The sequence below is a fragment of the Phycodurus eques genome, chromosome 19 (assembly GCF_024500275.1).
Source record: "Phycodurus eques isolate BA_2022a chromosome 19, UOR_Pequ_1.1, whole genome shotgun sequence".
Lineage (NCBI taxonomy): Eukaryota > Metazoa > Chordata > Actinopteri > Syngnathiformes > Syngnathidae > Phycodurus > Phycodurus eques.
In genome coordinates, this window is record NC_084543.1 from 4,340,009 (window position 1) to 4,481,514 (window position 141,506).

At 42.4% G+C, this 141,506-nt stretch overlaps 8 protein-coding genes across 15 annotated transcripts in view; 3 read left to right on the top strand and 5 right to left on the bottom strand.

The window, feature by feature from the left end:
- The first annotated feature begins 423 nt into the window (after positions 1-423).
- smarcd2 (SWI/SNF related, matrix associated, actin dependent regulator of chromatin, subfamily d, member 2) lies at positions 424-10,496 on the top strand. Its single transcript, XM_061706352.1, has 13 exons — positions 424-928; positions 1,821-2,011; positions 2,890-2,932; positions 3,022-3,144; positions 4,299-4,418; positions 6,074-6,169; positions 7,303-7,404; positions 7,513-7,674; positions 7,787-7,884; positions 9,204-9,339; positions 9,425-9,547; positions 9,653-9,754; positions 10,019-10,496. The coding sequence occupies exons 1-13, from the start codon at positions 776-778 to the stop codon at positions 10,070-10,072; spliced, it is 1,503 nt and encodes a 500-aa protein (XP_061562336.1). The 5' UTR covers positions 424-775; the 3' UTR covers positions 10,073-10,496.
- Positions 10,497-10,946: 450 nt separating this feature from the next.
- Positions 10,947-15,035, top strand: psmc5 (proteasome 26S subunit, ATPase 5). The gene is made up of 12 exons (XM_061705944.1): positions 10,947-11,017; positions 11,529-11,600; positions 11,671-11,740; positions 11,815-11,912; positions 12,002-12,058; positions 12,858-13,088; positions 13,164-13,290; positions 13,402-13,592; positions 14,309-14,407; positions 14,473-14,583; positions 14,657-14,743; positions 14,859-15,035. The coding sequence occupies exons 1-12, from the start codon at positions 10,949-10,951 to the stop codon at positions 14,910-14,912; spliced, it is 1,266 nt and encodes a 421-aa protein (XP_061561928.1). The 5' UTR covers positions 10,947-10,948; the 3' UTR covers positions 14,913-15,035.
- On the bottom strand, positions 15,033-25,709 carry LOC133417813 (MAGUK p55 subfamily member 3-like). Of its 5 annotated transcripts, none has more exons than XM_061705941.1 (20): positions 25,558-25,647; positions 22,305-22,467; positions 21,880-21,963; positions 20,910-20,987; positions 20,751-20,831; positions 20,540-20,677; positions 20,320-20,401; positions 19,840-19,925; positions 19,691-19,765; positions 19,402-19,598; positions 18,967-19,031; positions 18,295-18,312; positions 18,091-18,204; positions 17,340-17,405; positions 17,022-17,180; positions 16,863-16,943; positions 16,687-16,780; positions 16,481-16,589; positions 16,147-16,266; positions 15,033-15,837 (listed from the first exon to the last, which is right to left on the bottom strand). In XM_061705941.1, the coding sequence occupies exons 3-20, from the start codon at positions 21,883-21,885 to the stop codon at positions 15,658-15,660; spliced, it is 1,749 nt and encodes a 582-aa protein (XP_061561925.1). In that variant the 5' UTR covers positions 21,886-21,963; positions 22,305-22,467; positions 25,558-25,647; the 3' UTR covers positions 15,033-15,657. The 5 variants fall into 5 exon arrangements, with proteins under 5 accessions (XP_061561925.1, XP_061561923.1, XP_061561922.1 ...); XM_061705939.1 differs by having other exon boundaries at positions 21,880-21,998; XM_061705938.1 differs by lacking the exon at positions 22,305-22,467 and having other exon boundaries at positions 21,880-21,998; positions 25,558-25,709.
- Positions 25,710-26,819: 1,110 nt separating this feature from the next.
- On the bottom strand, positions 26,820-65,913 carry lrp2b (low density lipoprotein receptor-related protein 2b). Its single transcript, XM_061664008.1, is given in 82 exon segments — positions 26,820-27,141; positions 27,922-27,978; positions 28,133-28,213; positions 28,451-28,546; positions 28,685-28,810; positions 28,920-28,986; positions 29,864-30,035; positions 30,122-30,186; positions 30,568-30,655; positions 30,748-30,867; positions 31,248-31,430; positions 31,511-31,731; positions 32,028-32,156; positions 32,401-32,566; positions 32,630-32,773; positions 32,849-32,871; positions 32,873-32,975; positions 33,055-33,186; positions 33,296-33,424; positions 34,793-34,915; positions 34,991-35,128; positions 35,265-35,381; positions 35,901-36,017; positions 36,109-36,228; positions 36,327-36,452; positions 36,768-37,013; positions 37,087-37,283; positions 37,371-37,548; positions 37,913-38,136; positions 38,212-38,382; positions 38,485-38,640; positions 39,296-39,812; positions 40,078-40,373; positions 40,508-40,709; positions 41,598-41,729; positions 41,834-41,953; positions 42,031-42,156; positions 42,384-42,626; positions 42,887-43,090; positions 43,172-43,461; positions 43,544-43,702; positions 43,782-43,947; positions 44,077-44,524; positions 44,601-45,073; positions 45,611-45,701; positions 45,703-45,800; positions 45,903-46,139; positions 46,298-46,511; positions 46,591-46,768; positions 46,858-46,967; positions 47,137-47,280; positions 47,442-47,608; positions 47,724-47,852; positions 48,329-48,506; positions 48,578-48,806; positions 48,880-49,064; positions 49,280-49,488; positions 50,126-50,374; positions 50,507-50,884; positions 50,993-51,109; positions 51,185-51,307; positions 53,137-53,376; positions 53,665-53,943; positions 54,032-54,169; positions 54,792-54,922; positions 55,031-55,156; positions 55,756-55,948; positions 56,278-56,487; positions 57,162-57,302; positions 57,401-57,603; positions 57,690-57,896; positions 58,774-58,997; positions 59,103-59,272; positions 60,319-60,447; positions 60,549-60,665; positions 61,032-61,175; positions 61,591-61,707; positions 61,821-61,937; positions 62,646-62,756; positions 63,007-63,123; positions 63,444-63,554; positions 65,847-65,913. Coding segments are annotated over 82 exon segments (13,758 nt in total). The 3' UTR covers positions 26,820-27,102.
- A 2,289-nt stretch (positions 65,914-68,202) lies between these two features.
- Positions 68,203-76,477, bottom strand: muc13b (mucin 13b, cell surface associated). The gene is made up of 12 exons (XM_061664010.1): positions 76,423-76,477; positions 72,892-73,377; positions 72,679-72,801; positions 72,186-72,295; positions 72,014-72,072; positions 71,784-71,944; positions 71,412-71,543; positions 70,423-70,468; positions 70,312-70,349; positions 70,096-70,183; positions 69,307-69,583; positions 68,203-69,072 (listed from the first exon to the last, which is right to left on the bottom strand). The coding sequence occupies exons 1-12, from the start codon at positions 76,475-76,477 to the stop codon at positions 68,845-68,847; spliced, it is 1,803 nt and encodes a 600-aa protein (XP_061519994.1). The 3' UTR covers positions 68,203-68,844.
- A 494-nt stretch (positions 76,478-76,971) lies between these two features.
- On the bottom strand, positions 76,972-86,811 carry znf281b (zinc finger protein 281b). 4 transcript variants are annotated; one of them, XM_061705790.1, is made up of 7 exons: positions 86,588-86,811; positions 83,411-83,932; positions 83,220-83,333; positions 81,736-81,859; positions 81,307-81,390; positions 81,106-81,224; positions 76,972-80,712 (listed from the first exon to the last, which is right to left on the bottom strand). In XM_061705790.1, exons 2-7 carry the CDS (start codon positions 83,861-83,863, stop codon positions 79,090-79,092), a joined length of 2,517 nt encoding a protein of 838 aa, XP_061561774.1. In that variant the 5' UTR covers positions 83,864-83,932; positions 86,588-86,811; the 3' UTR covers positions 76,972-79,089. The 4 variants fall into 4 exon arrangements, with proteins under 4 accessions (XP_061561774.1, XP_061561778.1, XP_061561777.1 ...); XM_061705794.1 differs by lacking the exon at positions 86,588-86,811 and adding an exon at positions 85,030-85,215; XM_061705793.1 differs by lacking the exon at positions 86,588-86,811 and adding an exon at positions 84,854-85,215.
- Positions 86,812-89,754: 2,943 nt separating this feature from the next.
- On the top strand, positions 89,755-99,946 carry LOC133417734 (G protein-activated inward rectifier potassium channel 1-like). The gene is given in 5 exon segments (XM_061705795.1): positions 89,755-90,486; positions 95,420-95,636; positions 96,815-97,143; positions 97,145-97,291; positions 97,293-99,946. Coding segments are annotated over 5 exon segments (1,536 nt in total). The 5' UTR covers positions 89,755-89,814; the 3' UTR covers positions 97,464-99,946.
- Positions 99,947-121,990: 22,044 nt separating this feature from the next.
- Positions 121,991-141,506, bottom strand: part of svild (supervillin d) — a 40,228-nt gene continuing 20,712 nt past the window's right edge. Inside the window, exons 6-29 of the mRNA XM_061705666.1 lie at positions 140,531-140,603; positions 138,356-138,756; positions 137,438-137,573; positions 131,625-131,772; positions 131,392-131,475; positions 131,230-131,316; positions 130,965-131,142; positions 130,717-130,889; positions 129,771-129,926; positions 129,423-129,559; positions 129,183-129,330; positions 127,427-127,572; positions 127,182-127,357; positions 126,911-127,046; positions 126,239-126,539; positions 125,610-125,764; positions 125,397-125,499; positions 124,637-124,844; positions 124,437-124,573; positions 123,603-123,758; positions 123,378-123,521; positions 123,054-123,166; positions 122,826-122,981; positions 121,991-122,744 (exon numbers count right to left, since the gene is read on the bottom strand). Of these exons, the coding sequence (XP_061561650.1) occupies positions 122,658-122,744; positions 122,826-122,981; positions 123,054-123,166; positions 123,378-123,521; positions 123,603-123,758; positions 124,437-124,573; positions 124,637-124,844; positions 125,397-125,499; positions 125,610-125,764; positions 126,239-126,539; positions 126,911-127,046; positions 127,182-127,357; positions 127,427-127,572; positions 129,183-129,330; positions 129,423-129,559; positions 129,771-129,926; positions 130,717-130,889; positions 130,965-131,142; positions 131,230-131,316; positions 131,392-131,475; positions 131,625-131,772; positions 137,438-137,573; positions 138,356-138,756; positions 140,531-140,603 (3,739 nt within the window). The 3' untranslated portion in view covers positions 121,991-122,657. The remainder of the gene's footprint in view (positions 122,745-122,825; positions 122,982-123,053; positions 123,167-123,377; positions 123,522-123,602; positions 123,759-124,436; positions 124,574-124,636; positions 124,845-125,396; positions 125,500-125,609; positions 125,765-126,238; positions 126,540-126,910; positions 127,047-127,181; positions 127,358-127,426; positions 127,573-129,182; positions 129,331-129,422; positions 129,560-129,770; positions 129,927-130,716; positions 130,890-130,964; positions 131,143-131,229; positions 131,317-131,391; positions 131,476-131,624; positions 131,773-137,437; positions 137,574-138,355; positions 138,757-140,530; positions 140,604-141,506) is intronic.

Consider the following 141,506-nt stretch of genomic DNA (forward strand, 5'->3'; position numbering starts at 1 on the left):
AAAGTCTAATGATGAAAACTGTCCTACCAGTCGGAATTGTTAATATAAGTATACCACAAGACATCTTTGGTTTGGCTAATTTTGATTATATTCCCAGGATGGGTTATCAGGAAGAAGACTAATGAGAACATTTTTTGTTTGTTCTCTTGAATTTACGATGGGCTGTTGAAAACAGTATGGTGCGTTCAAGTGCTGCCTTCTAAAACGTGTACTTTTTAAAACCTGTCACAAAGAGTCGGTGGATATGTTCAGAAGAGTTCTCACAGATATTTTTTAAGTTAGTGGCTTGGGTTTTACTGCAAAGGTGGGAAATATGTAACGCTTGGCTGTAAGGAGGAAAGTCGTGGATGCAGAAATGACAGCAAGCGCCCATGTGAGTTTCCAAATTACAGGGAGTTTTGAAGGCAGCATTGGACACGCTCACTCTTGACTTAAAAACACTCTGCCCTCACTCGAGCTTTTTAATGGCACACATTCAGCCACTGTTAGCTGGCTAAAAATGTTTATACTCCGACCAACAGCCACCGCAGTTCGGTTTTCGGACATGGAGAAGTAGTTTTAAACAAAACACGACTGGAGTCGACTAAGTTGATTTAAAAAAAAAAAATAATAATAATAAAAAATTGTTTCCCCCTTTGTTGACACTCGGCGCTGTCAAACTGAGTCGAGGTAACGTCAACAAGAAGAAGAAGAAGAAGAAGAAGAGAAGAAGTTCCAACTTTGAACAAACACGCTCAGTGCAGCACCCCACGCCGACATTTGTTCCCACTGAGAGATGGCGACGAGAGGAAACTTGCCGGGCCCGACCATGAGCCCCAGTTTGAACCCCATGAACGTCGGACTCGCCGCCGCCTTGAGGATGCCCGGGATGCCGCCAGCCGCGGCAGGATACCCCCGCTCCATGAGCAGCGCACCGCAGTACCCCCAGGTCGGTCTTCCGCGTCGCTTAAACGCTTATATTCGCTTCAAGTCCACGTAGATAGTGGGTTCATTTCATTGTTCCCCGTCTAAATTGAGTGTTAATGACTAAACTATCTCGTTATAAAGGTAGCGAGTGTGTCGCGCTTCCGCATTCGAGAGTAACGATTACTCACAAGTCACGAGGGAACTCTTTTTTATTTTTTTTATTTTGTATTTTTATTTAATTGTTTTTTTTTTTACATCTATATTGAAGCGGTTAAAAGGCCTCTGTGAGTTTCCCTGAAATTAAAAGTTAATCACCAGCACCATCTGTCAGTGAGCCTCATGTGCTCAGTTGGAGCCCACATGGTGTCAATATCGCTCATTCAAGGAACACTTCCAAAAATTTGAAATGCATTTCTTAAACAGAAGACAGTCATCTTGCTATCTGAATCACGTTGCTCAGTGAGGGTCCGCCATGTGCTCATAAAAAAATAAATGCTAACATTGACCAAACATGTCCTCCTCCTTGTCTGCAAGTTTACATAGTTTGCGGTTTGCAAAGTCCTGAACGATACCCGTTTTCAAATGTAGGCAATACAAGTATAAAGTCATCAGAAAAAAATAAACCCTCAAGTAAACTACAGAGAGCTTAAAAATCTACAGTACAGTAAACAAGTATTTGTCTTTAATTTGTTCTTGTTTACGCCCCACCACTGGCAATACTCCATTACAACCAGTAATTGCCATATTGCTATAATTAACACAAGTCATGTACAAGGTAATAATAATTTACCCCAAAATATTCAAAAATGTGTCGATTGTACTGTTTTCATGTTCCAAATAAACATTCATTTTATTGTTGTTGTTATGCATTTCACGCGTCAAAAACTTATTTTCTTTTGCCCCTGCTTGTCCAGCGTCCGGGGTTGCCACTCGGCAGAGTTGCGGGTCCCATGGGCTCAATAGGGGGTCAGCTTCCCGGTCCCTCATACGGTGGCAGCGGCATGCCCATGCGGCCCGGCATGCGGCCTCCTGCGCCCATCGATACCTCACGAAAGCGCTTATTTCATCACCAGCAGCAAGAGGCGCTAGGAGGACACCGGCGAGGGTAAAGAGTGGAGAAGTGAGAGTGTGTGATGAAAGAATAACTAGCGGTTCTTAAGTCTGATTGGCCAAGACAAGGTTTGCCATTGCTACAGATTGATAAACGTCTCTTCAGTATCATAAGTGGCGCAATCACTGAAGTGATGGGGGGGGGGGGGGGGGGGGGGAAAGTGTAAGGAATGCCAAGCACTTAAACACAGAGTGACACCCAGAATTGCTCAAAGTAGAAGCAATACTAGTTAGTGTAACTACTCGTATAAAGTAATTAAACAAAAAAACATCAACTTGCGATGAATTGAATGTGTGTTCATTTTCCCCGTTGTCTAACAAGGAAATTTAGGCAAATGCCCATCTCTAAACAATGATACCGGTAGCTTGTTATCTTAGCCTATTTAACAGAGCAACACCCTTAATTTCTAGTACGTTATTCCACTGTAGTCCGTTTGTCGAGCGCTAAACACATCTGGGACCGTATGGACACAAGGCTTGCAATAGTCTCATCATCCCGTGACTAGACGCTGGCGGCTATTTGTGACTTCAAACTGCTCTTTGATGCCAAGCTCATAACTGCGGCAAGCCTTGAGGTGAGGCTGCGTTTGCCGTCTCATCCACAATGAAGCTCTTTCATGGTGTGCCGAATGCTTCCCGGAGAACAATGAGTGCGCCTAAAGGAACACGTTGGATTCTTCCGAGAGTGCTTCAAAAGATTCATAATGAGGTGGAACTGTGTGATGAAGCACAAATCATTTCTAAACCATTTATACATCAGTCTGATGTTTCTTTTAACAATTGTGTGATGAATGAGTCACTGGAGGTTTCCATGAGTTATCATATTTAAGATGGCGGTTGATGTGAACATTCGTGTGATCTTTTTTCTTTTAGGGCAAAAAGACGCAAGATGGCCGACAAGGTTCTACCACAGAGAGTGAGAAACCTTTGAAACCCCTCTTACCAGGATTTACTTTGGGGAATTGTCAACGGTATTTTTCATAAAGCCATATCCTCATCCTTTAGATCCGGGACCTGGTGCCAGAGTCTCAGGCCTACATGGATCTCTTGGCTTTTGAGAGGAAACTAGACCAGACCATCGCCCGTAAGCGTATGGAGATACAGGAGGCTATAAAAAAGCCCATTATGGTACATAAATGGATATTTATAGCAGTATTCCAACACGTATTTGCACTTCATATTCAATAAACCACATAATTACATTACTTATAATCTAAGTGGGAGAAATACTTTTCTGTGGATATTATCTGCCATCTAAGATTAGTTTAAGAAATATTTTTAAAAATTGTTTATCAAGGAAATGTTGGCAAATGTCCATCCCGGACAAAAAAAAAAAACATGTTGAAATGCTATGGACTGAAATAATTTCCCTGTGGTATGCCACAATTCCAATTTCACGTGGTGAAATTAATAAAATAATGATAAAGTGATATCTAATGTTCCACAAAATAGATCAAGGACAATTACTCAAATGCCCATCCTGAGTTAAATTGTACAGAAAAGTATTGGCGCGAAATCACTTCCCTGATACTCGATACACCACCATTTCATATTTGATTCCTCCAGAATTTTACCTTATTGTGTCTCACTGGTAAATAAATAAATAAATAAAAACCCTCATGTGAGAAATGTACTTTTGTTAGTATTATCAACAAAGCCATTTGCTCCTGACTTGTCTCGGGTGTACCCTGCCACTCTTCTAGTCGGCTTGGGTATGCTCCAGCTCCCCATTGATCTGCATGAAGATAAATAGTATAGAAACTGGATGGCTGGTTTGTATTAAATAATATCACAGTCTGTTCTTAATTTTCCCCGCTGTCTTGCAAGGAATGTTGGCAAATGCCCTTTGAAACATACAGAAAAACAAAGGCCCAAAGTCGCTTCCCTGGGGTACACCACCATTCCGTATTTGTATTTTCTTGTATTACCTTTTTATGTTTTATTGTGAATGCTGTGAGTAATGTAGACAAACCTAGCTTCATTTTGGTAGGCTTATTTACTGTATCTATGAACTATGAAAACATAATTGGAAACAGCTCTCAGCACTCTATGACTGTGTCTTTTGTGCCGAAATGTAACTAATGTTGTGATTTGCGAGTGTAGTTTCCAGCAAAATTTGATTCAATAGATCAGATTGTCTTGGAATGGTAGCTCATGATACTTTAAAAAAAAACATATTTTTTTTAAAAATCTGCTTATAATTTTTTAACCTTCGCTCTTGATTTAGCAGGCGCCAGAGTGTCTAAAAGCTTTGCTTGTTTGTTTCCTTTTCAACGACGCAGCAAAAGCGCAAGCTGAGGATCTACATTTCCAACACGTACACCCCGTGCAAGCCCGAGGGCGACGAGGCAGAGAAGGTGTCCTCTTGGGAATTGCGAGTGGAGGGAAAACTTCTGGAAGAAGTAAGCGAATCCTGCTCAAATCTCTCTCCGTTTTGTATTTCGGGCTTCATTGTTTGCGCCTCTTCCGGCTCACTTGGCTACGGCCGGTTGGCTCGGGCAAGGCGTCCAGATGTGCGTTTACTGCGCTCCTCCGCTCCACCCCGAACTGCTGACACGCAGGCCCTTGCGTTGGTTTTCGAAGGCGGGAATTGAAACCGCAGGCCGTTACATACCTCTCCTCCCTCCATCAATTCCAGCACCACTCGCGGTGTCATCTGGGGCCACATGAAGGGGATGTTCAGGCATGCACTCACAGACGAGGAGGATGTCAGAAGAGAAGTGAAAGAGGTCATGTTGTGCAAACATGCTTCTACAGGGCTGGGGAGGGAGCGGGTGTGCTCGCAGCTTTTATTTTTTCTGTTTGTCGACACTTTTTTTTTTTTTTTTTTTTTAATGCTTCACCACCCCCAATTTGGTCAGCGCGCAACAATGCAGCTGAAACCGAGAGACAACGCTGCAAAAAAATAGGGTTAAAAAAAACTAGGAAAGACAGTAATGAAGTGAGGACTTTATTACTTTAAATGATCTTCCAGTAGCAGAGGAAAACTTGGCAAGACTTCTGGAATAAATAAAAAAGAGAAAACACAGCGAGCTTCAAAAACGCGCACCTACGTCTTAAAACTGGTGTATTTGTACTACCTACTGTACATGGGAGGTTCTCAAATGTTTTACACCAAGTGCCGCCTAAAAAAAAAAACCTTTCCAAGTACCACTATAATCACCAACATTAAAATACAGTAGAATTGTTGGCCTAAGGGGTTTTATAATTACAAAGTATATTTGTTACATAAACACTGTGCTTAAACATAGGGAAATATACTATTTAAATAATGATGCGATTAAAATGTATTGCACCTAAGATGTAAAAATATATATAAATACCTCACACTGTTTGAAAACAAAAAGTTCTAAAAAAATAAAATACAAATGTATACTTAAAAGGTAAATATATCTGAACTGTACTTAGCAAATGGACTAGTGGGTTAAAAAAAAGGAATAATAAAAAATATAAGCCAATGTAACATTATGCACAGTTTAAATATTAACACTGTGCTTAAATATAGGAAAATGTGCTTAATTTAATTAATGCATTTCAAATGTATTACACATAGGAGTTAAACATACCTTAATAAATGTTTGAAAATAAAACTGAACTGTACTTAAATCTACTGTACTAGATTTAAAAAAAAAAAAAAAAAAAAAAAAAAAAGGTTGAAGCCACTGTAATATTATGCAGTTTAACATTTTAACGTCAATTTGGTTCTAATACCACACTTTGAGAATCACTGACCTACACCAATAGAATTATGAATTTGTATTTTAAGAGGAAATTACTCCTAACCAGTAATCGTGTCTCCATAACAAGTTATAATAGCTTTTAAAATAAGATTATTATTATTTTTTTAAGTGCTTGAAACAGTTGAAATGCTCTTCCACAAAAACTGCCCGGTAAGAAAAAATATCTTGGCAGGCAAAGAACAAACATATTTTGCCTTGAGAATCGAGATTTAATCTGGGTTCGATTTTAGTTTTTGCACTGCAGCCTTTGTTGTGTGTGTGTGTGTGTGTGTGTGTGTGTGTGTTTTCATGTTCTGTTACACACACTGTGTTCCCAGCCTGGCAAGCAGAAGAGGAAGTTCTCATCTTTCTTTAAGAGCTTGGTGATCGAGCTCGATAAGGAGCTCTACGGACCCGACAACCACTTGGTGGAGGTATGACATAAGCGGGCAAGCATTCGACTTTGAATTTCAACATGTGGAAAGCAGCAATGGTTTCTTTCGCCAGCCTGACTTGACCAGAAAATGGAATTCAGATGGAATCGTTAAGCTTTTTTGGAACGGGCGTTTTGTTTGACATGGTTCAATGTCAGTGCTTAGAGATCTCGGATCTGGATCGTGGCCCGACACGGTCAGTCCGAAAACATTGGATTGCAACACGTCACGGTTAAACCAGCCCTTTTTCAAATGACTCCTGTCCTACTTTCATTTGAACCTAGTTCCTGAAAAAGATTGGAAATTAAGGATCGATTAAATGATTATTTAATTAATGTTAAATGGCACAAGATAAGGAAAGTGTATTTTTCACAGATCGTTAGCCTAATAGCATAATTGCCTCACGAAGGTCCAGTTGCCTCAATTCAACCTCTGCAGATTACAATGACCAGGATGACTGACAATCTACACAGACATGAAGAAAAAACACAGTTTTTAGCATACACATCCATTTGTGTGTGTGTGTGTGTGTGTGTGTGTATATATATATATATATATATATATATATATAATTTTTTTTTTTTTTTGCTATTGTGTTAAAAAAAGAGTGACCTAGGAAATTATGCTATTGGACTAACTTAGATAAATATTCATTTCAAGAATACTTCCATCTGTTTAACAGCCATTGTTTTAACAATAAAGCATTAAATGCTATGTAACGTCGAGCTGTTCTTCTTCTGGCCGCAAAGTAATTGAGAACGAATCAACAGCACCTCTGCTGGTTGCATGAAAATACTACATCACTCTCCGCAATCAATTTCACGGAATTGACAGAATAAACAATCAATTAATCGTACAATAATTGATTATTACAATCATCCTTAGATGAAAGACGTTAAATGTTCTTACATACTGTACCTATAAAATACCTAAAAGAAATATCTATGGGATTGAATGGGTTTAATAGCTGGCATATACAAAACGTAAGTGGACTCTTTTAACATAGTTTACTATTTATTAACGCTATCAGCTTGTCAGTCCCCTACTTCTACCCAACAATTGGACAAAGTGATGATTATTTCTTTTCCATGGCATATTATTTGAAGTGGATTTATTGTCCGTCAATGTGTCAGTGGCACAGAATGCCCACCACTCAGGAGACGGACGGTTTCCAGGTGAAAAGGCCTGGCGACGTGAACGTCAAATGCACCCTTCTGCTCATGCTCGACCACCAGGTGTGTGTGCTCTTCCACGCCTCCGCCTTTCGAACTGAACTTATTTTATTTGTTTTTAAATGCTCAACTGTTTTTTCTGTTTTTTAAACTCTCTGTTTGCTGGCACAGCCTCCTCAGTACAAACTGGATCTGCGGCTGGCTCGGCTGCTGGGAGTGCACACGCAGACGCGGGCCAGCATCATGCAAGCTCTTTGGCTCTACATCAAGAACAACAAGTTGCAAGACAGTCACGAGAAGGAGTACATCAACTGCAATCACTATTTCAAGAAGGTCGGATAAGAGGAGACACCCAAGCGCCACTTGCGCTGCTATCACAGCTTTTTCTTTTTCTTTTTTCTTTTTTATACATATATGCTGTGCTTTTTACCCAAATACTGAACAGATATTTGGCTGCGGTCGGATGAGGTTCTCTGAGATTCCCATGAAACTGGCCGGGCTGCTCCAGCATCCTGACCCCATCGTAATCAATCACATGATCAGGTATGGTTGTTTGGATTGAAGCCCTCTCTTTCATCCAGCACGCCCAGAATCTTGTTGGCTGGATTTACACTGCATTCAAGTGACGCAATTCCCATTTATTGCTCTCCATTGGCACAACTCGGATGATGTGGCATGGTACAGAGAAAAAAACCCACATTAAATCAGAATAAGGCCGTTCTTTTGGGGCATCTTGGTCTCAAGGACTATGTTGAAATGAGGAGAGGAATTTCATTTAGAAATAGTAAAGTAGTGGCTTGCCGCAATCTGGTGGCATTTAACAGCAGTTATAAACCTTGTGTGGGGGGGGGTCAATTATTCCATTTTCGCTATTTGCGGCAGGGCTCAGTCTCTGTATGCAGTGAACCTCTGCATATTTGCTGTTTAGCATTCGTGAGTTCGCATTTTCACTAATTTCTTTTGGAACTTATGTGCTGTTATTCACTGAAAATCCGGTCTCTTTGCTGTTTTGTGCTCAGGCCAAAGCAATAAATGTATTACTTTGGCGCCATCTGGTGGAATCTTGTTTTCTCTCCTGCATTTGGGATGTCCTGCTTTGTTGTTGGTCAAAAGTGAAATCAAGTTTTGTTTAACTTTTGTGTAAAGTGCTAGTGCACATATCTGTTTGCCCACGTGCGAAGTCACGTCAGTTTGTGCTGGTTTGTTAACTCATTCGCTGCCAGCCTTCCCAGTTAATGTGGATATTTGACTTCTAAAGCCGTCAATGGCAGTGAATGTGTTAAGAGCCTCATTTGAAGGTCGTTTTGTTTTGAACAATTTTAACTACTGAATATAGTTGTTTATGTAACATGGGGCGGCACGGTGGATGACTGGTTAGAGCGTCAGCATACAGTTCTGAGGACCCGGGTTCAATCCCCGGCCCCGCCTGTGTGGAGTTTGCATGTTCTCCCCGTGCCTGCGTCGCTTTTCTCCGGGCACTCCGGTTTCCTCCCACATCCCAAAAACATGCATTAATTGGAGACTCTAAATTGCCTGTAGGTGTGACTGTGAGTGCAAATGGTTGTTTGTTTGTATGTGCCCTGCGATTGGCTGGCAACCAGTTCAGGGTGTACCCCGCCTCCTGCCCGATGACTCCTGGGATAGGCTCCAGCACGCCCGCGACCCTAGTGAGGAGAAGCGGCTCAGAAAATGGATGGATGGATGGATGGATGTAACATGGAATTGGGTACATACTAGATGCGTGGGGTCGGAGATTTATGATCCTCTCCGTTTAAGTGCTTTGCTGCCATCTTGTGGCATCCATAAGTAATTACAAATCCATTTTAGGGAACGCAAATCCATCTTTTTGTCTTTTTGACCAGCGTGGACCCCAATGACCAGAAGAAGACGGCGTGCTATGACATCGACGTGGAGGTGGACGACCCGCTCAAAACCCAAATGAGCAGCTTTTTGTCGTCCACCACCAACCAGCAAGAAATCGCGGCGCTGGAGACAAAGGTCATTGTAGGCGGCGACACTCTGCGCAAACTATAGAAAAACAGACGAAAATGTGCATGTGACACTTGCTACTTTGCATTGGCAGATACACGAGACCATCGAGTACATCAACCAGCTGAAGACCGAGAGAGACTTCATGTTGAGCTTCAGTAATAATCCTCAGGACTTCATCCAGGACTGGCTCAAATCTCAGTGTAGAGATCTGAAGGTGAACATTTTGATATAAGAAGATTATTTTTTTTTTCCCAACCATAACGCCACTTTGTTGTTCAATTGTTTACTTTCTGTTTACTTTTGGTCATTTTTTTTCCAGCTGATGACAGATGTGACAGGAAATCCAGAGGAGGAGAGGAGGACTGAGTTCTACCAGGCGCCATGGATGACAGAGGCGGTCGGCAGATACGTTTATTCCAAAGTACGTCAATATACGAAACAATTCACCCCCGCGGTACACTTTCTAAATCATGACTGACATCATCGTCCATTTTTTCCTTTCTTTATTTCCTTGTCCTTTTTCTTTCTCTTTTCCCTTTTTCTCTTTTTCATTTCCTTTTCCTCTTTTTTCCCTTTTTCTTGTTTTGTCGTCTTTTTCTTCTTTCTTTTATGTTTCCTTCTCCCCCCCCCCCCCCCCCCCCCCCCCCCACCGTGTTCTGACATCCTCCTCCTACTTCACTTTCAGGTGCAGCAGAGAAGACAAGAGCTGGAGCAGGTTCTTGGGATCCGACTCACCTAAAGAGTGAACTTGTCGCCTTTATTAACAATTAGTCCAAGTTCAAATGTTTACAAGCCATCCTGACATTCCAGTAATAATTTTTTGGGGGGAATGATTATTAGTTTTTTTACTTCCTGAATGTTTACTTTTTTGTTTATGTTAGTATGTTGTTTGAGGTACATAAGTAGGATTGAAACATTGTGTCTGACAATCAATGTGTGTGTAGTTTGTAATTGCTCAAGCCAGCTCTTCATTTTTGTTGCACGGGATCGCTTACGTTTCCTTCTACATTCCATGCTCACCAATGTGCCAAATTGTTTGTTATGAAATGTTGCTTTCTTTTTGTTTTTGGGTTAAATATTTGCATGTTGTTTTAACTTCAAGCAAAGCTCTTTATGTTTCATATGTTTGGAGTCTTTTTTTAATAAACATACTGACAAATGTCACATTACTACACTGGTGCTCTCTGAGTTGTACAAAGAACTGAAGTTAAGCTATGAAAGTACATGTTAAGACTAGCCAGAGAGCTCAGGTGCTTCAGTTTGAAACTGGTCTGACCGGTCCTGGTTGTAGTAATATAATTACTCTTCAAATAACTACCCCGCAGTCAACAAATGAACACACCTGTGACATTTGGAATGATAACGTACAAAATGATAGGAATAGAAACCAGTAAAAAGTTGATATATTAGCACATTATCATTGCTATTCCAAAACATGCACGTTAGGTTCATTTCTGTATAAAATAAAAAGAGATGGGTGGGCATTTAAAAGCGGTAGTATTGATTTTGAGTGCCCTCCTAATGGGTGACTTACGGTAACGCTAACTCTGCGTCGGTTTTGACCAGTAGACGGCGCTCTGCGCAGATCCCCATATATTTCCCCAGAAGAAGAAATATGCCGGAAATGCGTCAGCTGTCCAACGGATGCGAGCTTTCCAAGATGGAGGGCGACAGCACCGACAATGTAAGGTGGATTTTTCGGCACTTTTCGAGACTTTAGTCCTAGAATTGCCTTTAAACGTCGCTGCCGTGTTTATATTTCTATATTCTAGTCAATTCAAACAATTAGAAACTAGTAGTACGATTTTAGTTTATTGTTGAAGCCTGACTTGATTCAAAACAATGTTGCTCCCGGTTTGCTGTATCATTGTGGCTAGGCTAGTCGACGAGCTAACCAGCTCTGTGTCGACTTCACGCGTTAATGACTGTCAGCGCTTTAGTTTGCCGTCAACGTTTAGACTACAACGAGAGACAATATTTTGACCAAGCTGTTTGTTTGCGCTGTTAGTCTCTCTGCCGACTAGCATATGAAGACGATGCGTCAGACCTAGTTGCTCGTTTTGCCCTCATTTGCATGCGTTTCGATGCATTTTCGTCTTTGCACTCGTTCAAATGGGATTGTACAATATGTGACTAATTATGACCACATTTCAGTGTTATGTTGTTTTTCCATGCTTGTTTGACTCACTTTGCAGATGGAGATGGGAGAGAGTAAAGGTGGCTCGGGTCTCCGCCAATACTACTTATCGAAAATAGAAGAGTTACAGGTAAGCTGAAGTCATTTCTATACCCCCCCCAAATGTAGCCCCTCTAACCTAATTTTCTTTTTTCCAACAGTTGACCGTGAACGAGAAGAGCCAGAATCTCAGAAGACTGCAAGCACAGAGGAATGAGCTCAATGCTAAAGGTACGCGCAAGGTTGACAGATAATATGGATGTGTTGAATAATAGTTATAATAATCCCAAATGTTTGTGTGTCAGTGCGTCTCCTCCGTGAGGAGCTGCAGCTGCTTCAGGAGCAAGGCTCCTACGTAGGAGAAGTGGTCAGGGTCATGGACAAAAAGAAAGTCTTGGTCAAGGTGTGTGCACTACTTTTTGTACAAAATACACTTTGCGCACAGACGTAAATTATCTTTTTTTTTTTTTTTTTTTTTTTTTCCCCCGCCAGGTACATCCTGAAGGAAAATTTGTGGTGGATGTGGATAAGAACATTGACATCAATGATGTGAGTATTGTGGCATTTTTTTTATTTTGTTTGAACTCATACATCATGTATCAAATAGTCTGCACATTATTATACTTTAACGTAAAACAAATTAGGATTAAATGAGCCACAATGAAAAGTTAAAAAACAGTGCAAGTGAAAATATTAAGGGAATGTTTACAAATTATATAAAAAAATATATATATATTATTGAGGTGAAAATGGTTATATTATTACAAACTACTTACGTAAAAGTGGTAATAGGAGTACATAGTCCTCAAATTTGGGTTCAAGGAGAGTTTTATGGTTTTGAATTAGTTTCAAAAGTCGTTTTGTCATCTGGGTTTGTTTTTTTATTTGCAGGAGATACGTTACCAAACTATAATCTTCTGGAAATTATTTCACGCCATAATGGAATACGAAGAATCAGAATGTTACACATCTGTTTACTCAGATTTCGCAAATTATTATTTTTTTTTTTCAGAGAACTCTTGGAAATTAGGATTCGGAAAAGTATACAATTTTTGAAATCTCAACTGTGTCTAGCAGGTACACAATCATGAACCCATGTTACAGAAATCGCTGTGTTGAGTAGTTAACACAAACAAGCCACCTTCACATGCAGCTCTTCAATAGTAGTAGCAATTTCTACAACCAAATGCTCCCACTAATGTTGGGCCATTTATTGCAAATGAGATTTGTCAATGTGCGCATAAAAATGTCACTTTTATAACAAAATGAGAACAATTATTGTTAGTAGCAGTAGAAGTATCCATTTAATAAAGACAAAATGTGCTTCGTCTCCACCGTCCTGTCACAGGTGACCCCAAATTGCCGCGTGGCTCTGCGCAACGACAGCTACACGCTGCACAAGATCCTCCCCAACAAGGTGGACCCTCTGGTTTCCCTCATGATGGTGGAGAAGGTCCCTGACTCCACCTATGAGATGATCGGCGGTCTGGACAAGCAGATCAAGGAGATCAAGGAAGTCATCGAGCTTCCCGTCAAGCACCCGGAACTTTTTGAAGCGCTGGGCATCGCGCAGCCAAAGGTGAGTGACGTGTAAGAAGAGGACATAAAAACTGGAGGGACTTTCCCTCTGACAACACGTTTGTCGTCGTTTTAGGGCGTGCTGCTGTACGGACCTCCGGGGACGGGGAAGACCCTGCTGGCCAGAGCCGTAGCCCACCACACCGACTGCACCTTCATTAGGGTGTCGGGCTCCGAACTGGTCCAGAAGTTCATCGGAGAGGGTGGGCGCTCATAACCCAAATACAGTCAACCTCCATTTATTGCGGAAGATGCTTTCCAGACGTTGCCTTCTCCACTGAATAATAATGTAAGCACATCAACTTGTTACCCAGGTGCCCGGATGGTGCGCGAGCTGTTCGTCATGGCCCGCGAGCACGCGCCCTCCATCATCTTCATGGACGAAATCGACTCCATCGGCTCGTCTCGTCTGGAGGGGGGCTCGGGCGGGGACAGCGAGGTGCAGAGGACCATGTTGGAGCTCCTCAACCAGCTGGACGGCTTCGAGGCCACCAAGAACATCAAGGTGGAGCATGCCGTCGCTTCGAAACGGGCCACTTGAAGTCTTAGGGATTCAATTCATCCAGTCATATATTTTCTATAGCTAGCAATGTTAGCATATTGAATATAGCCGAACACCGCTAGTTAGAACATATAGTGGTCGAGGATTGACAATCACTTTATTGAGCAAACGGTAACAAAACGAAGACATAATAAGCATTCATACTTGAGCTGCTACAGCTACATTGACGCCCAGGAACTCGACACACGCACTGGCTAATGGTTAGCCAGGTAACAACCAGCCGCTAACCTGATCTCACAACAGCTAACCCGACAGTCTCATTCGCTGACTCCCAAGGACGTCACTTACCAGGCCAAGCCGCACATTTTGAACCCCACGCGCATTCGTAGTCACAGCTACTACAGCGTAGAATGTGAGGCTGGTGACGCCATGTGGACAACAATACCTGCCCCTCACATCCATGTTGTATTGTTCAATAATGCAAAATCAATTATTTTCGCTGTTTAATTGATGGGATAATTGGTAGACAATAAAATAGTCAATATCCTGCAGCTGTAGTTGTAACCTTCCTGCATGTGTTAAACAGATTTAAAATAGTTTTTAAATGATTCCTTAATGCCTGGTCTGTGCAATATAGCAAGGGAAAACTGCACTGTACGACTATAAATGTATTAATTGTGATGCGTTGTCTAAATGTGAACAATCTGTGGCGACGCCAGGTCATCATGGCCACCAACCGCATCGACATCCTGGACTCTGCTCTCCTCAGGCCAGGCAGGATCGACCGGAAAATCGAGTTCCCCCCTCCGAACGAAGAGGTAACCGCTCTCGAGATGATGAAAGTCGACAGCGGTGACCTCACGGCTTCTTTCTCGTCCACCAGGCTCGCCTCGACATCCTCAAGATTCACTCCAGGAAGATGAACCTGACGCGTGGCATCAACCTGAGGAAGATCGCAGAGCTGATGCCCGGAGCTTCGGGCGCCGAAGTTAAGGTGAGGGCTCGCCACTCGAATGACATTTTCCGTGTGCGCTTTTGTTGTTTTCAAACACGTGTTGTGTGTTTAGGGCGTGTGCACGGAGGCAGGCATGTATGCCCTGAGAGAGAGGAGAGTACACGTCACACAGGAGGACTTTGAGATGGCTGTGGCAAAGGCTGGTCTTCTTCTTTTGTTCTTTCTGTTTTTAATTAACCAAAATGTGACACTTTTTGATAAAATGTGTAATTGCGGGCACTGCGTTCCTAATGTTTTGGTTGACTGTCCTCCAGGTGATGCAGAAGGACAGCGAGAAGAACATGTCCATCAAGAAGCTATGGAAGTAACTCACCGTTTTGTTCTCTTGCACACAATGCAGTCTCATGTATATTTTCCTGGTTTTGTTCATGGTTTGCTTTGTAATTGTTCCATTTGTTCTAAAATAAATAGATTGCCCACTCAAAAAGTGAGTTTTGTTTAAAACTTTTCATTGTTGTTAACAGCAAACAAAAAACATTTAACATGAGACAAGTAGCTGCGGCTGTGAATGGGTGCTATGCGTATATTTAACAATCCTGCCTCGCATGATTGGTTTGGCACTTGCAGTCAACATTGTCCCATGACGAATCACTAGTGTTGCAAAAGTCCTGCAAATTTCAAAGTTGGAAACAAAACAGGAATTCATAATTGGCTCTTAATAGGAAACTTGGAAATATTTCTCATCCTGACAAACAGATTTGGCGCTATCCTTTTTTGTTTGCTTTGTAGTCCAAAACTCATTACGAGTGAGCTTCAGATACACCACTGCTCAAGTGAATTTTAAAATAGTCTTTTCATGCAGGCAAGGAGAGCAAGCTATTTTGCATGGATGTCTGTTTGACAAAAAAAAAGTTTATATTTACCCTCAATTTCCATGGAAATAATTCCTTTGCAACACACAAAACTAACTAGTCATGTTGCAGTTTGTATCTCAGTCAATGCACACTGAACAGTAATTGTGGATGGACAGTTTGGCAAGGAGACAAAAAATGGAGCACAAGGCTGAGTTGTTGACACAGTGGTGTTGGCAGCTGGTACAGGTCTCAAGAAGATCTAGGTCCTCACCCAGGATAGGGGCACCCACTGGGGCTCCTGTCGCACCCGCTCCAGCACGGCCTGGAGCTCAGCGACGGCCCCCAGCGGCTCCTCCTTCACCAGCACGTAATCCAGCCAGTGGCCGTAGCTCTGCTCCATCCGCTCCGCTGACTGCCTCATGTCCTGCATGTCGTGCTCCTGCTCACAAAATCAACCGCCAATAATGCAGTCACACAGCTTTATTTTTTATTTTTTTTTATTGTAGTTTGTGATGTTAAAAAAAAGGACCTATGTTTATCAAACCCACTTTAAATGGTGACAGGTTTGTGCTGTCTCACATTTAACATTAGCTTGAATTCAATTTGCTTGGTTTATTCTGAACACAGTTATACGAGGGTGTGCACACTTCTGCTTAGGTATTCAATCACATTTTGACTGTGTAGGAGTACTGAAGTGCCTCTTTCACATCGCCGGTTGCTATGGAGACTCATACATCTCCCCACTCACCGTGATGGCGACGCTGACGAGCGAGGAACAGGAGCTCAGAGACTTCCTCTCGCTGTCGACGGAAGGTCTCACAAAGACGACGAAGGGCTTGAACGCGGGCGTGCGGAGAACTTTCAATGCCTCCGTGACAATGTTGGGAAAGGGAAAATTTGATTTCAAAATCACCTGCATACTGTACAAAGTAAGCACCTGTAGATATTCTATGAAGACTGTACAATTTGCAAACAAAAATTGACTGCAAAGTACGCAAACTAAAAGTACATGTATAATTCATTCATTTATATGCTGCACCAAAAAAAAGTATCACGAATGGAGCGGTAATGTCACCACCAACCTCAGGCTGCACGTCCACAAGGCAGATTTTATTTTGAAGCAGAACTCTGTGAATGGACTCCAAACTGGTGCCGTACAAATTATCTTTGTACTCTCCGTATTCAATAAACCTGAAAACACAACCGTGGGAACATTCCCGTTACTGTGAGGGGAAACAAGACGGAAGCACGCCTGGATGTTCTATATAGTGTACTGTCGTGTACTCACTTGCCATTGTGGATGTCGGCCTCGAAAGCAGCTTTGGTGATGAAGTGATACTCCACTCCCTCTCGCTCGTGACTCCTCCGGGGTCGGGTGGTATCTTACGTCACGCGCACGCAAAGATGAGTGAACGACGGTGGTAGACTAGCTAGCGTGTGCGCGTGTTGCTCGAGTCCACTCACGAGGTACAGCCAAGCCGTAAAGTCTGGGGTTGCCTGCGATCACCTTCTGTTTGAGCTCGGCGACGCGACTTCCCAGGGATCCTGAACGCAACACACGGACCGACCACCGTCGTTAGCCTCTCTTTAGCGACGACGGCGCTCTGGTAAGACCCCACCCACCGAGCAGCACGATGAGACGAGGCCTCTCGCCGGGCCGAGGCAGGTAGAGCGCGACTTCTTCGTAGATCAGGAAATCACCGTGATTGGCGTCCGGGGTGCGATGCTCCGCCGGCGATCCCTCCCGCTCCCTCTTCAGACGTAAACTTTGGCGCAGGCCAGCTGTGGTCAAACACACTTATTGGACAGAGCTCAAGGTAGACCAGCGTTTCCAAACCATTACTGAGCCAAGGCACATATTTTATATAAAATAAATCTGACAGCACATCACCACACAATAATGTGGATACACAAGACGAACGAAGGAGGAATAAAGAGTACCTGAGTTAAAATCCCACGAGAAAACATGGCCACAGAAGGCAGCTGCTGCCTTCGATGTGGGAGAAACTACAATCCAAACGAGAGCAGTTGTTCAAGCTCACCATCGTGACACGGTGCTGATGCGCCTACTAGACCACAACATTAGCACACACCACAAGAGCTACAAAAAACAGCTACAGCGCGCAGCATAGTAGCGTAGCACACAAAAGCCTGCTGGACTCACAATAACGCACAAACAAACCTAGTTCCTTCTACTCATAATTGATAATGATAAGCGGTACCTTGACTTACGATTGCCCAACCATAGTTTTTCAAGTTACAAGCTGTTGTTCAATCCTTTTTTTTTTTTTTTTAAATGTGTGTGTGTTTTCACTTATTTGTATATCGCACTATATTTATTTTTAACCACACACACACTAATAAAAAAGCTAAGGCTCACTTAATTTTGGAGCTGGAACGAATTAATCGCATTTACACTCATTTCAACGCAAAACATTACCTTGGTTTAAGAACGTTTTAAGTTCCAAATGGGGTCAGACAGTCTATATTTCATGCCAGCGCTCTTTAACCGTCCACCATCTGCCCACAATGATGCTTGGATGGCAGCACCGGGCGCAAATGAATACTGATTCATTCACCCGTCCGTAAAACTACCCACACACATATCCAAGTCCACCGCTCCAATGAGAAGAGATTCTGCCACTGATTAGCGCACAGACACCCGTTCATTCATTCAGTGATTCGTCCTCACCTACGTCTTTTGCCTCAACGTCGCTGTCGTCTGCGGGGCGGAGCGAGCGGAAGGAGGAGGAGGAGGAGGAGCAGACAGGGTGAGAGGAAGGAAGGTAGGGTAAAGCCACTTGGACTTGGCACAACACAGCAGGTTAAACACAGTGAAGAGGACACGTGACAGGATATCGTACAAGTGGAACAAAATGGTGTGTGTTTTTCATACCTCGGTCAGCCCGCTCGTCTGATGACCGCAATGCAAGGAAGGACACACACAATCACTGCGGAGAGCAACACAGCATGACAACCACTGTCCCTCTTTCAAACAATTTAACATCTGATTTTGATTTTTTTTCCCCCCCGCATCTCCTAATTTGTCTTTTTTTTTTTTTATTATGAAAAATGATTTTTATATGAACTTTTTTTTTAGGGGGGGAGAGTCTAAAACGCTTAACATAAAAACACATCACATTATAAAAAAACTTAACGATGCCTAATGTCCGAAAACTGCGATCAATCACCACGAAAACCTGTGTTTTTGCACAAGGCATCCCTTTTTATTTTAACGTCGCCTTAAACTGAATTAGACAATGACACGATAGATCGTAGAGATTAAAACGGGAAACGCTGTTCTGTTTCCATAATCGTTCTTTATGAATATCGTCGGTTAGATTACATTTGACCGGCATTACGATGCACGAGCGTCCATCTAATCTAATGAATCTGAAAAAGGCGCATCGATGTAATCTGTTCCGTTTCCATAATCGCTCAATGAATCTCGTCGGCTAGATTACATTTTGACGCTACGACGCACGAGCATGGATCTAATCCGAACGGCTCGTTGCGTTAAGGGTTAATATGGGCAATGGCGGAAAGGAGAGCGGCGATTACGGCTTACGTGTGGTCACATGCGGGCACGTTGAGACCGGGAAGGAACCGGTCTTCAGGCGGTATCTCAAGCGCCTGTCAAAGAACAAAGAGCATATGTTTTTGTTACCAAACAAAATGACACAATAAAAAATAATCTTGTAATCCTAGAAAAACATGAGAAAGAGGGCTGTAGAGGGCTATATCTTTCCAAATCGATTATCCCATCGATTACTAGAATGAGCGACAAAAAAATTGATTTTGCATTTTTAAACAATAAAATGTACATGTGAGGCGCAGGTATTAATATAACCTATTTCGTCAACAGGGTACCTGAAATAACATATCCCGTGATTGCTTTTCTAATAGATTTTTAAATTATTAAGACACTTTTTTAGCAATTAAGAAAATTGTATATTAATATTAATATTTATTCCAAAGATGTAAAACACTCGTGGAAGGCGACCTCTCTTGGAAGTGTGTGGAGGGGATGAGGGCGGCGCGCAGGTTGCAGTCGCCCACTTTCTTGGCCTGCCACCAAGTGGAATCCTCCTGGCTCACCACCTGAAGGACGTCCCCTCTTTTAAAAGGAAGCCCCGCCTCCTGACAGGGCGTGGCTCTGTCCTCAAAGGGCACGTAGTCGAACAAAGCCCGCAGGTAGACCTGCATGCACAATGGCGGGAATATTATAACGTCATTAACAGTGGCTTCAAATAACTTTCATTCACACTGTATTCATTTGAGAAAGTCTTCACCCTGCTTTCCTTCATCTTGTCTTCTTCCATGATGGCCGGGATGATTTTCAATGTAATGGAGCCCTGTGACTGTGACTGGTGGAAAAACATCACGGGATAAAGCAGCGCTTTGGTCTCCGAATTCAAACCGTTGTTAACGTGACATTTACCAGAATGTGACTTATTTCATCCGGCCTTTTGTGGGTTATCAGGTTGCCGTTGACCTCCCGCAGCTCATCGCCCACGTGCACCAGACCTGGCAACACAAACGCCGTGGCGTAAAGTCTCACAGAGTGCAAGACCTGAGAGGAAGAAAGAGGAAAAAAAAAAAAAAAGAAAAAAAAAGCAAAAAAAAAAAAAAAAAGGCGCAATTCCCCCATTGGCGTGAAGTTAATAACATCGCCATGGAAACATCCAGGGGCGAGCCCTGTTTGGAATCTCAAAATATGCAATCTCGTGTCACTAATCTGGAGGATTTAATCTCTTGTTGACAGTTTGCGAAGCATTACACAACGTAATCTCCTCACTTGTGTGTCAGAGATGACAAGGACGTCCTGTTGATAGAAAGTTCAGGTTAAACATCCCAAAAGGGAAAACTTTTTGTGCAGCACGTGAACGCAGAGAAAATGTTTCCGCGGTGTCGCTCTCACCGCTGCGGTCGGCCGCTCCTCCCCTCATGATCCGCGCCACGATGACGGCGCCGGTGGCCTCGTCTCGCCGGATGGTCGCGCCCTGGATGCGGGAACCCAACAGCTAAATAAACATCAATCAGACTGACAAGCAATAATCTTCGGTTTTTAGACAGATAATCCGCTATACTTGGGTGTCAAAACAGATTTATTTTTTTTGTAATCTGAGCCAACGTCTCACCAGAGGCTCCTTGTTCTTCACCAGGCGGACGATCTTTACCGACTCTTCCTCCAGCTCGTCATCGACGTACACGTCCAGGGGCGGCAGCACCGGGTCGAAGTCCTTCTGGGCCACCGTGTCGTGGGCCGACAGCACAGCCTGCGAGGTCCACGTGTCGTTCACGGCGTTTGGAAAGTAAAACCAAAAAACCCGTATGCGCATGCGTGTGTACCTTGAGGTGAGGAGTGCTGAGCAGAAGCAGCAGCTCTTTCCCATCCTCCTCCAGCAGCCCGTCCTGAAGATCCTCTGTCAGCTGGGGAACAAACGTTCTCATTCAAAGTCAAGAAAAAGACGAAAATGACGAGCCGGCACAGGGCGCCCCTGCACTTACATCCTCCGCCAGACAGGAGGCGCTGTGCAGGACTGGAGTCGGGGTGCGCTTCTCGTACTGCTTCAGTTTCTCGTGGATCTGCGCGTTTTAAACAATTAGCAGTGTTTCCCAACTTTTTTTGAGCCAAGGCACGTGCAGGACATCTTTTCATGGGGGATAGAGACCAAGTGTTGAAATTGCCAATAGATGTCACAAGATGGCGGCAAAGCACATTGGTCTAGAAGACAAGGCTTTGGCCAACCTAAAATAAGATAATTAATAATAGTAATATTTATACATTTCCCGTGGTTTGAGCACAGAAACAGTGAATAGGTGAATTCTTCAGTGAATGACAGAAAACAAAATATGAAACGCTAAAGCCACACTGACTATGTGAAAGGTTCAATGCATTTTTAAAATGCGACAGGTTGATCGTACCTTCTGTCATCTAGTGGAAGAACGTATTCATTCTGCTCGTCACTAAATGTCATTTACAGAGACAGATGAACAAAAATGCATTATTTCAATGGGCAAAATGCAAAACCTATCTGAAAGATCTGACAAACAATTCTTTTTTTTCCTCTCAAAAGTACATTTTTCAAATAGGTTTTTGCATTTCAGCCATTATGTTTTGCAAATAAATGGAATAGTTTTTGCAGCAATTGTGTGTACTTGGATAATTTCCTGCTTTACACTTGATCTCGTTAGCCTAGTAGCATAACTGTCCAAGTCATTTTTATTTGACTTGTCACGCAACAAAATACCAACGAGCTTGCTAAAAATTGTATTGTTGTTTTTTTTCTAATTTCTGTGTAGATTCTCATTCATCCAGGTCATCGTAATGCGCTAAGGTTGAATCAAACCAAGTGGAGCCTTCTTGTATGTTGAATTCGTTGCGCAAAAACATTCAAGAATGACTCAATCCTGCTATTAGGCTGACAAAATATGTTCACGCACAATATCATAACTCTCGTAGAAACGGACAGAGTACCTTCATGAGGTAGCCGAGGCTCTTCTCACTGAAGACGTCTTTGAGGAAGACCAGGTCCTCCTTGTGGTTGGCGCCAGGGTGGAGCTGAGAGGTGAGCAAGGCCAGGGTTTCATGTAAATCTAACGGATGACATATAGTATAATGCAAGTTGGCAACACATACAGAGGTTCCGTCAAAACAAAGTCAGTTTTGGAATCAAATTTACAACCAAAGCCTTCTGCTACAAGTAGTAGAATACACGTTTCATTGCGCTGATCGTCAACAGAATACAATGTGAGCATGCCATTCTGCTCCAGTCAAAGACTGGAGTGAAGCATTCCCTAAATACATTTAACAATGTGTTTACTATTGCATGTTTGCAGCGATGTAGAGCGCGCACCGCATCAAATGTTTTGCCGCTCGTCGTTTCACACGTCGTGTCGTACCCGTGTTTGCAGACACCGCAGGCATGCTCGGCTGAGTCATTCACGGAGGCCGGAGGGTGCGGAGGGGGAGAACGGGGAAAGAGGGTGAACCGCGGCGACGAGGTCGCTCCAATGGGGCCCGCTGCTCCTCAAGGTCAGCCAAGGTGAAAAATGTCATGCACAACTGGGAAGAATAAAAAAAAAAAAAAAAAAAAAAAAAAAAAAAAAAAAAGAAAGAAAAAAATTGCTGTAGGTTTTATGTTGGGTGTCACCGACTGTTCCGGTAGTTGTGCAGTGGATTGTCCATGACGGACACAATCTAAACAAAACAAGCCCCTCGTTTAATTCTGAAGGACTATTCGTGTATATATTATAAGGTCACTAATTTTGACTGCTGTGCATGATTGCGGGTTGAAGGTCCAGCCCGGTGATTAAAGCGTCTCGGCCTGCGGCATCGCCTCGCTAACCTCGGCCATGGAGTGTGTGTGTGTGTGTGTGGGGGGGGGGGGGGGTCACGTGAACATCACTGATTGCACATGTTCATCCATCTGTCTGCTAGCCAACAAAATAAAATGTCTTCCTTGGATGCCTTTGCATGCAAAGACAGACTTGAATACTTGGAGTCACCGTGAAGTCGTTGCAAGTTATTGTGCAGCTTCTCCACTTCGTTGCATTCCAGTAACTGTAAATAAAGCCGTCCAAATCATTTCACCTTCTAGTGACATTTCCACACTGCGCACTCTTCTTTCACTCCGCTTCTTCCTCCCTTCATCGCCTCACTCTCTCTAATTACAATCGCTCTAAGCCAACAACATCCCCCTTTTTCTTTTCACAATGATCTCCATTCGCAGCGGCCGTACGGCGGCATTCTCTCGCCTTCTCCATTTAAGATGGCATCGTTGGCACTGCTGGAGAGTTTAGACAAGTGGTAGACTCCAAGAGAAACCTGCGAGTACAGTGCATATTCTGTGTGCGTGGCCCGTAAAGATTTACCTGCTGAATTTAATCTGAAACCCCAGAAATCATTTCCCTGACTGCATCTGTAGCCAGGATACTGATATCAAGATTTATGTTCCAATTTCCATTTCATTAACTAGATGCCAACTCTGAATGACGGTTGAATATCTGCCTCGAAACGCTCGTCCTTGTGACGCATTTGCGTGAGCGTCTGTGAAATATTGTCATGTCAAGGTCATACTGTATATCACCTGGCGGGGTCGCCATGACAGATATGATTCCTTCTGCTTTCATTTCATATTCTACACTTAATACACAAGCAGCTGGATCCTTTCGGAACGACTGATTTTTGAATCGCACGAACTGACGCGTAAAATTTATGTAAAAATGGCTTCAAAACAAAATGCCTCAACTTCCTGTTGCTTTGACGGCACGGGTCCTCGAGACTTGCTTTGTGCGAGACGTGCCTAGTTAAACTGAATTCACGTGTTGAATTTCAGGGGGTGGTCCAGAGACATGGGGGAGTTTGTTGCAGTATGGGAAGGTACTCAAAATGGTTATTCATTTGGCCCACAATTACTCCTTACAAACAGGTAACGTTTCGGGGAAGATAAGTATGGGAGCCGCATAATTGCCAGTCATTTTCAACATAATATCACAATATATAAAAAAAGAAACAAAAAAAAACAATGCGTTTGCTACAAATGTTGTTTTTCTTTACGTCTGACGAGATTGTCAGTCATCCAGGTCACGCTCATCCGCAAAGGTTGACTCGAGGCGGTTGCTGCATCTTTTTCTTGCTTTCCGAAAAATGCTCAAACATGACTCTTAAATTAGAAAAGCCCAAAAAAACTGAGTATCCATCAATCATCCGGCCGTCCCCGTCAGCGTAATACATTACTCACATTGGTCAAATCTCCCTGCGCACACGACACCTGTTTGCCAAGCTTGTTTTCCTGCGGGATGACTCTCTGGAGCGAGATGGAGCGGGGCAAAGTCGTCAATACATAGAGAAGGCCATCTGCCCGTCACGGCGCGTATGTGCGTAGTGTACACACGATTATGTGGGGACACAAACAGGACACGCATTTCGGGGACACTCAAAAATCATTTGACAATAGGATGAAGGTTTGAAGTCATTAGAGGATTAGTGAGAGTTTGGTTTGACAGACAAGGGTTCCTCGACATTCTATAAAACGTGTGCGCACGCACGCGTTTTGCTGTCGTACGGGTCTCTGGAGCGAGACGGAACGGGGTCGAGGTCATCAATTCGGACACGCGGCCACCTGCCCATCGCTGTGTGCGTGTTCCGCTGCGTACGCGTGTACAGGTAGAACCTCACTCAGTTTGCCAAACTTCATTGAGCCGTAGCACGCGTTGTACACGAGAAACTGATCCGTTTAATGGGGACTTAAACTGGTTAAAGGTCCTTGTAAAGTCAGGCCCTGGGTCCAAAATCTGGAAAACTCAAATGGTTGCTGTATGCTCTGTTTACACAACTGACTCCTACATAGTTCACAGTTCTCAGTCTTTGCACATATCTTCAAACACCTTTGCACCGACAGCTCGGAGAGGCCGGTGTTTGTTCTCTGTAGCGGTTTTTGATGATGCACAATTAGAAGTGCTCCGAATCAAAGAGGAGAGAATGCAGTGTCGAGGAGATCAGGAAAGGCCAGAAGGCTCTTAAGAGGCTTACAAGAGGAACACGACTTGCGAACACCTCCATGACACACACAGCAGGACGGAGGCTGGAGCCAGCCTGCAGATTGAGCTCAGCTTGTGGGCCGGGGGTCTCTTTGGCAAGGCACGGTGGGATTTTGGTCGGTGGCTTGCGTTACAAGCTTTTGACCGAGCTCGTTATGATGTGTGTGAACGCATGCAAAGCTCTTGCTGAATCCATTCACTTCCATTAGGAGCATTAAATCATGTCCGAGAGGGGAAACACACATAACTCAGAGATGGAGAAAATAATTCGTTACTGAAGCTAACTGTTCTGTTTAACACTGTAAACGGTTTTTTGTGCTCTAATGTGGGGGGAAATTGTTTTTACTATTATAATAATAATGATAATATTAATACTACTACTAACAATAATAATAATAATAATATTATAAAAATGACTAGTCCATGTATTCCCAATAAACAGACACTTGCTAATGCTACATACAGTTGCTAAAGGCACTTATCAGCAACAGCTGTGAATGCATGGATGGATGTGGTTTTAAATGTAGAAAATAAAGTAGAGTTGCTCACAGGTGTCTGTGATTACAGGCGGGCAGGCAGCCTGACCCAAACGCGCAATAACGAGCATGCTCACCTTGTTCGAAGCTCGTCTTTTCTTTTCTTTTTTTTTCCTTCCTTTTCCCGTCCTCTTCGCCTCTTTTGTGTCTTGTTCGGCCGCGTTCACACATGAGCTTTTATTTCTGCCCCTTCTCCCTCCTCCCTTCTCCTTTCTCGGCCGGTCGCCATTCTCCTGCCTGCGATGCCTTCAAGTACGCCTCGGGATTTCATGTGGTCTGTCACAATTAGAGCAAGTATTCGTTTGGAAAGCGATAAATCAACTTCAAGTTGGTTTTATTCTACGTAAAGCTTTAGTGAAAACCAGATTCTTAAATAGTACGAGAGACTAGAAAAATGCATTGTGGTCATTTAATCTAGCAACGCACATTTCTGAAGGAAGATATATTTCTGTTAAATTTTCGGTTGTACCTGAACGCAGCACCGTGGACGAGCAAATGTCTCTCAAATCCATCCAATGTTTTCCCCACATTCTGTATTTGTCTTCTTTTTAACAGATGGACCAATAATGAAAGAAAAGCATCTATATTAATCACATAATATATATTATTTATGGGAGCCCATTTTCACCAATAAAAATAAATTGACTGTAAAAACAGAAAACTCACTATTACTGGCATCTTGTTTCCTTTTTCTTTTTTTTTTTAACTGGCACACATGGGCTTCCACAACTACTGTATATCCCCTGTACCGTTAGTTTTTTAATCATCTTCTCTTGTGCAATTATAATTCCATAGTCATTAGTATTATCAGCATCATCGTCTCTGGGAAATCAATTTAAAAAATGCAATTATTTGATTAAATACAAATTGAAGGCAGCACGATGGTCCCCATTGGTTAGTACTTCTGCTTCACAGTTCTGGGGTTGGTGGTTCAAATCTGGGCTGTGGAGTTTGCATGTTCATGTTTTTGCATGTTGCATGTTGACTCAATTGCTGCAATTCCAGGACCGCTGTTACATTCTTTATACACAGTAGCTACTCTTTCCCCTAGTTCTTTTTATTTGCTTGTATTGCAGTTATTCAAGATTGATAGGAAGGAACCTTGACGTGTTCTGACATCAATTCTGAGAATCACTGTTCAGGCCCTTCTCAAACAGTCTTAATGGGCCCAAGCGCATTAGTGGCAGACACGCGAGCCAAGGACGTGATAATGGCCGCGACGACGACGGCTCCTCCTCTGTACAGAGATGTTCGCGTTGTGAAAAGAAAGCTTCAAGCGAGGACTGCAAATGATACGCAGACAGTATGTTTTGTTGAATCAAATGAAGCTGAAGCAGCCACATACCTTTATAGCTTAACAAAAAAACAAAACAAAAATAACAATTACAAGGGTTGAAATTAGTAAGAATCAAAATGTACAAAAGGCTAGAAAATAAGATCATTCATTATAAAAACACATAATTCGATCAAAGCAAACGCATGACTTAATTTACAAATTTGCTGATTTGATGCAGGTGTATAAACATTCCATGTCCAGCAGAGTTGGAAAAAAAGTGCACTGTAGTCTTCTCATCTTCAGTGTCAATTGCGAAATGTCGGCGTCATCTCTCGTCGACCGCACATTAGATGTCGGAATCGTCATTTGCCAGACGCCCGTCTTCCTGCAATTCAAGAAACATTGGTACTGACATAAATTGTTCCAGGGATGCACCCATACCGATACCCGTATTGGTGGCGATTCTGCCGATACTGTACGTCTGTACGGTACTCGTAAAAATGCCCTGATACTACGACACCGATAGGACTTCACCAACCCCGTCGCCCGCTATGTTTCACGAGCCGGCCACATGCTTCTGTCACAAAGCCTCGGCAAGGCACATCGAGTAGAGAAAAGTAAGCGGTGGTTTAATAAACTACCACTTTAGTTATCCTGTCACAGTTCCATATTGAGATACCACATAAGTGAAATATCTTGTGTTACAGGCTTACATTTAGGTGAGATGTCTGGAAAGACTGTTCAAAAAACATGCAGTTGGATGTTAAAATGTCAATAATGCCAAGTTGTTACTCTAAAAATTGTTATATTTGAGTGAAACTTAGGCCATGTTCAAGAAAACAATATTCTGTTAAAATAAAACACAATCACACATTTAAGACATTTAATAGCATTATCAAGTACTGGTACTCTGCATCAGTGAGCAATCAAATGTACTTCTACTCAGTCTCTTAAAAAGTGGTATCCCTATATACTGTTGTATACCTTAATCCACATTGGCACCAACATTTAACAGGTACAGGTGCTAGCGTAATTCTGCGACCAAACAAATGGCAATGAAAACAACGGCGGTATTAAATAACCGCTCTCACAACTAAACCCACAAAAACTGGGCGTTACTTTTGCAAAAGCGAATATTGTATTTAAAACTAAACCACACACTCACCGTGTACACTGGGTTTTTGAAAGACACAAATCCTCCATCCTCGATGGGTCCAAATCTCTGTCAAGAAATCAAAATCAATTTAAAAGCTGCACACAGTACCTTGAAAGAAACCAATTTCCACGTTTTTTCTTTTTTTTGGGGGTGGGGGGCTTTATATACCTAGCTATTGATGGATTCTATAAAAAAAATTGGAAGGCATTTCTATGGTTACCGGCACGCTCAAATGGGAGGGTGACGAAGGGACATCGGCGTCTTCGGTCTCCGAGCTGTACACTGGGTTCTCGAAGGCCTCCTGCAACATCAGCATGGATGAAGAGTTCGAGTCACGGGATTCTCACGCGGATAACAAATGGGAGACTGATACAGACTATTTCCTGGAAAGGACCGTTATCAACGGGGTGTCACAACAACACTGACTTATGTTCAACAGTCTGTCCGTGAAAGTAAACAGCTGTCGTAATGACAATCATAATGGCGCTCAGGCTGAAAGCAGGAACGCAAGGCTGGTGATGCATATTGAGTGAGGAACCTTTTTGGAAGGTGCAGGTTTGGCGGTCACACTCATTCTGGTGGGCTCGCCCACAGCCTTAACCTCCTCCATGTAAAAGGGATTTGTGATGCTCTGCTGCATATGGAGGCGCAAACATGAACGTGAAGGTTAGAACATATTACATGTTATACGTTTACACATGGCGTGACTTCAGTTACTATCTGCTGTATCTATATATCTTCTGTATTATCTATCTAACTATTGTATATGGACCTGGCTTGTTCCAATGGAAGTGGCTGCGGTGGTGGGCGTGCTCCCAGCGCCGGGTTGTGGTCCGGTCACGTAAGATGGATTGTCAAAACTCTTCTGCTCTGTCTCCACCATGGACATACATGGAACCTGAAATCAGGAAGGAGGTAAAGGGTGGCGTGAACAGAAAACAACAGCTGTATGAATGAAAAGTGATTTTGCAGCAAGATTGCCTCGTAGTGTGGATACGTTTGCTTACCGGCTCTGAATTCAGCCTTGTCCCTTCAGGGTCTTCTAAATTGGAAACATTTGGAGGAGGACTCTTTCTGAATGACAAAAACGTCAGCAAAACGAACACTGAACGTTTGTGTAATTAGGACTAGTATCAATCTAGTTACTATATGTTGAACTGAAGAAAAAGGAGCAAAATAAGCATACCGTAGTGGTAGATTTAGAAAAAGATTACCAAGGAAACCTAAAGACTTAAAATGAAATACAACAATTTAATTATCCCAAAAGAAGCAGGAACAAGTACTTATTATTTTAACCTTCAAAAAGGAATAATAGGGAACTAGTTATTTCCTTATTTTTACTCTAATACAGTGTATACATTACAAGTACTGCTTTAAAACACATTCAAATCTATCAAAAATTTCAATAGTTCTAAATACATGGGTAGTAATTATAGTATGCGTCTATAAATATTGTTAACTGTAGTGTTCAGATACACAGTTATGTATTTTTGGTAACCACAGTATTAAAGTTGGGTAACTATATATTTACCTATACATATTTTTGCAATAAATTATGTTGTCATGCAATGAATAATAATGTGGATTTTTTTTACCAAAACAAGTATCTTTTTTCTAAATAGAGGGCTCTCTCTAGTGGTCGACAAAAGAATCGCTGCCAGTTTAGTTGTATTTAACTTAAGTACAATACATTTGCATTTCATCTTTAAGAACTGTTTGATTTTCTATTTAGGTAAATTTTTTATTCATCTCTTATATGCAATATATTTTAATTAAATAATTATAATGTTTTTAATGTTCTATATTCAAGCACAGTGTTTATGTTGAAACTGTGAAAATTGTTACAATGGCTTACAATATCGTGAAATATAACTTTTTGGGGATAAAACAAATTCTGTTTGGAGAGTATTTTGGTGTAAAAAGTTTGAGAACCAGTCTCATGTCATCTCACCTGAAGAAAGGTAGGCTGGGCATTGAAGGCATAGATGGCATTGAGGGCAATGAAGGCATGGAAGGAAGGCTGTCCCAGAGGCTCTCCATTATGTTGGACTTCTTCCTGGCAGCATAGACCAGGGCAATAAGCACCACCAAGATGATGATCGTCACTCCGATGGCGATGCCGACTGCGAAGAAGACGACACGTTGGAGGGTGAGTTCAAATGAACTACTTGGCAGTGAGGATACATGTGTTGTATTTGTGTCAAAGTACTTGATGATGCCACCACATTGTAGATGCTCGTCTGGCAGTATTCACCCTTCCAGTCTGGAGGACACCTGAAACAGACGAGACAAATATGGTGTGGCACAACATTCCATCCGGTGGGACATGCTACACATTAATCCAGTGTTTCCCAACTGACGACTACATAATGTTGATTTTCACGCAATTTACTTCCAAATTTAATTAAACAAAGCTATAATTCTGACGTATGAACGGCAATAGGTAGCTGCACAAGTTAATTGTCCCTTCTGCCATCTCGTGGAAGAGCATTTCATTGCTCTGCCAGTCACTATATGTGACTGCCATAAAAAGATGAACATAGATTCATTTGTAGTAAATAAATCATTTTCAGACCAATTAAGTGGATCATTTCCCAGAGCACACTAATGTGCTGCGTCACAGTTGGTTGCGAATCACAGCATCGGGCCACTTACTTGCAGAGAGCCTTGTTGTCGTCAAAGTAGCACGTGCCGCCATTCTGACACTGGCATGGTGGCGGCATGGTGGGTAGAGGATCAAACCCTACAAATTGTCATATGCTCACTCACTGGCTGCGGATTTTGGTCAAATGAATTAAATAGTCCATTAAAGGTGAGGGTAATAACATGGCATACCGGCATCGCACTGCATGTTACTTCCAGGGACGAAGTCGGTGCCCTCGGGACAGGCGCACGTGTAGCCACCTGGACGCAGTAGACACAGGTGGCTGCACGTTCCCTTACATGGATTCTTCACTGTGGAGACAAGCAATGTTACATAAAAGGCATGCAAAAATGTTCAATATGATTATGATGTATATATTTTTTTCATTTTCTATCATTAAACTACTTATTACACACACTAGTTAGTAGAGCAGTGAGTGGGACATACCAAAATCACGCACATCAAATGGGGGGAGAAAAAAAAAAAAAAAAAAAAAGTGTAAAATGAGGGAAACATATTTCAATAGATTTATCATTGCACTGGTATGTTTGCAAATGTTTGGCCACCTATGATAACACCTCAGAATTTCGTTATTCTGCTCCATTTTCATGATGACGTAGTGATTCCACCAAAGGCACTTGACCCGGTTGTTGGCTGCTGTTGTCGATGTGTGTGCGTTTGTGTAGCTTACTGTCAATGGAGTTGTATCGCTGCTCCTGGTATACAGAGACTTGGGTCAGCCAGGGTCCAACAGTCAGTAGCTTGGTCTTGGTCCCGTGGCCAAACTTGTCCTGCCGGAACACCTCGCCTTTCTCCTGCGTGTTCCAGTAAACATGGTCCTCGAATACGCTCACGCTGAAGGGGGTTCGCACGTCTACGGACAGAATTCCAAATTAGCAGGTGGGCTTAGCTGTAAACATCAGGAATCTTTTTGGTTTTTGTTTCTGTACTCACCTATGTAGACAGCAGTTCTGCGGTCCTCTCCTGAAGGCAGAACGGACTCAATGCGGTTCTCTTTGGAATCCGACCAGTAGATTCTGTCATTATTGGTGAAGTCAATGGACAGGCCAGTGGGCCAACCCATGTTTTGCCCCACGAGGACCTTCCTCTCTTGACCGTCCAGCCAGGAACATTCAATCTTGGCTGCTTCGCCACGGTCGGACCAGTACAACATCCTGCAGAAACATAACTTCATAGATTAGTGACTTCTTCTAGCCAATGACATGAAGTAACCAAAGTAAAAATACTGTCTTATTGCAATTAAGTAGAAGAAGTAGAAGATTTTTTGTTGTTGTGGCAAGTTATCAAAACAGATATTGTATCTAATAGTCAAATACAAGTTTTACTATTGTACTTGTGAAAGTTTTAAAAAAAAACTATAGACGTTAAAATGTACTCTTCAGTAAAGGAATTGAATCAGTCCTTCTACTTAAGTACAGACTGTGAGTACTTTTGGAAACTCTGATCTTACCCTAGTCGTGGGTTGACCGCTACGGCAGACGGGTGGCCCAGTTCGGTCTTGACGAGGTGCTTCCTGTAGCGTCCATCCAACATGGCCACCTCTAACCTCCTCAGCTTGGAGTCGGCCCAGTACAGGTTCCTGAAAAAAAGAAAAATGAAAGAAATTCCGTTAAACCCTGTAAAATGCGCTTATATTTAAGTTCCCTATTAAGAGCCAACCTTTATTTTGGTAAATTTTTTTGAGAGTGCTTACAAACATAAATACCAGGACAAAGAGAACACCTCACAAAGCCTGAAAATGTCTCCCTGAGTGTGGTCCTAAATCTCCTGACCTGAACACTTATAAGAGAAAAAAAAATAAAACATAAAAAATAAAACCTTACCTGCCCACCCAGTCCACAGCAATGCCATCTGGTCTGGTGATGTACTTAATACCGAGGTCAACAGCGGCGCCAATGTTGTTGCTGCCATCGTCCAGTGAAGGTATATAAGCTCTCTTAATGGCGCCTGGTGCAGAGTCCTTGCTGGCCACGGTGAAGTACACAATACCTGATGGAAGACATCCAAAAAATGTAAAAGTGTTTTCCTCCTCATTCTGCCTCAATAACTCACTGAATCCAGTGTTGTTGTGGTCCCAGTCATAGTCCAGCGCCATGATGCGCTCCGCCTCCTGGAGGAAGTCGTGGTAGCCCTCCGTCTGCAGGTTGAACCTCCGGATGCGAACGCTCTCAGGTAGGAGGAGCATGGGAGCGGCGCCTAGTGAAGACACGTGGAGAAATGTCTGCCATTTTCTCACAGTGGGCGAGAACCGGTGGCGGGGACTCCTCTCACCTTCCGCCTCGCACATGTCGGCCGTTGCCGACTCTGCGGTAGCCGGGAGCGCATTCGCAGTCGTAGCCGCCCTTGGTGTTCTTACAGAGTTGAGGGCAAGTGCCGAAAACCTCGCACTCGTTGACGTCTGCAGAAGAAAGCAGAGGTTGTCAAGGGCGAAGGCAGTGGAAGACCTCGATACATGTAACTATGAAGTTTGCGTGTACCCAAGCAAGTGTAGGTGTTATCCGGGTCCACTATGTATCCAGGCCCGCAGGAGCAGATGAATCCGGTGCCGTTCAAATTGGTGCATTGCTGCTGGCACCGCTTCTCCTCACAGTTACGGTCATGGCCGAAATCTGTATCCAGACCGCAGGACGATTTCAGACATTTCCGTGCAATATAACAGCAGCGGGATTCTGTATAATGGAGGAGTCCAATCGAGCAGAACGTTCTTGTGCTACTTACTGCAGCCCAACTCGTCGGTGCGGTCCCCGCAGTTGTCATTGTGGTCGCAGACATAAGGCAGAGGCACACAGTGGCCATTGGTGCATTTAAACTGGTCGAGCGTGCAGGGGGCCAGGGTGGGCGGGCGGCCTGCAAAGAGGACAACACTGTCTTTTTGGGTCACTTTTGGCATTTTTTAAATTTAATCTGCAAGGACATTTGAAGGGTACTTCCTTTCGATACTCCATCAGGTTAATAACAATCAGGCTTCTAGTTTGTGTCTGATCCTCAGGACAGACAAAACCAAGAGGCAATATATATAATTCTTACTTTAATTTGCTCAACATCTAAATCCACTGCCCACCACAAGCTATTTAATCCTCGCCCCGACCACAAATAATTTGTTATGATTGATGCCTAAGCTGATTGCGCAACAATTCCATAAAATTTCCTTATCTCTTGTGCGTGGCGGGGCTTTGTGTCCGGCACAATCACTGATGTCATTTTGTGATTTAGCCATTCCACTGAGTTTAGAGGGCAAAGTCAGGACGTATTAGTGCTGTTCAGAATAATCTTTGCAAAAGAGATGCATGAGATGAATTTGAATTCATCGCATATCTGGTTAGGAAAACATTTTCAAAACAAAATGGCGCGACAGGCATATCTAGCCTCTTCATTTCTATACGTATGTGTTCATGTTCAGCTGCTATTTCACTGCCACTATTGGACTCACGTTGCCTTAGCGTCGTAAATACGTACATATTGTCGTTATTTTTTGATAAAATCAAAGTGTTATTGTACGCTGCTGCTACCCAATCGCTACTTAAAAAACAGAATTTCCCCATTGTGGGACGAATATACCATATAGCTGCATAATTTAATTAAATAAAAATGCTTTTATGAAGATAATGTTTCTCAACTCTTTCAGACAGGTTTTTTAACAGTGTTTATTTAGCTGAACATTATGGGTAGAGATCAACTTCAGTGAGTAATTAACAGCCCCCTAAAATGTTTACAATTGCCTATGTAAATATTTGAAACTAAATATACCACAAATGATCCTAAAACAGTTTTAAACTCATCTTATAAAATTACCTTTTACATTTACATCTCTTACAATTGATTTGATTTTGACAAAATGAACCCTAAGTGCGTGTTTATATGTGACAAAGAATCTCTGTGACAACCCAGGCTGAACTTAGCTCCTCCCCGACATATAAAGCTTGTCTCTCTTAGTCAACATGTACCACTTCAAGATACTTCCTTGGACCAACTGTACTACTTTGCTATTTAGATGGGATTTTGGCACCATTTCAGTGACTAACGGAGGATTAAAACATTTTAAGTTTATAGGCGCATTTGCAATTGTAAATTATCTTTAGTAGGTTTTTTTCATACAACATTTGCATTGGATCTCATTAGGTTTTACAGGTTTGATAAAATAAAGATAAATGTGGACTTGTTATAATTGATAAACCATGTTATGGTGACACATGCAAGTGTGTGTTTGAGTCATACAAAGTTCCTCCTTCTCATCACTGCCGTCTCCACAGTCGTCCTTCTGGTTGCAGAGCAGGCCAGAGTAGACACAGTAGCCGTTGGCACAGCGGAATCGAGACGGCATCTCACATGTGATGTTCACTGTTCAAAATAACACGCATGCCGTACGTTATATTGTTCTGCTAATACTGTTTGCTACGCCATTGAAAATCTCACGGCATAAAGTAAGTTGTTCGTCAGATCGGTCCCCGCAGTCATCCGTGCCGTCGCACACCCAGGCCATGTTCAGACACAGATGGTTGGCGCACTCGAATTGGCCCTGAGGGCACCATCGGCCTCCTGGGTAACGAGTGGCTAAGAGAGCGATAGGCATCATTCAAACTGTTTAGACACATCGCAACAAGCCGTGATGCAAATTATACAATGGAAATTATGATACACTTTACTCACATAAAACAATGCATGAAATGACTTTAGGGTGTTTACTTACGACAGCTGGTCTCATCTGATAGATCTTGACAGTCAGGGCGTCCGTCACACTGCAGCACAGCGGGGACGCAATGGCCCGAGTCGCACTGGAATGTGCCTGGACGACACGTCTGCAACTCTGGAAGAGAAAAGGGTATGGTACATGAACTAAAGTATTGGGACACCGGGCCATTAAACCTAAACTGTGTATGCACCTGGTGCCATTCATACAAGAGAATTGTGTTCAACTAAATAGGCCTAAATTTATGAGTGAATTGTATTGTAAACCTTTTATGTCCAAATATGGTCAATTTCATATTTTTTCACAAATAGATGTTGGTACATAACAGTAAACGATCGCAATATAAGGTATAACACCAACTTGAACAATGCAGTGTTTGATAACTCAAGAAAGATGGCCCTTTTTGATTACTTGAAAAGTATTGAGTTTTAGAGATGCAAAGATTCTGCCTGACAGCGAGGATATATATACTTTTTGTGATATTTTTGTTTGTAGATTATGTGATTTTTCTAATGTGAAATATGTGCCTTGGCGTAGTAAACGTTGGGAAATGCTGAACTGAAGGGTCACAGTGCTTCTGTCCACATAACTTTCTATATTCTGTGTGACAGAACGCTTCGATGAGGTGATGCTCACCGCAGTCTCGCTCGTCCGAGTTGTCCCCACAATCGTTGTCATGGTCACACACCCACTTCCCGGGGATGCACTGTGCATTGTCGCATCGGAACTCGCTCTCTGAGCAGGGCCTCGGCTCTAGAAAGAGCAGTCGGCAGAGTCGCGGCTGCAATTTAGCTGAAATTCTATCGAAAAACCAATACCAGATAATTCTACAAATGTCACGTACGGCAGTTCCTCTCGTCCGAGCCGTCGCCGCAGTCGTTGCTCCCGTCGCACTTCCAGCGAATGGGGACGCAGCGATGGTTGTCGCAACGGAAATCGCCCAGGGGGTCGCATGTCACCTCCTCTGTTGGGAAGACAATATAAAAAAAAAAAGAATTAGAGCAAAGGAGATGACCACCAAACCCAGGATATTTGTACACACTACGGAGTTGCAGTACTGACCGCAGCCTTGCTCGTCGCTGTTGTCGATGCAGTCGTTGGTGCCGTCGCATCGGGCCCACTGAGGAATGCAGCGGTAGTTCGTTTTGCAGGAGAACTCAGTTTCGTCGCACTTGTAGTCTGGGCCCACTGGGAGGGGGAGATAAGATGTGTGGTTGGAGAAAGGAGCAAAGGGAGTATTTCTATGCTCACACTGGCCACAAGATTAGGTACACCTGCACACTCTTAATGGAGTGATTCCCAACTGCTGTGTCATGAGCTATCATCAAGAAATTATTTCCTTTTTTTTTCCGCGATAATACTCGCATTTGATCGAAACAAGGTGTGACTTTAACATTTTAATTAACGGCACCATTTTTTACCTCTAGGTGACAATTATCAGTTAGAATCATCTGAGTGCAGGGGTACCTGTGTGTGTAAATTTTCCTTATCGGTCTCACTCACTGCAGGTGTCGTAAGGCTCATCGGATCCGTCGCCACAGTCATCCTGCGCGTCGCACACGTAGCTCGACGGAAGACAGTTCCCATTGGCGCACTGGAACTGTCCCGGTCGGCAAGTCTTCTGGGCGCAGGTTTCGGCGTCCTCGTCGCTGCCGTCTGAGCAGTCCTTCGAGCCGTCACAGTGCCACGACATGGGGATGCACATCTTATTCTTGCACTGGAACTGGTTGTCCTCGCATCGATGGTCACCTAAAGCGACAACATGTTGTTTGCCTTCTGATCCAAAAAGTCAGATAACCATACAAAGTGCAAGTCCCCGTACTGCAGAGAGCGGCGTCTTCGTCGGAACCGTCGGGACAGTCCGGGTGAGCATCACAGAGGAAGCCGGGATATGTGCAGTTTCCATCTTGACACTGGAAGCGGCCGATGGGACAATGGCGGGGCGGGCAGGTTTGGGGTTCATCTGAGCCATCCCCGCAGTCTGACTGGCCGTCACACTTCCACCATATTGGAATGCATCTGCAGTTAAGTGATAGATGAATGAATGAAGATCTTTTGGACTGTGTTGACATTATAAAGCTACAACATCAAGGACACTTTTCCAACCTCTCATTGTCCCCACAGCGGAACTGGGTGCTGGAACAGTCTGCAACACATTGGATCTTGAAGCCCAAAGAAATTCCAATAAAGTGATCCGGGCACTCGCAGGTGGCGCTCTGCCCACCCGGCGCAATCAGACACAGATGACTGCAGGTCAGGCTGTGGGACGAGCATGGGTTTTCACCTGAAAGAAATATTGAGATTTGCCACTGCAGTCCAGTTAGAAAAAACATTCATGCAGTGATTCCCAACCACTATGCCAAAAGAGATCATCAGGTGTCCAAAAATAACTATTTAAGCTCTCTGTGTCTTTCTTTCTTCAATTCCTGCAAGCATACCAGTGTAGAGTTCAACTAAACAGGCCCAGACTTCACACAGAGTGAGTACTGTATATTTCTAAGTAAAGTGAAATGAGATCATCACTATTTCAGAACATTGTTTTGTGACATTTTTGTCTGCTGGAGATTTTTCTAATGTAAACTACCGGTATGTGCCTTGGCTCAATAAATATTGGGAAACACTGTGTGTACAAATACAAAGTGTCCTACTTCGTGGTTGCCTGTAGGGGTGGCACACATGAAGGTCATACGGTCGGTGGGTGTTATTGCCCATGACCAAGCGTCCTTCACCGGTGTACTTGTGGGCCTTTTCCACATTGTGTGTGTTCCAGTCTGTCCAGTAGACCGAGTCCTCAAAGAGGGACACTGCAAAGACATGTGGCAGTGTACCAGCTAGGGTCCGGTGTCGGTTTTTGCCATCCATGTCTGCAAAGCTGCAAAAGGTCGAGATCCTGCTGCATCAGATGTACAGTATGCTTAAGAGAAACAAGAAATCAATGTTAACTCACTCGAGAAAGTTAAGGTGGGCATCGGCAAAGAAAATGTTATTGGTAGTGTAGTCTATGGTCAGGGCGCTGGGCCACTCCAGCTTGGCTGTTATAATGGCGCTGACATTGCTTCCATCCATGCCTGCCCTGCCAATATACGGAGTGTCCGCCCAGTCGGTCCAGTACAACCACCTGGGACGGGCAACACAATATTTTTAAAACAGTATGTCCAGCGTCTCCAACATCGCTGCTGCTGCTGGGGTGTATTAATGTTAAATATTCGCATGTCTGTACCCGTATTTTGGGTTGACAGCCACAGCCCTCGGTCGGCTAACAGTGTAAGTGTAGTTTCCATCTGTGAAGTGGCCGGTAATCAGCCTCTTCATGTAGCGCCCATCCAGCTCCATCACATGAACAGAGCCATAGTAACCGTCGACCCAGTACAATTTCCTGTAGAACAAATTAACCAGTTTAGCTTGACAGATTTAGTAGTATTTGATTTTGTGTCTTTCACTTGTATCTTCTTAATTACAATATTTCCCAATACCTGTATTAAGCCAAGGTACATATTATATACAACATGTGGTATAATCACAATTAAACAATTTTAGCCAATCAGTAGTCTGAAGAAAGACATTTATGGAAAGGACAAAGAGGGAATTACAGTGGATATAAAATGTCTACACACTCTTGATTCTATAAAAACACTGCATACCACGGATGCACACATGCTGTAAGACATGACTAAAAAAGATGATAGGAAAAGTCAGCTGAACTTTTTCTTAGTTTGGAAGTGATTGGTTAATTCTGAACACAGCCACATCCCCAGTGTGCACACTTGTGCAACCACATTATCTCAGTTGTTTATTTTTACTTCCCCCTCAAAATGTTCTTTTTTCCCCCCAATTGAGTTTTACAGGTTATAATAATGGTAAAAAAAAAAAAAAAAAGTTAGGAAAGTATTTATCTTGTACTCATTTTTTTATATCACACAAATCTGGGATTTCAACAAGGGTGTGAAGACTTTTTGTATCCACATGTGTGGAGTGAAGTCACGCTACTCCTCGTCAAATAAAAATAAGTGTACCCGGGAGTGTTTACACACCTGCCCACCCAGTCGAGCGCCAGGCCCTCCGCTCCGAGGATGTCGTTTTCCACCAGCACCTCTCTGTCGTGCCCATCAAAACGCATCCTCTCAATCTTCCCCACTCCCGCATCAAGCCAATAAAGCCTTTTCTCGGAATAGTCGAAATCCAACGCCACCACGTTGGAGAACCCCTGCAGCACTATGCTCAGCTGGGATCCGTCAGTGGTCAGGTTGCGGATGTAGTAGCGATTGGTGTACAGCAGGTACGGGTTGATGCCGCTGTTGTGACGACAGGTGCGCCCGTCAGGTTCCCGCAGGTACCCCGGTGCGCATTTGCAGTGATAGGAGCCGACGGTGTTCTCGCAGATCTGGCTGCAGACGGGAGGAGTGCTGAGACACTCGTTGAGGTCCTCGCAGGCTTTGCCGTCGGCCATGAGCTTATAGCCGGGGTTGCAGGAGCAGAAGTAACCGGTGAGCGTGTCGGTGCACACCTGGGCACACTGGTGGACCGAAGGGTTGCGGCACTCATTGATCCCTAAATAAAGAGAAAGATTTACAGTTGGCTTTTGTTGTTGCACAAACAATTACACAGATGTATACACATTTGAATGAAATTCAGTTTCAACTTCCTTGGCAGTTTTCCAACATTCCAGTTTTTGGAATGCAGCATTAGACAGTAGGCCTGTCACGACTGAATTTTTTTTAGAATCAATTATGCTATCCACCAATTTGATGGCCGATAAATCGATTAATTGTGACACCTCTATTAGACATGTTTTCTTTGAGTGTGGTTTTCTCACCACAGCCTTTTTCGTCACTGTTGTCCTGGCAGTCCTTCACCCCGTTGCACACGTTCTTCACGTCGATGCACTCGCCCGTCTTGCACATGTACTGCTGAGGTGCACATGTGGGCTGCGGCGTCACGCACAAGCTGGCCGCTTCGTCGGACCCGTCCAGGCAGTCGTTCTCTCCGTCGCAGGTGTAAGCGGAGTAGATGCAGGCCCCGTTGCTACAGGTGAATTGGTTGCTGCTGCATGTGTCGTAAGTGCAGCCCAGCTCATCGCTGCCATCCCCGCAGTCGTTCACGCGGTCGCAGCTGAGGAGGATGTGTAAGATTTTGTCAATTCCTCCTCTGCAATGCACTCGAAAATTTGACATCCGTTATAGTGTAACTTTTTTCAGATGTGATTCCTTGGCCAAATAAAGGTTAGGAAACACAGTTCTACTCACTGATAGGGGAGGTAGATGCAAAGGCCATTGGAGCAGGCAAACTCATTCATGTGGCAGGTGCGATTGGGGCAGTTGTGGAGCTCATCAGCTGCGTCGACGCAGTCTTTGTCACCGTCACACACATAGTTTAAGGACACACAGCGCGGGTGACCAGGAAGCCAGGTTGGACAGGTGAACTGGTTAGAGCTGCATGTACGCTGGCCTGCGCCAAACACAGCACGCAAAAGGCTGAACTTGATATCATGAAATAAAGTGGATCAGGAGGTTTTAATTAAGATAACCTGTAACCTGGGCTGCAAATAACAACAATTTTTATCATCAATTAATCTGTCAATTATTTTTGGATTCATCGATTAATCGGATTTGAAAAAATAATAATTCAAAATTTCCATATCTTTATGAAAGAAAACAGGACATTATTTCATATTGACAGTGCAGAAAATGAACACCCTTATATCGATTAGGAAGTAAAAGATACAAATAAAATAAGTAAAAGAAGATGTTTGGAATATATCTTATTTTGATGAATGCTATATTATTATAATAAATATCATTATTAATATTTACAGTTGAGAGGCTGAAATCTGACAATTTGGACAATTTTAAGTCAAACAAGGTTTTAAATGATTAATCGATTATTAAAAATGGTTATCAATTAACTTGATAATCAATTCGTTGTCGATTAATCAATCAATCGTTGCCCCCCTTACTTTTAAAATTTATAGTGCATTTTAGTTTTATTTAGCCGAAAGCCCAATACCAATTCTATATTCAATACATTGAATTGTGTAGAAATAAATGAGCCATTATAACTACAGAATTGCTCACTTTTACTTGGTATTGCCTGATGGTGTTTTTTTTTTATTTTTAAAATGTTTTTATTATGATTGCTCGGTGACTAATTCATGAATCTGTATAACAAAATTCAAGAGGAGCGTATAAGTCTACAACAGTGATCCAAATTAGGATTGTTTGACCTTGGTGGAAGTCTTTTCTCTGCGGTATGCCATTCTAGGATGTTTTATATATATATATATGTTTATTTTTTAATCAGAATAATTGTCGTATCTTAAAGGTTTAAACATCTGACCACACTGCAGCTCAGTAGCCTCATCACTGTTGTCCCAGCAGTCATTGTTGCCATCACAGACCATGTACTGAGGGATGCAGTTTCCATTGGTACATGTGAACTGGCTGACGCTACAAGTTTGCACATGATGCTCTGCAAAAGAACAGGAAGACAGGAAGAGTGCATTTCCAGTTTGATGGTGACAATATCATTCCTAAGCTATTTAAAGATTTAGGTTTATGGTAGCATTAACTTACCGCAGGTGGGAGGTTCATCAGTTCCATCATTGCAGTCTTTGAAGATGTCACACACCCAAGATTCAGGGATGCACTTCCCACCGTCACACTGGAACTTGTTAGGGGGGCACGTACGACCCGCTGTTGCAACAAAATCGAATTTTAGAGCCCAAGCAACAAACTCTCAGCAACAATGCATGGCAGACAAATGAGTTTACCGCAGAAGAGAGGATTCTCATCGCTGTTGTCACCGCAGTTGTTGTAGCCATCGCACAGATTGTTGGGATAGATGCAGATGTTGGTGTTCTCACATTTGACCTTGCCCGTGGGACATTGTCTGTCAGCTGGAAAGGGAAAACAGGAGCAGAAATTTAATGGCAGGTTCATACGTTACACAGTCATAATGTTCTACTGTAATGTGGGGAATTTCCATTACTTAAGTTGCCCTATTTATCTTCATACTGTACTATTGTATCGCGTGTACATTGTCTGATGAAATACGATTTGGTGATCACGGAACAAATTACACTCGTATCTCAAGGCACCACTGTAAAGGAAGCAATTGACTCACGGCAGTTGATTTCATCCGAGGTGGCGTTGTCGCGGCAGTCGTTGTAGCCGTCACAAACAAAGGCCGCGTTGATGCAGCGTCCGTTATCGCAGGTGAACTCCGAGTCGGGGTTGCAGGTGGGGAAGGGGCAGCCCCGTTCGTCGCTGTTGTCGCCGCAGTCGTCCGTGTAGTCACAGGCATAGTTGAGAGGTATGCAGCGGCCATTGTCGCAGGTGAACTGATTACCCGAGCAAGTGTGGAATGCTGCGCGGAAGGACAGAGTAACACGTTCTCAAAATGGGTTGTCTTGGTTTTTCCTCATTGGTACTTTGTTACTGTACTTAAGTAGATTTTTAAGGTATCTGTACTTAAGGATTTATTTTTCTGACGACTTGTTTCTTTTACTATAAATTTGAAAACAGTTATCTGTATTTTGTACTCCTTAGTTTGTCAAAATGCTTGTTACTTATTGTCATGAGCTAATGTTGCATGTTAGTTAGCAAAGCTATGGGAACATCCCTCACCACACACTCTCTCCAACTCATCCGTGTCATCCCTACAGTCGTCGTAGCCGTCACATTTCCAGCTAGCCCTGATGCAGTTTCCGTTGAGACACGTGAACTGTTCGGCTTGGCATCGCTTTCCGTTGTCTTGGATGCAGTCCTTGCCGTTATTGGCCAGGTACCACTTCCCTTGATGGGGACACTGGCACTCTGGTCCCGATGGGCCTGTTGGAGAATTCAAGTTTAATTCATTTATTTTTTTTCTATTCAACTACAGATTGGGTGAGTGAAATGCTTGATGCTTACCAGGTACACACACATGACTACAGCCTCCGTTGAACTGCAGGCAGGAGCTGGAGCAGCTCTCCTGCTTGGACGCGGCATAGACGTGAATATCATTTGGCCGGTACTGAAGGTCCTGGCCCAGCACTAAAACGCCAGAACCGTCATCTTTTCCAGCCCTGAAGACAGCCCGTTCCGTCCAGTCGGTCCAGAAGATGTCCTGTTGAAAGACAGTCATGGCAAAGGGGTACTGGACCCCCAACAGGATTACTTCTCTGTTTGCGCCTGTCAGGGTGGACCGCTCGATTTTGTCTCTGATGGAAGAAGAAATATGAAAAGTAAATACTTGAGAAAATATGAAAGTTGGTCTTGGATTGAATATTAAAGTGAACATACTGTGAGGCGTCAGCCCAGTATAGCATCCTCTCTACAAAGTCAATAGCCAAGCCATTGGGTGTGGACAAGCTGCTGTTAATGATGGGAGTTCGGAAATTCCCGCCGAGCGTGGCTCTTTCGATCTTGGCGGGGCTGTTCCAGTCAGTCCAATACAAGTAACTGGACAGGCAACAGAGCGTCATCATTATTGACATAATCATAATCTTCAGAGATTTTCTGTTGAAATTTAAGAATTCACCCGTAGCAAGGGTCGACTACGATGCCTCTGGGACGGTTTGCGTGGGCGATGATTGTGCGGTTCATCCCGTCCAAGCCGATTGACTGCACATTCTTGCGATGGTAGTCGGTGAAGTAGAGACGTTTGTTAACCCAGTCATACGCCAAGCCTTCAGGGTCATCCAAATCTGACAGGAAATTGAGTCGAAAGAGCAATACAATGTTAAGATTTCTTAACATCTGAGAAAAATTCTAATGATTTAAATTCAGTTTCTGGTGGCACATATTTCAGCCCGTACATTCAGTGTTATACTCACTTGAAGCAATGATGGTGGGTGCGCTACTGGCGGAAGTGGTGGTGATGTAGCCAATCCTGCTCCTGCCTAACCCCATGTACTGGGTGAAGAAAACACGCCTCCCCTTGGAGTCAAAATCCAACCCCATCAAGTTGTACCCCAGGTTAAATGTCGGGAAAGGACTGCTGTGATCCTGGGGGTCGAGCCTCATACTGTTCAGTGTGTAGTCTGTGGTGAAAACTAGAAAATCATCTTGTCTGTAACCACAGGTTACTCCATTGTTGAGGAGTGACCCATGGGCACAGGCACATTTTGGATGGTCCTGGTCTGGTATAGCGAAGCAGAGTTGCTGGCAGCGCCCATTGTCCTCGTGGCATGGATTGAAGCCCACCTGGTGGGCCGCTAAAGGTTGGACATGAGGATCAAAGATGGCGACATCCGACGCACCATCAAGATTGTCTCGGATTACCTGATAAATCAGACGTGTTAGTTCAACTCCTGAGTACGACTTTTTTTTAACTCCACATTTTGTGTTTATTGCTCACCTCTGTCTGGTTAAGGTTGCCTGGCTCTTTACTGGCCTGTAAAAGCTTCCCAAGTCTTTTATCCACCCACAGCATGACGTTTCCTAGTATAGCGACCCCAGTGGGAGACGGATAGCGACTCCCGTACCGGATTATCTGCCTCTGTGAACCGTCTGCAGCCATCCGCGAGATCATGTCCAGAACATCGTCCGTCCAATAGAGGAAGTCGTTGGTGTAATCAACAGTGAGGCCACGAGGAGACAACAGACTCTCAGATGCCAGCACGGTGCGGTTTGTGCCGTCCAGCAGCGTGCGCTCTATTTTGGGCGTCTGGCTACCATCGGTCCAGAAAAGGTAGCGCTGCTTGGGGTTGACGGCCAGGTCGCGGGGCCTGTCCTGGGAAGACTTGAGGAGAATCAGTCGGTATGAGGTGTTGATGGCCAGCACTTCCAGGAAGGTCTCACTCTCAAAGGCGTTGGTAAAGTACAAGTTGTCTACGGACATTAAGAAAGCTGGGGTTAGAAACACAAAATGGGACTGACGATATGACGACAGTAAACCTCCGCTATATTGAGACGGAGCCCTGCCGCAAACAGCGAAAAACCACAAATAATTGATGCCCCCCTAAAATGTTTTAAATCACCTGTATTCATAATTTAAACTAAATTTACCACAAACTCTGATCTCAAAACATGTTAATAAAATTTCAAACATTTTAAAATATCACCAGAAATGATTTGATTTAAAAAACAAAATAAATGCACCAGAAGTGCGCATGTACATGCTGCGAAGACTCTCCACAATTTCCACTAACAACACAGGCTAAAGGTAGCTCCTCCCAGACAGACAAAGCTCTCCTCTCGAGATGTATCACTTTAACATACTTCCTTGACATCAATTACTAGTTTCCTATTTAGCCAAAGCTTTGGCGTCACCTTGTTGCATCTTAGGGTGTTACAGAAAGAGCAAAAAAACTGTGAATAGAAGAAAGAAGAGAAGAAAAAAAAAACGGAATAAGGTTAGTTTCATACTGGAAACCCAGTCCACTGCAAGACCCTGGATGCCTCCTCTACCAATACCACCGGAGACCACCCTTTGGTAGTATGATCCATCTGTTTTAGCTCCTGTAGATGCCTTTAAAGGAGGTGGAGGTGCTGTTGTCAATCCAGTAGATGTAGCCAGATTCTATGTGGAGGCCTAAGCTCTCCTTAATGTTGGAAGCTGCAAAAACAAAAGTTGACCTGATATACTCAACAATTCACAAACATGGCATAGAAATCTGTCTCAAGCAGCACAAAGTGCAACAGTAAGAAGCCAACCTACATCCACCGATGGGCACCATCGCCTCAGAATGATCCGAGCTGTTGATGTGGAAGCCGCGGATGTACTTGGGCATGGAGACGACGGCAAAAGAGTCAAACTCTTCGCAACGAGAGCCGTCCGGAGACGGGTGAAAGCCTATGGTGCAGGCACAGGTCCTTTGGTTGTTGGGTTTGGGCAGACAGAGGTGAGGACAGCCACCGTTGTTGGAGCTGCAAGCGTTCGCGGTCCCGACTGAGTCTAAAGTACACACAAACAACAGGGAGCTGTGGGGGGTGGATATTAGGTAGATTACAGCCTCCCCCCCCCACCCTCTAACAAGGTTTGCATCACTGTGTGTTAAAGTTGAAATTACCTTCTGCACAATGTAAACAGTGATTAAATATGAATCCACATACTGTCTCTGGCGTGCACTTTGATGGCCCGCAGTTGGGACAGGCCACTCCTCATCACCACCATATTGGCGCCCGTCTCTTTGTCTACCCTCTCAATGACCTGATAGTCTAAGTCGGTGTAATAGAGATGGCTCTGGTAGATAGTCAACCCCCACGGGTGAGACAGGCCACTGACCACTGTCACCCGACTCGCCCCGTCCATGGTGCCGCTCTCGATCTAAAATAATAATAAGGATGTTAGGACAACCACACACAATCGATTAAGTTTGTATATTAAACGTGCATTATGGACATACCACTCCTGAGCCTGACACCCCCCAGTAAAGTTTCCTGGTGGAAATATCAGCAGCGATGTAGCCTACATTTGCCAGGTTGCCTGTGTAGAGGTTTGTGAGGTTGCTCCCATCCATGTCAGCGCTGCCAACTTTTGGAGGAACCCCGTTATTGGATCCTTTGTCCGTCCAGAATAATTTCCTGTGGAGGTGGAAAAAAAACAACAATTTTCGTCTTATTGTTTCATCCACATCGTTACATTCAATTAGGAAATACAGTAGACGATTTACCCTCTGGTTGGATCTACGGCTATTCCGACAGGATTTCCGACGCTTTCTGGTTTCCCAGTAGAGGTGATGAGGGTTTTGTGATAGTGCTGAATTCCATCAACACGGATAACCTGAACGAAGGGTTTTGTTTTAATATTTACATGCACAAATATTCAAAAACAACAAAAAGTCAACATTGGGAATAAAAATCAGACTCAGCAGTACAGGACTGGTTTTAAAATTCACATTATTGTATGCTCTCCCAATAAGTTTAGTGAGATATGTTTTGACCCTTCATACCTCTATGGATTTAGCAGTGGGGTTATTATAATACATTATTCGGCTTATCCAATCAAAAGCCAGACCAGACGGCGCGCCCATGAGAGCAGCTGGAGCAAACGGAGACCTGTTGGTGCCATTGGTGTGCACTCGCCATATAGAACCCTGGCAAAAGCAAAGGTAAATGTAACCTCACAAACAACTAGCAGGGCTGGCACAGTGAAATGTCATTTTGAAGTTATTGTGCAAAAATGTCTATCAACAAGCCTGTGCTAGCTGATGAAATGTCGAAAGTCTTTCGGATTTAATTTAGCATGTCCACTCACTGAGGACTCAACCCAGTAGACAAACTGATCCCGGTCATCAAAGTCAATGTCCTGCCCCTGACGGATGCCTGACACGGGTGCCATCGCGTTGTTGGAGGGGTCGGCTGGGTCAAGAGGGATCCCGAAAAGCACTGAATCTCTTCCCACCATCAAGAAGGGTGTTTCATCTAAAATAGGAGTAAAAATGGAGATTATTTTCATACAAAGTGGAGCAGACTGTAAATAGCTGTAATAGTAAATAGCTTAAAAATAAATAAATAAAAATAAAAAATAAAACTTTACCTTTGGTGCAGGTGCGTTTATCGTCATCCAATTTCCATCCAGACTGGCAGTGGCAGGTGTAATATCTTGGCCTGAAGCCCGACAGCAGGCACAGTTGACTGCACAGATGTTCTTTGCATGGATTAAGGCCTGCGTACACAACCACCGTTTGACCTTCAACAAACTCTGTCGGACACTTGACACACAGTTGGATACAATACTAAATATGGCTGAAAGTACTTAGACAATCAATTAAATAACCAGTCAGGGGTTGGATGAAGTTGATGATGATTTGAAAACACTCATTTTACAACATTAGCCTTAAAAATAAATGGTTTAGAGGTGATTTTAGTAGGAACAAATGCACCTGATGTGTGTGTGTACATGCACGTGTGGCGACGGCTCTCCTAACTTCCACTAACCACCCAGGCTAAACTTAGGTCGTCCCCGACATATACAGCTTGTCTCTCAGTCGAGATGCATCACTTCACCATACTTCCTTGAGACTAATTCATACTTATACAGGGCTTTGGCCCCATCTTGAGCTATCCTAGAGCGTTATAGAAAGAGCACCAAAAAAACAAAATGGATCAATTCATGAATAGTAAACTACTACTAGTGGTCACCTGAGGGCTGTTTAATGGGATGGTCCATAACAATGCCCATGGGCTGGTGCACACTGATCATCACCGTGGTGACGTTGCCACCGTGGAACTTGTTCGTCCTCATCACTTTACTGGTGTAGCGCTCCGACCAGTAGATGTTGTCCTCGAAGACGGTCATGCCGTGCGGGTGCTGGAGAACCTGCAGGCCAAGAAAGTTTTACTGGGATCCCGATTCTGTCCGGGTTATGATTTGATTAAAATTTAACATACCATGTCGCTCGCCATTACTTGATGGCGGTTTTTCCCATCATAGTCACAGTAGTCGATATATTTGAGGTAAGCGTCTGCAAAGTAGACCCTGCGTGTGGTGTAGTCCAGCGCCAAGCCATTGGGCCAGTATATCTTTGTACTGACAATGACTTCTCTCATGGTTCCATCCATGAAGGCTCGCTCGACCCTCGGATTCTGACCCCAATCCGACCAGAACATCATGTTGGTACTGTGAGGGGTGACCAGAAAAAAGTTAATTAATTACTCAATCAACTAAATCAGCCAACTCAGTGCTTGCTTACTGGTTGCGAGGGTCTAAAACCAGGCCACGGGGGCTCGTAACGTTTTTGTTGAGTAGCACTTTTCGGAAGCGACCGTCCAGAGTGGACACCTCAATGTTCTCCAAGACGGAGTCGGTCCAATAAAGGTTTCTGCCTATCCAGTCCACCGCAATGCTCTCTGGCACCATCAAGCCACTTGAAAAAATCTGGAGCAACAAAGGCCGCACAATGAACACTGTCCATAACATGACTAGCGGATTGAATAAACACTTACATTTATTGTAAATCTACAGTTGCATTAACAATTGAAGGATGCCCAACGGTCGTCTAAAAACATGCCTTTCGGTTTTCTTTGTAAAGGCAGAATTGAAATTGCAGAGTCACTGCTGAGTGAATACACCATAACAGAAGGAAAACGTACTTCCTGTCTTTCAGTTCCATTCTGGTAGGCACTCCATATCTTCTTCTGGGAGGTGTCCGCCCAGTACACCCTGGAAGTCATGCGGTCAAAGTCTACAGTCACGATGCTTGAACCGCTCACCACTGGACTGATGGTGGGTGGCTTCGCATTGATCCTGTTGGCGATGATCTGGTTACGCTTGGCCAGCAAAAGCACAGCTGCTTGAGGGTCTAAAATGGAAAGAAAACGTAATTAACTTCTTAGATGTTGTTTTAGTCAGAGGTGGGGTTCTTGAGTTAGACTTAAGTCATACATTTTAGGACTTAGGTCACAATAAAAATCTGAAGGACACAGTTGGTGAGAAATGCTAACATCACAGTTTAGCTAACTGATAGCTGGTCATAACTGATAGCTGGTCAAACGTGAATGAAGCATCATGTCATTTATGCATTAATTGAGAAGACAAAGTAATAGACAATCCGAAGACAGGTTTTAGAACCATTAAAAAAGTATGTGATTGTGAATGTGTTAGTACAGCTAACTAACGCAAATAAAGACACTTGAGTGCAAAGTAACTAATGTGTGAATATATCTTGTGACCGGTGGCGGCTGGTCAATAGAGGGTGCTGACGGAGGTCACCACACTTTCCTTAAAGACAAAAAATTAAATGCAAATATTTTCTAATGAACTGTCTGACGTCACAGCCGGATATCGCAGACCATTGTATCCATTGTATTGTGCCAATATTGGTTGCTAGCTTACGCTCATGCTGACATGGTGTGGGGCTTGCTTGATGTAACTTAAAGGATAAGACTTAAGACTTGCACATATGTGACATCCTCCCATTATAATTTGACTAAGCTCACTTATAGCTTTGCAGGTGCGCCCATCTGGCTCCAGCAGGTAACCGGCAGAGCAGTAACAGCGGAAGCTTCCTTTCTCGTTGTAGCACTCCTGGCTGCAGAAGCCCGGGATGAGACATTCGTTGATGTCATCGCACGTCTTGGAGTCGTTGAGCAACTGGAAACCCGGCCGACACTTGCACTCGGCCCCAAACGGTCCTTGAATGCAGATGTCGCTGCAGCCGCCGTTGTTCAGGATGCAATCCTCTTCATCTTTGGGAAATTATACAACAGCCATTGTTGTTGTTGCAAACATTTCCAAATCTGTATGTTCTGTGTTATGTGGATGGATAGATGGATTCTGCATAATTAAAATCTGAAGAATGAACTGTGAGCGAAACTCACTGCAGATAGGCGACTCGTCAGCTCCATTGGGGCAGTCCTTCTGGCCGTCGCACACTTTGTCTTGCTGAATGCACACCTGGTCAGTGGGACACATCCACTGGCCACTGGGACAACTGAATGGCGGCGTGGGACAGTTCTGCTCGTCACTATTGTCCCGGCAGTCATTTTCGCCGTCGCACAACCAGTCATTTGGGATGCATATCTTGTTGAGGCACTGGAAGTCGCTGGATAAGCAGGTGACGGGCAGGCAGGAGTTGTGCTCGTCGGAACCGTCCTCGCAGTCGGGATGGCCGTCACACTCCCACTCGCCCGGTACGCAGAATCCGTCGGTTTGACACTGGAACTCATCGTCGTGGCACAAGCCTGGGCCTCGAGTGGCTGTGGGGGGCACAGACACTATAAGACAATCTGATTCATTGCTTTCACCAACCTTCCTAGGTCAGTGACTTCCTAACAAATGACAAGTTCAACTGTGGCAAAACTTACGACAGTTTCGCTCATCAGAATGATCCCTGCAGTCAAACACTCCATCACAGTGGTAACTGTTACTAATGCACTGGTCGCCACTGGCGCAGGTAAACTCATAGGAGGTGCAGGAAAACTCTTTGTTTGGAGAAAAAGATGTGTTAGTCACCACACAACTAAAATGATTCCAACAGGGAATGAAGGTATTTCTACCGCAATTTTCCTCATCCGACCCATCCAAGCAGTCCTGGTCTCCATTGCACACGAGACTGTTGAATATGCAGCGGTGGTCGGGACATAGGAAGTAGGCAGGAGCGCAGGTCGTGATGGTGGAATCTAAGAAACAGTACAAGTGGGATTAGCGGATGACGTCACAGCAACCTCATTGGATGTTTGGTAAGTGCTAAGGTCTTATGAGATATGTGTGTAATGTAATTCAGCAATTTACTCAAATTTACGTCTAAGGTTCTAAATCAGGCATGCCCAAAGTCCGGCCCGCGGGCCAAATCCGGCCCGTGTCCAAATTTTCTCCGGCCCGAAGCATCATGTCATAAAATCAATGATATGTGGCCCGCCAGCACAGTTTACCACAGTAAACAATACACACATACAAAAAAAAAGGCATTTTATATTTCACCAGAGGGTGGCAGTAGACCTGTGGCTGCACTCTCGTCGCGTGACCCCTGTGTGAACTTTTACCCCTGTGGTATGTTTTTAGCCCATTTCTAAAATGGCAACTGAAACTAAAAAGAGGAAAGTTGACAACGAGGGCCGCCGTGTCCAGGAGGAGTGGATTTTTTCACTGACATACGAAACAACTGTGTCTGCCTAATTTGCCAAGAGACTGTGGCTGTTTTCAAATAATTTAATATTAAGAGGCACTACCAGACGAAACATGCTAACTACGACAAGCTAACGGCGAACGAATGTGCCAAAAAACTGAAGCCACTGGAAGCTGTTTTGATAGCACAGCAGCACTTTTTCACAAGAGCGCGTGACTCAAATGAAAATTCTACAAAGGCGAGCTACGAGTCTCAGTGAATTGATTTTTTGTGATGATCAAACCACAGTTTTGTCAAATTTCTGTCATCTGATTTGACTATAGTCAAATCAGAATAGTATAGTCACTATACTATTCTGTCAAAATGCACTGGGATGTGATTTGTTAAAACAAAATCAATAAATACATGTTTCTAAAACATTTCAGTCAACTTTCATAAAATAGTTCATTTGCATTTAATTTATTATTATTTTAACCTTTAACTATCCTGGTAATGCGATCAAAAACAGATTCTCATTTGCAATATCGACCTAGCTGCAGACAGCAAAGTGATACAGTTACATATTTACATGTTAATTTACAATGGTAATGGTTCGACAAATGTCAGGCCCCCATACATTTTCTCCTGACCAAATCTGGCCCTCTTTGCAAAAAGTTTGGACACCCCTGTTCTAAATACTGTGAATATAGCTAACACAATCAAGTTTTCTGAAACTGTCAGTGCTTGACTCTTAAAGCATCCATCCATCCATTTTCTACACCGCTTATCTTCACTAGGGTCGCGGGCGGGCTGGGGCCTATTCCAGCTATTTTTGGGCAAGAGGCGGGATACACCCTGAAGTGGTCGCCAGCCAATCGCAGGGCACCTATAAACAAACAACCATTCACACCTAAGGGCAATTTAGAGCCTTCAATCAACCTACCAGGCATGTTTTTGGTATGTGGGAGGAAACCGCAGTACCCAAAGAAAACCCACACAGGCACGGGGAGAATATCCAAACTCCACACAGGCGAGGCCGGATTTGAACACGGATCCTCAGAACTGTGAGGCGGATGTGCTAACCAGTTTCCCCCCAGTTTCCCCCACCGTTCCACCGTGACTCTTAAAGCATTAGATTCAATTAGAACAATCATCTTGGTACACAGACTGTGACATCAAAGTATTAAACAAGAAATGCATGGCAGTAAGTGGTGTGAATATATTGTGTTGATGAAAGGACTAAAAGTGTAAATGCCACCGGGTGAGAAAGTTGGTAAATTACAGTTTCATCAATCCCACTCCTGCACCTTTTGACCTGAGATAGCAAGTATAAACACACCAATTGTGACCTGGGTCCCTTCCATTACTGACTAAACTTTCCTAAAAGGGAACAATTACACTTACTGCAGTTGTGTTCATCTGAACCGTCTCCACAGTCGTTGTCGCCGTCGCACACCCACGCTTTGGAGATGCATCTATTGTTATCGCAGGTGAATGAGGAGGCAGAACATGTGGTGGGCACTTTTGTGGGACAGCTGACTTCATCCGAGCCGTCGCCGCAGTCATCTGTGCCGTCGCATCGCCACCCGTTCAGGATACAGTGCTTGTTGTTGCAGGTGAAAGCATTTGGCGAGCATGTCGCTCCTGGATGATGGGAAGCAAAGACGTATGTAATGTGCATGTGATGGCTCACTTCCATTTCTCTATTCATCTGTGAACTTTGGAACATATCATCGGTAACTTCAACATTCCATTTCACTTACAATACTCTATCCTATACTAAGGATATTGGACTTTTGGGTGAAATTTAGTATATTTTAGTTTCATCACATTTTACACGAAAGCCCAATATTATTAACTTTTTGTGAGTAGTGGATTTTCTTGCTTGCTTTGCACATTGGCACAAGTCTTTCATGGCTCGTGTTCAGTCACCTATAATGGTACAGTTGGCCTCATCGGACTTATCCACACAGTCAAAGTAGCCATCGCAGCGGGAGGAGTCGGGCCGACATCGTCCTTTGTCGCACTCGAAAGCGTAGTCCCCGCAGTTGTTGTCCGGCGGCGGGACGCTGTCGTCCTTGATGCAGTCCTGCTGGTTGACCTCCAGCTTCATGCCGTACGGACAGCCGCACACGCGGCTGTAGGACGGAGTCGGGAAGCAGAAGTGACTGCAGCGCCCGTTTTCCACCGCGTTGCACCGAGAAGTCATACCTGCAAGGAGAAAAGTGAAGCAGAAGTCAGGTCGTGTTTTGACCTCGTCGTCTTTCTCTGACGTTTTCACACGACGGGGTAAACTTACTGCTGTGGAGGTCGGCTGTGTATGCCTTGATGTTCAAAATGCCGTTGATTCCTTGTCTGATCATCATGTTTCCTCCTCCATCACTTTTTCTCATCTCAAATATCGCTTTGGTCCTGATGTCGCTGACATACAGGTACTCTGCAGGGTATAAATAAATGGTTTACTGTGTATTACTTTATTCTCTGAAGAAGTAAACATTCATTGATAAGTGTGTTTAAGAATTAAAGCCTAATCTACACCTGCATTAAATTTGGTCCTATACATGACATCATTTATAAATCATTTCAAAAGTAAATTCACTTTTATGGAGAGGTAATACAAGTTCGTTTTACAAGGTTTATGTATTTATTGTAATCTTTTATCTGACTTGTTACATTTGTATTGTATTACTTTTAATTTAGACCATTGACTTTTAAAGTGTGGTACAGGTACCACTAAAGGGACACAAAGAATCACTACCCAAGTACAGTTCAGTTGTATTTAACTTTTAGGTTCAATACATTATTACATTCACAGGTCGATCGATTCTTGGCAATCCTGTACACTGTATCGGACTCAGATAGGTTTAGCATTCTGTTAGAAATGCACTGAATCATACTGACAGTTGTTTATAATATTTTGGTAACCTAATATTTAGCAGTGGCAAAATATTGTAAGTTATTATTATTAGGGGAGGATTTTGTTTTTCTACAGCTCTCATTTGGTTGTGCGGCTAAACCTAATTTTTGTTCAACATTGAGACACAAATAAACAAACAGACCTGAATAAACAGTCAAAGAGTAAGGACTTGTGATCTGTCCAATATTGGTGAAGGTCTGCCTGTTGTTTCCTTGAATATCAATGTGTCCAATCTGGTGCAAGAGGGAGTCCACCCAGTACAAGCGGTTTTGTCTGTTGAAGACACACACACACACACACACACACACACACACACACACACAAAGTATTATAAACACACTAAGCTTGCATTGTACGCCTCCGCATCATGTACATGCTTACACATAGTCAAGGGCAAGTCCATATGGCCATCCAAGTGTTGTATTGACCAACGGTACCGCATTGCTGCCATCGGGGAAGCCCCTCATGATGACCGCTGGACGATACCAGTCAGACCAAAACAAGTAGCTGGACGCATAGACACAAGAGCACATTTTTGTTCGTGTGTGGCTTTTGCAGAAGTACAGTGGATATAAAAAGTCTGCACACCACTGTGTAAATGGCATGTTTTTGTGATATGAGGAAAAACATTTGACCAAGATAAACCATTTCAAAATGTTTTCCACCATGAATGTTACCTCGTATAACCTGTACAATTTATTGAATTTTTTTTAAACAATATTTTCAAGAGGGGAAATAAAAATAAACAACTTAGATAATGTGGTTGCACAAGTGTACACACCCTCTTATACAGTAACTGGGTAACCAGCTGGCTACCTGTCAGTGTCACATGACCACTAGAGAGCAATGTGATTGGCTGGATGTTGGATGAATTGCGAAAGATAGATTTCATTCTTTCCGGCTTTTTACCTAGATGTTGACCTTTAATTGTATTTTTGTGCAAACTGAGTGTGAATTGGAATTTAGATACAGTGTTGATTTTTTTTTTTTTGTGTACACTGAATATTTTGATGTGAAAAAATGTTTGAAATTCAATTTCAAACTCAAGACGGCACAGACTATATTTCCATAAACATTTCAACTGTTGGATCCGAATGACGACTCACCCAGCACCGGGATGCACTGCAATTCCCTTTGGGCTCCTCAATCCGGTGACGATGTCTCGCCGGGACTTGTCTGTGACTCTGAAGGCCACCACTGACCTGTAGGAGCTTGAGGTCCAGAACAAAACATTGGAGGTCCAGTCATAGGCCATGGCGTCGACGGACGAAGCCCTGTAGCCCGTCAAAATCTGTTGAACTGAGAGAGGAATAACCGAATGTCAATGTCAAAAAGGTGTGAATAGAATTTGGAATATAACTCCAATCAAAAGGCAGGAGAATTTATCATTAAAATTCCCATAATACATACAAGCAGCCACTTCATTAGGAACACATGCAAAACTCAAGTATATAGGACGTATCACAGAGATCTGCCATTAGTAAAATACTGTTAAAATACAGGTACATAATACAACGTACATTCTTGTTCTTGAATTTGATTTCATTACACTGTGTAAATAATGAATATATAGTGGGTGTACAACAGTACATCCATCCATCCATCCATTTTTTCTCACGCATACTTACCGGTTCCATTGAGGTTGGACTTATAAATAATTCCCCGGGACCTGTCGTCATAGAAAATAGTCTCCTCGTTGCCGTCAAACTCCACGGCGGAGCCGTAAAATGACGAGGCGAGCCCTGTGAGGGGAAGCGTGATGTCCTCCTGGAGGGATATTTGGAGGGGGATCCCTCGCACGGCCATGGAGGTTGCCAACAGCAAATAGTTCTTAACCTCTGTTCAACAAGTAAACAGTTTTTAGCCTTGACTGAACGTATTAATCATAATGGAGTAATGCATACATTTTTGGCAATCAAAAATACTCTGCTTACTAATTAAAATGCCTTTAATGCGTCACCGCCTACAATGGATGATTGGCACAGAATCAATCATGGAAAATGTACCAACTTATTAAGAATCCAAAAAGACCAAATTTGAGAAAAAATTATCCAATGTATAACCCCAATCCGGGCAGACTTTCGCTGTAATCTTGTCACCTCCCTCCTCCTTGATGGAAATGAAAAATAAGGGTCACTTGGTTTAAATGTACATATTTGGAAATGGAAGAATGTATAAACTGCTATCATGTAAATTGCAGGAGTGTAGGTAGGAATAAATTTCAAGTAATCTTTTCAGATCCCTTCCCAATCTTCAAAGGTTCTTTATCTGGACTTTGAAGTTAACTGCATTTGTGGCTAGACTTGTCGCGGTTGTTATTAAAAGTCAATTCCAACTATTCCTGTGGTCCGGTATACCGAATTTGGGTCCTTGTCAGTAAATAATTAAAAGGACGTGTACAGGTTTAGTGAAAATGGACGGCAGTACAGGCATTGGTGGACTATCCTTTACCGCACAACCGGAACCTTTATTCTAAGCAATATCAGATGATTTTGCCCTATCGTAAACTCACTGAAGCAGGTCCGAAGGTCCGCCTGCAGGTCGTAACCAAGGCGACACTTACAGCGGTATCCCAGACCGTCGTTGTCCGTGCGGTGGCTCAGGACGCAAATGTGCTGACAGCCGCCGTTGTGACGGCCGCAGGGGTTCATCACTGTGGGAGGAGATGAAATCAGGCTCATGTAGTCAAGGTGGGGTAATGTTGGTACTCGGGTGGGGCGGGCGTTGAGGTGGGGCAGCTGAAATGTTTACCAATGGGCTGCAGCACTGAGTGTGAGACAACAACATGGCCAGGTCGCTTGGCGGTACGATAGAGGAGCGCCGGGCTGCTGCCGTTGAAGCGGTTGGCTCTCACCACCCCCATCTTGGTCCAATCCGTGAAGAAGACGTGGTTCTCGAAGACAGCCATCCCAAAAGGATGTGGAGCCTGGGTTCCACCATTGAGCACTATTTTCCTGTACGGAGAACCACAAAATGGCCATGAAGCGTAACGAATGACAACATTTCCCACAAGAATCCACAATCCCAGTGTGGCGTTTACCTGTCCAAGCCATGATAGGTGACCGTTTCTATAGTGTCAAAGTGGCTGTCGGACCAGTAGACCCTCTTTGAGACGATATCTAGGCTAATTCCCATTGGCGTGCCCAGCCTGGTCTTCACCAGCTCCACGCGGTTACTGCCGTCCATGAAGGCTCGTTCGAGCTTCATTTGCTCATTGCTGACGCCCATGTCGGTGAAAAACATGTAACTGCAAACACAGACGTCAAATAAATACAAATGAATCACAGCAAGATGTGTGTCTAGGTTTTTGCCACTTAAGCGTAACTCATTCATGTGGATGTCCAATGAAATGCATCCATCTCCAAATACTTGTTTTTTTTAAATAAAATTACACAGGAAATTTGCAGAAAACACATTTAATTTAATTTGGAAAATCATTAACATACCAAAATTATAATTCCATTAAAAATTTTGATTACATTAGACATATTACGTACATTTACACATTATATAATTACATGAGGAAATTTGAATAAAATTAAGATAAAAATGTTAAATTACATTTATGACAATTACAGAAGCAAATGTAATTCAAAATAATTATTACATAGGAATTGCTAATTACATAATTTTAAATTCTAAGACTGTCTTTCAATTTTAAATATGACTTAAACTAATGCTTTAAAATTAGATGAGGAAATTGGACTAAATTAAACGAAAAAAGGAAACTTACAACTATATTTGATGTTATTTACAGATACATTTAATTAAAAATATAGAAAGTTTTAACATTAAATTACAATTTTACCATTACATAAGAAAATGTAATTGCATCAAAAAATTAAACAGAAATTATAATTATATCAGATTTCTCTCTCTCTTTTTTTTTTTTTTTTTACCAAAAATGTTACTTAAATTGATACATTTTATTACAAACAAATTACAAAATCGTGGACGTAAAAAACTAAATTAAATGAGAAAATTACAAGTAAACTGATACTAAATTCAAAAATCGTTTTGTCTTAAAACAGGTACAAATTAATTTGTATAAATTATTATTATTATAAAATAATTATCAAATTATTTCAACCACAATATAACGTCATCAGATCATTTCAACGCACCCCACTGTGGGGTCCAGGACGAGGCCATGAGGACTCTGCAGGTTCTCAGCAACCAGCGTGACCCGATTCCCTCCATCAAACTCGCACATGTCGATGCGCTCCACTGCGGCCTCTAAGACGTACAGCTTGAAGTTGATCCAGTCCACGGCGAGGTTCTGGACGTTGTGAACCGCAGTAGTCAGAACCTCCTTAATGTTTCTGCCGTTATAGTTGGCAGAATAAACCTGAAGAAAAAAAAAAATATTTTATTTATTTTTTTTTTTTTATAAATAAGGGGAAAATGATTCTTCTGTTTAAAAGCTTGATTTAAGTCACCAGCAGGGGCTGACCTTTCTGTTGTATGTGTCACTCCAGAAGACTGTCTCGCTGTGCCTGTGGTACGCCACGCCGACGGCCGAACCTTTGCCCTGAGCGGGCACCAAAGTTCGAACATAGCGGCCGTGGACGTCGGCCATCATCACCGCTCCTCCGTTTGTGAAAATGAGGTGCGGAATTCCATCTGGAAACAAAATTTGACACCTCTGTGACGACAGCGACGTGGTGATTTTGTGCCTGAAATACCCAAAAGACCTCAGTACAACGTTACGCTGCAATATCGAAGTTCACCGATCGATATAGCACAGATTTCTTTGTGGAACAGTAAAACCTGTCTGTCGTGGAAATCCCTCGCTACATCCAGAAATCTGTGGTTTATATCGATTGTCTGTTATGGCTTTTAAAAGCTTTTTACGTTTTACCTATCCACTTTTTCTTTTTAATCAACTATTTTAGCTATTTATCCTTAGAAAAGCTCTTAGCATTCGCTATAAACACTATGATACTTGCCTGTTTTCAGTTGTCCATTTATAAGTATCTGTCCCGAAACAAATAAAGAAAAATTGAGTAGTGCCTTGACTTACGAGTTTAACTTGTTCTGTGACCACACGCAAAACAACTTAAACATCATCTTTTCCCATTCAAATGAAAAATGCCATCAATCAAATAAATAAAAGATGTACTTAACGTATGAATGTTTAAAAATAAACCGTTATTAAAAATGAAATGCAAATACATTATATTTAAATGCTAAATAGATTAATTGTATTTACCCTAAAAAATAATTATTGTATTTTGAAAAGAAAAAAAATTACCCTGCATGAAAATAAAAAATACTGTTGGATTAAAAAAAAAAAAAAAAGTTTAGACAGCCCGTATGCACAGCTACAAGCGTAATTCTACTATGTTTCATTGTATTTCACATTTTAAGTATAAATTTGTATTAATTCAGTGATTCTTACGTGTGCCACTAGGAGGAGCCCGTGTCCCCATTTGTGACACTAAGAATCACTGCTTTGAGTGCTATTTTTATACGTTTAATTGTTGCAACTTTTTTCTGTCTTCAAATGTGTTCACAATGCCTAATAAAGTGTGAATTAATAAGTTTATTTGTGTTTAAAGCATGTGGGAGGGGTAAAACTATCAAAGAAAAAGTATGTAAAGTATATCGCAGATTTCCCCCTCTTGCGGGTCAATCTGGAACGTGTGCCACACGGGGCTTCGGTGTACCTGACACATTTGCCTTGCAGATGTGACCCTGCTCCAGGAAGTATCCACTGGCACAGCTGCAACGGTGTGTCCCAGGCCGGTCTTCGCATAGCTGGTCACATATCCCCCAGATTTGACAGTCATTGTAGTCTGCATGCAAAGAAGTCCAATCAAATGTCATTAATCCATGTGTGTAAGTGTGTGGCGTGGCCATGCAACAACAGCAATGCAACAATTATACATCATCTCACCTACACAGGAGCGACTGTCATTGCCGACAATAAAACCATCAGGGCAGTGGCAAGCGCCCCCTCCTGGTGACACGTGGCACATATACTCGCAGCTCAAGGTTGAGCAGCGCTCCAGGCCTGCGGGCGATGTCAATAAAAGTCCAGTTTACTGACACATAAATGGTTCTAATCATCTGCAGAGGTGTCATAATTCTTTGTAAGCTAAATTATGACGATCATGTGCTGCATTTGAAGGCAATTATCAAGTTCCTTCCGAGAGAAAGGTTAATGTTAAAGCAAGCGTTAGTATGGGCAGCGATAAAGTTGAGAGCCGTTATCATAGCAAAACCTCAGCAGCTACCATCTTAGAAAGGATTATGGGGGCACGATGTTCCAAAGTAGATAACCCTTGGACCTTTAGAACCCTATGAAAATTTGGAATATTCTAGTGTTGACTCTCAATAATTCGTCCAGTCAGTGTATGAAACTTAAAATCTGACATACTGCAGGTCTTGCCAGTGGTTGAGTTGGTCTCATCCGTTCCGCCGGGACAGTCTGGCTTCTCATCGCAAACTTTCCCCAAAGGGATGCAAGCTGTCGAGCCCGGACAGCCCCACTCGCCAGGGTAACAATCCCGGGAGTTACTGTCTGCAAGCAACATCATTCACTGTCAACCATCAACACTATCCAAGGAAAGCAATATAACAGCACATAATGTGCCACATACATAAGAAAATGGAATAGTCCAATGCACGAGAAGGGACGAATGGGGGGGAGCTGTTGACACGATCATGATAGATAAAACACTTTGATGTGTTTTTTAAGCAGATGCCTCACACTGACCACACCCTCCTTTGCCGATGGCATCTTTTAGGATGAATTTGAAATTTGATTGGTTAAAGAAACAGTCCTGTTGCTAATATAGTTGAAGTTACACCAGCCACCTCTACAGATTCTGAAGGCCCTGTGTAGATTAGATTGGCATGTCAGCACAGAGACGCTGAAAAAGAATCCAACATCAACATAAACGTGTTGGAAGCAGTGCAGCCAAGACTGTCCTTACCACATCCTTTTTCGTCACTATAGTCCCCGCAGTCATTGAACTTGTCACACACCCAGCGCTGGGGAATACAACGGCCATTCGTACACGTGAACTCGTTGCCGCTACAGCTCTGATACACTGCAGAAGGAAACAGGCAGAAGTCACATGAATACAGTTTGAAGTCCACGGCGCTTGAGCCACATGAACATGTAAAGCTTGTCCACTTAAATCTTGCTCTGGCTCAGCCTTACCGCAGCCTTGCTCGTCACTGTTGTCCCCGCAGTCATTCCACGTGTCGCACAAGAAGAATTGTGGGATGCAGATGCCATTGGCACACTGATATTGGTGGATGGGGCAATGGTTGGTGGCTGCAAGGCAGTCATACGGACACAGGAGGAATAATGAATAAAGAGAGGTTGTTTGACATGATGTTTATGATCTGGTTGTTGTTGGCAGAAATCCACAACTGCACTGCATTGTACTGAGAGTCATTACCAATAGTTAGCCCTAAAGGTGAGTTAACATTTTTCAAATCACACACACTGTAAGCTACAAACACAATCATATTATAACAGTATTCTCTTAAAAAGTTGATACAGAACCATTTAAACATTATTCCCTAATGTGTCTTGCAGTAACCTTGTCAACCTCTGTGTCCAAATATTTGGTTGTTTTGGTGGTTTTTGTTCTTCTGTCAACTACCGGACTGAACTAACTTCCGGGCTTGTTTGGCCAGCAACTTCCGGTACTTTCCCGGGCAAAATCTAATTACCAATTTCCACGAAACTCAGCACTTGAATTTGCGTACAACTTACCATTAAATAAACCATTAAATCATTGATTTCATTAAATCTTTCTCTTTTTTTCCATCGTGTTAATGAAAACACGAAACCTTCGGAAAAGGGCCGATGCGTCTTCTTCGCCGTCAGTTATTTGGAAGCCGGATAATCTTTAGTAAAGCTCGTTACCACCATCTACAGGACAAGAACGGGACAGCAACTTCCCACTTTTTTGGTACTAGCCGCTAGGAAATCGAATCGCCTACTTTTGAATTCGTTGATCTGCGCTTTACTTACTGCAGTTATATTCGTCCGAGCCGTCTCTGCAGTCCTGCAGTCCATTGCAATGCTGCGAGTTGTTGTAACAAGCCCCGTTGGCACATGTCTTCTCGGTGCACTGTGGGTAGTCTGCAAAAAATATATAATTAAAAAAAGAGCAAACAATACAGATAAATATCAAAAATATATATTTACAGTGATATTTATTTATTAAATTATGTAATATTAATTAATTCAATTAATCATATTTAATTACATCGTATCAATTAACAATTTATTTAAAAACTATATTATATATATTAATTGATATGCCCCGCCCTGCAAAATAAATAAATAAATGAATTAAATATACCAAATATATTTTCACTATATATCTTACTGCAGTTGTTTTCATCAGAGCTGTCCACACAGTCCTTCACGTGGTCACATTTGTATTTTCTGGGGATGCACTGGCCCTCATGACAGGTGAACTGATCTGGGCTGCAGGTTCGACCGCCTGTTTGATTCCAAAATACCAAACAGAGGAATCAAACTGGAATTACAGTATAAAAAAAAAAAAAAAATGGGGTCATACATGCATTTTCATCTCCATACCACATGTTCTTTGTTCATCCGAACCATCCTTGCAGTCTTTCTCCCCATCACAGACGAACCCCAATGAGATGCATTCACCGCTTGTCACACATTTAAACTGCTGTGAGCTGCATGATGGACGAGCTGTCCGGGTAAACGAAACAAAAACCAAAGGAAAAAAGCAATGAGATTGTTGCCTGTAACTTAACCCTGTACCAATAAAATGGAGACAGGAATACTCACGGCAGTTGAGCTCATCTGAATCGTCGGTGCAGTCTTTTACACCATCGCACTTCCAGGCAATGTTTATGCAATGTCCACTGGTGCACTGAAACTCCTCGCTTCCACAGCTCCCTGCAGGAAAACACACAAAACCTGTGCTTTTGTAACAACATTTTGTTGTACACGAAAGAATCACTGAATAAAACAAAATACATTTAAAAGGTGAAATACCGTCAAACATATTAGAATGAAGGGAAATATCTCATCAACGGAAGCCAAGAAAGAGAAGGCAGATGCAAATTCAAGTACAGTTCTAGTTCCGTTGTATTTAACTTGCATTCATCTATAGGAACGTTTTTTTTTTTATTTAAATATACATTTATTTAGGTGCAACCTGTGCTTGAATTTTATGTGCAGTCGATTTTAATTGAATCATTGAAGTAATTTATAAATTAATTCCACTTAACTAATAATAACCGAAGTGTTAACGTTGAAATTGTGCATGTTTTACTGATTTACAACACAAACAGTTCAGTTGTATTTAACTTTTAAGTCTAATACAATTAGCATTTAATGTTTAAAAACTGTTTGTAAAAATGTCTTCCGGTGCATTTTTTTTATTTGAATTTTATGTGCAAGTGAATTGAATGCAATTATTGAAGTGCAGTTTTTTTCCGCCATACATTTAAGAACAGCAGTCATGTTGAAACACAAACGAAACAATGCCTTCAGTTCAATTGTATTTAACTTTTAACGCAACTCAACTCACCTTTATTTATAGAACACTTAAAAGTGTATAGGTTCAATATATTTGTATTTCATCTTTAAAAAGGTTTGATTTAACCATTAATTTGTGTGAAACAAAGGTGTGAAATACATTTACAACCAAATCATTGTTTAAGTAGTTTTTTTTCTTCTTCTATATTTACGGTAAGTATAAATGCTAAGATTCACTGGCTTACAATGATATGAAATATTCTTTTTAGGAATAATACCTCTGCCCTGTTTTTGTTGTTTTGTTGGACATTTAAGCTTCGCACGCTGATGTATTTTAATGTTGGTCATTATGGTGGTATTTGGAGCGCTAAGTGTTTTTTTACGTGGTACTTGGTGTCAAAAGTTTTAGAAGCATTGCTTTACTATAAAAAAAAAAAAATATATATATATATATATATATATAAAAAAAAAGGACGCAGACAGTTAAAGGTAGATGATTCCCTTTGGATTTGCCACCAGTTATTTCTGACCACAGAGTTTTGTTTATGGTGGTGTGTTTACGATGGCTGTTTATGATGTTTCCACGCTCAAAACATGTGATTTGGGGAGTTAAGTTTTCACCGTGAATGATCGAGTCCATCTTTATAGTTAATAGTCCAACTGAATCAGCAAATCTCAAACTTAATATGTGTACTTTGGATCTGTAATTCATATGCGCTTGTTACCGCACTCGTGTGGAAAAAACATACGTGTCAACAAAGTGCACACGACAGTCATCCTTTTTCTTTTTTACGACACAGCGATCTAATGAAGTTCAAATCTTGCGTGGGACAAAATCGAAATTACATTTCTGTATTTGCAACGTCTCGGCTGGATTCACTGGCATAGTCTTTATTTTGGAGTCAGCCAGCCCTCCCGCAAACGTCTCCGGTTGGCTCAAAATGCTGCAGCTCGCCTCTTAACTGGAGCTCGTATGAGGGAGCACATAAACCTGGTTCTGGCCTGCATCCACGGGCTTCCTGTGCATTTTAAAGTTGATTTCAATATTATTTGATGTGGTTTTCAATCTTTACACTGTCTCGCCACGCTTTACTTCTTTGAGCTGCTCCTTCCCTATGTTCACTTATCTTAAAACCCACTCTTATTATTTGGCATTCTCATTCTGTTTCAGCTCTGGTAGTTTTAAGGCCCCTATCAATAAAGTTGAGACAAAATGATTCTATTCTATTCTAAAGTGAATTACTCGTCCACATATGTATACAGTAAACACACCAACTTTTGAATTAACGCAACAATATCTAACATCTCATACCTATTCAAATAAGGCTTCAAAACTTGTATTTAAAACTTTTTTAGTTGTAAATAAATATTTTTAGTTGAATTAGAATGACTATTCAAATCTCATTTAATATGATAAAAAAAAAAAAAAAATCATAGAGTACTTTTGAAGAATAAAAGATATGTGCATTACAGCATTTTAAAACATTTATTTCATAAATTTATTTTCAGAGCAGTTTGGTTGATAAAATTATGTTTTTCTTTTTTTAAATAAGCCATTTTTGTTCTCGTTTCCAGGGATTTGAGGAACTTATTGTATTTTGGAGGCTTTACGATAGTGTTTCGCCATTTTACGTACGTGTGTTATTATTTGAATACACAGCACCATTTTTTAAAATTTATTTATTTTAAAAAGCGTTCATCTCTTACCTCGAGCTGTGTGAATTCCTTGAAAGAGCAGAAGAAGCGACAGAACCTGAAGACCTTGAAGGTCCATCACTGATGAATCCTCAATTTCGCCCTCTCAATGAGTTCCACTTATCAGAAAGTCACACATGGAATGAAATCATGCTAAGTGTTTATCCCAAAAGTGGCAGCGAAGACGTTGGAGGATGGCGATGTACTGTGAAGCGCAGCGAGCAGCAGACCAAGATGACCTCCCGGAGGAATACAGATTTTTTTATGGCTTACCCCTTTTACATAAACTTGATCTAAGATTAACTTTGACCTGTTGTCTACATCAGCAAGAAAAAAGAGCCACGCACGTTTGTGTAACCGCAGCAGCATGTTAACAAGGGTTTACTGTACTTAAAAATGTATACTATTTTACATTGAAACATATTGCTAGATTGCTAATAAGCCCCAATGACAGAACAGAGCATTATCGTATTATTAAAGGCAAAATGTTATGTTGGAGTGCATTACAACAACAACAAAACACAACAAAAATCTTTAACTATATATAACTTTCATATTCAATGCATTGTAATTCAATCGTTATTTTAGCACCGGTTTTTTTTTAAATTATCAGATATTATGCGGTGTTAACATTGAAATAGCATAAAGTTACAGTGGGTTACACTAGTATTAAATGTACTTTTTTAAGAATAAAAACTTGGACTCAGTTTGAACGAACACTTAGGCCTAATACTCTACTACATTTTGACTGGTGCCTTGAAATACGAGTTAGCCCTCTGCATCCATTCAAATATTGGTTTCTTAAAGGGTTATAACGATGCAACACCGCTACATTCGTTATCCTGTCTATGGCGTTTCCCATTATGCATAAGCATTATGCTAGAGGACTTTCAGGCAAAGTTAGTCATTTCCTTTGTTTTATGTTTTGTTAGACTGAAACCTTGAAATTAGCTTCTTTTTAGAAGTGCTAACTATTTGCGAAAACGCAACTTTTTGTGAAGTGAGATCAGTTTACTGCAATCGTACACGTTTGAATCTAACATTTTTATTTGCAAGTCAAAGCAAAGAAATTTGGCCAAACGATGTTTCTCACCTCGAAAAACTAGTTATTTGGGTCACACTTACCTCAAGGTGGAGAAAGTTTTGAGTACGAATGCATTTTGCCGAGTGGCCAAAATGAAATGTTGACATTTCATTAAAGTCGTCGTCCCAAGAGATCCCTTATAGACAATTGAAGCTCTTTTTGAAGATAAAGCTTGGTTGTTGTTTTTTTGTTTTTTATAATATGAAAGAGCTGCGAGATTTATATTTGACGTTAATTACTAAAGAATGACTTTAGTATCATTAGTTTTTTAATTTTATTGTATTTTTTTAAAGTGGATCGATATTTCATGATGTTACAACATCCCCAAACAATACAATTCTCCCAAGGCATCTCATTTAGGCCCTGTAAAAGCCATTCACAGACAAACGATTGCGTTATCACACCTTCCCTGTGTGTGTTTTAAAGCGCGTGACCTTGTTACATGGCAATCATATTAACTGCAGTGAAGCACAAAGTTATATTGCTTTGGTTTCCTCTTCTTTTTTCATCCTTCCATTCATTTTCCACAACAGGTGTCCTCATTTAGGGACACAGGTGAGCTGGAGTCTGTCCTAGACGACTTTGAGTAACCGTGACTCAACGGCCTTGAGTCAAGGCACACACCTATGGACAATTTGAAGTATTCATTTAAGCCCATCTTCTTTTTGTAAATAAATGGGCTTTATGCACAAAAGCTTTGATATAAATAAACAGTGGTCAATCCATATCACTCGAGATCAGTGATTCTCGAAATTTGGCTAGTGGTACGCTGGCACCCTCTAGTGGTACGCCAAGTAGTCCACTATTTAGATCTCTGGTACACCAATAGCCCAAAAAATGAGCTCAGTGTTAATGTTAAAACTGCAGTGTTGGTTACAAAAAAAAAAAAAAAAAAAAAAAAAAAAAAAAAAAAAAAGAAAACAAAAAAATCAGTAAAGTACATTTTTTTGCGTTTCATGTATTATGCATTTTTAAGTTCAGTTGTATTTAACATTTATGTACAATTCATGTACATCTAATATTTAAGAAGTTTGTAAACATTTATTTAGGTACAATTTTTATTTAGATATTTTGAATCATTTAAGTTCAGTTTTAAATGTTCCATTTTTGCCTCTCACCACAACACATTTTATATCATGAACTGGAAGGCAATAGTTGGTGATAAAACACATACTTTGATTTACTTGACATGTACAAATATGAAAAAGTTAAGAAGACAGTAAAGGATTGTTTTTTTTCTGACCACCAGTAAAGCATGTTGTGTTGTGTGCAATGTACGTTACGACCGCTTTATGGGGCAAGCAAGGATGAGGGGAGAGAGCAGACAGTTATCCCTCACCTGGTGTTAGATGACAGGGCTCCCCTGAAACGGTGGAAACAAACCACTTTCTTGCCTGTGTGCCACAAATAAACGCTTGAAATTTTGAAACGAGACAAAACGGCTGACAGTAAATAAAAGCACACTACTACAACATGCATTTAAATATCAAAATGGATGCAGATAATGCCATTTAATTTGAGTGACAGCTCACTCTAAATGTCTTACAATAAATGGTGTTAGCTTTAAATATACCCCCAAAATGACAAACGACAAACAATACACAAAGATTATTATACAGAATAAGCCTTATACATTTTACTTACAAGTGGATAATGTAATACAACCATAAATGTACAAAATTTAAACGTAAAAATGGAAGACGTTTCTGTGGCCAGAGAACATTACAAATTAGCTGGAACACTACTGAACTATTTAAAGTCACCCAGTGAGATATTTACGTGGCAAGGAATTGCAGCAGGAGAGTAAAAGGCAGACTGGAGTTCCCCCTGGTGCCGTGCTGAGCACCCTAACATACTTCAGCCAGTGCAAGATCCCTGAGCAGTTGTTGTGCTTACACTTTTTGTTTCTGGTGACAAAACTATTCCTCAGTAGTTGAAAGGCCTTCCGTCGTCATCTGAGTAGTTGTGGTTATTCTGGCCTTGGTTCCGAGCATACGGGTTGATCTGAGGCCGATCCTGGGCGTAAGAGTTGTTCACGGCTCGGGACTCTGTATACGGGTTGTTCAGGGGTCGAGTTTGGCTGTACGGGCCGGTCTGGTTGCGAGGTCGCGCGTATGGACTTCCATTCATTTCTTCTGAGTTGTCATTCAGCCACTGCAATTCAAAAATATTCCTTTATTTGCAAATGCAGCCTTTTTATTGATCCTAATCAACTACCATATTTCCACACTCTGCTGTAACTGACGCCATGCCCGTCCACACAATAAACATCCTTTTCCCCTTCAAAAGCAAATAGCAGCTTTCATATTAAAATAGCAGTTTTACTATTAATAGCCATGTTTCCAGTAAGCTGGAGTAGAAAATAAAAAATGAAAAATGAATACTCACAGAACTCCTCCCGCCCGCAACCAGGTTTTGGCGGCTGTTGCTCGCCGTCATCTCCAGGTTGGTCCCGTTGTCCCAGGCACTGGAGGCTATGGCCCGCGGAATCCTGGGCATTCCTCCACTGGGGAATGGTTTTACGCCCATGGTCGGGTCGGGCTTAATCGGAGGACCCTGCTGATTGGTCGGCAGGTTGGTAACTAGGGGATCTTTATCAGAAAACCGGCTCACGTCGTGATTCCTGCTGTCTAAACCTTTGTTTTTCTTGGTCTTCTTTGGGGATCTATCAGAAAAATCAGAAGATTCAGAAAATAAAACATCATGTGGTTGACTGGCAAAGCACATCGAATCATTGTACTGTGCAGTATTTTGAGAGGCAATACAAAAGAGACATAAACCCCCTTTTCCGAACATTGTCAACCAGTAATTCTCAAAGTGCAGTATGTGTACCACTATTTGAACGAGGGCCCCCTCAAGTGGTACATGAAAGAATCACTGTCGAAGTACAGTTGTGTTGTATTTAACTTTTAAATCCAATACATTTGCATTTAATCATGAGGAACTGTTCGCTTTTAAACATTTATTTTCGTTCCATTTATATTTAACTTGTATTTGAAATACATTGCAGTTGACTCATCATTTTTCATTTTTTATTTTCCTATATTCAAGCACAGTGTTTTGTCAAGTGCAAAATCAGCTGGGATATATATGCTCCAGCTTACCCGCGACCCTAGGGAGGATAAACGGCACAGAGAATGGATGTAGTGATATAACAATAATAAAAAAATAACTCACTTGACTGACATGACAATTAGAATGATGACTGTGATGAGCAGCAGCCCCCCTAAAACAGAGCCGACGATCACCAAGGCCAGCTTCCATGCTAACGACAACAAAAAGAAGGACGATGACAACAAGAACAGAATTTTCTTTTTCTTTTTAATTTGATGGCATTTGATAGTAATTTAGACGAAAAAAGGTTATTTGAATGGCGTTGACGGTCCTACTCACATTCTCCGCAGTCAAAACCAGAGTAACCAAAGGGACAGCTGAAAAGAAAAGAGGAGGAGGTCGTTCAAACATCATCACCGCAGGGCGTTCGGTGACAAAGAAAGTACTTACGGCACACATTCCCAAGTCCCGTTGGGTGTCAGACCACTTGGACAAGCTGCAGATGAAAAATTGGATGTGAACACACGCTGTTTGGCACAGGGGGCAAAAGTAAGCATACTCTGTACTTAAGTAGAAGTGCAGATACTTGTGTTAAAAAAATATGTTTTGGTTAAAGGAGAAGTACTGATTCAATTCCTTTACTTTCAGTGGATGTAAAAAACAAAAAAAAAAGTCTACACACCCCTGCTCAAATGCCAGTTTTTTTTGTTTATATTAAAAAAGGAGACCAAGATAAATCATTTCAAAACACAATTAATGTGGATGTATAATGCATGCAAAACATGAAATCTTGTAGAAAGGGAAATTAAAAATAAACAACAAAATTAAAACAAATTGTAATAACGCTAACTAGAGATGCGACTGTACTCAGAATCCACAAATTGCATTCAAACTCTTAATAAATGGGAGTCAGCAAACACCTACCACTATTTAAAGTTCAGCTGTTTTCATATTTTTCTTGACGTTTTTTGCTTTCTCTAAGAGGCTTGTGGTTTTAAGTTGCACAACACAAAGTATTTGCCACAATCCATTCTTGGGGCTGACAACATCAAACGATTTTCTTAAATAAGGCCACAGATGAATATTTTGCTTTAACGCTTCCTGGTTCACGTTCCTCCAAGATCGCTTTTGTCTGTTGGTTTTTTCTGCCTCATAAGACCCCAAGATCTCAAGATCAAGATCAGTAAATAAAGATCTCAACTCAGTTAACTTCACCTCTCACTCTCTGTATTTACTCTATTATAGTCTATTTTGCCTTTTTTTTTTTTTTTTTTTTTTTTTTTAAGTTACGTCGCCTTCCGCACAGGTTGACAAAAGCACAAGCATATTTTGACAAAGTCAATAATGGAAACTACAGATGTCTTTTTTTTTTTGCCCTCAAATGTTGGGAGTAAAAGTAAAAGGTTCTCAGAAAATTAAACACAAAGAGGTGAACTTACCAACACACATTCTCTGACTGTAGTCGGTCATAATGTAACCCTTCAAACAGTCGCAGAGAAAATCCCCGCTGTCTCCCGCTGTACACTTTGCGGTTTTCCCATCACAGGGTTGCTTAATACAGAGATCGGTCTCTAGGGGTGCAAAGAAAAAATGAAAAGGAGTATCAGTAAAAGCTGGCTCAGATCTTGTCCCTTTGGGACTGACTGACGTCATAGAAATTGTAGACCTTTATATAATGAATTGTAAATGTATAATCATACAGTCATATTTGAACAATAAGTCCAAATGGAGAGGTATACATGTGGGTAATAATATGAACAGTAAGTCGCAATAGCTGTATAAAGCTTAAACGGGAATTGGGTGAAACATACTTGCGAAGCTTGAATTTGCCAGAAGACACTCGTCACATTTTGAGGCATCGCCTATGATGTCGACGATTTGCTGGGTTTTGACTTCAGCAGACGTCTCGAAGACCATCTCCACAGAAGCGTTGACGCCTGGCCTGGCTCGTACTTTGGGATTTTCAATGCTCCTATACGGACAAAGTTGACACGATTAGAAGCAAAACGCTGCAAAAGTGCAATCTTTTTTTATCACTTACTTGAGTTCCAGCACAATAGACCGAGAGTAGCCAGAGCCTTCTTTAAAAAGTGGACCAATCTGTGTTGTGGAGATAGAATACATAGATTTTTTTTATATATATATATATATATTTTTTATATATAAAGAGTTTTATCAAACAATCCCATGTGAATGTGGAAGAGAAAGATTACCTGCTCAGAAATTTGCTCTGCAGCGCGTTGAAATGCGAGGGACGTTTTGATTTTCATGTCATCTTCAAATGGTATTCCGGGCACCTGCAGTTGTCCGGGGAAAACTTTGGCTGAAATAAGACAATATTTACAGTATATCAAAAAAGAGAGAAATTAGCAAAACCTTTTATATATAGTCTTTATTAATTTTCTAAGAATCAGGTATACAAATGTTTGTAAAAATCCTATCAAAGAAATACTAATTGACTGATAAAATGCAAAAATAATCGTATTATGCTTGTTAACTAAATACGGTGAACCCCGACATATTCGCAGTTGGGTGGTGCCAAGGAACAATGTAAAAAGGTAACAACGTAAGGGGTAGAAAGTACAGATATGTTTACAAACATAGGAAGTAAAAATAAAAAGTCATCAGAAAAATAAATACGATACTGTAAAAATATGCTTCAGTACAGTAACAAAGTATTTGTTACTTCCCACCACTGCTACTCACCAAGCTCACAACGCCGGCTTTCCTCATTGTAGTAATCGCCAGCCAGACACACGCATACACGGGTATTATTGGCACGAGCCTCGCATTCGCTCCTGTCAGGACACGGTTGGAGCTCACAGATATCTACACAGCAAAAAACAAAACAAAACGTAAGCCTTTCAAGCAGTACGTGTTGAAATGCTAATAGCGTGGATGCAGTACTGATAGAAGTACCTGGGGTCTCTGTGGGCACAGGATCTGTTGGTGGACTGGCTGAATCAGTCGAGTTAGTCGTATTGACTTGTCCAGGTGTTGTCGGTTTAGGCGGATTGGTCGGACTGACCGGTCCGGACGTTGTCGGTTTAGGCGGGCCGGTCGTACTGGCCGGTCCGGTTGTACTGGCCGGTCCGGTCGTTGCGGGTTTTGGCGGGCTGGTCGTAGTGACCGGCCCAGACGTTGCGGGTTTTGGCGGGCTGGTCGTACTGAGCGGCCCGGACGTTCTCTGTCTTGGCGGGTTGGTCGTACTGACCGGTCCGGACCTTGGCGGTTTTGTGGGGCTAGTCGTACTGACCGGTCCGGACGTTGTCGGTTTAGGCGGGCCGGTCGTACTGGCCGGTCCGGACGTTGCGGGTTTTGTGGGGCTAGTCGTACTGACCGGTCCGGACGTTGTCGGTCTTGGCGGGCTGGTTGGATTGGCTGAGTTAGGTACGACTAGCTCAGCTGCAGCATATGAGGTAACATCAAAAATCAAACGAAGAATGCGAGACAAAACAAGAAATTGCAGATTTCAGACTTAGAGCTCTATTTTTGTAGAATAAAATACATGAAATAATATAATAATATATAATATAAAGTCGGCTGTATTTACACCCATGAGGCGCAGACACCCATACATAATCCAAGAGTTACACCAAGCGTGCATTGGACTTTCGCTGGTTTCTCTAGTCGAAAGTCCCGGAAGTCATATACGCGACCAACTTTTGCCACTAATTAACTAACTAACTACATATATAAAGGGAGCTACTGTACTCTACCAAAAAAAAAAAAAAAAAACATTTTTAAACAAACTATAAAGTTAACTGAACTGTACTTGAGCAGTGATTCTTTCGCATACCACTAGAGGGAGCCCTCATACCAATTACACTTCACGCTGCCCCCTGTTGGTGTGCAGCGTAATGATCATTTCCAATACAACACGTATGGACTTTTTATACGTCACATATTTTGGCTTCAGTGTGAAACAGCCAAACCAGCCTTAAACCACGAGATTTGAACTCTATCCAATAGTTTAGACAACATAATTCATCGAAAGGGTGAAAACCACAGGTGCACTTAAAGCTCATTTAGGTTTAAAAACAAATAAAGGCAAGCCAAAAATTCTGTCGTCTGGAAATTAGCCCTCAGAAAAAGAGAGGGTATAACAAAAGGGTCAAAAGGTGGGATTTGATTGCCTTTATCAACACAATGGTAGAATATTTACACAGTGTGCGCTTGTACTAAATCTGATATTGCGTGTTTGTAGAGAGTATGCGTACCACACCACTTTAATTTGGTCTCAGTTTCCCTTGCTTTTCTTTGGAAAGAGTAAAGTAAAAACAAAAAAGTAACCCCCCCCCCCCCCTCCATTCTCTTGACTCAGTCCAACAAGGGAAAAAGATTAACAGCTTGAAACTATAATAAACCGAACAAACAAATTCAACATTTTAGCTTTGCTCCCTGGATTGAATACTGGAGCAAAGAAATAAAAAAATAATGCAATCTGCCTTAGATAATGTCATTCAAAAAAGAAGATGTAAAGAAATGTTACTTACAGAGAGCAAAGAGGCAAAGGACGAAGACAAGTTTAAATTCTGGCGCCATCAGAAAACACCAGAATAATAAATATACTGTATATTAAAAAACAAAAAACAAAAGAAACTAAAGACGATACTGAGAGAGCCGTGAATCGAATAGGCTTTTAACGCCGTCTCACCTTGGATGACGACGACTTGGCTGTTGGACACACTTTTTAATGATTAGCCACTCCTTCAAGGAGGCTGGAAATGTGTGGACAAGTTCGCTTCCTGTCCAGCAGCGATAACCTCCTGGACGGACGACATGTCAGATTAGACATTTGTTTCCTTTTACATAATGAACAGAATGTGTTCGTGCACCTGTACACTCTGAGAGCCAATACAAGAGTTCGATCAAATATTAGACCTTTTTTAAGACATACTGTAATAACATAATTCAATAGAACGTAAAGACTTCAACAATGTGTGCATCACGATTGCATGCATTGATCGCGCGGCTCCTTCTGGTGTGTGCATAGAAGAAGACGGTCACAACTGCTCAGTAAGCCTCAGTAATATTAGTTGTTTTTGGAGGATAAACAATGTCTGTAAGTATTGTTATATTGTCTGTGTACATTTGTTTGCGGTACCGTTTGTGTTCAAATATCCATTGCGTAAAGGGTAATAACAAAGCAATTAGCAGTCTATAGTGTTTTGCATCGTGCGTTAGCATTAAGCTAAAGACCCCTCGTATTAAATCTCATTAGATTGTATAAATGTGCGTAATAATTGCCATTTTTAACAAATTGGTTCAACAGAGGTCTGCAGAATAAAAATAGGGAGTTCTGGACTGACAAACGTAATAACATGAGGGGGTTAAGATTGAATTCCTTCCATTTAGTTTTTCCTCTTTTTATTAATTTACAACAGTTCCTCTAGTTTTTATTTTATCCCGAAACAACCTCCTCTACAAACATGTTTCACAACTTAAACGTTGTTACGGGGAATCCTGGAGACCATTAAGTTTCGGCTGGGACAAAGGTGCACCAAGTGACCTTTGAGTCCTAAACGTCACACAGGATAATTCCACCTTGGCTCTAAAAATAAACACATAACACTCACATACAGAGTGATAGCCACACAAAAGTTGGAACAATCAATGTCAAACTTGGTCAATGAAAGATAATTAGAATGAAGCAGATATCCCATAATTCCCCATTTTAATGACATTATCTCGAAACTTTGATCCCGGATGCTTTTGTGAGGCGACACGCACCTTAACGCTCGCGCCGTCGTCATCAGTGGGTGTTGGTGGAAAAACTCCTCCTATGTGGTATGACAACCAGATAGGTTTCGATTGATAGGTTTCAAATAAATGTCAAGTCATTCAAAGGACAAATCATTTCATCAGGCAAGTGCCACAAGCGCAAAAGCATTAAATTGATAATCATTAATTGCAATAACATTGACTTTAGACTTTTCTCTTGTATGGAAAACAGTGTTACCCAACCTTTATTCAGTCAAGGTATGTATTATATTAGAATAGTGGTGTTATATAGGTTGCTGGCATAGCTAGATTTCTAAATTAATTTGGAAGGAGTCGCATTGAAATATTTAAAGGCCATTATTTAGCCTGTAAATAATTGCATTAATTGATATACTTGGATTATGTTTGTAAATGACTAATACACAAATGATAGGCCACCTTATTATATTTATACATATATAAGTCTTTCCCCTAATTCCAAAAACTTGCATGACAAAATAATGGTACTTGCATAATTATTAATAAATGTTGCTTCACATTTGGTTTTATATGAAACAAGTTTTCCATATTATTTGATTTTTTTTTTTTTTTTTTGTAACCCACAAAGGTTTTATGACCATCCTGCTGTGTCAATAGAGGTGTGATAACAAAGTCTTAACATCAGCCTGTATCATGAGGCTGACTGACTGGAAGTCCAAAGTCAAAAACACTAACGGCCTTCCTTACCCGCACCCAATCGACTGCTCCCGGCAACGGGCGCGATTGCCCACACGTCGGTCATCGGTGGAACTGGGCCATGATGAAAGGGAAACAGCAGAAAAGCAAACAAGGTTGAAAGTGTTCCTTCTTCCCTTGAGAACCTTTAGACGGGTTCCCCCTGCCATCAGTGTGTTTGAGCATCTGTGTGAAAGAGGACAAGAGCTTTATAAACATGTCATTGTACTACAACACACTTCCTATTATCACCTTGATCCTCTACCAATGATTTAACAATTTACTGAAAGTAGTCATATGCCTTGGGACACAAATAACATTACGTATCATTCACAAAACATTCTATTATTGAGACTATCCACTGGAGACAAAATCCCAGTTGAATTTCTAACGTTGGGTCTTTTGTGGATGTAAAATGTTCAAATGTATACAAGCTCACTTTTTATCAATGACCTCAAGCCTCCTCAGATCAGGTTAAGAAAATTATTAAACATTTTTGTGGAACGTCATTCTTTTTAGTTGCATAGAAAAATCTGTGCTCGTGTTTTCTTTTGTAACAAAGAGGTTTTTATTGGCTTCTCTAATCCGTTCATCATCTCAATAACAGGTACAGCCCGGGAAATCATGTCACGAGGGTCTAGTACTAATGAGACAAAGGAAAGGGGAGGCTTCTGCTACAACATTTGGTATTGAGGTGACAAGTCAGAAAAAAGCCATTAAAATCATGCATACTTAAAAAGTCCCAAAAACAAAAACATTTTTTAGCGTTTTTGTACATTTTTGTAAACAATATCCTTCTAGAGTTCATATCAAAAACACGTTATGGCAAGTAACAAAAATAAGGGATATACCATGAGAGAGAGGAAACAAACAAAAAAAAAGTCCTACGAGGCATCTAGAATGCAACACTGCTTGGCATGGATGTTTTTACATTTTATAAAAAAAAAAAAAAAAAAAAAAAAAATGAAATACACTTTCCATTTTGACAAGTCACTTGCTCTATCATTGTAAACACAGGCAGTGTAAAAATGATGATACAATAAGTCGAAACTATTCTACAAATATTTCCACTACATACAATGAAACGCGTGTCCCTGCTTTTATACGCTTTTTGTGATATGAGGTATATTTAGTCAATCTTATCGTCTTTTTCTCTCCATTTCCGTTAAAAGCATAGTGTGTTTGGAGGGAAGTGGCTGGTCGGTCAAGTTTTTTTTCCCCCCCCTTGCAGCTTCAGAGTCCCAGAAAACCAGTTGGGGAGGGAAGCGAGTAGGGGGCAAAAGAGGCTGGTGAGGTTCACAGGAAATCGACTAAATTAAATATCAACCCTGGCGGCCGGGATAGAGAGAATGGCTTTAACCACGGAAGACAAAGAAGGCCATTGTTCATTCCTGTGAGTGCAGGACTGCTGCATATTCAGGAGGCGTGTTGTATAAATTAACTCTTCTGCTGCACTGGTGCTACAAAGGTGTGTGGCGACTAATGGAGAATAAATACAATTTAAAAATAGAGAGAGAGAGAGAGAGCGAGAGAGAGAGAGAGAAGGTTCCAGCATGTCATCCGAGCTCTGGAGAAACACTTAAATACAAGAGCTACTCTCAAAATAGTGTATCACAAAATTATGGCAAATCCTCTTTTTACATCACCTGACAAACCACAAGAAAAAAAATAATAATAATTCAACCCTGTCCCACCCCCTCCTAGCAGAAAAAAAACCAAACAAACAAAAAAAAGGACATCCCCATTAAAACCACCATTCCACCCTCCCAAAACCCTTGTTCACAGTTTTCTCCTTTTAAAATAAGCAATATTATCATAACAATTACAAATTGAATGGGTTATTGTTTCTGATGATATGTTTGGGGAAAGAAAAAAAAAAGTGCTTGTTTGATTCCATTGACAAAAAAAACGAGTGAGGCGACTGTTTGCTTGCTGTCCATTGTGCTCTCAGTCCAACGTGTTTCTTTTCTACAGGCTGGTGAGTCTACAGGCCGGCTTCACATTGACATGCAACAGTACCGTCATTTGGACTAAAACACACAGGAGAGCACAAACATGACCATGAGTAGTAAAATTTCAAAATAAAACGCACCCCCCCACCCAAAAAAAAGCTTTGTAGATCGATCACCTGTCACAAGTACACCTGTAAAAACTGTGCTAATTGCATCGCATAATACAAAGTCTTACACAATTTTGCCTATTTCCTGAGTTAATACATTTCTTGTAACAGACAATATATAGGTTTTTTTTTTTTTTTTTTGCCATTTGAATTCTGGGCTTTCCCTGCCACAAGTTTTTTTTTTTTTTTTTGTCATCATCAACATTATTTTACAACAGTATGATGATTGGTAAGATAGGGTTCCGAAAGTAATAAGAAATACAAGTTCATCTCTACCCTCAAATAGTTTTAAATTACATTTAAATCGATGGTTTACGTTCATTTAAAACTGTATCATTTTCCCAACCAAATTGTAAGCGACTAAATACATAAAAATAACAATTAAAAAAAATTGCATTTGAGGCCATGTAAGACCCTCCCTGGTCATTTTGCATCAACATTTAATGGCAGTGTTTAAAATAAAAAAATCATTTTTCTACAAGAACAAAATTGTGATGAAGGGAAGGCGTAGGATGGACAAGAACCGCACCCCCCCTAACTTGGTTAACCTCGTTTGACCCTTATCTGAAACTTTGGCTTGTCGGGGTTTTTGATCCTGTACTCACTGGCTCGCTGACGTCAGCTAACAAGCTGGTATACCCTGAGAATTCTGAGACCGGAGTCCGTATTCTGTGGTCCACCTCCGCCCCGGGGTCGCTGCCGTAGCTAAGAGGGGTGCGGCGTCCTGACTTGAACTGGGAGCCGAAGGCCTGGGCGAAATTCTCAATCTGGTACGTCGTGGATTCTTTCGGGGGATTCAAAGGAGACAGGTCTGAGTAGCTTGAACCGTTGGCGGGGGTGGCGCTGCCCCCGGCCTTGGCTTGTTGCCCCTTGGAGCTTTCCGCCTGGGCAGTCAGATCCTGGGGAGGTAGGTTGAAGGCTCCGGGGGAGTGCTGCTTCTCCAGCTGCTCCGTCAGCTCCTGAGATGGCGTTAGCTGCTGGTGGCTGGCTGGCTCCAAAGTAAGGTGGAAGCCCGATTGGGAGGGGGAGCCCACCAACATGCCGTAGTGGGATTTGGACGAGGTGGAGGAGGTGGTCGAGGAGGGGGCGGCGATGGGCAGCGGTGAAGAAACAGCAGTGGGGTAGCCACAATCTAGCGGTGATGTGCTATAGACGTGCTTGTCGGAAAACAGGGGTCCTGTGGGACTAGAGCTGCTGGACAGGAGCGGGAAGGGTCCCGTGGCACCGAGGCTGGGAAAGGGCCCGCTGTGGCTGGTGCGCTCCAGGGCCTGCAAAAGGAACTTGGAGTACTCGCTCATCACCGCAGTTTTATCACTCCCATTGGCCGCTTCGTCCTCCAGCTCGGGGGTGACGGGCGCGGCCGGCTGGAGGTCCACGTGGTGCGGGTGGTCGGACAGGTCGAAAGCTACTTCGTGGTGGTGCACTCCCTCCGGCTTATGGCTGTAATGCTCCAGCAGGCTTTGCAGAACCTCGTCCGGAATGCCCGACTTGTCGTGTTTGAGTTCCAGGGGGGAGGTGTCCAGCATGGTTAGCGTGGGTTCAGGCCCCAGGGACACCTGGATGACGCTGCCCCCCTGCGACGCCATGTGAAGAGCGCCCGCTCCGTAGTCATTGTTGACGGCGTGGAGGTATCGCCGCTTTTTCACAAACTGCATTGCATCGTCGTAGTTGCTGCTGGTGGCGGGGCCCTGCTTGTTGCTCCCGCCTCCCTGGAGCAGACCCATGTTATCAAGCCCGATAGCATCAACGTGATCCATGCCGCCGGCTTTTTGGCCTAATAGTTTTTGTCCGTCAGCGCTGTCTTCTAAAGAATGGAGGACTTTATCCAGCCCTTTACGGCCCGCTTTTTTAAAGACCAATTTGGGAGAGCGCCCCTGCATGGCGGAGCCCGAGGGCTGCTCCATGCTGTAGTCCTGCAGGCCTATGTCACGCGCCATCGCCGCAGAGGACGGGGCCGCCATGGACGCAGCCGCGTTCTTCTTTCTCTTGCGCTCGCCGCCCTCCCCGTTTTTAGACTTTGCCCGCTTGCGTCCGGAGGTGGTCGCGTTTCCCTGAGTGAGTGAATAGCTGCCCTGGCCGAGCTCGGCGTCGCTGAGCTCCAGCATGTTTGGGTCCAGACCCTTCTTTATGGCTTCTCCGCAAGTCCGCTTGTGCTTCAGTAACCGGTCTGTTCTTGAGAAAAACTAGAAAGTTGACAAAAAGAGAGAGACACAAACAATAAGACACTATTGACCCTAAAAATCACCGGTAAGTTGCCCACTTGACTAAAGAAATGCAACACCCCAGGGCTCTATCCCGATCCCCTACAAATTGAGTGGGTTTACTGTATTAACATCATATTCACTATTTAATTGATTTTTCTTAAAGAAGTGTTGTGAACCTGTGGCGTCGATGCGTTTCTTAAAAAAACAAAAAACGTTATTGCGTGGTACTTTGACTTCATAATGACCTCACAAGGGCTTGCCAAAGAATGTGGACAGGCCAGATGTGGCCGGCGGTCCCATATAATGTCCAGAACTGACCTCGAAAGTTCAAATTAAAAGGGAAGAAAACCTCCAAAATACAATATGTCCTACCTGTTGGCATGTATCGCATCGATATGGCTTCTCGCCACTATGCGTTCTTTTGTGTCGCTCCATGTGATACTTCTGGATGAACCGCATGTTGCACTGGTCACAGCTGAACGGCTTCTCCCCTGAAACACACAGCAGTGACACGATTTGTGGTTTATTCCGACATTTGTGTGAAGACGTTAAAGATAAGAATGGACAACTTACCACTGTGGATCTTTTCATGCCGCTGGAGCAGGTACTTCTGAATGAAGCTCATGTTACACTGACTGCACCGAAAAGGCCTCTCACCTGTGCGATCAAGAGTACAACCGTCCCCCCAACACATTAATTATTGCATTTCAGTTCAATACTGCATAAATCCAGGGATAAAACAATTGTGATGGATAAAGCGACTAAGGGATCCACTCTGTTAATTTGTCATGAGAAATTCCCAGCATAGAGGATGACTAATATGTCCAGAAACACATGAGCAATCAATGAGTCATCCCAGACAGTCTCCCCTTGAGGATGTGCGGTAAAAGGGAGATAACACGATGCTCCCAGATGGCAGACTGTGCGTTATATTACCTTCGTGTCTGGAGGTTTTGAAGCACAGAAACAAAAAACGGGCAGGAAGCAGTGAAAGCCTCTCACCTGTGTGTATGAGCACATGTCTGCGCAAGTGATAGGAGCTGCGGAAGGCAGCGTTACAGTGCTCGCAGATATGTGGTTTGGAGTTGGGCGACAGGCAGGCTCCATCCGCATCCAACATCATGCCCTAGAAGGACATGAGTCACATGACATTGAGTGACTTAGGTTTGGTCCTATTGAATACTCCGATTACTTAGCCACAAGAAAGCTCAGTTCAAAGCTAATTTGACATTATTTCAGTCTTAAATTTACACACTTAAATTCACACGACTTTTAAGAGCACCCTACAGCTGTGTGTTCATTTACATATTAGTAGGAATTTACATAATGATTATATTTCTTTATCATGTTAAAAAGGATGCATTACACTATGAATAAACAAAATTATGCGGTGGTTTGAAACATTCCAAGGATATGAACAACAATATGGGAACATACAGAAACTAAGTGGAATACAGTGGAAATCTGCAGTTGTAGGTTAGTGGTTGCACAAGTGTGCACACCCTCTTAACTGGGGGACGTGGCTGTGTCCAGAACTCATCACAATCAAACTAATGTTAGATAGCAGTCACCGCACACCTGCCACCATTTAAAGTGCTTCCGATTAAACCCAAATTAAGTTCAGATTTACTAGTAGGATTTTCCTATTTTCCCCCCCCTTTTTAGCAGAAGCTTGAAGGTTTTGTACTAACACTGACTAGTATTTATCTATCTTCGCTTTCTGCTCATCATACATAGCACCACCCACACCCTCCATTCCAGCAGTTTTATTAATCTCTTCGTTCCCAAAGTCCACACTATTTTTGGTCGATTTTTTTTTTGCTCCAAATAACTGGAACACTCTCTAGCAAATGATAAAACTCAGCTCATTCATCCCAACATCATTTAAAAGGTTATTGAGAGACATGGTACATGATTGCAGGACCTGTTTAAAACCTCTTTAGTCACCATGTGTTATGATGTAAAGTATTATGTAATTACAGTGGACCCATGCTATTCACCGGTGATAGGGACCAATCGTGAAAATCTGCAGATAATTGACACCCATTGTAATTCTATTGAAAAAAATACTTTTTTCATACTCCAAAAATGACTAAGTAAGCAGAGATAAACCACTAATAAACGTTTCGAGATTGGTTTCCGCCCAAAAAGAAGAAGAAGCCAAATAAATAAACAAATAGGAAAAACATTTTAAATCAAATCTGCGGAAAAGTGAATCCGCAGGTGTCACACTGGAGGTAAGCGGGGATCCACTGCATAACACATTGTACAGTTTGTTGTCTATGTATTTGCTTTGTTTTACTCTGCTGTTTGCTGCCAGGTCGGCGGTGCAAATCTGTTCTAAATTACCTCACCTGGGTAAATGGTTAAATAGATTAAAAAAACATAAACAAATTGTAACTGTTCGTAATGCTTTCCATGTTCACTAGGGCCCCGTTCCACCTGAAGAGAAACACACAGGAGCAGGATTATCAAACGTGGTGAACCTTTGCAGCGTCGTTGCGTTTCCTTCGAGCTTTGCCTCCCTGTCCGTCCCCATTGGTCCTCCTCCCTCTTTTACCCGAGGAATCTTTTGGCTCTTTACCCGATCGTCCTGACATCTGAGGGTAAAACCACAAGTCTTATCAGTCTTAAAGGGACAGGGTTCACAATCTTCAGATTTCCACTTCAAACTCACCGGTTCTCCAAGGGAGCGCACGTTGCTGTGGGTGAGGTCGTGCAGGAGCATGTTATGGTGATTTTGGTGGTGGTTGCCGTAAGACATGTCCGGCATGTCGTCGCCGCTCTTCCCCGCGCCGGCACAATTCATCGGCACGCCACCGCCTCCTCCTCCGCCGTAGAGAGGCATGCGATAATCCAGCTCGCTTAGCCGCTCCTGCTTGATGCCCATGCTGTGGAGGAAGCCGCTCGCGTTGGCCAGACTGGCACTGTGGTGGTCCGGGGGCGAGTCGCGCTCCTTCTTGAGAACCATCTCCTGCGGGAGTTCACCCATGACCGACTGCGACGTCAGCCGCGTGAAGCTGGTGACGGGCGGTAAGTGGCTGAACATGAGCATGCCGGGTGCAAAATTGGGGTCCATGCCACCGTTGCGCAAAAACTCATTGCCAAGTTTGTCTTGGATAATACTCATGGTGGTAGTTTTGCTGTGTGCAGGCGCGGGCCAGGCCAATAACTCTAAATAGGAATGCGGGAGAACACCCTGAAAAAGAGGACAGACACAAACACTCTTCAAAAAATTACAGAGGTACCTGGATAACGATGGTCGAATGGCTTAAAGCATTTGAACATTTTACATGTTGGAAACTAAACTGCCATAACCCATAATGCCGGCTTGACTTTATTCAGCTTTTTGTAACATTTTCACACAAAAAAAGTGCGTGAAAAGAAGAATATTCACCAAGTCTGTGACAATATGCGTATCAAAACTGAAATGGCGACCAAGACACGAATCTGTGTCGCCTTTGAAAGAGCTTCAAATTTCTAAATTCACAGGCAACACAATGAACATGTTAAAGCACTTTCAAAGACACAAACTCAAAATTAATTGAAATAGGGCAGAGAAGAAAATACAGGGACAGTCTACTCTGCCAAATTGTAGCTATGGTTGCTTCATTGTGTAAACAGAACTACAGAAGAATGTTTCCACACAGTAGCCCATTAATTACCTAATTGGATTTACAGGGAATAAGTGACTGGAAGCCTTAAAATATATTTACCTTGGATTTTTTTCCCCCTCCTAGTTTAGCAAATAATTGTGTTAAATGCCTTTACAGATGTATAGCGACAGACATGGCACATTAAGTAATACTGGAGGTGAAAATTTGTATATCTATCCAGACACCTGCCTGCAATTTAATCTAAAACATACATACACTGGTTTTTATGAAGCCATGCGTAACGCAAAATGTAAAGTTTGGACGTAATTACTAATGTTTTCAACACTCTTTTGCACCTTAGTCTATCAAATGTAAAAGCGTACTATATAATTCTGACTGCAACAATAATAATTAGTCGGTGAAGTTTTTCCACAGTAAGTAATATTGGACAAATAATACAGTTGATAAACCGTTTATAGCAGTCTAGACATCTGTCTACAATTCAATCTAAAATATGCACTTACATTTGGCACCTTGCTTTTGCACCTTGGCCTATCAAGAAAGCAAATATGCCTTACCGCAACAGTAATATTTAGTCGGTTCAGATTCTAGATTAGTGAATAATCCTGTTAAATTTCTCATTAAAAGGTACAGTGGCGGACGTAAGTAAATACAAATTATACAGGTGAAGAATCCTTACATAACAGTCCAGCTGTCTCTCTACATGGTACTTTGTTTCCTCTGAAGCCACATATAACCCATAGCCTAAATGTAAAATTTTTAGTATATTGTTGTTTTTTACACTGTGTTGTATTGTTTACACACTCATTTGCAACTTGACCTATCAAATGTTAGCGCAAATAAGTGACTCCAATACTTGGTAATAACTGGTTTATTCCCCCCCCCCCCCCCCCCATAGATTAGCTAATAATCTTGCCAGATGCCTTAACAGATACATAAATGGAATAATAATAAAAAAAAAGTCTAGACTTATGTATTACAAGTCAGTCTAAAATATGCACGCTTGCATTTTTTTGTTTAAATAAAGCCACATGTACCCTTAAGCCTTAATGTATCATTTGGAGTGAATTATTGTTGTTTTTTTAAACACTCCTTTACACCTTGGCCTATCAAATGTTAACGCAAACAGAAATGATGACTGCAACGCTACTAATTAGCCGGTCGGGTAGACTTGCCTAAACAAATGCTATTTAGGTCAAACGCGTCTTGACATTTGAGCAATTTAACTAGGACACACACTCGTGACTAAACCAAACTCTCGAAGGGTTCGACGACTTATCAGCGAGCCCAAAGACCGGCCGGCGACCATTTGGCGAAGCGACACACATTCAACACCAAGCAGATGAGCTTTTGTCATACATAATAGTTAGCCGGCTAGTTAGCTTAGCAGCCGACTCGCCACAATGAGCCCAACGACGCACCGTCGACTTCGCAATGAAAACCCTCGAGCAAATCTAGACAAAAGCGCCACACGCCATTCGTCAAAACTTGTATTTTACGCTACGGCTTGTTAAATAAGCCAAAAAGTTCGCCTTCTGGACAAGGAAGGAGGTGACATATTGCCATGTTGCTAGCGCATCTATTGGCTATTTAAAAATGGGTAAGACACCAATCGCCATAATTGCTCATTTCAATGATTATACATTCGTTTAAACTATCCGCGGTGTTAAATTAAACATTAAGTTTGCCCGAAAGCGACCGCGGAATGCGTGAATTGCTCTCCCCCCCCCCCCCCCCCCCCCAGCAAGCTTTGACGACGCTTGGAAATTCAATCTAGCTGGCTGGCGCTCCGTTTATTGATAGCTAACTTTAGCCGTAATTACGAGCGGATAACGATTACCGAGCGTGCGTGTGGCTGGCAAAAAAAAGGACAGAAAAAGAAAGAAAAAAAACGTTGCGAGAGCTATTTCGGTTCCACGTAGGCTCAGGCTCCAATGACCTAGCACGGGCAGTCGCAGCTAAATAAAAACCAAGCTACGCGCTTTACACGCAGCTGTGTTTATAACAATCAAACTAGCCATGAGCTAGTTAGCTGGCTGCTAACTTGCTAACCTGCTAAGTTAGCTCCGAGGAGGAGGAGGAAAAAAAAAAAAAAAAAAAAAAGCCGCATTACGGCCCGTGCATCCCAAACAATGATGCTGCCTTTCGGTGCATCTCGAACCCGGCGTTGCGTCGCGTCTATCTCGACGGAACCCAACCGAATCGTAACCCGCGAGCCGAATTGGGTTCTCGCTCACCTACACATGACCGCAGACGGCTCGGAAGGTGCCCGTGGTGCCTCCGTATTCGCAGCTTTGGAGGTTTTATTGCCAAAACATTGTTCTCCGGCGGCCGCTGCTTTCTTCCATCTTGTCTTGGCGCGGGGGATTATGGGTGCAGGCTGGCGGACGGGTCGTGAGAGGAGACAGCCGCCCACAACCGCAACCGCAACCGCACCGGCCAGAGCAGAGCAGAGGCAGGCAGGCAGGCAGGCAGGCAGGCAGGCTGCACATCACGATGACGTCGACGGAGGTCGCTGACTTGCTCTTGCATTTCCATCGCGCATAATGAATTTTAGCTATTTAAGTTGAAAAAAAAGATATACTAAATTCCAGACAATGACGTGGACTAAAGTATAAAAGTAAGCGGGAGATGATGGAACAATAGGCACAACAACCGCTAGTAGTAGTCCCAGGATGACACTAGTGTCTGTGCATGAAAAAAAATAAAGAAATAATACAATGAAATTAAATGAAAAAAAAAGTTTGTCAGCTCTTTTCATCTGTTGATTTCTCTTTCTTGAAAAAGGAATCTGAATGATACTAAAAAGGCAAAGTGGCAAAAGTACTCTCACTCTGCTTAAGTACCTGGAGATCTACAGAAACTTACTGTAAAATGCTACTAATAAATAACTAGTATATACATATACATATATATATATATATATATATATATATACATACATATATACACATACATACATATACATATATATATATATATATATACACACATACATATATATATATATATATATATATATATATATATATATATATATATATATATATATACATACATGTATATATATATACATATGTATATATTTGGGCGGACGACACCCCGAACTGGTCGCCAGTCAGCCGCAGGGCACATTGAGACACGGACAATCATTCGCACTCACATTCACACAGTCACTGAGTGGGAACTGAACCCACGCTGTCCACACCAAAGTCAGGCACCTAAACTAATAATATCAACTGAAAAAATAAACCTTTGTGATTTTTCTGATTAGCTTGTGGTTTTTAGACTGGCTCAAATACAACATACTCACCATGAATCATTCTTGGATGGCAAATATCTTGCTTGTCTGAATCTGTTCCATCACCGCAGTTAAGTAATACGCCTGTTTTGACAAAAGGGGTGGAAAGTACACAACTGTTTACGCATTGGGAGTAAACTTTGCAGTCTTTTCACGTGGTTGTAGTTCTAAAGAATATAACATTATTTTTTCTAGGAGGTGAGGACTAAAACGCAGGAGGGTTGAAGCAGAGCTGCGGATTGCTGCATGATTCATTTTCCATCAACAGACAGTCGTTTTCACGACAAATATTGAAATATTGTCTGGCAGCGTTCCCGCTGACTACCTGATGTTAAATCAGCAGTCTGCTTGTTATCTGTTACGAAATACATCAATTTCTGTCCCTTAGGGTGCAATGTACAGGTAAATACACACCATAGGGCTAACTATTGAATTCCAAAGGGAACTGTTTGTACCTTAATGGTCCCATATTTTACCAAACCGACTTTTTGGTTATATGTATTGGCTCTATGGTGCCTCAGTAAACGTGAAATACGAATTAAAATCGGCCTGAAATCAGGTCGTCGGAATTTCTCGAGCTTATCTATGTCACTAGCGAAGATCGGCGCTGTCAACATAACGAACAAGTGTGCTCTCACAAGCGGTGAGGGTTGGGTCTTCTACACGGAGGCAACCTATCAGAGGAAAGGGAGTGGTCTTAGCCGAATATGGACAAAGCGGATACAAAACTGGGTCAAACAGAAGTAGCTGTCAGAGGGGGCATTTTCTGAACACGAGTATAACAAAACCAAGGTGTTTTTTGAAGTGAAATTGACACTTTAATACAAAGTCCATGTTCGAGAGTCACTCTATGGATGTCTATCCATCCATCCATTTTCTGTACCGCTTTATCCTCACTAGGGTCGCATCTAAATAGCCAAAATATGGGACTTTTAAAACATCCATGAGATGCTAGCACACTGAAGTACAATTGTGGTTTTCATTCACAGAGGACGGATGATTCATATTTCCATCAATAGTTGCGGTAGTTTGGACAACAATAGCAAGGTAACACATTCATCTGAACAACCCAATAGGGAATGTGGCGTTGAATCTGAATCCTGCTCATTTTTTATTCAGGGGATCATACAGCAGCAGAAACGGGGGGGGGGAGACACTCGAAGTAAATTGCTCTTTCTCAAGCTAGTACAATTGACACTAATGTAGCCCATGAGGATACGTATTGGACTCAAAGGTAACTATTTACACTTTTCCGAACTTTATTGTCAAGTGCTGCCCACCCGCAGGATATCACCAGAATCAGAATCATCTTTATTTTCCAAGTATGTCCAAAAAACACACAAGGAATTTGTCTCCGGTGGTCAAGTGACAGAGAACACTTTGGAGACATAAAGACATTGAGGAAAAACAACGGGTTGCTAGTTATCTGGTAATGCCGGCACAAATTATTATTTTGACACTTGTGCAAAAAGATGCAGAGTCCTCTAGCACTTCGAGCAGTTGGAATGACTAATATAGCAATAGTGACCATTGTGCAAAGGGCGCCGAGACTTCAAGGAATGTATGCAGTTTAGAGTGATGCATAAAGCGCAGATGGTACAATGTCCAAGGACCGTAGCGCACAACCTTTTTGTAAAAGTGATGGCACACCTCCTCGACGTCAGACTTGCTTTCCCTGCAGTAACACTAGGGGGAACTAAATAGCCTTCAAGAGACACAGGGCATACTGTTGTACATCAAGTATGTTCATTATTTCTCTATGTGGTGGAGCTCTGCAAGCTGGAGTGCGCACTGGAGCTCGTCATTGGTATTTCATGAACAATTGACGCTGCTAACTTGGAGAGTGCATCTTTCTTTTGTTGCGAATGGGGTGCGGTGCGGCTAAGTTGTCACGCAGGGAAAGTTGCCACTTGCGTCAAAGGACTACGGGACCGAGGGTGCGCGTGCGCGCGCGCGCGCCCCTGCGCTCCGACGGCAGAGACGCGCACGCAATTTGCCGTTTTTGCACCCCAGCGGATGATGCTGTTGTCGGGCTGGATGCGCACTGGTCTCTCGTGTTGGAGGTGGGGCGGGGGTGGGGGCGCGGGGCAGCCAACTTGCGCCAGCAACAACAACAAGAAGTATTGAGCGCTTGACAGAAATCCGCGATCGATCTGCGAAGCCATGGCAGCCATCCGCAGGAAATTGGGCGAGGACTACCAGGTGGTGAACACCAGCCGGGGCAGGACTTTCTGCGCGCCCGCCAGGAGGAAACGGCAGCGCTTCGTGGAGAAGAACGGCCGCTGCAACGTGCAGCACGGCAACCTGGGCGGCGAGACCAGCCGCTACATCTCGGACCTGTTCACCACGCTGGTGGACCTCAAGTGGCGCTGGAACCTGCTCATCTTCATCCTCACCTACACGGTGGCCTGGCTGGTGATGGCGTCCATGTGGTGGCTCATCGCCTACATCCGCGGCGACCTGAGCCGCGGCGGCCACGACGCGTCGTCCTACACGCCGTGCGTGGCCAACGTGTACAACTTCCCCTCCGCCTTCCTCTTCTTCATCGAGACCGAGGCCACCATCGGCTACGGCCACCGCTACATCACCGAGAAGTGCCCCGAGGGCATCCTCCTCTTCCTCTTCCAGTCGCTGCTGGGCTCCATCGTGGACGCCTTCCTCATCGGCTGCATGTTCATCAAGATGTCGCAGCCCAAGAAGCGCGCCGAGACGCTCATGTTCAGCCAGGACGCCGTCGTCTCGCAGCGGGACGGCAAGCTGTGCCTCATGTTCAGGGTGGGCAACCTGAGGAACAGCCACATGGTCTCCGCGCAGATCAGGTGCAAGCTCATCAAGGTAAGGACGAGGAAAGCTGCCGCACTGCTGGCAAATCGAGACTTAGGGATCTGTACCTTTGACCCCCCTACTTTTAGAAAACAGATATCAGTAATCTTACTTTAAGATTTGCGTGTGTGCGTGTCTAGAGTTGGGAGTGAACATTTCAAGCAGCAGTTTATCACATAGTGAACACTTCTTTAAAAAGAAAGAAAGAAAAAAAAGACAAATCTTCGCTTCAAGCTGTTTATTGTCACTCCCAGTTGAACTTGACTGTAAAATTAAACATAAAACAAAGAATTACGTGTTGCGTATCGAACCAAAACGCGGAACTTTGTCATACGAAAGGGCGGCAAAACATCTTAAATGGGCCAACAAAACTAGCATTAATTGCTGCGACGTTATAACCTTTTAATCAATAGATTGGACCACAAACGCTTCGGCAACACATGTCGACAGACATGTATTCTTTGTCCTCCGTGAAAAATGACTAATATTACTGCAGCTTACCGAGCTTAGAAAAGGCCGTTTTGTTCGTGTATTTGTCTCATACTGAGCGTGAAATCGGTTTTAATGAATTAAAGTTGAAACTGTTTCATTTTTTATGTTATTACTGCATGTTTTCTTTTTTCATAAATAAAATACTGTGATGTTTCGATGGAATAAAAGCCCGAGACAACACTGGCTCTCTAATTTTACTTTTTACTATTTACATTAATAAAACAGTCTTTCGTCACTGTGCCAAATTATTAAAATTGGCATCGTATTACATGTAATTGACAGTCAAAATTCAGTTTTACTTTTGTACTTAAGTACATTCCAGAGTCTTTACATAACCAGTTGACTCAGTACTTCTTCTCATGTGTACTTGTACTTTGGTACAGCGTGTGAATACTTTGACCACCTCCAGAAATGACTCATTATGGTTCATGAGCACTTTCTGCAGGCCTGCGATGGATTTCCATTTGTCTCCAGAATTGAATTGCGACCCCTGAGGACCGCTGTGATTAACACAGCGCATCCTGTTATGGCACTGCGCATGAGATTCAAAACCCCCGCACCTCAGGACTGTGAGGCGGAGTGCTTAACCACCAGTCACAGCGCGCTCGGGGTTTGGAACTTCAATTAGCCACTGAGCATTTTCGCACGGTGCTTCCACGAAGACTGTGTGATCTCGCGTCGTCGCGGCTCAGCTGCGTGAGGGTCGTCGCACTCTGTCCTGCTTCAGTCAGCAGAAAAAGCTCACAGCGGGCTGCAATTCTCAGTTCAGCCCGGCTCTAAATGTCCTCAGCGCAGATGGATGCCACCCCCCCACCCCAGGGGACAATGTAGGCGGGGGGCTGTATGTGCATTGATTAAAGCCGCAATAGATGGACTGTAGCCCGCTGTGTCTTTGGCCTCCGTGTGCTCAGAATAACAAGCTTTTCCCGTCAAACGGGCTTTTCCGGCAGTCCAAACTAGTTGCAGATAAGTGAGCGCCGACGCTGCTTTGTTGTGACTCAGAGAGTTAGTCGCGCTTTTGTCCCGGAGGAGCAGCGTGATGTGATGATCTCCAGTGACAGTTTCACCCTCTGGGGAAAGTCGCAAAGACGTCAGTGAGGGTATCCTCACGCTGGCCACAACATTAGGTACAGCTGATTTTCAGTTCAGGAGCTGTATATAAAAAACATAAGATGAAACCGGACGTCTTGTAGATTTACTGACAAGGCCAGATTATGATCGGATCTGATCTCTGTCAAAGCATCACAATGAACCAGTTGCTAAAACCCACCGATCATGGATTTAAGAAAAGGTAGTGAAACATCTATCGCTGTGTCTTCTAAGTGGAAGGTTTAGAGGTCATTGGAAAGGTGTAGGGTCAGGTGCACGAACCTGGTGGAAAACAACAACACGGCAGTTCGTTTCCAGTGTTTCAACAACACGGCTCAAGGTCGGAGTCGGGCGGGTGGCAACTGAAGCTGACGGGGGGGGGGGGGGGAGTAAATGGGGCATGATGCAATAAATCTCAACTCCTAATAATGATGCGGAGATGCGCCAACTCGCCGTGATCAAGCGGTATGGGTTTAGCAGGCATAGACACGGGTTGTAAATCGTCGCGCGGCCTGGATACTTTGGATTTCGCCGAAGAAAAATCAGTTGATTACATTGCCAGTATGCTCATTATTTACAACTCCTTTTATGCGTGGTTGCAATTGACCCTAATTTCCACTTTGTGCTGATTGCTTGTTTTAGTAGTTGCTTAATGGTTTCATCTGTAAAAGGCCAGAAACAACTGCCGATAACCATTTAGGCTTAACCCAGAATGGATTCAATACGAAACGTTTTCAAATGAATAATATTTTCACATAAAGAATCAGCCATATTTGAGCTAAACTGAAGAAAGATGAGGAATGCGGATTCATTTCCAGTCGCACAGCTAATAAATACGTAGCACATACTCAAATGATACAGAGTAAAATCAACCGTGAATGTCATTTATTCCAGCATTTATTCCAGAATGTCATTTATTCCAGCATCAATTTCCTGCAGATGTACTGTGACCCAAAGGCTTTCTATTTGTTTTATTTATGCAAGATATTCAGTCGCACATCCCAATGGCACTACTTAACACACAGTATGTACTATATTAAATTAGAAGTTGAATAATTCCCTTCCCTGGGTCTACAGAATCCTTAGTGACTTCAAAAGTTAGCTGCCCTTGAATTGCCATTAATGCCGCCTTTCATTAATAAATCAATAAAAGCCGAACAGCACGCACATGCACGAGGGACATGGCCTGGTTCGACTCACTGCGGATCTCAGGTGGCTCTGAAAAAGCCACCTCTTCCAAACACCACTAATTATGTCCCCTCGCGCCACCAACAAACAGATGCAGCGCACGAGCACACACACACACACACACACACACACACACACTGACGCTTAACCTTTTCAACACCTCAACGGACACAAGACACACCACAGCGCTAATCCTCAGTGCTCCTGAAACGCCAGCAGAAAACAACAACAAGTCGCTCCAGTAAGTTGAATAGCTCGCATCCCGGGAAACTGTTTCCCGGTCTCACTGACAAATTGAACACCTGCCGGCAGTTTCGCTGTGACAATTAGCATATGGAAATGAAAGACTGCAATATAAAAAAAAAAAAATCAACAGCGTTCTACTTAGGAGGCGAATTAACATACAGAAATAAGAAGGAAGCAGTTGCATGCCATTTATGGATTTACATAATCATAACAATTAACACAATGTTAAATCAATACTACTCTGACAGGATCCATCAAAAGCGAGTATTACTATGTTCATTCTGTTAATTCCAATGGAAAGCAGGAGCATGCGAATGATCAAGGCAATTGGGAGCTCAGTCAACAAGAACAGTTGCCAAGACACTGTCTGAACTATAGGGCCAATGATTATGCTCATGCTAATCACACTGAATTACTGTCATTTGTAGTGTTTCGCTGGAGCTCAAGAAAAACCAAAACACGCAGATTTAATCCTTTGATACGAAGAGATCTCATGTGTTATGGTGAACACATTTCAAACCGCTGAGATGTTTTGCATTTGTCAATTGGAAAAGTGATGCAAGAAGTACGGTTGTCTTTTGGAGTAGTTCAAATGTTTATTTATTTTTTTTATTTTATTTATTTTTTTAAATGGGGCTTCACCTCGGAAACAGGAGCTCGCCATCGGCGTCGTGACTCTTCTCCTCGCATGGCGAGCCAGCTATCTGTGGGCACAGACGTCTTCCTGCGAAATGTCACACCCTCCTGTCCTCCACATCACTGTGAATACAAATAACTGTCTGTTAGCCATCTGTGGCTGCCTATTTCCAAAAAAAAAAAAAAGAAAGAAAAACTGGAAGTGGAATAAAAAGTTAGCATTTAGGATCATTCAGTTGACAAACGTTTAAGAACTGGTGTTAAGAGGGAAAGTTTACATCCAACAACTGTCAGTCAGTGTGTTGTTTTTTTCCCCACAAAGAAAAGTTTGGAAAAACTAGCTGTATTGATAGGAGTCTATCGCAATTTCGTTTTGTGACTTACTCCGAGGTTGCCCTCGTCGCAGAGTGACAGTGCCAAATACTGGCCTCATGGCCTGGCTTGCATTTTACAGTGTCCTCGGTTGTTTTTGCAGGTCCGTGTGAACAGGGATTGTCGAGAAAGTGCTGTTGTCTTTACGCGAGACTTGAAAAATACGAAGGCCAAAAAGCCACAAGATCAACGTAGAAAAAAAATGCATCCTTCGAATGTATGCTGTCTATCTATCAGGAACCTTTGTAGATTGTTTGTTTCCTGTATACATTGTTCTGAGATGGTTGCGCATTAAAAGGTTTAAAAAGGTTTCTTTAAGAGCCATTTCTTCCCTCCAACTACAATTGTTGGTAAATTTTAAATTGGACGCTCAAAGACGACTTCACCCGCTTAGACGTTCCGCAGAGCAAGAAATTGCTTTGTCTTTACAGCCAAATGATGCTCATCAAGGACGGCTGCGGATGTATTTTTAGCAGTAGAGCTCACAGGCTGTTTCAAGAGGAGAAGTTCACCCCCTCCAGATTCCTTTATTGAATACAGACGCAATGGGAGACATGACACTTTCTCACCTCACCTCACCTCCACCGGGTGCGTCGTGCAGATGCTCCTGTTACACCTCTGCTGTGCGAGGCGACGTCCATTCACACACTGGTGCCGTGCTGTGTTTGCCGAGTTCTGTGCGAGGTGGGAAGGTGGAAAAAGGAAAAGAGAGAAGAAAAAAAAAAAAAAAAAAAAAAAAAAAAAGAATTTTGACTGAAAATGCAAAATTTCCAAGCTGTGTTGAAGATATCAGCAGTGGTGGGAAGTAATGAAGTACAAAGGCTTCATTACTGTATGTTCTTTTGAAAACAGATATCAGTTCTTTCTACCCCTTACTTTGTCAAAAATAGGCAGCTCAATTCCTCATGGTGTGTTTCCACAGTCTCGTCAGACCCCCGAAGGCGAGTTCCTGCCTCTGGATCAGTGCGAGCTGGACGTGGGCTTCGGCACGGGTGCGGACCAGCTCTTTCTGGTGTCGCCGCTCACCATCTGCCACGAGATCAACAGCAAGAGCCCGTTCTTCGACCTGTCCCAACGCTCGCTCATGAACGAGCAGTTCGAGATCGTCGTCATCCTTGAAGGCATCGTGGAAACAACTGGTTAGAGATCGCTCGTCTTTTGGGGTTTCCCGAAAATGGATCAACTTCTATTTTGATCCATTTTTGGCGTGGATAATAAGACACAGACATAGGCGGTTATGGGTAACGATTTGATCTGTACTGAACTCAAGACTTTTTATACATATTCAAAAACATTTATTGGAAACCGTTCCCATTCTTGGTACGGTGTGGACAATAAAAACAATGAGAGGATTTTACTCCCTTAAAAAGGAAGCTCACTGTGTAAACATTTACACAACCGAGATCAAAATTACCCCCAAACAAACAAAACTAGTGTTTCCTGGTTCCCCTCCGTCCCAATGTGAGAAAATGGTAGTCGTGCATCTGACTGAATTGAGAAACTCATGGCATATGCTCGTGTAGTGGGGTGCTGCCCAAAAATAGATCCTCTGAACCCAATAATGGACCGGTCATTGATTTTTACACCTGTGACTCTTAATTGTACTCTTCACATATGTTTAACTAAGTACATGATTTATATTTAGCCGCCAGAGAGTTATCAGAGTGAAATACTGTAATGCTAGTGATCATTAATAAGGGGCACTATCTTGGCAAAAGCTTTTGGTCAATTTGTGTCACGTGTTCTTTATCGTTACGTTATCATTAAGTTGCTCCGACGTCATGGGTCATCACAGCAAGTAATTGGCGTGATTTGTTCGGCACAACGTTTGGGACGGGGCTCGGCACCGGCAATGGCTGGGTATGAAGGCACTGGCCGAGAATTGAACCCGGCACTGTCCGCATTAAATTGAATAAATCTGCGGTGACTCGGGAGAAGGAAGCACACTTCTAATCTCGGCCTTGAGCTGATAAAGTTCTGAAAACCTAGCATCTAACTAATAACGAAAGGCTTCCCTTAATAATTTGTGTGAATTAGCCTCAGCCATTTTTCACATAAAATGCAATATTTAACAGAGTGTTGAATGAATGGTGTTTAATAATGCAGTCGTTAATGCTCGTCTCCATTTCTGTCATGCATTTTTTTTTCTTAATATCCGTCTTTCTTCCCTGAGGCCATTCTCCGCTTTTCACGTCACTCCATGGCTGTCCATTTTTAATTAATGGTCCAATTTCCCTCTCGACATCCTCATAAAGGCTTTCCCCTCATTTCCACTTGAAATGTTCCACTCCATTTATTGTTCTTCTCCCTGCTGCAGGTATGACATGTCAGGCTCGGACGTCTTACACGGAAGATGAAGTCTTGTGGGGCCATCGGTTCCTGCCTGTCATGTCCCTGGAGGAGGGCTTCTTCAGGGTGGACTACTCTCAGTTTCACAACACCTTCGAGGTGCCCACACCTCCTTACAGCGTCAAAGAGCAGGAGGAGAAGTCACCGCTGACGTCGCCCAAACCTCTCCCGGTGGCCCTCATGCCCTCCTCCTCGCCGGTGGGTAACTGCGGCCGAGGGGGCCGCAGGGGAAGGCTCCTCTCGGCCGACAACGTGGAGCCCGCGGAGGACCAGGCCACCAGGCTGCCCAGCAAACTGCATGCGCATGAGCTCCACCAGAGAGGAGCAACTGTGGAGAGGGATGAAGACGGCAGTGCCCTTGCCCGGCGGGAAAGCCTCGAGCATGGGCGACCTGCCGCTAAGCGTCCAGAGGCTCAGGTCCAGCTCCATCCCCTGCCGCTCGCCAAGGAGGGCGGCCGGAGGAGCAGGTCCAGCTCTTGTTCTTGGACGGGGACGCCGAGCAGGCCGAGCTGGAGAGGCACATAGCGCCGGCGGCCATTAACACCATCGCGGCCGCCGGCACGCGGCCGGAGGACAATTTGCCCCCCAAACTGCGCAGAATGAACGCAGACCGTTAATTCAGTAAATTACAAACTTTTTCAGAGCATCCAGAAAGTATTCACGTCGCTTCACTTTTTCCACATTTCATCATGTTACAGCCTTATTTTGAAATGGATTCATTTTTACATTCTTTTGTTCCTCACAAATCTACGCACACTTTTGAGATTTTTGCAAATTCATTCAATGTAAAACAACTCAGAAATCACATGTACGTACAGTAAGTAAACCGTGACGTCAGGCGGAGTTCTGGGTGGCAACTGCTCCAGTGGCACCACCAGTATGCAAACCTTTACGTGTCATTTGACCAAGGCAGAGGAATTGAGAAAACATGGTAAATGGCTTGAATGATAACCTTACCGCCGTAGGTTGTATGTGTAACGTGCCAGTCGAAAAGATGTTTCGTCAGGTAAATTGCTTGGAAGGGAGACAGAACGCCAGCTGTAATTTACATTAAAGGGTAAGTTGATAAAATAAATAAATGAATCGATGCGGTGGAAATTGAGACATAGTTAAGATGATCAATTGACTTTTCTGTCGCTTGGATTAATGGCACAGACGTGCTCTTTTGATGGTGAAATGGATTGATACGATGGAGGTTCGGTTTCCAGTCTGTCCCTATAAAGTGTCTACTACGCCATTAGGCAGTCTTGCGATCTTCTCTCTTCTCTCGATTTCAGTTCAGATCAGCGGTGGTAATTCGCTTTCTGCCGCCCAGAGGTAACCTGGCACCTATTATTTACAAAATATTCTAAAAAGGTCGATTCACAGTCTTTATCGTGAAGCTCCAAATTGGACTCGTGCATCCTGTTTCCGCTGGTGATGTTTCTAAAGCTTAAATGGAGGCAACCTGTGGTAAACTCAGTTAATTGGACTCAATTTGAAAAAGCACACAGTGTTTGTCAGAGTACAAACCGAGCATGAATTGTCTCGAAGCACAGATATGAGAAATAGTACAGAAAAAACAATTCAGCTGCTTTGAATGTCCCACGGTAACATAACAAGATGTGGAAAAAAGTGAAGCGTTGTGTACACTCTGCGGTTGCACTGCATGGGCATTGCAGACAATAAATAACTGTGATATTAGTTGTAAATTTACCTGCAGGTTTTATTTGCCATCTACCCTTAGAGAGACAATAAGCCATCCATCCGCTCCGACTGTGAGTCTCTTTTGATAGTTCACCATCTGTGCCCCCTACCCTTCTGCCCTTGAGCTTCTTCTTTTCTCTCACAAACTTTCTTACGGGATGAAATACACTTTATCGATGCACCAAAGCGTCAGCCACCACGAGTCGCCGTCACCGTTTGCTAACCCTCCTTTCTTTGCCCGTGTTGTGTTGGGGGGGGGGGGTGGTCAAATAAGGTTAGGATCAAGTACAAGACGTTTCATGCTGATAGTTTTTGTCTAAAACCGCAAACACATTTTATATCAGGCTAACCGGGGCTACTTTAGTGTACATTGTAGCTTTACGGACAGATCGGGAATCAGTGCCCGACTGTACCCTTGTTTCACATACTGGCTTAAGTCATTATAAAAATGCCAAACTATAACCCAAACTAAATATGTCAGAAAACAAAATTAGTTGGGATGGTTTGAAAGAATGTAATTGGTGTCGTTGATGATGCACAACCTGAAGGCCGACGTTAGCATCGCTTTATTGGCTGTAGGGAAACTATTTGGCAGTTATTCATCCACATTTGGGTTCTTTTGTGACATAATTAAGGTATAAAACCATGTCTACCTCTTTGTTCCAAATTCTATATCACGCTTAGCAGCCGAGCAAGCGCGATAGAGGGGTTAGCAAGCGGGCGGTTGACTGAAGAAAATCACACAAGTCAGGTTGATACGATTTCTAATTTCCACATGGACTGTATGTGTGTTTATTGTTATATTTACTAAGGGGACATAGCCACTGTGATATCAGTGGACAGCTGAAATATGGACAGAAGTGTTCTGAAGAGTGACGGACTGACATTGATTGTTGTAGTAACTAACCTGTGAGCCTTTTTATTTATTCATTCATTGATGTTATTTATTTTGAGAACTCACTGTGAATTCGTCAAAGCCGCAAGACAAACGAAGCGCCTGGTTGCTTAAATGTGCAGTCTTTGATTTGTGTCCCATTCTTTTCGACAAACTTGCCAAAGGCATCTCGTACACAAAGGAAATCCTTTTACTGTATTTTACTAAAAATTGAGCCATAAAAAAAAAAGGAATGCAGTAAAGCAGTAAAGTATTTTTCTTATGTTAATGCTGGGTGTTATTTTTTTCTCACTCAAGCTTGTATCCAGTTCTTTTATACACTTAGTTGCCGGGGAATTTGGGGCTGTCTTCACCTTTATGTTTGCATTGGTCGAACTACAATTTATTAGACATAACAGGTCAACACTACAAATCCAATTTGAATGACTTCCTTCTATCCTGATTGATTCATGCACCATGCAATGTTTTCAGGGGATCAATGTGTTATTGTTTAAAGAATAGAGGGGGGGGGGGGGGGGGGGAATAAAACATTTCGTAAGTGCTAAATAAATAATTTTAAATCCCAGTCGTGTGTGTTGGTATAATACTTTTGGCTGAAAAAGCCATTGTGGCTTTATGCGCCACCTGCTGTGGTCCTTAAATCAACAAGCATCGAATATTAAAAAGCTTCAAAGGCAAGTGCGAGCTGTGAGGGATCAAATCCATCTTAAAACCAGCCTGGTGAATTCAAAATCGTGACTGCTTGTACATTACATGCTATACCGTACATGAAATGGCGGTCATGCTGCATGTGGCTATGGGGAGGGAAGCGTTCAAGACGAGGGGCTATTTATCACTTTGGCCCCTGTCCAGTTTAACATAACATCGGATGACTGAGACCGAGGCATACAAATCACACACAAAGCTAATACACTATGGATTTAAGAGTCCATGAAGAAAATCTTGAGTAATTGATCACTGCAGTCTTCGCTTCAGTGGCAGTTCTCATATCGTTACTGTTGTATGTAAAATGAAAAACGTGTCACCTATTTCCCCAAGTAGTGGCATTGATCACACACAGACACAAACCTGTTCACTGCCAGCTATTTTTAAAGATTGCCAGCCATTTGAGAGCATTTTGACTGATATTTCAAGACCCAGTGAATCAGAATCAGAATCAGAATCATCTTTATTTGCCAAGTATGTCCAAAACACACAAGGAATTTGTCTCCGGTAGTTGGAGCCGCTCTAGTACAACAAACAGTCAATTTACAGAACACTTTGGGGACATAAAGACATTGACAAAAAACAATTGTGCAAAAAGATGCAGAGTCCTCTAGCACTTAGAGCAGTTCGAACGACTAATATTGCAATAGTCCGCTGCAATGACCATTGTGCAAAGGGGGAATAATGTGTTCAGTGACAATTTAAGCACAAGCTAGGCTCACTTCTTTCACAAAAAAAAGTTTGTTTCTATATTTTTCCGTTCTTTTGTACAAGTACAGGTTTCTGACCAAAAAGCAGAAAAATAGGCTTTTTACATTTAAAGAAAAAAGTGAAAGCAAAGGTCCACCTTTAATCTTTATCTTCTACTCACAAGCTGTGCTGATCTGAAATCCAAAGCGATGCAACCCTGCCTTCATCAGGAATCTCTTGGTCATTACAGTAGTTTACAAACCTAATTTTTGACACACAAGCTGGTAGACCCGCTTCCATGTCCAACCATTAAACATAACACACTTGACGCATATATACGTTGGTGGCAGTAAACGGTTGGATTCCAGTTGCCGAATATGAACGTCCACTCCAATCAGTTAACTGCTGAGCCCATTTGGGTCAATAAATGTCCTCGGCTACAGCGGTATTTGTAGAAACTGTATTTATTCAGTTTATTTGTTATAGCTAATGCATTACAATTTATCAAGGGAAAAAAATTAATTACACTCTGCTTTAAATTTGGGTTGCACAACACACAGAGAAGCAGACCAAAAATGTATTTGTTAATGTAAATAATCTGAATCTATCAGCACGGTGATCAGGTGGTGTGCAAGTCTGCCTCACTTTTCAGAGGTTCATGGTTTGAATCTTAGCTGCGGGCTTCCTGTGCGGAGCTTGCATGTTCTCCCTGTGCTTGCGTTACATTCCAAAAGCATGCACGTTATGTGCATTGAAGACTCTAAATTGTCCATGGAGTTGACCATATATTGACAAATGACTATGTTTTTCCATTCCTCTCCATAATCCTCTCAGTCTCGTGTGGACAAAGTCAAGGTCGAGCTCTCAACAGTGTCTCGTGTTCTTCTTGTCACTGTCAAGTCTTCTCTAAGTGTTTTGTCAATTGGCCCCAGTGGACGGGCGCCATCCACGAGAGTGGCTGCAGGAGGGGATTTGTCAGCTCAAATTCTTGTTTTGAACGCTTGTTCATGGTCGCCGGTGGCCAAGTCCACTGGGAAAGTTGGGTTTGCACAACCATTCTGAGGTTGTACTCTGAACGTTCTGAGTCAATCACCGACAAATAAATAGTTGCGATATTCTGATTCCGTTTAATCATCATAATATAGTCCTGGATTATTCAAATTTTTCAAATGATCTACTGAGCATATACTAAACTAGCGAACGCCAGAACAGTCAAGCGGTAGAGCAGTTAGTCCATTTCAGTCCCTCAATCTACATTGATTTTACATATATTAAAGTCCAGAATGACTGCTTGTACCTTTTGCAATTCCAAAGCTTGGGCACAAAATCTACAAGTCCTTGTTTCCCTTAAGTATTACGTTGTATATACTTTGCTTTGTCGAGAGCGTGGTCTTAAACTTACCCACACAATGGAGTCATCAACATAATGTCTGCGCAAGTTACAAACGTTCTTTGGACACTTTTCACAAGAGCGTGAGTCATTGTCATTGTGAGGAGCTTTGCGATGATGTGGGAGAGCAGCATCGACCCGGGTGGGCACGTTGTTTATCCTCGTGCTTTGGTTTCGAAAACACGGCGAGACGCACTCAGGAGCAGAGCGGCAATCTGACTGCACATCCGCAACCGACCAGATGCTCATCAATAGTCAATGAGCGCAAAGAGGCAGAAAGACGGTGGATGCTGGAAAAAGCACCGTGTCATTAGTCCCGTGGAAAAGCAGCATCATTTGAGCCCGACTTTGACCTGTGTGCCAAAGGTCCCCATGAATACACATGCAGCTATTACCTCCAAACATGTTGGGGACACAGCGTCGTGCTTGTACTATTTATTTTTGTGACGTGACGCTACAGAAGCATCCTGTGATGGCGAAGTGGAGACGTGTCATGAAAACCAAAAGGTCTGGCTGCTCGCTACAATAGCCATCCATTTTCTGTCCTATTATACTGTATATTATGTGGCTAGAAATGTTTTTGAACTCTTGCTTAACAATTCCTTTTTTCTTTTTTTTTTTAAGAATTGCATTATTGACTGGATCGGATATTTGCCATACATATATTAAATTGTGCATGTGTACCGAATAAAGTGTCCCAAAAATGATAATTTGTTTTTTTTTTTTTTTTTTTTAAACACGTTCATATATACCGCCCCCGAAGAACGTTTAAAAACAATTTAAGCTCTTTTAAAGTATGAAAGATACGGTTATCAAAGTGTGAGCTAACGTTTATATTATACTTTAGTATTATTACGATAAATGTTTTGGGATCACAGTTTGGGGCAAATTGAGGGTTTAAACAATTAATATTGTCAATTTTAGGGTGTCCATTATACAGGAATTTTCACTTTTATATTTAGGACCAAGTCACAACACGAATAGAGAAAATTCTACTTGTTTTTCCGCCTTTGGGTTTAGAAAAAAAAAAAAAAAAAAAAGCATGTAGTTTTTAAACGGCGAAGCTTGTCGCAGAATAAAAATGAACGCCTAACTCTGACACGTGCTTAAGAGCAGCCGATTTTCTTTCTTGAGTGTGCGTCACAGACCGACTGCGCTTGTGCCTACAGGTTGGCTCCCGGCAGTCGAGGTAAACAAAAACTCTTTCGAGAATCTCAATAGCTTTTCTTTTGACTCTGAATCACCATTCATCTTTGGTTAGCAGGGAGCAGACATTATTCCACTCTCACACCGACTCCCTTTCCACCTCATCTTTGGATGTACGTCAAACTAAAAAATAAAAAAATAAATCAATAAAAATACAGTGTTTCTCTGAGTTCAATACATTTCAGCGTAGAGGCAGCGAGGTGGTTTTATTGCTTCATGCTGACAAAAATGCTACAAAACATTGTGCTGGAGATGCTTGGAGCATGAGATAAAGAGATGACTACATTTACACGAACATATATACAAATAGTGTGAAGGTTCAGCAATAATCCTGTTGCAACTTGCTCTAAAATAAAAATAACATAATAATAAGAGGACCACTGAAAAGTGACTTTTGTCCTTGGAGCAAACCGGGATGCGGCAGATAAATAAAACATTTCGAGAAGCCTTCATCTTAAAGGACAATAAATCTGATGACTCATAGAATGTAATGCAGCGACGCTATCCCCGGCGTTCTTAATCCAAACTGATGTAACGCAGAGAAAAAGTAATTGAATTTTCATGCGTCAATGCAGCCCAAAATAAACGAGGCTGTGCTTAGGCAGTAAATAATCCCAAAACTATGACCTCGCTATTCATTTATGATCACATGGCTCGTATCCAATCAATAGTTGATCGATCTTTTAATAAGTGAGCATATTCGTATCTTGGTGAGGGGCAAGGCAAAGAGGGCGTCATTATTATTTCAAAACAAATCTTTGACACGCACATGAATGACTACAGTAAGCAGTGAAGGCTGCTTTTGATGACTTTCAGTCACACAAAATCTGCATTACAGGGAGGAAATCTTCCTCCCCCACACTGCGCGGCTCTGCTACCAGATCTTCACTCACTGATAAAATCGTTTTTATTTTTTTCAAAACTGGCACCCCCCCCAAAAATAACAAAAAAAGGAGTAAAACATCAATATCCCTTAACCAGGACGACACTTTAACGACCCAAACGGCCTTGCAGTCTTGTCATGTGTTTTTTTTTTCACTGCAAATGTTTCATCCGTCTCCTCTTTCCCCATCACAAAGAAACACGTTCAGTCAGCACCATCTGGGATCGTCTGGAGGACCTTCCAAGGGCGGCTCTGGAAGAAACATTTGTTCCTGCCCTGGAAAATATTCAAATTTCCCATTCTATTTACATATTTTGTAGGGCACCAACAAGCTTAAGCGTCTAGTCTTCATACTCATCATCCCCACAATTGTTAGAAAAGATTTAGGGGATACTGCGGGAACATTATTACTATTTGTTTTCTTATAATTTGAAACTGTACAGCCATGCAGACACAAATGAAGAAGAATATATTTGACTTTGCTTTCACTTTCAGCCTTGTTATACGGCTCTGAGCCCCCCCCCCCCCCCCCCCCCCCCCCCCCAAAAAAACACCCTAAATTTTAAATGCTGGGTTTTGTGCCAGTTTGTGTGAGAAAAAGAAAAGCTCGGCAAACATTTCACTTCCAAATAAAAACGTGACCTCGGGCAGTGGAAAAACATTACTGCTGCCTCTCCAAACAATCCCAGCATCTACTCCCTCCTTAACTTGACAGCTATCCACTGCGGGTTTAATTGCAAATTCAGTCGGATGCACAAAGATATAGCCAGCGTGTGCCGCTGCCGCGACGGCCCAGTCAGTGGTGTATTTTTAATGCGCACTAAAGTTGATAAACAACATTTGTTTTATAGCAGCAGGCTCCTGAAGGACTGGGATGAGACAATGACAGCTGCACTGAGGAAAATAAAAGCTCAACCTGCACTTCCCTTGTTCTAGTCTATTCTATGGCAAGGGCAGACATGCATTAGAACATCATTAACTTTCAAGCAATTTCCCTCAGAGCAACAGTGTGCACTCACTGGGCGCGCAATCAGAGATCCAAAAGAAGAATTGTACAACGTCAACAATTCTGCATTTACAAAGATACTCATCTTCACTTTTGATTGACACGGTCGGAGAAGTATTGCTTTTCAATGCGTCCATTACTGTAGTGGTTTAGGGTCAGTATTGCATCGTAGTGAGGTGTCACTACAATTTTGATTTTTTTTTTTTTTTTTAGCTACATTAGAAGGGCAAAGTATTACAAATAAACTATTAGCATGCATATTGCATTGAATCTCATTCGATTGTACACCTGCACCTACAAATGAATACGAATAACTTTAATATATATATATATATATATATATATATATAAATTTTTAATACATCTGTACTGGATCTTACCTAAGTTTGATAGCTTTGCAACATGACCTGGAGAACCATATTTGTGTCATCAATCCACTGTTCACAAACAAATGATTTCAGTAAACAAGTCGGCACATAATTCATGCTCGCATTGTTAATGAGTCGTGCTCGCAATCCATCTCGAAGCGTGCACGTCCTCCTAGACTTAATTAAAGTTACGCCTGTAATTAACTCGCAGAGTGAAGCATTTGTCCACAGATATGGTTTCTCTTATCACTGCAGCTGACAGGTGAGCAAAAGGGCGGTGGGTTAATTTTTATTTTTTTTCCCCCAGCACAGTAACATTTGTTAATTACACTTCAGTTTTATTTAACTTTTAAGTACAATACTGGTGGCATTTAATCTTTTATAATTGTTTTATTTAGTTAAGATTCTTATGTGCAACACATTTTAATTGAATCATTATTGAAGTACTGGTTTTAATTTTCCTATATTTTAGTGAACTGCCAATATTGAAACTGAGCATACAGTGGTTTACAATGAACACCGAGGCCTACTACGCTATTGTAATTGAATGTTGGTAGTGGTACTTGGAGAGTCAAGTATTTCTTTTTGCGGTGGTACTTTTGAGAACCACTGACCTAGACCTACAGCATTACAGCATTTCAAAATTTGAAGCTAGCCTTTCTCAGAACAATAATGCCATCAAAATAAGATATAAAACCTTCGTAAGAGTTTTAAGGAGATAAAACTGCTCGAAGCAAGTAAAACACTCCTACACAAAAACTGTCAGATAAGAAGAAATATTTTGGCAGTCAAAGGACAAGCATATTTTGCCATGAGATATTTAATCTTAGCTGAATTAGATTTATTATTATTATTATTTCTGGGTCTTCCTCTCCATCTCACAGTGGCCGCGACCTCGAAAGGTTCATTATACTGGTTGCAGTTAATTGACTGGAGTAGTTCCAATCAATTAGCTGGCCATTATTTACCCGGCGAGTCCCCGCAGAATTCGTTCAGACGGCAGCACGGCAATTACAGCACGGCTCATCCTCCTCGCTTCTGGTGGAGAACGGTGCTCATTGCTGGGCGCTCGCTGTTCACCACAAACAATAGAATTGTAGCATCTGTTGCAGCATTATGCTGTACACAAACAGAATAGTCACAGATGCATCCTTCCGACAGTTCATAACAGCCAAAATCTGAGTCACAGCCCAGGAGTGTTTATTTACCCAACTGCAGATGTTTACACAAGCGTTTGCGTAAAGGTGGCGCTGCACACGCTGCAGTCCGTTGATTGTTCGGTTCTTCTGTGTCACAATGGAAATAAAACAGGACTCACATTAGCGATTTCTTTAAATTGCTCCTTTTATTCTAAGTTCTTTTTAATAATCTAGAATGAACTGTGACAAATTAACAGTAGCCAGAAAAGACCAAATTTAGCTCCCTGATGAAGTTTTGTACTTGCCCATGGATATTTTTGTTTGTCATTTTGTTGAATGTTTCCCAACCTGTATTGAGTCATGGCACATATTTTATATACATTTTTTTTTTTTTTTTTACATATTTACATATTACATTCCCAAAAATATAACTTCAAATCAACCGCATTTTTTAAATTATAGTAAGACCGCATTTGAAATAAGTCACGGCACCAACATAACAGCCATGGCTTTTGTCTGCTTGTTTACGGTGCTAATGCTAAGCTTAGATATGCGTTCTCTGTGACTATTCATCACAACTACACACTTTCATAATCGCATGCCTTTATGAATGGCCATGTTTAAGAATCGCACCACACTGAAGTGTGGCTGCATTCAAATCTTGCCAGCTGTTTTTAACGGTGCAAACTTGCCCTTTAAGTGAAAGTGGATCATTTCCGGTGCTCTCTCACGACACTAATGTGTTTAAGAGTCATTGGTCTCAATAAATAAAGTACTATTTCTGCTTTGAAGTTACTGGATGGATAGGATTGAAAAAAAAACTGTACTCATTGAGATAATGTGGTGGGAAGACATATGGGAATTCCACTGTCACGAGAAGGAGCTACTCTTTAGCTTCTGAAGTCCCTTGACGCTCAGGAAAGTTTAGTCACCGTTGCCTAACAACACCAGTATGGATTCGGTACGTTTGATCCCAAAGCAGCACGAAGCAGTACAGTCCTCATAATACTGAGCAGGTGCACCTAATGTTACAGCCGGTGAGCACGGGTGACCTGAGACAACATCCAATATCTTGTTGTTGTGAAGTGCTCCACTCACACCAGGCTTATTTCTGCAGCACCGTGGAGGCACTGAGACGAGGGGGAGAGGATTGCGCGTTCGACCGACCGGCAGGCTGGTGGTGTTTTCACATGCAGGTTTAACGACGCAACATTACGACAGCCGGCTCGTCCCGAGGATAAAACCTAGATATGTTGATTTTTCATGCTGCATGCATTTGCCAGGAAGGATTTTTCACCATCTGGTCGCATGGAACTGAGAGGTAATTGTCTTCGATATGTACCCTTGTGTGCTCGGAAGGCCCATTTTGCATGACTGAACTGACTTGGAATGCTTTGATTTACATTGATATGGAGACAGGGAAGTCGAGTCGAATGTTGTGCAATCCCTAAAATCAAGTGTTTGGTTAAACAGCGTGTAAATCTCAGTTTTAGGTTTAGTTTGACAGTAAACTTCAACTAGAAGTGACGATAAAGAGCTCGAAGCCTGGTTTTGTTTTTCAAGAATTCTAAACTGTCTTTCAAACTTCTGCTGGTTGCTTGCTTGACTTTCGCTGCCACCATCGACCGCTTATATCTCAACATTTTGCTTGCAAATTCAAAGCAAAATCATCCGGCTCGTATCTTGAAAAACACCTGCGTCGGGGCCCCTCGGAAATTTGAGGTATCACCATATTCTGTGTTATTGTGGATGAGATTTTCCATTTTTAGTCAGAAACCTTGAAATAAAGCGCCGCTGCATTTAATTGACTCATCTTCCTGTTCATCAGTATTCAGGGAAAGGCACTCGATAAAGCTCTCCACGCGCTAAATTAGTATGGCGGGGGAAACAGGCAGATGAAATTGGTGCTCAGAAATTGCGTCCCCATGACAAATCAATATTCTGCTGCAAAGTCGCATCGTTCGGATTTTTCCCTTTCGAGGGGCGGCCTTCTGAACTCCTGCGTCGGTCGCTAGCATTTAATGGACGAGGCATTCAGGGGCTGCTGAGTGTCGGGAAATGCACAACACATGGAAAAGAGCTTTGACTGCCTTCTGGGGTGGTTTTATTGATTTCAGACTGACATGAGCAAACATCTTTGTGCGGCGTTACTTGGGAGAGCTGTGACCTCAGCATGCGGCCAGTTATACGCACCTGACCTGTCGGCAGGTTTTCCCTGATGTAACCTTTAAACAAGCCACGCAGCAGTTGAGGGTCACACGGAAAAAGTAAAAAGCAAAAGTCAACAAACGTCACCAGAATGATATTACGAGAATGTTGACTGTAATAGTACAATTTACTTCTTGTACAATTACGGATTCAGTTTTTCCCCAAAACTTTTTTCTTTGCAAATTAAAAGACGTTATTGTCATTATAGATTGACTTAATTTTTGAAAATTTCAGATTTTTTGTGTCCTAATATAAAAACTATATTGTTTAAAAACAGACTATTTTTAAAAAACAGACAAGATTTTTTTCCCCCTCCCTTGTCTATGTGTTGACTTGGCTTAAAATCCGTGTTTAAAGGAAGGTCCCAGCACGTGATGCATATTATTGATCGAGCCGGCCCTCAGGATCGAAGACAATAACATAAAGGAGATTGTCAACAGAACATGACAGGAAGAAGACAATCACATTCATTGACCGTTAACGATGAAGAAAAGACTCTGGGCAAGCATGCTACTGTATCTCATCCATCTCCGCGTGTGACGTACTGTGTGTACACTACTGCACAAAACGAGAAAGCGAGAAAACGACATCAAAAATAACTCAACCCTGCATGTTTACCATTAAAAACATGATGGTGAGGTGGTTTCCATTCATTTTCATTAGCTGCAGACAAATTGCGTTCGGGCGGGACTTAATCGGATTGCGAAGGTTCCCCGACAAGCTGCTGCTGAAACCTGTACATTTGATTACCTGATTGATTCGATTACTTCATTCGATCGGCGGCGAGCGCTAAGACGTCCCGGGAGTTGTGCAGCCGGTACGCTCGAATGTGCTTATCCTTTCTTGAAATCACCGACTTAACTATTATTCAAATTCAAATAGTTTGATCTAAATTCCTGGCAGGTGAATGAAAAATGACGAGCCTCTGAGGCTTGTGGGTGTTTTATGAGCAGTTTAATTGGATTTGTGCCCTCATGAGACTTTGCCTTGACAATCCTCATTATATTTGGAAGAACTTTGTTTTCTTCTTTAAATGAAGACTTTTTGTCTCCTGATACGCGTTTCCTCTACCCTAACGCAACTTTTCTTTGTTATAGCGGCTGTGTCTTGAAATAAACATTGATGAGTTTTTACAAGCACTCCACTGTGTCCTTGCTGGATCACCAGTCTAGGTAGGTTATCCGAGGTCGCCACTGCCAGAAATTATTCTCCTTATTAAAAGCCAGAGTACCTTCAGTATGATTATTTGGTTATTTTAAAAGTTGCTTCAACCCACATTTTAGTTATGGTACGCCCCCCCCCCCCCCCCCCCAAAAAAAAAAAAACATGATTCAGTATGTACCTTGGTTTTAATTTTTTTTAAATTCATTATACACATAATCCTTCAAGGGGAAATACAACAGGTCACAGTTCAAAAGGGTACAGTAAGGAAGCAATGCAAAACAGGTTTTATTTTGTGCAAACAAACATTTAAAGACAGTACAAATGAAATAACATCAGCTTAAATTTCTTTTTCAGGAAAGTGCAACATCAACTGTCTTGTCTTTTTACGAAATGAATAACAAAGAAAGGAATATATTCCTTATCCTCGCAGAACGACTAATACTACTGCAGCTTACCGAGGAGTTTTGACCGGCTCCGTGTAAATCCGTATGTCTGTCTTATACTGCCCCATGTGGATAAGGCATGCACACCAGAAGGAGCAGCACAATGTCTATTGAAATAAAGCAAAAAATATGGCAAAAACTGTTCATTTCTTTCCAATCTATTTAATTATGTCATTAGTGTATGATACAAGTACAATATCATAGAGTGCTACTTTTCTTATCAAAAACACATTACAGACATTTTTTTTTTGCGTAGGGAGGTTGGAATGGATTTCCGTTCATTTCAATAGGGAAACATGATTTTAAGATTGTTTTGAGCTACGAGCATGATCACGCAGTAAAATCATATTTATATTTTACCACTGTATCTTGCTGTAAAAAACACAAATAATGGCATTTGCTATTGCTTCGGCTTCATCCGAAGAGCTCTGGAAAGGCTGTTTAAATGCCACTGAAAGTTAAGTTAAGCGAGTTTTGGAGTTTGACACCTGTGCTTTAACCAAGCGTGACTCTCAAATCTTCATGTTTGCTTCTACATTAGCGCAAGAACATGATACATCCGTGGACAGCGCGTGACGAGGCAAGTACAGCAAACAGGTGGTAAACAACAATTATGTATGCCGAGATGAGGCAAGGAAAGGGGGTGGACAGTGGGGGTGGCCGATATGGTCATGTAAAGATCCACGCCATGACAAGAGAGACCAAAAGAAGATTAATGAGAAAACGACATCTTTATTTTGTGCTCATTAGCTGTATAATTTGGTTATTGTTCCCCAGTAGGGCAATTATGATGGACAATTCCAAGCTCTTTACTCCCTGATGACCCATGAACTACAAAGTTGAGTTATGACTAACAATGTCGAGTTGTTGACGTTAAGTTCCAGGCCGGCCGTCTGGACTTGGCTCGAACGTCTGCTCTAGGAGTTCGGTGTTTTTATCAGTGGTGGTTTGTCATAAACGGATCCTGTTCAGAGGAACTTGCCATGGGTGGCGTAAATTGTACTGCGTGTTTGAGCAGTGCGAGGGCCGTAGAAGCTCTAAAACTGGCGCTGAACTGCAGCCAGAGACTGAAAATCTTTTTGTCAGGTTGCAATTTTGTAACGCTGCTCCAATCTAAATTGGCCAGCCACGGGCAAAGGAAATGATACGCTTACGAAAACTGCAAAGCATAAGCTGTCATATGCTGATGGCTTCACGTCTGTCCGTTTGATACCGTAAGCGAAATGGAAAAGTATAAAAAAGTGTATAGTAACTTTTGGGACACCCTGTTTTTAAAAAATGAAAAAGGCTGTACGATTTGTTGTCAGGGCGGCACGGCGCATGACCGGTTAGCACAGCGCATGACCGGATAGCACAGCTGCCTCACAGTTCTGAGGACCTGGGTTCAAATCTTCTCCCTGTGCCTGCGTGGGTCTCTCTGTTTTCACTAAATTGCCCATAGGTGTGAATGTGTGCACGACTGTTTGTTTATATGTGCCCTGCTGTTGGCCGGCGACCAGTTCAGGGTGTACCCTACCTCTCGCCCAAAGTTAGCTGGGATAGGCTCCAGCGCGGCCGCGACCCTAGTGAGAATAAGCGCTCCAGAAACTGGATGGATGGTTGGATTTGTTTTCAGGGCTTATCACCGTTGTCAGACATGATTTATTTGTGGAATGTTTTGTAAATATACAAATGTGACTTCCTACCACCTCTGTTGAGGTAAACATGCACTAAATAGCATGTTTGGGAATTACATAATCATCTTAACGAAAAGCAATCATGTGATACTTTCAAGATTAGAACAACTAGAGTGGCGCAATTAAAGTCCAGCCGCTTTGGTTGTTAACATTGATCTATCGGACTACTTAACTGGAGCGCCGTACTTTACCGAAGGCCCTGAAGTGTAAAAAGTCAACGACAACCCAGAGAGCAACAAAGGAAGAATCCGCGTAGCCTCTCCACAAAGCACAACGTGCACCATCACATGAATAGTGAACGTCGCTGCTTCCATATTCTCCACATCCCGTCAAATGGACAGTGGTACAATTCCGCAGCTCGGGGCGCCGCCTGTACAAGGGGTGCTTAAAAATGTAGGAACCATTGAAGTAAAGCAGCCTCTCTCTGCTTCTCCGTCAGTGTTATATTTAAATGAAAAAACGGCCACCTTAATGCTTTCTTGGGCGAATGCAAGGTAAGCAGAACAGGAACATTTCCATTCATGTGATATCGGCTGCACGACAACATTGAAGTCATCAATGCCCAATAAGATGATGACATTCAGTTCATTCTTAGCCCTCCTTTTCTATATATTTTTATTGTGCTTCAGCAAAAGTTGCATCCACGTTGTTAAGACCTGGAGAAACAACATTTTCACAGACATGAAAAAAAATAAATAAATACAAACATCAGCATTCTGCTAGCGTGCAACTGTCGGAGCTGAGAAGAAGAACCATTTATCAACAGTGCAAACTGTCAATCTCTCAGGAAGCTTTTTTGCTTTTTTTTTTTTTCTCAGCCCAGGCAAGGAAGTTAGTCTTTTGCAAAAGTGCTTCTCTGATAGTCGATTGTACCAGAACCAGGGCAGAACCAGGGGAGAAAAAAAGTCTAATATTCCCCCAAAAAATGGTTATTAAATTAATGATGAATATGAAAAAAACATTAAAATACCCCTTTACAACACAGTGGACATTTGTTTTTACAGAGATAAAATGAAAGGTAAAAGGGGTAAATAGTATAAAATAGAAAGTAAATATAATAGTATAGTACATTGCAATTAAGTAAAGATTTTTTGCATTGTAAATAAAAATAAAGATGGAAAAAAATAAAACATGACATTGCAAAACAAAACAAAAATCATTTATAATGCCGTGCACAATTTCGCTCCTGACATTTAAAAAGAAAAAACACAATGCAGTGCAGAGCTGAGTTAAGTTTACTGCCACCATACAGCGGTCCCATCTCAATTTTCTTGCTGGTCTAAGCCAAGAAAAAAAAAAAAACGGACGAACAACAGCTCGTAAGTCTTAGGGCACCGCTGCACTTGGCCAACTTTTCAGAATATAAGATCCACTTTTTCCAGTAAACAGGCGAGGTTTGTTTGATATAATCAAGGTAAACATGAGGAGCATCTGTGCTTGTGAATAGAATTTGGATATGTAGAACATAGACATACACACACACACGCACGCACACAAAAGCGCATTCACGCTCAGCACACGCCGACAGTGCTCTCTTTCGGGGGTTACTGCATGTCATGCACCGCTCAGCCATGCAAACATGAAACACAATTCCCTCCGAGGGACTCTGCACAAAAGTGGAACACGCGCGCGCACACACACACACACACACACACCTGATCTCGTACTCTGGGTTTGCTCGTGTCGTGAATCAAACATGGACTCTGGTGGCGTACCGGCTTGCCGTTAGTTGCTCTGACGGACTCGTCAGCGACCGCCACCGTCGTGTTGCGGCGATTGACAGCCACTTTGGGTTCGCAAAGTGAGCGGTGAAGTAGAGGTGATGCCGAGGCTGGGCTTTGCGTGGCCTCATTAGTGAAGTAGCGCAAAGGGGATGTTTGCTGGGAGGGAGGGAGGGAGGGAGGGGAAGGGAGAGGAGAGGAGAGAGAGAGAGAAAAAAAAGACGTGACCATGAAAGGTTGTGGGGATGCACAAAGGTCAAGGTTCAAGGTTTCTTTTTATTCGTCTCCCCAAGGAGAAATTGGCGCAAGCGACAGCTGCATACATGAATACAAACAATCACACATTAACATCACACTAACACCACATGCGCATTATATTAGTGCATTCACAGTACACACCTTATTCTACTGGTTGTTCATGTTAATTAACTTGATTGACTGAGAAACAAGTTCTATTTATATATATTTGCATAGTGGTACCTTGTACTTCACCAAGGTGAAGACTAATCTTTCTCGGGTCCAAATATAAAAATAAAACACTGACATTTACATACATATCATTTCAATTTTAAATACAGTCCTGAGTTTAATTCCATATGTGACCATGCTCACAAATCATACCCCCATTAAAATGAATAGAAATGTCTTTACCTTCTCCCAGCCCCCCCCCCCTCCCAAAAAGCAATGTGTAATGTTTTTTAAGAAGAAAAATAGCACTCTATAATATTTGAATTAAAAAAAAAACAGAGTAATGACACAATCAAATAGAAAGTAATGCAATTAAACAGTTTCCCCCCCATATTTTTTGCTTCTATTCAACGGAGATTGTACTGCTCTTGTTGGTGTGCCCGGCTTATCCACCTGGGGGCAGCATAATACAGACATTTGGACATACATGAAAGAGAAAGTCAGAATTGCTCAGTAAACTGCAGTAATATTGATGAAGATTATATGTCTGTGGGTATTGTTATATTATCTGTCTACGTGTTGCTTCATCTTTTGTGTTTAAGTAACCATTGCTTAAAGCAGGGGTGTCAAACAAAATGTTTGTCATGGGCCACATTGTAGTTATGTTTTCCCCCAGAGGGCCATTGCAACAGGTAAACCATCCACTCACTATATTATTATGTACAGTAGATGCAAAATATTTATGGATAATTGATTTTGAAATCAAAAGTCAAGGAAACTCGTTTGTTCAGCCGCTGTTGAAACACATTCACTGCCATTGACGGCTTTCGAAGTCAAATATCCATGTTAACTGGGAAGGCTGGCAGTGAATGAGCTATTAAAAGGTTTTTTTTTTTTTTTTTTTTTAAATCCTCCTCTATGTTATTAAAAGTGAGGCCAATTTTCAGTATCAGTACAGATTTGAGCAAGAAACAAAGTACATGATTTCCTTAAGCAGGCCACAAAATGATGTGAGGGGCCAGATCTGGCCCCTGGACCTTGTGTTTGACAGATGTGGCTTAAGGGGTTAAACCACCACCATGTAGATGCTATTCGTTAGCATGAAGCTAGCGGAAATAAAGGCAATGTTACGTGGTCGTTTTCTCAAGCACATCTTAGCATATTGCTGAGGGCGAACCCAAGACTGCAAGGTGAAAATATGGAGAAAAATGCAGCTAAATCAAATACCTAAAACTGTGCTACACTAGCTGAAAAATGTTAGCTAATGAGGCATGCGTACAAGAAGCCGATGCATTATTGATCAGTGGCTAAACACTGTATAATTAGAAGAAAAAGCCTATAAAATATTGATCAGCGGCTCTTTACTGTATAAGTAATAAACACTAGTTTTGTTCACTTTAGGTATGCAAGTTCAGTAAGCTTACTGAAACACTGCAGCTGCATAATCAGGATAAGGATCACGAAAAACTCTCGGCCCCTCGGGAAAAGCAGCTGCAAGCACTACTGCACATTATGTTCCACACACAATCACTAGATACGTCTCATAGAATTATATACATCTATACGCACACACAGACACACGCTTAAATAAAAAGTCATAGTTTGACTATTTAAAAAATAAAAATAAAAATGAATAAATAAAAACTATCCACCATGTGGACATGCAATTAGATAGGAGAGTGTTTGACGACGCCCACGCGCCTCCATTTCAGAGCGGGTGTTCATAACTGGAGTGCTCAACTCCAGCGGCGCTACTTTGGACCCGACTCCATCACATCACCCCTCTCCACGGGAGCGAGTCACATCACACACCTCCACAAGACACGCTCAACTAAACAGCAACCCCCACCCCAACAACATTGTCTCTAACTGTACTGTATTAATTATAAAATACACTTAAAACTAGATGCATTCACGAGTTAATGCTAAATCTTGGAAACGAAAGTTGAGGTTAAGGTGATTTTTTTTTACATTTTTGAACCGCGGTCGTGGTTGACCGCCCACAAGGTCGCCTTCAAGGTCGGCGGCGGGACTGCCAGGAGTACAGTCGTTTGTCAAGAAGTGAAGGGAGGCTGTTAATTTCACTGCACATGCCGTTTTATCTGCACGTTTTGAACTACACACACCCACACTAAAATATACAAAGACACACGACCTTCCCCTGCAGCGTGGGGATACGTATCTGATGGAATTAGAGTGGGCTCGAGAGCTCGACAGCGACTTGATTCGATTAGTGAGGGCAGACAGGAAGAGGGCCGAGTGAGTGACATCAGTGCAATGTCGCCTGCCGTCTCCTCCTCCTCAAATGCTGTCAAAGGCTCCATCTGCTCCCGTACTGTATATGATTCACACACATCAACAACATACACGCACTGTAATACAGTAAAAGGAACTCCGTATAATAAACTCATAAATAAAAAAATTTATCAAAAAAATAATCCTAGCCAGAATGTCCCTACAAAGAAAAATAGGAAAATAACCTCACACCTTTCTACACTTGCTTAAAATTAAACACACGTTATGTGCAAGTTTATGTTAGTATTTTATTTTGGTGACTAACAAGCTAACCCTTCAGGCAGAAGAAAAACTTCAAGCCTTCGAGAATTTCCAATTTGTTCGAGATCCTCTCGATTGTCCACCAACTTTTTGGAGGAACAACAACGCCACGCTTCATTGTTCCTGATAGTTTTCAACACGCAGGACCAAAGGAAGATGTTTTAAGAAGCAACCTGTAGATTTCATAATACAAGCTGTCTATGAACCCTTTTGATTTTGAGCATTGCGGGACTGCACCAAAAAACGTCTCACACTGACCAAAAAAACCTTCCGCACTTAAAAAAACAAATCTCACATGAAGCCAAAAAAATTCACATCAACCAAAAAAAACCCAAAACCTCTCACACTTAACAGCAACTTTCCACATGCACCAAAAAAATCTCTCTAATTCACCCAAAAAAAAAAAACTCACTTTCACCCAGAAAAACCTCAACCAAAAAACCCTTCACACTTGCCCAAAAATCGTAACTCACTCCAAATCTTTCACATTAACCAAAACTTCTGTCACTCACACCCAAAAAACTCACTCTACTTGCACAAAAAATAACCCCCCCACCCCCACATTCACCAAACAACCTCTTAAACCCCAAAAACTCTCACCCGCATAAAAAAAACTCTCACTCAGATTTGAGATGGCTTCCATTTTTAGTTTCCTTTTAGACAGAACTTATTTGACTCTCACACAGACAAAAAAGGTCTCACCTTGACATACACCATAAAAACCCTCTCACATTCGCCAAAAACCCTTTTACACTCACCCAAAAAAAGTCTTCCCTTCACCCAAGTCACTGCTATGCAAGTCACAAGTCAGTCTCAAGTCTTGCCTCTCGACTAGACTTTGTAACAGGACTTGCGACTTAATTCGGGACTCACCTGTCTCGACTTGGGACTTGAGGGCAAAGACTTGAGACTGACTCGTGACTTGCAAAGCAATGACTTGGTCCCACCTTTGCCAAAAGCTCTTTTTCGCTGTATGTGAGAGGTGAATGTTATTTTTGGCCGACGCGGCACCCTACAGGACTGCGTTCAAAGTTACTCGATTTCTTTTTCTTCTTCATCTTGCGTCAGTTCAGTGCATGCGAAAACACTCATGTGCACAACGTAGCTGCACACCGAGGCCCCGAGAAGCCCACCCAATGTGCGTCCATTTTTTAAAAAGAAAATCTTTGATGTTGCATGACAGAGAGGCTGTCTGAGGTTTAGAGAGGTACATGTACTGCGTGTTGGTTCTTTAATTGCTGCACGCATAGCTACGCTATGTATTTCTATGCTGTGCGGCAATACGGTGTGTCTAATTTGATGCGTATCAGAGTGTGCATCTAAGCAAGGGGGAAGGCTCAAAGAAGCAACGAAGCGGTGGGACCGGCATCAGGAGGCGATGTGTGCACTCAAGTGGATTGTGTGCGTGTGTGCGTGCGTGCGTGTGTGCGCGCGTGTGTGTGTCAGGGTGGGGCCTCTTGTGGATGGCTCAGTCGCTAACCAACCGTGAGGGCTGTCAATTTGATTTTGGAAGTGCGACAAATACTCCAATGAATACATACAGTACAACATTTCATGCAATTAAAAAAAATAAAATAATTAATTTTACAATTCACTATCACTAAAATGTATTTTTTTTTAACTTGTCAATTTTTTTGGGATAGTTTTGTAAAAAATATTTACCGTTGGAAACAGGCTTCCAAATAATATACCCCTTTCTCCGTTTCCCAGAATAGAAAAGTAATCTAAAGGCTATCTGTAATATTTCATCTGAAAAAGTTTCATCACATTCACATTATTCAGAATCCCCCCCCCAAAAAAATAAAACACACCATACAAGCCCAGGCATGTGGTATTAGAGACCTCCATTATTTTTTCTATTGATCGTTCTCAGCAATGAAGGTCATGTGAGTGAATGCATTTCTACAAGCACTTCAGTCTATTCTGCAACAAGAGCTTTTTGTTTGATGAGCCATTAGTTTTCCCAGAAGAGACACCTGACAAAAATCAAGGTTTTCTAAGGAGACTGTATCTTTGACTCATCATCATCTAAATCCAGCCGATATCCAGGTTTGGTCACATTCGCTGCCTAATCTTAAAAAAAAAAACCACACAAATGAGGTTTTTTTTTTTTTTTTAGCTGGTATCATTACTTAATTTTGAATTTAGTTGTTAGTCAGTTTACAACGTTGGCAAAGCTTATAGGAGACTGTTGTTTTGATAGCATAAAAAAACTTAGCCAATGCTAGCTAACTTTTCTATTTTTCTCAGTACGAGCACTATTTAAGTTACTAAAAGAGGGAAACTGTGTTGTGTGCAGAGAAGTGTTATTTTCATTCTGCTAAGTTATTAAAACATTTGTACTTATGTACATGGGCATGTAGGTGTACTTATTTCAGTCTGTACCTTTTAACTTTGACTTACTGAAATTAAAGGTTTAGGTAAAGTTTGTACACAATGACAAGCCTGAAGTTAGCATTGACGCTACTGCTAACAACTCAAGGTGATTGATGCTAAACAACAACAAAAAAATTGGACGGCTGTTGTATGGTTAAAGTTATTGGTGCGAATATAAACATAAAGCTGGGAAAAACTAATAATTTTAGTATGGCTGCCAAGATTTCTGTAAGCACTCGATACAACGCTAAACAGAATTAAGTGTTAGCACAGATGCTAACTCACCACAACAGCACTAAAATCGCTAACGCGCTCGCACCCGTCCAAAGTAAGTAAGCGTGTGGTTAATGTGGCCCAGGTGGGAGGGAGGTCCAGGGCCACTGACAAAATGAACACCCGTTTATCCAGGTATGCTAAACCACCGACTCACTTTGTTTGTGTCTGCGAGGACGCCGTGTGGGTGTTTCTATTGTAACGCAGCGTCCATCTCGATGTGTGTGCGTGCCGATCAATACAGCTGTGCTGTGCACTCCACGCTTTTGCCGGCACCCGTTAAACGTTGAAAAGCACCACGATGACGTGAAACTCACTCCGTCTTGTAAAAGATGAATGACCCTATCACGTGAAAACAAATATGTAAATATGTATGTAAACAACAAAATTAAGTGATCAAAAAATTACTGTATACAAAATGAGGCTCCGGAATAGTGGAGATAAAAAAATAAAATAAAAAAATCAAGCCTCTCTCTCCGCTCTCAAATGCTGTGGGTGTGTCTGCTCAACTGTTAATCAAATACCACGACGTCTTGCATCTTTCTTATGCTTACACATCCGTACAGGGTTTAGCAGAGCAATTGCGATAAAACAACCCTGGGAAAAAAAATACATACTAGAAAAGATTGATTAAAAAATATCTAATTTTATCTAGAAAACATGATTGTTTACGGTCAGTTGAATTTGCATTGTTTTAAATGAATATTTAAAAAACTGCAGTGGCGCGGCGAGCTATGAGTTTTCGACCTAGGCCTTCAGTGACCTAATCCGCTTCTTATTAACACCATCAAATCGCACAATAACGCTAAATTACCATGTTTGGCATGAAAGAAGAGACGGGGGCATTTCGCATATTTCCGGATGAATACCATAAAGCAAGAAACACACTTACCTTTATCTTCCGATACATCACCTTCGAACCTCTAAAGAGGTTGTAGTTTACACACTACAATATAGCAAGTCACAATCAATATTCATCTAATAACTTCACAAAAACATAAAATATTTAAATAAAATACATCGTACTCAGCGGCGATGCTAACAGACATAGGAGACTTCCTTGTCTGTGCAAGCTAGCTGTCTTGCTCGTATACGCTACTCTGAAAGTGCGGCAAAAAAATACTTTTCCGGGTTGAAACAGGCCAGACAGCAACTACTTTGCAAGTAGAGTTCTTCTTTGAAAAAGCACGCCCGGAAAATGAATTTGTAATCATGTTTGATCGTAAACCTCCACAGTAAATCAATCTCTTGCGCATATTCAGCGCAACCAATCAGACGACGTCAAAAATGCAGACACTACTAACGTCGCCTGCGTGGTCGAGCTAAAATCTGATTGGTTAGTGTGCGTGTTTCAGCTATTCGACGCTGCCACTCAGGATTCTGAAGCCCTTGGGCAGATTACATTGACATGACAACACATAGAAGCAAAAATTTGATTGGACAAAATTTGTTTTTATATATATATATATATATATATATATATATATATATATAAAATTAACTTTAAAAAGGACTGTACATGATTGGAAGTTGGGCAGCCAAGCCTGTTGGAAATGAATTTATATTTTATTAGTATTTTACTATATTCTAGTAAACATCACAAATAATAGATAATTTAATTAAGTTGTAATTATAAATAAATATTGATAATAAATGTATTCTTTGAGTCGAAGATTTGAAAAACCCTACTTTTTCTTTCACTCTTTTTTTATTTTAAGCTATACCTGACACAATGACCCGCCCATAACTTCCTAGTTTGGGGGCAAAGTTCTATCGATCACTAAAGTTGACCAAAATACACCAAAACAAACTGTGAGCGTAGACTTGCGACCACTTTTCACGCAGCCTGCACGTACTTGTCCGACCTGAAACGTGATGATCTTGCAGCACAGTGCAAATGAGAAGATCACACATCACCCCTTGGTGGGCAAAGGTGGACACTGCAGTAATCTACCAAAAGACAAGTATTGCAGCTTTTACATACGGTGTTGGACATTCAAAACTGACAACTAAAAATACAATATGTAATTTAAAAAAAAAAAACCAAAGGTTAAAAAAAAAAAAAAAAAAGCTTTTTATCTATTATGGACTTACTTGAACTCTTGATTTTGAACGCCAAAATGGAAGCCAGAACTCAACATATTATTAAGGTTTAAAAATGATTCACCATGCATACAAACACCAACCTTGCTTCTTGCTGGCTGGACTCAAACGCATGTTAATAATATTAATAAGATGGCACCCACACACTACACTTAAACAGATTGCATGTACCAATGCCCCCCTCCAATGTCAAATCTAGACCATGATTGTGAAATATTGTAGAATCTTTTTTTTTTGGAAACAAACATTTTATTAAAGTTTGTTTTCATGTGCCGCCAAAATAAAAACTGCAAACAATCTATTTTTTTATACAAACAAAAGGATCATATTTCACAAAAATGAACAAGGCAGTTGTTAGAAAGTCATGTAACATGTTTAAAGAGCTTTCAGGCTGTATGACGAGTAAACACAGAACACACGCATTTAATACATTTTCACACAAACACTGTTGGTAAGGCTATAAAAAAAAAAAAAAAAAAAAAAAAAGTCTCATTTGGTCTCAAACAAGCAGTTCGGTGCTCATGATTATTCACAACAATTCAACTATTCACCAACTGAAACATTTAAAAAAAGGTTTAAAAAAAAAAGTGTATCGTGTCTTTTTTTGACAAGGGCAACAATATCTCCTATTTGCAAGGCCTCAGGTGACAAAAATAAAGGACATGTATATCAGAAGCAACAATAAATTGGATTAAAACAATACATTGATATTATATTACATATTATTGCATGACACAAACAAAATTAGTTTCGCACAAGGAACACAAAGGTTAATTAAAAATTGCACATCATAATTGGCTAAAAATTAACATTAGAAATTACTATACAAAATTGTACACTTGTTTTACAAAATGAGGTGATTTTTTTTTCAGAATTAAAAAAACAAAACCAAAAAAGATTTAAATTTTTTTGTTTTTAAAAAAGACCCTTGCTTTTCTTCAGGTTCTTCTGCTTCCAGTTGGGCAGGGCGTTGAACTCAACCCGACTCATCTCCAGAAGTTTCTGGAGATAAAAAACGAGACAAATGTTACAAGCTTGTTGCACTCAAATTATTATAATTTTTTCCCCCCTCCAGGACTTTACCTTGAAGTCCTGATCAGAGAGATAATCCTCCAGGCGGAGCGGGTCCACTCCGTCGGGCAGGGGCGACCTGGTGAGCTCCTCGATGGAGTATTGTAGTTTACGGAGCTTGGACAGCACCTCCTTCACTAAGGTCACTTTGTTCTTGGAACCCTCAGTCTGGAAGGAGAAGAAAAAAAAAAGTCGCATGTCTCACAACTGGAATTAATGAATATCAAGAATATTCCTCACCTTGGAGGCAATGCCGGGATCCTTGTTCCAGTACGGGAAGATGTTGGTAAAGGTGAGTGGCTCACAGCCTGCCATGACTAGATAAGCCTGAGGGGGGCGCCGAGAGCTCTTTTCTGCAAGTACAATAGATTAGATTACATGCATAGATTTTCAAAAGCAGTTTCAAATGTGTCTGATGTACAAATGTGCAAATATTTAAGTATACCTATTATGTACATAAATATAGGACCTGTTGTTCAACATGAAAAAAAAATGCTTGTACTATCTGTAAAAAGCAAAACTTGGTCCAATCTAAATCTTGCGTGCAAACTGAGCTCAGTTGACCTTTACAGTACTGCAGCGCAGTTTCCATGGCGCACTTCCTCTCGTTGTCCCAGCGCATCTTCGCCGAGCCCGTACACTGCTCCTCTTCGGGCTGCCAGCCCTGCCACAGATACACCTCCATGCGGTTGTCCAGCAGGAACAGGGCTGGCGTGGGAACAGGCGCCATTAGCGAACATGAGGAAGATCCTTCACGTGGGAAGACATCTGGTGGGCGTTTGGTATTACCGGGCTGCTGTGCTAAGTAGAGGTTCTCCTGGAGGAAAGGCATGGCCATGACTCCCTCCGTCACCCTGGCGGGATAAAGGTGCTCTTCCCCTTCGAACACGCCCGAACTGGCACTCAGCCGGAACAGCCGGGAGGTGTAATTGTACTTCCCGGGGTCTGAAAGCAGCGTACACACCTTGTAATTTAAATTAGAGTTTGCTTGTATTTCATAACATTTATTATTGTGTATAAATGCAAAATAAAGTGAGTTTTATGACTTAATGTCATTCATGTAAAGTCTTAGTACGCATATTTGTTTACTGGTGTGTGATATTTCCGTTCCTGTTGAATAATTTAAGAAGCAAGCAATCATTTATAGAACATGGGTTCATGACTGTGTACATGTTAGATGCATAGTGTTGATGCTTTGCTGATTACTCATAGTTTGTGTTGTTAGAGACCACAGTAAATAAATCAATTCAAATGGGATGCTTTATTTTAAGTGTTTTGCCCCCATCTTTTGGCATTTCTAAGCAATTACAACCACATTTTAGGGAGGTCGTCAATTACTAGCAGATTTTGGCTTTTTGCGGAATTGTGTTGAATAAGTTTAAATGTGTTTGCATCATGTGGGAGGGTTTAAACTATTAAAGAAAAAAAATATGGTCTCACTTTATCGAAAATTTTCACCTATTGCAGCTAGGTCTAGAACATATCCAGCGCAATACCTGGGGGTTCACTGTATATACTTATTGTGACATTTTTGCTTGATGGCGTGCTATGAGATTTTTGGGAGGCAAAATATGCGCTTTGGCTCAGTGAAGATCGGGAAAAACCTTAGAGGAAGTACAAAACCTTGAAGCATGCAGTCGTAGGACTTCCTGTCATGCACGCCAAGAACCTTCTTGAATTCCGCGGGCTCACTCCCTTCCTCTACCTCCTCAACTTTCACAGGACTGCTGCTGCTGCTCAATTCCAACTCGGAAGGACACCTTGACGAGAGAGGAAATTTTCAGTTCGCCATCTTGGAACGGGTCCATCTGCACACGTCCTACCCTTGGCTCAGTCTTTCCACAGCCCTTTTGGCCACCTGCCTGGCACCGACATGAGCTTTACAGCCGTGCCACACGAAGAGACGACCTTCCCGAGCGTGGAGCAGCACAAGTACGCCTCGCGAGCGCAGGCTGGCGCCGTGGCACTCCACCTCCACCAGCATGGCCTCCAACTCTGCTTCGCCTCGAATGCAGAACAACCTCCAACCGCCTGAGGGAAGCAATGAAGGGTACCCAAAAAATGTTTTTACTTTTTTGCCATTCAGAAAAAACACTTTTTTTTTTTTTTCTTTTTTTAAACCCCCCAAAAAAATCTTGAATAAGTGGGGACAAATATGCAATAAGCGTTTTTGGGATTGGTTCCCCCTAAAGAAAAAAACCCAACAAAACCAAAAAGAAATAAGGGAAAACACACACACACACACACACACACACACACAAAAAATTGGAAAAAAAAATAAAAATCCATAAATGGGTGAATTCGCGGTGCAGAACTGTGAATATACGGGGGTCCACTTTACATGGGCTCGCTCTTGTGGTTTGTGAAGAATCACTAAATTAAGTGTTTAAACCATGCATAATGTTACATTGGCTTAAACCTTTAAAATTGAGTACAATAAATTTGTTAAGTAAAGTTGTGTTTAACTAAGGCAAAACACATTTGCATTGACTCATTTATAACCAAAAATTATGCAGCGACATTTGTTTTTATTGAACTTATTTTAATTGCATCATTATTTAAATTCTTTATTGGCCTTTCTACCTGAATTTTTGACTGCGTCATCTCGACTGCCCTTATGGATGATCAAACCGCCTCGGAACAGCTGGAGGAAGCAGGGAGGCTCTTTCCCTTGACTCACCAGCACCTGGAATCAAGCACGGTCAATGCATTCATCAAATTTCTCTTCCACTTATCCTCCTTAGGGTTGCGGGTGAGCTGGATTCCATCAGTGTGTGTGTGGCAGTCGAGACCTACTTGTGAGCCCCTGAAGCTGCCCAGCTCCACCGTCTTGAGCGCCGAGGTTCCCTTCTCGCTGACGCTGGAGTGGAGGCCCTGCCAGAAAAAGCAAGCGCTCCTCTCCCTGCCCGGAACGCCGGCACTCAGCTCTCCGGGTTTCTGTCGCTTCCCCACTAGAGAGAGAAAATAAGTCGTTTTTATGATAGAGTTAACCCCCGCGTATTCGCATTTTGCTAGTCAGAAATTTCACTGATCTGCTTTTTTCTTTCTGTGGAACCTACTAGCTGAAATTGGTCACCTATTTGTGGTTTCGTGCTCTTTCTGAAACACCATAAGATGCCGCTGAAGACCTGGCAAATTATGAAAGCAAAGCAGAAGTGATACATCTCGACTGAGAGAAGTTCTATATAGTTGGGAGGAGACAAGTTTAGCCTGGGTTGTTCGTGTAAGTTACAAGTCTTAGTGGGATGTCAATTCCTCATGGTTTTTCACTAGTCACAGCGGGGCTGAGTTCTGAATTGTTGCACATCTTTCGATAGATAGGCAAAAAGCAGACGTGCCGGATAAGGATAGGAAAATGATCAAGATTATAGATATTAAACATAAAAAAGGTCTTAAAGATGGGGAAAATAAACATTGTATCTCACCAAGGGTGGTGATGGAGTACTTCCAGCGGATGATGTAAGCATCTCTTTCGTGGAGCTGTCCAAGGCTCTCCTTGGGCATCTCCTCCTCGCCGTACTCCTTAATATGCCAGGCATCCACAGCAACCGTCGACAACTCCGCCTGCCTGCCGTCCTCCGTCCTCACCACGCCGTGGCCCCGCTGGACGTCCACGCCCTCCAGAACGGTCCTGACCGGCGGCGGCTCGTTGTCCAGCAGCGTGTTGGCGTCGCACGGCTGCAGGTCCAGCTCGGGCGAGGAGCGGACACTGCAGTGGACCGGGCTCTGAGCAGACAAATACAAGCAATGTAAGCACATACGAGCTTGCTCAGTGGTCATTTTCATGTCATTCTAATTGTGACTTAAGAAAGCTATTGTTTTTTTTTTTTAATCCAAAATAAAAACTACCTATTTTACACCCATCTTTATACTTAAATAATGCTGCTCTTTTCTCAATTTATATATATATATATAAAATATACTTAATGTGACATATACAGATACACTCACAGGAATTGGAGAATTATATGTAAAAAGATTTTGCAGACCAATTAAGATAAATTGGCTCTTCTCTCACAGCACACTAATGTGCTGCAGACCAGTTGTTGGGATTGCAACCATTGTTTTATGTTATTATTTGAATGCTTCTTCTGCACCTTGACTTCCTCGGTTACATCTGCCTCCTCCTTCCTCCTCTCAGCCCAGTCCAGGAACTTCTCTCTGAACAGGGACGTCTCATTGTGTTCCGACAGGCGGCCAAACAGAGTCCAACTTGGGCGGCCCTCGCCTTGCCTGAACACCAAGCGGACAATTAGCCACGTTTATGTTGCTGTGAACCCTTGTTGCAATAACACCACTAGGCGCTGCAGTTCCAAAACAAATACTCTTCGACACCAGCGCTTCTCAAACTGGGTCCCCTTCACTCACTGCGGCACGTCGCTAGTCATGCAGGAAGCATCTAAAGGGTTGACCCGGCAGTTGCTGTAGTCGTAGCTGCCACTGTAAAGCTGCTTGCCCAGTTTGACTGCGACCTTTCTGTCTCCCAAAGGCACGTCCTTGCCGGTCCACACATACACCTCGCCGCCAAAGTCGAACACCAAAACCTGAGGAAAATTAGAGAAGAAATAGCAAGGAGTATGAAACGGGAACGAAAATGATCTATCTTCACGTACCTCTTTAGAATCAAGCAAGGTGACACTCGGGATGGAGGCCCATGCGTCTTCGTGAGGCACCAGTTTGTCTCCCTGGAGTCTGTAGACCCCGTTGGAGTCCAACACGCCGCTCTCGTACAGCTCGTCCTCCTCTGGCTCCCCTGCCCCTGCAACACGCGCACACGCCAGAGGAAGCACGGTGAGCATATGTGCAGAGCAGCAGGGGGCTACTAGACAAACCTCCAGGTCAGGAGGTAACCAGCAATGCAAAAACGCTTATGCTGAGAACCAGTAATACTTACAAGCCTCATTAATCAGCAGAGGTGGGAGTAAGTCATCAGTAAAGTACTTCACTCTAAAGTCTTAACCTTCAAACAATTACCCAGTTCGTCTGGCAAAAATGAAGCAAGTCAAGTCCCCATTAAATTTCAAGCAAATCGAGTCAAGTCATTACTTGTGATAAGCAAGTCAACCTTCAGGTCAGACAATTTGGTGACTATACACTTCCTTTTCAGGTACCATTTGGACGGATGCGGGGACATCGACATTTGACACTTGGCAATTTCTTTAGCATATTTATTCTGGCCGGCACGTTGGAAGACTGGTGGGCACATCTGCCTCACAGTTCTGAGGACCGGGGTTCAAATCCCCGGCCTCGCCAGTGTGGAGTTTGCATGTTCTCCCCGTGCCTGGGTGGGTTTTCTCCGGGCACTCCGGTTTCCTCCCACAACCCAAAAACATGATTGGAGACTCTAAATTGCCCATAGGTGTGAATGTGCGTGAGAATGGTTGTTTGTTTCTAGGTGCCCCGCGATTGGCTGGCGACCGGTTCAGGGTGTACCCCGCCTCTCGCCCGAAGATAGCTGCGATAGGCTCCAGCAGCCCGCGACCCTAGTGTGGATAAGCGGTAATGCAAATGGATCGATATTTATTCTCTTACGCATGGCAAAAATTTCCACCTTGCAATTTTTTTCTTAGTGTAGTTCAGCGCCAGTTGGAAAAGCTTTCCTGCCGTCACAATGCTCCAAAGTGTAGCACAATTTAAAGTACGCATGGCAGGTTTCTCAAACCAGGCCGTAGCAGGAAGGACTGCTACCACCACCAGTGACGAAAAGACTAGAAACTCCTAGAGCAGGCGTGCAAGGGAAAGTCTATCTGGAGGGCTGCACTGCAACTCCGCATCCATAAAAGCTCAGCTGAGCCGATGTTCACCAACTTCAGGTTTCACAAACGCTTCAAGCGGAAGATTATGATGCTCAATAACCTCTGTTGTACTAACATATTCAAGTTTTTTCTTTTTTTTGTGGTGCCACATTGTGTATTACTTAACTGTGTTCTCAATCAAACGCATGAACGACATGAAGCGGAGTTAATTTTGTTTTGGTCAGCTAAACTGTGAAGAACATAGCTTACCTGTTTTTGTGGGGTTTTCAGGGATGGATGAGGTGAGATGTCGCAGTAGTTGCGTCTCTTATATTTCTTTGACTTGCAAACTTTGCTTGTTGCAGTTTCCTTTTCCCCAATTTTCTCAAAAATGTAATCCTTGAATCCAAATGTACTAATCTTCGGAGCGCCCGCCATGATTCTTGCTTAATGGGGTGACTAATGGCGCACTATATCAAAAATTTAGAATTTCAAAATGTAACAGGCCAGACAGTTCAAGTCGAAGTCAAGTCGAGTATTTCAATATTTCAAGTCCCAAAATTGGCGACCAAAGTCTGGCACGAGTCAAGTCATGTGACTCGAGTCCCCCACCTCTGTAAAATCAGGTACAAACCTCGATATTGGCTCTTTCCTCCCAGGAGAGTCCAGAACTCCTTGGCCCATTTGCTCTCAGTGTTGATCCCCTCCTCCAGCACCGTCACCTGGCAGGCTTTGCAGCCGAGGTCCCGCTTGGCCTGGACGAAGGACGCCATCTCTGCCGCCTGCCGTCGCCGACAGAGTAGATTTAACGCGGCGCGAGTCACCCAAATCCTGTTAGCGCTTCCGGTGAGGTGAAACCGAGCCGTTACCTTACCTTTGCTTTCTCAATGACGTTGGCGAACTCGCCGCTCCACATGAAACAATGCTTCGGCGTGATTAGAAGGAAGCAGTCCCCGCTGTTCAGGGACTTGGACGTGGGCTCCACTAGGCGGACCTGCACATGCCTCCGACCTGCAGATAACCCACACAAGATTGCCCAATATTGGAAATTTTTAAAGTTGGAAATTTCCTATGGGAATAAACCAGGAATTAACAAAATTGAAGGCTGGCTTTTAATAGGGAATTGAATCTATTTTAGCCTATTCAAGCCCAAAACAACTTAATTTCATGCAATTTACAGTGGAAAAATTGATTTGACAAAACCTTCTGTGCTTTCTCTGACCTTTGATGCGGACGAGCATAAGCTTGTTGTAGGGCAACGCGCTGTTGTTGGTCACCACATCGGTCGACTTGACGCTGCGTAAGTTGACTTTACGGAAGTTCTCCTTGCTGGCCAGGCCCGCCAAGGCCACGTCGGCCAGGTTGGAGTGTTTGGCCACTGGGTGGAAAGCAAGCGGGGATACACAAAATCAACGGTCCTAAAATCTGGGATGCTATAGCTACAAATGGCTAAACGTGTTACATACACTTAACAGTAGACATCATTTTACTTCTTCCTAATCTTTTTGGGACTGGCAGTACACGATGTACCCGTATAGGATTAAAATTTATATTGTAAGTTTTCATTTCTTTGATTCTCTCGCTTTTCTTTCTGCATGCTAGAAAAAAAACCCCCAAAAAGATGCGCCTCTTCAATTAATTATTCCAGAACACCGCTTGTTTTTCTCGACCGGCAGCTGGCAGTTTAAAAAGCATTTAAAATGAGCTGATTATGAATTCAACATGCAGAAGTGTCACTCCTGCCAACATACATCTCACTCATGGCTGCAACATACTATGAACATTACTATTAATAAAAACAGCGCGTCTTTCTCCCATGATGCACCGCAGCAGCCTCTACCTCATGGGACGATGTCAAATAATTCTGAGTGCTTGACAATACTACCTTTTATTATTGTGGTGTGTTGAGTGCAGTTGTGTCGACTGAATTGAATAATACCAAGATCTGTTCCTAATACTTTGACCTCATGGACCTGAATGAGGTAACTAAGATATTCAAATTAGCTGGATTCACAAAGGTATATTTGACAGTTTTGTTGCAAGCCAAGTGTACATGTTCACCCATTTTCCCTTCCTTTGGGTGTCAATATGGTGCTTATGTAATGCAGTGATTGGCAATATATTGATGTAACGTATATAAAAAGGACCTCAAGAGGTCCATCTCTTACTGCGCTCCACTTGGATCCTCTTGGTCTCCACTTTGGCGATGTTGAGCCTCTGTTCAGTGTAAACCTGCCGGATGTCATTGCGTGCCGCCAGCGCTCTCAGAGGGTTCCTGGAGCCCTGGTTCCTCCGGTTTGGTCGCACTGCACGCTTATGCTTGGCTACGGCCGAGGTGAGCCTGAGGATGAATGTTATTAGTGAACATCCGTTTCCCATGATTGTTGAATTTCCGTTACATTTGATTTATACTGACTTGGGTGTGTTGGCATGGATCTGGCTCAGGTCCTCCTCGGTCACGATCACGTCCTGGAGGGCCGAGGGCGAGATGGATTTGTAGAAGTTGCCGAAAGTCTCGTCATCGTCCAAGGTCATCACTTCTTTCTCGGCCTCTGCAGTCACTTCGATGGTGGACGTCTTGTTCTTGCTCACGCCTGCGGGAGTTGGAGGGGGAGGAACTCAGGACATCAATTTCACTCTTGGAATGGATTTGTGCTCTCAACTGAAAAGGAAGATTGTACCTTTACTGTGAAGTTTGTCCAGGAAAGACTCAAGTTTGTCAAGCCTTTTGTCTCCTTCCACCTTGACATCAGTTCTACTGGAGATTTCTTTGGAGCAGAGGAACAAAACGTTCTCAATATTTTAACGACACCGGAGTATTTGTGAATGAAGTCGTTTGCTACCCTCGAGAGGCTTCGCAGGCGTGGCGTTCGACTTCTTCATGGGGCTAAGGCGGGACTCTCCCTTCCCTGCGTCTGACACCAGACCTGGCGAAACATGGTAGACAAAGAAAAACTCGGCTATTTGCTGCTGGGCGTCAATGATGGATTTGCGCTATTCATGGCACACGGGCCCGGTCACACTGCATTTCTATAATGGTGGCTGCCATTTCAAGCCGCAACTTTTGCAATGTTACCTTTCTTGGCCATGCGTCCGGCTACGGTGAACTGAACGGAATCGTTGGCTGCTCCTTTGCCTTTACTCTTCCACTGCTCCTCCTTGTCCTTGAGGATCTTCATCCTGTCAGCCAGCGACATCTTGGGCGACGCATCCACACTCGACTTCTGTTCAAATAGTTTTGGGGGGGGCGGAAAATAAAATAAATAAATGAATCAATCAATTATTCAGTACAACTGTGAGTTCACCATTGCATTAGTAGTCTGCAAAGGTGGGGACAGTGGATAAACATTTCTCGAAGGAACTATTATGCAGCAATGTGTTGTCTGATGTCCTTACCCCAACACAACAGAAATATCTAGAAAACAATCTTATCTCACATTTTTTAACATTGTCCACGTGTTGCGCCACCATTTGTGTTCAAATAGCCGTTGCTTAAGGGGTTATAACACCACAGCAACTATCCTACTCATTAGCCCATCTGTGGCATTTTGCATTGTTTGTTAGCATTAGGCTAAGCGAACTCTCCCAAGGCACAAGCTATGTAGTTATTTTAAATGCACACAATTCTCTATGACAAAAACCAAAGAGTATTAAGGATACAGGTGTGTGTTTATACTGTACTAATATCAAACACACAGCAGTAATAATACCCCCAGTAGACACCTCGTACTCCCTGCAGTTGCGGAAAAATGTCCCCTGGCCACCGTATGGGGAAATTCAAAGTGATAATTCCTTTCACCATGAGCAAGATCCTTTGAGTCAAATATGGTCATATTTGGTCAATATGGTCATATTTGACTCAACCACTTAGCCAATGCTATTCAGTGAAATATTACAACTATTGATTTATGAGAGTTGCCTGTGGATAACGAGGCTACCGGCGTCAGAAATCTCTCCCTCCCACACAACTCGGTAATTAGTCCTGTACAGTGAAATTGTATCCTCGCCAGTTTCTTAATGTGGTGTATGACTTCCTCCAAAAACAACTAATCCGGTTTAAAACGAGCTCTTTCAAAAACCACATGAGAAATGTTGCGGAACGGTAAAATCCCCGCCGGCCGTTCATCACCCAATATTTCCACTGATAAATTTACGCTGTCATATTTGCACCTGAATGCCTCTATTTAAAAAGAAAGTAACAACCATTTATCACTCCCCCCACTGCCAATGGACCCTTGAAGCCATGTTTTACTAACAAATGATACAGTTCTTCACCTCTGAAGCATTTTATGTCCCTGAATGTCTTTTTACGGGCTATCACCTCTTCATCAGTTCCTACTAAAAAGTAATTGCAACAATCAGGCATGACCTTTTTTGCTATAAGCTCCCACATACGGTACTTGCAAAAGTTGCACATGTGCCAAATCTGAACATGTTTGTTACTATAACTGGATTTAGTAGAAAATTAACTGGTCATACATTACTTACAGTACACTGCAGTACGCGGGCACACGTGTGTTGATGTACGCAAGTGACTGACAGTCGTGAAAGACGTTTGTTGGCGTCCGACTTGGAAACGATCCTTAGCGTTAAGGCCAGACAAGCCAAGTTAAACATCTACAGATGTCTGTAGATCTTTATGGGGGGGGGGGGGGGGGGGGGGAAGAAAAAAAAAAAATGGCGTAGCTCCAGCAGTAAATGGCAGCCAAGCCGATGTCAATGTGGCATCAGATTAGGGCACATTCCCCCCTAAAAAAATTTGTTTAACTTGTCATCTGACATTAAATGGATATTACAATATAAGCACGTCTGTGTTACTTATTAAAAAAGTTTGTCAGCTGCGTCTGCGTGTGTGTGTGCGCGCACACGTGCTCAATACAAACAAAACAAATGTTTGAATGTGACTTGCATTCGCTTGCTTTACTACCGAAATTAAAACATATGTGAGGGGGACAGAAAAAAAAAAACATGTGGCACAGTGATTCTTAAAGTGTGGTACTTAAACCACCAGCTGTAGGTGGGCTCCCTCGTGTGGTACGCAAAAGAATCACTGCCGAATCCATCCATCCATTTTCTGAGCTGCTTATCCTCACAAGGGTCGCAGGAGTGCTGGAGCCTATCCCAGGAGGCGGGGTACACCCTGAACTGGTTGCCAGCCAATCGCATGGGCACATACAAACAAACAACCATTTGCACTCACATTCACGACTACGGGCAATTTAGAGTCTTCAATTAACCTAGCACGCATGTTGCGGGGATGTGGGAGGAAACCGGAGTGCCCGGAGAAAACCCACGCAGGCACGGACGGGGAGAACACGCTAAACTCCACACAGGCGAGGCCGGGGATCGAACCCCGGTCCTCAGAACTGTGAGGCAGATGCTCTAACCAGTCGTCCACTGTGCCGCTCTGCCTAATACAGTTCAGTTGTATTTAGCATAGCATAATTGTCAATGTCATTTTAATCTTACTGTCACAATATCGATACAAAATACCAACAAGCTTGCTAAAAATTTTTATTATTATTTTGGTTTTTTTCTCTCTCTCTTTCTTTCAGCATAGTTTCTGAGTCATCCAAGTCATGTCAATTCGCAAAGGTTGACTCGAGGCAACTGGACATTTTTTCCCCTCATTTTGAATTAAATCTTCAAACTTGTTTCTTTTTTTTTTAAATCCAATGTAGTAAATTTGTAAAATACAATTCAATACAATTGTATTTAACTATTAAGTACAGTACATATGCATTTTTCACTCTGTGAATGGGAGATACTCTTTGCAGCTGGAAGGTCAAAAGTTTAATCTTGCCAGCAGTCAGGGAGTCACAAAATATATTTACTGTTGCTGTGAGTAAGCCCCCCTGTTCCCACCCATTTCCCAATAACCTGGCACGAGAGAAGTTTGGGTTAAGCCCAATGGTTGACGCACAGGTCAGAAAATAAACCAGCTTTAGGAACGCAGGGAAAAATGTCCCAGTGTGTTTTGAATTTATGCAAAAAACAAAACAAAAAAAACGCTGCTTTGTCTCAAACACAATTGCCAGCAAAAAGGTAAAAGTGGAAACAGATTTTCTGAACCTGCGCCAAACATGTTGCATTGCGATTCAAAGAATTACACTTGGTCAGAATGACACACACACACACACAGTTACCACACGCTTGACCTTCACATCAAAGTGAGTCATTTTTCTACTTGCAAGCACTTTCTGCAAGGAAAGCACATTTTATAAATCCTGGGGTTTATCATTAATTTTTTGTTAGTTTTCATAATTCAACAAAATGTGCTTTTATTCAGCTAGTTTTTTTTTTTTTTTTCACCGTCGCATTTAATGCTTAAAAAAACAATAGAAAGTCGCCTGAAGCTACTCAGCACATTACAGCCGCATGGTAATAATGGTTACAGAGTGGCAAAGCACATCTCTGGAACCAATCAAAGCGGAGGAAATACTAAATAATCCTAACTGGACCCCAGAGAGGTGGGGAGAATATGAAAAGGCCTCGGACTCCCACAGGAAGCCTCCTTTCTCCGTCCTTCCTAATAGCACTGTGAAGCCTGAACCTTCTGCTTGGCAAAATTAACGCGTGTATGCAATTGACAGCTCATTAATAATGCTTAATAATAAGCGGTCTCAAGAGAAGAGAGACATTTTGATTGCACTCCACCACTTTTCGTGCACAAAACACGTGTTGCTGTACACTCACCTCAAGACACTGGGAAAGGTTGACAGGCAGGATTCAAAGTCAGGCAAAAAGGGCTAGAAGTCTACTGGAGGTAGGGAACTACAAATGTGAGGGGTAAAGAGGGAGGAAAGGTGGGAAGAGGAAAAGTAGGAATTAACAGCGGAAAACAGAATGAAACAAGTGCATGACCAAGGACCAGAGGAAGTCAAGGGAAAACGGATGTGCGGTTATACAAAGAATGATTTCAAACTGTCCACGTTCACATGAAGCCGGGGGGGGGGGGGGGGGGGGGGGTTGTTGTTTTTTTAACAAGGTTGTGTTAAATTTCTACAGGCGCAATGTTGTACCGTTATGTACCGACAGATAATCCTTATAATATCCGCCACAGTATCTAGCCAGGGCCGACTTCCAGCAGAGCATTGATCTTATACGGACGGCACTGCTATCTGTGAGCGGCGGTGAGGATGCACACCGCACACAGTGTTTCGACAGGCCGGTCACAGCTGCACTCCAAAACCAAGAGATTAGTGTACTGCACATGTTTGATATCCACTTCCAAATTAATTTCTGTCCCTACTTTAAAGAAAGCCGGAAGAATTGACCTCTTAATGCTACGCCAAACTCTCACGTGGATTAGTTAAACAGAAAGTAATGAACGATGAACTTGTGGGCATTGTGTAAGATTTATTATGATAAATCCAGAGTTCTAATGAAAATTCGTCATCGTTTTACGGCACAACGGCGGCAGCGGTGACAGGAAACATCTGGAGCTGGTTGGGGATGACCATGATGTGTAGTGATGTGTTACATTTCCCCGCTTGCCCACATATCAACCAAAGAGCAACAAAACGTCCACTCCGGGTCAACAAAATGACCCGCAGACGAGGCAGGAAAAACGTTGCGGTTTGTAGTTTTTCCAAAAGGGAAACGAAAATGTATCAATGATTACGTCACAAATCAAAATGTACATACGCCATAGTCTAGGTCGTTTCTGTTCTCTTTTCTGCATGATGCTGAAGTTATATTCGCTATTGTCAATTAGGACCACATGTGATCTTTTGTTTAAGTGACCTTGTTCGTCTCTCTCTTTCTCTGCATTGTATTTTCACTTTGCAGTGAGACAAAGCAAGATGTCTGTGGTCGGGGGCAGTTGATAACTGCTCGTTGACGTGTGTGCATATACAGTTTGACCGCAACTAAGGAAAAACAGGAGATGCTTCTTAGAGCTGTCAGGTGTATTTGAACGGTTTCGAACATATATTCAGGGAGGAAGACAACGCTGTGCTATTTTTTTTTTTAATTCTTCAATCATGTAACACAAAAGTTGTTGAGTTGGATCAGATTAATGGCATTTCCATTCATTTCAATGCAAAAAACGTTGGCTTGCGACATGAGTGATTGAAGTTACGAGCATGGTCACAGAATGAATTAAGTCAAGGCACCGCTGGAATAATAAAATAAAAATGACATAATCCCTCTGCTGCTGGACCTTTAAAATCGACTTCTTCTAAAGTGAATGTTTGCATGTTTGCGTGCAAATTAAGTGTACAGTAGAGTCTTTTTCCACCACCACGGCAGAAAGCTAAGTTTGGACAAAGCATGACATAATGACTATGTAGTGTTATATATTTTTTTATTTTACCACTGAGGACTTGCGTGTATGGAAACCAGCACGATTATGAAGAAGAGCGTGTCCCGTAGAAACGTGCACACAAGACGTTTGCTGTTCAAGCAAACTGACAAGTCTATATTCCAAACAAGCTTTGTTTTCAGATGGAATTCTTCGACGTTGAGGTGAGAGGGGGTGGAGGGCAAAAGCAACAGGAGAAGCAAGCGTGACTTTCAAACGCTCGCAGGTGTTTGGTCACGGTGTAGGGTTTTTATTTGTACAATGTGAGGCTAGCTAAGACCTGGATGTTTGGCATCACTACTCCCAAATGTGCTACACCCCCGCAAAAGCCCAATGCATCGCTCACCCTCCTGGAAGCAGCTCAAGAACAAAGCCGATTCAGAGAGGGAAACAATGTGTCATTACTTTTCCACACAAAGGTAAGCGAAACCACTCCTTGCCCCAAAAGCCCCAAAAAGCTGACACAGCAAAGCCCTTTGACACATACTTCAGCCCCCCCCCATTTCCAATCGGTTTACCTGATAAAGAAACCCAACCTTGCAGCACATGTAATACGTGCCCCAAGAATAAAATCAAAACCTCACCTTTTTCTTCCAGGCGTTCTCGGCATCGTGGAGCTGGTTGAAGCGATTGGCCAACGATGTCGGAATTACTTCCGACGGTTTGGGCTTCTTCGTCCATTCTCTCTTCTCGCTGTCACTACTGCTGAACTCTGAAAGTCTAAAAATAGAAGACAAAAAGTACACAAGTAAATGAAGTGTTTCATTTACGACTGCGATGCAATTTATCATTATCAATTCATTTATAACAATGATGTACCGTTACCATAGCAATAAATACAAATAAACAATACATTTACATTGTTATTTAGAAGAGTCTCCTAATTAAATGTATGACTCAATGCCGCTCAATGCTTAGTGCTCAATTCCGCTCATCCGTTAACAACACCATTGATTAATTACAAATATAACCAACCGACAACGATGCCATTCAGCGAGCCGTTTGGCCATACTCTTCCCTCCCGTGGACCTTAGTTTGTAGTATCTTTCGGCTTGCCCCGACTGTCGGCCGTGTAAGCAAAATGGATGATCGGCTCTTTTACCTTCGCGAGCTGCGGACGAGCGCGAAGGCTTTTGGCAATTTCGAACACAAGCTTTGGGGGACAAAAGCGCCGGCCGCTACAAAGCATTGGTGGCTGCAGATGAGATGCACCGAGGGCTTCATGAAGCCAGCGCTGTTAGAAAATAATCCGTAGATACCGAACGGCCAATATGGGGGGTGATGAACTGTAGAGTATATACACACTCACACAAATATTTTCCAGACCCTCAAGGGACCCTAGATTGAGAACCACTGCCATAACGTGTTATTGTATTGATCCTACCGGGTGAGTGACTCACTAGGTTTCAATATTGAGTGTTCAGTCTAGAAAATCCCATTCCGGCTGGTGTGAAGCGTAATTGTTGTTAAACTGTTGTTCATTACAAGTAAAATTCCAAGACCTCTGTTTGATGGAGGAACCCTGGCTTCCGTCCAAGCTGTCCATCTCCTCGGTGTCCTCGGACATGTCCAGGCTCTCGTCCGGCGAGGCGCTGCGCATCTCCTCAAAGCTGCTACCGCTGCTGCGCTCGCTCCGCCTCCTCTGGACGCCGAACTCGCCTCCGTCTGTGAAGTCGTCCAGAAACGACTCGTCGTCTCCGTCGTTTTCCTCGTCGACATCTTCCTCTAGGTCCTCGGCGTCTTCGCTCTCGGGGTGACTGAGCGTGACGCTGCTTTGTCGGAGCGGCGTGCACTCGTGCGTCGAGCCATCGCTTTGGTCCGACTCCACGCTGGTGGAGCGGCTCTTTTTCAGGATTCCCTTGATGCCTCTTGGCCCAGAGTCCTGGCGCTGCAGTGAAGGAGTCTGCGCATAAGAAGACCGTTTTTACAACCGGCCGTTTCAAAGAATAGTAAACGAAAGAGGCAACAATGGGTTTCTGGGTTACATCAGCGAGGTGCCGGGATGGGGTGGAAGAGGGAATATTTGAGCAAATGCCTGCAGCTTAACAGTAACGTGAGAATACAGTCAACCCCCGCTATATTGCGCATTAAGCGATTTTTTTTTTTTTTTTTTTTATAGTCAGGCAAGTCCAAATTCAATTCAATTTTTTCTCTGTCGCAAGGCTGTGAGCAATGTTGTATGCTGTGTTTGCATGTGTTGCTGCTCTGTGTGTGTTAAGGTTTATGATGACCGGAACGTCTATGCTCATTTACGTTAGCCCGCCTTTGGCATTTCGCATTATATGTTAGCATTAAGCTAGTGGACTTTTTTTGTTATACAGGTACATCTCAATGAATTAGAATATCATTTACTTTAGTACATTAATTCAAAAAGTGAAACCCATAGACTCACTACACCATCAAATATTTAATTATTTTTTCAAAATAATTCTGATGATTTGTTCCAACTATCCAAAACCCCAGATTCAAGAAAATTGAATATTACATAAACAACCAAAATTAAATTAAGCTTGAACTGGCCTTCTGAAAGGTATGTTGCTATGTTTTAATGAATAGTATGTAGTATAAAAGATGTTTCACTTTTTGAATTGAACTACTGAAATAAATGAACTTTGTACCTGTATAATTTGGTTGAATATTTTAGTGTTTAAATATAAAGGGACAATGTTTCATTATCTGTCTTTGTTTTATGTGTCAGTTTTACATGAAATCTCAACATCGAATGACCAAAAGCTTGAAGCAAGCACGCTTTGCCTCTTATTTGAAGAACTATGTGAGAGAGTCTTCTTTTCATTTTCCACAAAGTGATGTTATAGAATCGTCCCCAATTTCTTGACAGCAAGAAAGTGAGAACAGGTTAATAAGTTTAAAAATGTTTATAGTGTGTTGGAGGGGTAAAACAAACAAATAAATAAAATCAATAAAACTTTTTTATTTGGTCTCCGTATTGCAGATATTAGCCTATCGTGTGTTTGTCTGGAAGGTTCACTCTAGTTGTTATTTGTCAGTCCATCTGCAAGATCTCCACGCGCCTTTTTGGACACACTAACCACAAACACATGCTCTGCCAAGTCAACAGAAGCCTGTTGCAGACAAACACGCCATTAATTCTGCGTGTGCAGTTTAAAGCATTCAGATGCATAGTATAGTTCGTGTAAACCCCTCCCCCCCCCTCCTCAAAAAAAAAAAAAAAAAAACCCCACAAGCTTTAAAAATTTTTTTTCCAATATGCTATAGATTATATGCCATGACAGCAAATGGAACCGCAGCAGGCACCCTGCTGGAGTTCAAAGGTCACAAGAGAATTAAGAGTTGAAGGATGACCGACACTGAGCCAAGGCCGAGTGTGTAAGTACAAAGCTGAGCGGGTGGTCTTGCTGTATGAAAAACATGAGCGCACGTGCGTCGCACAGTGTGCGAGCAAAGTCCATGTTTGAAACGCGAGAGGAATGTTCGCTACATGATGAAGTTAGCGACGCTGCGCCATTGGAAGACTGCACGCCTCCTCCAAATTACATATCTGCGCAATAAATTACGCTGTACACATCAAATCAAGTCAGCCAATTAAAAACAGAATGTGCAGAGCTCTTCTCAATGAAAACCATGTGACACTTAAGGGGCCTCGTGCGTAAACGAGCTCTTTCTGTACGGTGAAGAGAAAATGCTGGAGAATTTACCCTTATTTCCTCTCGTGCGTCACATTGCTGCCTCAATGTTTCTTCTATTGTGTCTCTCTCTTCCATTTCTTTGCTGTTGAGAGAAGTAAAATATAGACAAGCTCAATGTTAATGGAAACAATGCTGCCTAAACATGATGACACCATGGGAAAACTCTGCAAAGGTGGGAGAGGGTGGGGAGTTGGGAGTTAAGCCCCTTTTTGCTATCACAGCATCTGTTATCTGTTATTAAGGGTTCCTCCAGGCTTACAGAAATTCTCCATCTTCCCCTAATGAATCGCTCAGTGCACTGCATGAACAGTAATGGGCACTCGTCAATGTCAGCGCAAGACCAGTATGACTGTAAAGAGTCTTAATGAGGACGAGAACATCAGAGCAAATCCTGGCATGTGGCCCAGCCCATAAACATCTCATTGGAGTATTTGGGAACTCTGACATTTCTTGTTAGAAAAAAAAATATATCATGAAAACATAAGGGAATTGTATTACGAAGTATTGAAGGTCATTCAGTGGGACAATACAATAAACTACTACAGTTGAACCGTAGTCAAACTGCCCAAAGAGGCCCTGATCTAATCACTAAGAAAAAAAGATGCATGGACTGAGAGGAGTTATTTATTTTAGCTTTATTATACTGCGGTGAACTTGTCTTATTACTTGTATGACAGTTATGTGTAAAACATGTAAAACACATTTCTTCAAAGATACCCGGTATAGATAATATAAGGTTTGATAATGGCAACAATTAGATTCTTTTCCATAGGAGAAATCATTTTTGAATTGTGTTTGAGGATTACGCCGGGGTGACTAACAGAAAAATGTTTTAGTTTAAACAGAACAAAAGCTGGACAGACACACACACACACACACACACACACACGGTAAAGGTTACAGCACTAAAAGCTATGCCTGCCATTCTGATTGGGATCACCATGGCGAGTGTGTAAAGATCAAGTGCGAGCGTGGCATCAGAAGA

What these genes read in the sequence shown, in the direction of transcription:
- muc13b (XM_061664010.1), bottom strand. Translation starts at nt 76,477, where the DNA reads ATGACCGACGTGTGGGCAATCGCGCCCGTTGCCGGGAGCAGTCGATTG. An exon ending in CAGTCAGAGAATGTGTGTTG is followed by an intron (nt 70,469 to 71,411) that starts GTAAGTTCACCT and finishes TTTCATCTGCAG; the next exon opens with CTTGTCCAAGTGGTCTGACA. An exon ending in TTGCGGGCGGGAGGAGTTCT is followed by an intron (nt 69,073 to 69,306) that starts GTGAGTATTCAT and finishes TTTGAATTGCAG; the next exon opens with TGGCTGAATGACAACTCAGA.
- LOC133417813 (XM_061705938.1), bottom strand. Translation starts at nt 25,651, where the DNA reads ATGTGTGAACGCGGCCGAACAAGACACAAAAGAGGCGAAGAGGACGGG. An exon ending in GCCTCGGCTACCTCATGAAG is followed by an intron (nt 20,988 to 21,879) that starts GTACTCTGTCCG and finishes TAAAACGCGCAG; the next exon opens with ATCCACGAGAAACTGAAGCA. An exon ending in TTGTGGACGTGCAGCCTGAG is followed by an intron (nt 16,267 to 16,480) that starts GTTGGTGGTGAC and finishes ATTGTCACGGAG; the next exon opens with GCATTGAAAGTTCTCCGCAC.
- smarcd2 (XM_061706352.1), top strand. Translation starts at nt 776, where the DNA reads ATGGCGACGAGAGGAAACTTGCCGGGCCCGACCATGAGCCCCAGTTTG. An exon ending in AGGGAAAACTTCTGGAAGAA is followed by an intron (nt 4,419 to 6,073) that starts GTAAGCGAATCC and finishes CTGTGTTCCCAG; the next exon opens with CCTGGCAAGCAGAAGAGGAA. An exon ending in GCAGATACGTTTATTCCAAA is followed by an intron (nt 9,755 to 10,018) that starts GTACGTCAATAT and finishes CTTCACTTTCAG; the next exon opens with GTGCAGCAGAGAAGACAAGA.
- znf281b (XM_061705790.1), bottom strand. Translation starts at nt 83,863, where the DNA reads ATGAGTATTATCCAAGACAAACTTGGCAATGAGTTTTTGCGCAACGGT. An exon ending in TGCGCTCCCTTGGAGAACCG is followed by an intron (nt 83,334 to 83,410) that starts GTGAGTTTGAAG and finishes TTTTACCCTCAG; the next exon opens with ATGTCAGGACGATCGGGTAA. An exon ending in AACGCAACGACGCTGCAAAG is followed by an intron (nt 81,860 to 83,219) that starts GTTCACCACGTT and finishes ATGTCCTTCTAG; the next exon opens with GGCATGATGTTGGATGCGGA.
- psmc5 (XM_061705944.1), top strand. Translation starts at nt 10,949, where the DNA reads ATGCCGGAAATGCGTCAGCTGTCCAACGGATGCGAGCTTTCCAAGATG. An exon ending in TGGGCATCGCGCAGCCAAAG is followed by an intron (nt 13,089 to 13,163) that starts GTGAGTGACGTG and finishes TCGTCGTTTTAG; the next exon opens with GGCGTGCTGCTGTACGGACC. An exon ending in CCAGAAGTTCATCGGAGAGG is followed by an intron (nt 13,291 to 13,401) that starts GTGGGCGCTCAT and finishes CTTGTTACCCAG; the next exon opens with GTGCCCGGATGGTGCGCGAG.